Source organism: Diadema antillarum, unplaced genomic scaffold (genome assembly GCF_040938485.1).
Source record: "Diadema antillarum isolate AM-2024a unplaced genomic scaffold, OU_Dant_1.0 scf00000090, whole genome shotgun sequence".
NCBI classification, from domain to species: domain Eukaryota; kingdom Metazoa; phylum Echinodermata; class Echinoidea; order Diadematoida; family Diadematidae; genus Diadema; species Diadema antillarum.
This window is the reverse complement of record NW_027270979.1, coordinates 1,707,984-1,852,162: the sequence shown is the minus strand read 5'-3', so window position 1 is coordinate 1,852,162 and position 144,179 is coordinate 1,707,984. Positions and strand designations below refer to the sequence as shown.

General features: G+C 38.2%; 5 protein-coding genes across 5 annotated transcripts in view; 3 read left to right on the top strand and 2 right to left on the bottom strand.

Moving 5' to 3' along the window:
• Nucleotides 1-7,793, top strand: part of LOC139718151 (zeta-sarcoglycan-like) — a 15,573-nt gene extending 7,780 nt beyond the window's left edge. Inside the window, exons 2-7 of the mRNA XM_071629635.1 lie at nucleotides 710-811; nucleotides 2,741-2,828; nucleotides 5,054-5,173; nucleotides 6,156-6,228; nucleotides 6,909-7,032; nucleotides 7,588-7,793. Of these exons, the coding sequence (XP_071485736.1) occupies nucleotides 710-811; nucleotides 2,741-2,828; nucleotides 5,054-5,173; nucleotides 6,156-6,228; nucleotides 6,909-7,032; nucleotides 7,588-7,755 (675 nt within the window). The 3' untranslated portion in view covers nucleotides 7,756-7,793. The remainder of the gene's footprint in view (nucleotides 1-709; nucleotides 812-2,740; nucleotides 2,829-5,053; nucleotides 5,174-6,155; nucleotides 6,229-6,908; nucleotides 7,033-7,587) is intronic.
• A 24,337-nt stretch (nucleotides 7,794-32,130) lies between these two features.
• Nucleotides 32,131-44,041, bottom strand: LOC139718164 (major facilitator superfamily domain-containing protein 6-like). The gene is made up of 4 exons (XM_071629650.1): nucleotides 43,975-44,041; nucleotides 36,232-36,315; nucleotides 33,632-35,191; nucleotides 32,131-32,539 (listed from the first exon to the last, which is right to left on the bottom strand). The coding sequence occupies exons 1-4, from the start codon at nucleotides 44,039-44,041 to the stop codon at nucleotides 32,364-32,366; spliced, it is 1,887 nt and encodes a 628-aa protein (XP_071485751.1). The 3' UTR covers nucleotides 32,131-32,363.
• A 630-nt stretch (nucleotides 44,042-44,671) lies between these two features.
• Nucleotides 44,672-52,441, top strand: LOC139718150 (endoplasmic reticulum membrane protein complex subunit 7-like). Its single transcript, XM_071629634.1, has 4 exons — nucleotides 44,672-44,916; nucleotides 47,380-47,638; nucleotides 49,296-49,376; nucleotides 52,152-52,441. Exons 1-4 carry the CDS (start codon nucleotides 44,717-44,719, stop codon nucleotides 52,284-52,286), a joined length of 675 nt encoding a protein of 224 aa, XP_071485735.1. The 5' UTR covers nucleotides 44,672-44,716; the 3' UTR covers nucleotides 52,287-52,441.
• A 27,703-nt stretch (nucleotides 52,442-80,144) lies between these two features.
• LOC139718163 (minichromosome maintenance domain-containing protein 2-like) lies at nucleotides 80,145-114,429 on the bottom strand. Its single transcript, XM_071629649.1, has 22 exons — nucleotides 114,300-114,429; nucleotides 101,567-101,734; nucleotides 99,722-99,785; nucleotides 99,082-99,140; nucleotides 96,974-97,077; nucleotides 96,079-96,180; nucleotides 95,470-95,574; nucleotides 94,287-94,354; nucleotides 93,540-93,632; nucleotides 90,623-90,720; nucleotides 89,779-89,796; nucleotides 88,984-89,047; nucleotides 88,312-88,448; nucleotides 87,576-87,735; nucleotides 86,893-86,982; nucleotides 86,243-86,394; nucleotides 85,457-85,488; nucleotides 84,507-84,654; nucleotides 83,931-84,073; nucleotides 82,899-83,008; nucleotides 81,410-81,483; nucleotides 80,145-80,558 (listed from the first exon to the last, which is right to left on the bottom strand). Exons 2-22 carry the CDS (start codon nucleotides 101,693-101,695, stop codon nucleotides 80,466-80,468), a joined length of 2,043 nt encoding a protein of 680 aa, XP_071485750.1. The 5' UTR covers nucleotides 101,696-101,734; nucleotides 114,300-114,429; the 3' UTR covers nucleotides 80,145-80,465.
• Nucleotides 114,430-126,793: 12,364 nt separating this feature from the next.
• LOC139718162 (uncharacterized) lies at nucleotides 126,794-141,604 on the top strand. The gene is made up of 4 exons (XM_071629648.1): nucleotides 126,794-127,085; nucleotides 135,438-135,656; nucleotides 137,786-137,895; nucleotides 141,365-141,604. The coding sequence occupies exons 1-4, from the start codon at nucleotides 126,794-126,796 to the stop codon at nucleotides 141,602-141,604; spliced, it is 861 nt and encodes a 286-aa protein (XP_071485749.1).
• Nucleotides 141,605-144,179: the final 2,575 nt, after the last annotated feature.

Genomic DNA, 144,179 nt, shown 5'->3' with positions numbered 1-144,179 from the left:
GATTTTCTGAGTTGTTAGATTCATATACACTGTAGATGGCACACTTGTTTTGCAAATGTGGTTTACAGGACTGGCCGTGTAATTAAATGAATACCAGTCCCATTCAAAGTCTGATACATCTGTGATGTCTTGTGCTGGCTTTATGATGTCTCCTTTCTCACTGTGGTTGATTTCTAAAAGTAAATTGTTTGTACTTCCTAATGTCCTTTTGAAATAGTTGAATAACACAGTGAATAATGTTTGAATTTTGTAAGTCATGCTTATGTGCTTCAATTGTATTGTTTTCTGAAAGGATATTAGGTATAAAGAGATTGAAAGGTAGGATATTGGGATGTGAATGTTTATGGAGAAGTACGAAGGTAAGCTACTTTATGTGCTACTGTAAAAGTGGATATCTTTGTGGTGTTGAAATTTTTGTGTGTTTCGCGCAACCAGAAGCTAGAGTGAAAATAAAAGTACACAAGTATTTTTGCTTGCCATATGTTCTAGTAGTTGATATCTTGATTCCGCGGAATTAAAAACATGCGAAACTCTTCTTAACCACCCCAGTGCAATAAATTAGTTGCACAAAAATATCCACTTTTGCAGTAATTATGCCAAACGTTTGTTCTGAAGCAATCAGTGCAGCAGTTTAACATTTCTGTTTCATCTGAATTTCCAACATTAACAAAGTATATCCTTTCTCTTTTTCTTTCTTGTGCACACATAGAATGGCATGGGTAAACTCAAGATCGGTAGAGATGGTATTCGGCTGGAAGGCACAGTGGAATTCCTGAAGGCCTTTTATACTTCACAAATTACGTCTATAAAGGTTTGTATCACTTACAAGATGATTATATTAGGCAAAAAAAAAAAAGGTCGTATTGGCGTAACATGAGATTTTCAAATAGGGTCGGTCGGGCGGATTTCTTTTTTTGCTACCTGCATTTTACTTGTAAAACTCGTGCTCAGCTCAGTAAACAGTTACAACTGCTGCACCGAATGTGCTGTGTTCATCTATTCTACAAATCATTTATGAGGCCGATATTACTGGAATTATACCCCTTCACAGAATTTAAAGATGTTGAAATCCCTATCCTGAATGTTTTCACTTCATATTTTACTATTTTGACTTAGATAAGATAGATGCAAATTGACCCATATGTACGATCTTTTCATCGCACACGGCGATCTCTATTACAGTCCCACATATACAGATTCGTGTAAGTTCTCCACACAAGAAACCTATGGCAAAACTGTGCACAATACATCGCAGTCTGAATGCTAAGTATACACTGAATAAATCTTGTTAGAGTACGCGTCCGTGTTGGAAACAGATGACGTACTGATCAAGCGAGGCTTATGCGAGGCGCTAGATCTCTCCCTTGTACATCCGATATCCCCAGAGCCGTTTTGCACTTCCGGGTTTGTGCGATGGCGATCGCAATCAACAAGATATTTGATATCGATAGCAAAAAAAATAATAAAAAAACATGGGGTTGGCGGAATTTTTAGGGTCGGGCGGGTTACGCCAATACAACAAATTTTTTTTTGGCCTTACTGTTTGATATTTTGCGGGAAAAATTATGGACCATTTTATGAGTCTGTTTATTACAGTTGAACCTCTCGTATCCGGACAAGTCGGGACCGGGGCTCATCCGGATAAGGGATTTGGCCGGATACGGGAGACTCAATGCTTTATACATGTACATATACATACACATGTACTGATGTAGCCCATTGTAGTACCACATGTAGTAATGTGTATACTGCAACCTTTTCATTGTTACATTTGGGGATGTTTCGGGATGTTGAAATGTCTGAAGGTAAGCAATTTGGAAGGAAATTTGATGCAATGTATGTTAATCATATTGGAAGTAACATGTAATTCATGTGTGTTTGGTATGATAGGAGTTCTCAAGGAGTTGGGAAACCCCCTTTCTTCCCGTAATTATTTTTAAAAAATCACGGCGAAATTGCGTCCGGATAATAGAGAGATCCGGATAAAGGGAGGCCGGATAAAGGGAGGCCGGATAATAGAGGTTCAACTGTACTTGAAAAACAGCAGTTGACTGTGATTATACCTTCTTCAAATAAGTATCTTGTACTCTGGGTCATCTTTTCTTTTTCTCCCTCACAAAAGTGTATACATTTCCACTGACAATCCCTGACCAGTAAAAATCACTGTTGGACCAGTAACTTTTTCAGGAATGGACCAGCAAATCATGGAAAGACTGGGTACCTACTGGTCCGAACTGTCTGTCGGACCAGTAGAAAAAAAAAAGGGTTAGTGTGCAGCCCTTCATATATGTGAAAATCTGGTGAAGCACTTGTAATGGTAATCCATGATTCCTGCAAGAAAATCTGGCTTGATTCTGTTATGAAAGGTTCAGGGATGCAAGGTCTCACAGTGATTTTATTCTTTGGGAAGCTAAAATGATCTTTTGTTCTTTCTTAGCTCTAAAACTACTTGATAAACTTGATCTTCAATGTCAATTTTCATTGTTAGAGGAGATTTTAGTGTGTTTTGTTTTCCAAGTAGATTTAAATTTCATTCTTGTTTCATGGATTTTCCATAACTTTACTTTGTCTATGAAGTAATCCAAAGCCTCTTCTAGTTTCTCATGGACAAACACACGTTGTCAAATCTTTGGCAGTTAAAAAAACAAAAGTAGAATGTGTGTGACTTGTTTGTTTTTTGTTTTTATAACTATACTTTTCTTTAAAATCACTCACTCTCTTTCCTTTTTTTCTTTCACAGGATAAACCCTTGGTCTTCCAGTCGGCTCACAATGTCAGCATCAATGCTAGAAATGGTCTCACAAATGTCACAGGGAAATTTGTAGTAGGTAAGGCTGTTCATGTCAGATCACAGATGGTTATGGGATAATGAATGAGAACTTGACTCTCTCCTTTGTATTCCATGCCGTTTTGGTACAGTTAAAATCCTTTTCTGCCTTACGTGATGGGGGGGGGGGGGGGGGGAGGCAGGTCAGGATATTGTGGCTTTTAGTCAGAGCTGGTCATATTGGAAATTTATGTGGCAAATATATCAAAGCACCTCATGCATGATTATTGCTGAAACATTTGGCAGATCTATCAGCACTTTTACATGACACAAATGCAATGTGGCTGTAGCATTCAAATAGACTGAAAAGATAGGAAGGAACTTTAAGCATTTTCTTACTGCTAGATATGTGGACAGTTTGATTGGCAATGTGACATAGTATACAAATATAAATCAGACCCGAGAGGTTCTGGTAAAACTATGTGATGAGGTGACTTCAATAGCACTATTTTCTTTGGGGCATAGCCCCGAAAAATGTGAAATTATTCATGACGGGGTAAAATCCAAAACATTGATTAGCAATGTAGTTTTTGTGCCAGGAGCCGACTTGCACAAAATGTTATCTTATATCATGTCTTTTTTTGTTGTTGCTCTGAAAGTGTAGCAAAAAGCATTTACCTTTTTAGCTCACCTGAGCCAAAGGCTCAAGTGAGCTATTGCGATCGCCCTTCGTCCGGCGTCCGTCGTGCGTCGTGCGTCGTGCGTCGTGCGTCGTCCGTCGTCCGTCGTCCGTCGTGCGTCGTGCGTAAACTTTTTACATTTTCATCTTCTTCTTGAAAACCCCAAGACCGATTGTCATCAAACTTGGCAGGTAGCATCCCTAGGGGGTTAGGAACTCAATTTGTTAAAATGGGCACCATGCCCCACCCAGGGGGCCCCCAGGGGGGCCCAAACCCCCCAAAATTAAGGAATCTGTAAAAATCTTCTTCTCTAGAACCAGAAGTGATAGAGCTAAGTTAATACTATGAGTTAGTACATTGATGACTGTAGTTTCAAGTTTGTTCATGGCAGAATCAGGGGTGCCCCCCTTGGGACCCAGGGGAGGGGGGTGGGGAAGGGTTCTAATGGGGCCTAAATTGTACATTTTCATCTTCTTCTTGAGAACCCCATGACCCATTTTCACCAAACTTGGCAGGTAGCATCCCTAGGGGGTTAGGAACTCAATTTGTTAAAATGGGCACCATGCCCCACCCAGGGGGCCCTCAGGGGGCCCAAGCCCCCCAAAATTAAGGATTCTGCAAAAATCTTCTTCTCTAGAACCAGAAGTGATAGTGCTTAGTTAATACTATGAGTTAGTACATTGATGACTGTAGTTTCAAGTTTGTTCATGGCAGAATCAGGGGTGCCCCCCTTGGGACCCAGGGGAGGGGGTGAGGAGGGGTCCTAATGGGGCCTAAATTGTACATTTTTATCGTCTTCTTGAGAACCCCATGACCCATTTTCACCAAACTTGGCAGGTAGCATCCCTAGGGGGTTAGGATCTCAATTGTTAAAATGGGCACCATGCCCCACCCAGGGGGCCCCCAGGGGTCCCAAACCCCCCAAATGAAGGAATCTTTATAAATCTTCTCTAGAATCAGAAGTTATAGAGCTGAGATAATACTATGAGTGATTACATTAATGACTGTAGTTTCAAGTTTGTTCATAGGAGATCCAGGGGTGCCCCTCTTGGGTAGGGGGGGGGGGGGTGGTTGGAAGGGTCCAAATGGGGGCCTGAATTGTACATTTTCATCTTCTTCCTGAAAACCTCATGATGGATTTTTGTCAAACTTGGCAGGTAGCATCCCTAGGGGGTCAGGATCTCAATTTATCAAAATGGGCACCATGCCCCACCCAGAGGGCCCCAGGGGGCCCCAATCCCCCCAAATTAAGGAATCTTAAAAAAAATTGGGCCTTTATTGTACATTTTCATCTTCTACTTGAGAATGCCTGGTCAAATTTTGGTAGAGCTGTGAATAATTTAGGTTAGTGACTGCGTGAAAGGTGAACTTGCGATACTCAGGTGAGCGCTAGACCCGCGGGTCTCTTGTTTTTTGTTTGTTTCTGTGGTTTTATTCTAGGTAGGGTTTCAAAACTGATTGCAGCTTTAGTTTGCAATGTTATATTTGAATTTATAATTTTGATCGTTTTACTCTGTATTTTTACTTTTATATAGACAGCATTTAGCATAGGTCTTCATATTTCTCTTTTCTCTGTTCGTCTGTCTGTCTTTTCACACACACACAGGTGGGAAGTCCTTAACAGCGCACAGTGAGAGATTTGTTGTTTACGACACAGAAGACAATTTACTGTTTTACGCTGACGAGGAAGAAGTCAGAATCGGCACTGATAAATTAACATTTTCAGGTAAGATGTATGCTCCTGTCTTCACAACAGACATAAAGGCAGCAATGAAAGTGGAATCAAAGCCACACCGCTCCACCAGCCTTCTCCCCTGGGGGGGGGGGGGGGGGGAGCATTTTATCTGGACTGCTACTTTTATGGTTAGATGCATGCTGAACTCGGCCATATTCACACTCAGCTTTCTGCCAGGTAGCCATTATTGTACCCGGGCTTGTATGAGGAGCATTTTTGGATTAAATTACCCTGGCAGGGCTGGAACCATGGATGCTCTTAGGAAGTAAAGTGCTCATCACTAGACCATGAGAACTAAATCCCCCCCCCCCTCGTATTCTGTCATTTTGCTGCTTTCAGAAATAAGTTTTATTACCTCCTGCAACTGCCTACTAATAGTAAAGTCACAAGAGCTATGGGTAATTCTTGTCTTCAACAGGACTAGCTGTGGAATTTTTTTGCATGTAATGATGTAGTTACAGACTGGTGATTCCTTACGTAAAACTGCATCGTAGACATTCACTATGATGAGTGCGTTTCTCTTACCCTCATAATTTTGTTTGTATTTGCTGTTCATTTCAAGGTATTGATGGCTTTTATGAATTTTTTTTCTTCAAGAGTAATTGTTTTTCTCAGGAGCTGAACTATATAAAGGAATAAGGGAAATTAGTACTGTATAAAAAGCTATGAAATTTGGAGGTGTATGGATCTTTTGTTTGCCAAGTTTCTCCCTATTCTCATCAAGGCTTGTAAAGGAAGTTTGTACATGCTTGAATACCCAATGTTTTTGGAGTATGCTTGTTCTCAGGCATTTCAAAAGAGTTTTGTTATTCAAGTTGAAAGTTCAGAGTTTGATGAGGCAGATGGGTTCTGAAAATCATTCTTTTGTGGTTTAAAAATTTGATCGTAATTTCAGACAGGAAAGAAGGAAGGGGAAAATGTCACCTTTATAATGCAGACATAGAAGTTTTGTTGTTTTGCTTTCTATCTGCAGGAACTGAGGGTACTGTGTTTGAAGGTCCAGTAGAAACAGCAAGATTAAGAGCACCATCAGGAGAAAGCTTGCTGTAAGTCGGGTGAAATCATTTAATGTGCTAGTGTCACGAGGGAGTGACTACTTGACTGACTTTGCACACATATGAATGCTTGATGCTAGCGATATGAGGAATAGGAGTAGTATCAGATTTATTTCTTCACTAAAATGTCAATGGATGATTTGAGGTTTTGATAGAAAATGGACAATTGTACTTGAGTTTTGCATCTTGTGTGCGAGCTAGCATTTCTCTTTCAACCTTGTTTACTCCCTTTTTTTGTTGTAAGTTGCATAATATGTACATCATTATTGGAATATGGAAAATGTGAATGGAACCAAGACAACCAGTTTGATCACTGTCACTATTATGATGAGCTAGATGAAACTTGCCTGTATAGAAAAAGGGAATTGAAACTTGCTCCTGGACAATAAAGATCATTTCAAAGTTGTTTTGTTTGTCATGGGGGGGGGGGGGATAGCAAGTTAGTCTATTGATGAAGTGAATGGAAAGAGAGCATTTTATCTGTCAGTATCTGATAGACATGAATGAATTAGAAACGAACGTACGAATGAACAAACGAACGTACAAACAAACAAAGGAATGAATGAACTAATGTATCATCGAACTACCTAAATAAATAAATAAGGTTGAACAAATGGTAGTAAATAAATAAATAATATGTCTTCCATTTTTCCCTGTTTGATATTTTGCAGGGTAGAAGCCCTAACAAGTAGCATTGAGGTCCAGGCCAGGGACAATCTCAAGCTGAGGGGCTTGTCTGGTGACCTTTCAGCATCGTGTCTGGCTGACCTCAAACTCAGAGCCACCAATGGAAGGGTGAGAACTCTCTCTCTCTATCTCTCTTTCTTTCTGTCTTTCTGTCATTCTTTCTCTCATTCTTGGTATCTGTATCTCTCACTATCTCTGCCTCTATCTATCTTCTCCTTCATTATATGGCAAAATGTGCCCAGTTGATACCTTTTGCTGACTATCGCCAGTCACCTGGGCCGAATCATAAAAGGGTGGGTATCATTCACCCATTTTCTTGAATTGGTATGGGGCAGACTACCTCCACCATATGTGCAACCTGCTCTTCATGAGGAAGTGAAGTCAGATCTTTTTATGTGCGACGGCCACAGGGTTTGGTATTCCGTCCACTGGGTGGTGAGTGGGCGAGAGAAGAAGCCGAGTAATGTGCTTCAACTGTTTCATGCAGCACGAAAACCGATACATGTTCACCAAAGCTGTAGCAAGTTTTAAATTTTGACGTATTCAAAGCAGCAAAAGTTGCCTTAATGGTACTTTTTGTTTTGTGTCTGTTTTTGTTTTGCATTGACTTATTTTGTTGATTCTTGCTTCAATGTGTTTAATGCATCCATTTGTCCCCTGCAGATAAGACTGCAAGCAAGAACCATCAGGCTCGTCAACCTACCCCAGGTAGATGCCAGCGAGGGGTCCGCCTCACCCAGCAGCGTCTATGAGCTGTGTGTCTGCGAGAATGGAGATCTCTTCCTAGCACCGCCCTCTACTGGCTGCACCGAGACAGACGTCTGCTTATAACATTTGACCTTACTCTTCGGAGAGAGAGAGAGCGAACACAAGAAATCCTCTAAACAAAGAAATGATGCTATGTTTTGTTTTGTATTGTGTGTGTGTGTGCATGTGTGCTTGTGTGTCTGGGTATAGCAGATGTAAAGTATGTGAAAATGGAGAAGATTCCTTGTTTGTGTTGTTTTATCTAACTTATTTGTAAATATAGTCCAAAGATGGAGTGTTATTTGTATCACTTCATGTTTTGCTCTTTTTTTTTTAATGCTGAAATTCTGAACCAAATTGTCTTGTAACTCTATTCAGGGGAACAGGTATGGCTTTGAAATGAATCTATAATCTTGATCCATCTTTGTGTGTTTGATAATTGTACGCACCAAGGAAGTTGCATTTGTGCCCTTTGTGTTTGTATTCAGCGTACTTTGTTATTGGCACAGTAGGAAGCTACAGACTAAAAGCACAAGACTGTGAAACGTGTTTCTTTAGTGACTAGCTGAACACTTTGACTCATATGCAATGGGACGTTTGACAAATCCTTGATTTGAGCTCTTGTGTACTCACAGTGCCAACGTAAGGGAGCCTTGTAAAACTAGAAATGTTCATGTGCACGAAACTTTCGTGAATTCCACTGAAGTAAAATGTACGTGAAAGTTTTTGTGTACACAATGCTTTGAATACCAGTACAATGCTGTACGCTTCCGAAGTCATCTATTAGTATGCGTACTAGTAACTCACAATTGTTTTTTTTTTTTTTTTTTTGGGGGGGGGGGTTTACTGCACATGTTTAGTAGTTCACATTCAGTTTTATTGTGAGTTTTATAGCAACCAGCAGTGTGTGTTCAAAATGTTCTTGTATTACTGGTAAATGTAGTATTCTCATAAATCTTGTTTTTGTCATTTCACAAAAGTGTTCTGCCCCAAATTTGTCTGGTTTTACAGTAATTTTCCAGCTTTGTGGGGCTACTTTCATAACAGTCTTCTTTCTTGTTACACAACAGGAATGAATGGAGTAGAAATAATGTATTGGAAGAGAGCGAGATGCTACAGTTAAAATTGCAAAGTTTTTATCTCTCCTGTGAGTGTTCTGTTCTGACAATCCGATAAAGATTCACACACACTTGTTAGTGAGGAACAACAGGTGAAGGATAAGCCAGATGACGGCTCATGAATTCATGCTGGAATGGAATTGTTCTCACTGGAAGTCCACTGCACATGAAATGCTCTAGAAAATAGGGTGGACATGAAGGTATCATGTGGGAATGACAGTCTTTTTGACCAATAATACTCAAATTAGACTTGAAATGTGCTCAAAAGCAGGGTGAACGTTGACACTGGCACTTACTGGGCACCATTTCGTGAAATTTGTCAGCCCTGACAAGTTGTCAGTCTCTGACAATTTCAGTAAAATCCTTGGTTTTGATTGGCTGAGAAGCTGTGGTCACTAACTGTTACTATGGTGATTGTTAAGAGACTGACAGCTTGTCAGGGCTAACAACTGTGATGAAACTGTGCTCGGGTATTTTGTGTGTGTGTGTGTGTGTGTGTGGTTTTTTTTTTCAATGTGACTGGACATAGGAAAGTTTTGCGGGCTCACATGGCTGACCACACATCCATCACCCTGCAAACCCATAACAGGGTCTACAGTGTCTCTCCCCAGATCATACAGGGCTTCATGATTATGTGGGGCCATCAAACCACTCTGTGGAAAGTCAAATCCATCCATGTAAAAAAATAAAATATCAGACGCTTTATTTGGAGTGAAGACAAAGTTGGGAATTATCTAATCATATGAAATATGAAAGAGATAATTCATGAGTATTTGACAAATTTGCTGAAGCACCGAGTGACGTTTGTGCCGTGAATTCTGATTTATGTTGTACTCTGCTGTAAATGTGGGATTTCCAGTTTAACGCTAATCGTAAGTGGACAGTTTATTGTTGTGCCATGAGTGCGCAAACAGCTGCTTATGTTTTTATGGTGACTTTTGCTTGTTACATGTTTGCCAATATAGGATGTTTCTCTGAGGGGCGAGATTTAGAGTTTGTAGCATTCTTACCATTTTCTTATCCAGTAACTCTACTATACTACTAGCCAGTGATGTTGTGCTCTCTAAATCTGAACTATGGGTCTATCCAGCCCTGTAATCATTGAGGGAAATTCTATAAATGGCTATGACTGTAGAAATGCTCAATGACGAAACTTCTTTTTCGGATCTTTCACAGTACTTGTACCATCCAAGCTTGTCCATTCATTACCTCAGAGATTCTCTACAGGGTCTCAGGTCTACATGTTGAGCTGTGTGCATCACTGCCATTGCCTCGTAGTGGTTGCATGTATGGTGTCATATCTTTTATTTTATTTTCTTTCTTTCTTTCTTTCTTCAAGCACCTGGAAAGATTATTATGGCATAGAGTTACCAATTTGATCTTTAGTAAAGTGTGTCAAGATCATTCTACATTCTAAGTACAGATGCTGAGGTATATGAAAAGGGTAGTTTTCTTTTGAATGGGCTAAAACTACATGTAGAAAAAAGCTGGGAATAAAAATTGTTCTTGGTGAATAGTAAGCAGTTAAACCTTTTGTTGCCCACAATGTAATCTTGGTTGGAAGAAAATCTTTGCTTATTCCTCGGTATATCAGAGCTGCACAGTAGTAGCTATTCCTGTGCTCGGCTATAAGGAGTCAAGAGTAAAAAAAAACAAACCTTGTCTGATGGATGCAAGTCTTTCCACAGATCTCTCATACAAATCATGAAAGGTGTGGTAGCCAGGTACAATATACTTACATATGTATGCTACAGCATAGAAGTGTTGTGGTCTAGTGGTTTGGCCTGTGGGTAGAAAGGCCCCAGGTTCAATCCCTGGTCATGGCCCTGGTGTTCTTTGGCAAAGACATCGAAATCTCTGAAAACCGAATGTAGAATGATCTTGACCAATTCCAAGGGAATTCGCAAGGAATACACCATACCTCCAACTAGTTTTTATGACTATTTCTTCTTCTTTTATGGGACATTATGAGGTACAAATTGCTCTATACTTCCACACTAATGTCTCCATGGCACAACTTGCACCATTATTTAGAATCATTCTTTAATTACCAGGGTAGTGCATCTTTTGCCAAAAGTAAGTAGACTTTTTAAAGTCACTAGTGTTCACCTTTTCAGATTGTTTAGAAACATATTCTTTCAAATATCACCAGTTACTTTTGTCTCTTTTTTATTTGTGTGTATATTCTTTAGTATTATGTTTGAAATATTTACATAAAATTGTTGCTATTGTTCTAAATAGCATGAACTACTTTCTGAAGATGTCTTTGTCAAGGGGAAGCCATGTTGTCATGCATGACATAATTATTCTTTAGCCTTTAAAGTGAATGTATTATAGGCAAAGTTTTCAGGTTTTGAAGTGGTGTATATTTTTTCCATCAACAGATCTTTGAATTTTTTTTTAATTAACAAAGTTTTCCTTTATGGAATTGGCCACCATCACATAGCTTGCTCTCAATGTAGCATTTAAAGCTAATCTTACTTCTTGTGCAGGATATATTTATAGCAAGGCAGTGAAAGTTTAAACCAAATTTCAAAATCATGGAGATTTTGTGTTGGATGTATTGTGCAGTGCAAAAAATGAGTACTAGTATTGGGGTGATTACGTGCTTAAGCTTGTCGACTTCCAGATTTCTGTGACTGAATGATCCCAAACAAAATGTGTTGAAATGTTGCCAGTGATGTTGCTTAATGTAAGGTTTACCAAGTCAGAATGTTTCAGCCGGATGTTATTTCTTCAAAAGTCAAAATGGTGCCATCACTCACATTTTAAAGTTAAGGGGGATGGTTTTCAAATTTATGGAAATGATAGGAATTTGTGTTGTGATAAATGTTTTTTATGTGTAGGAACTGATACCCCTGTTTACATGGGAAAGATGTGCCATAAGGTAAAATTGAACCGTTTCTGTGTCTTGTCAGCGTCAACAGCATTACATATAAAAATGCCATTTTTCACTTATAAACTAAATGATCATGAACTGTACTGGTAAGTCAACAGTACATGGGTAGAATTTGGCCAGCTTTCTAGCCACAGGAGATTAAGTTATATGCCAAATTCTTGTTCAAGAATATTGAAAATGCACAGATAAAAAGCAGTGCATAAAAAAAAAAAATAGACATGGGTACATTGTATGTTCCCTTCTGTGGTTATTCTATGTCGTTTTTTTCTACCCAGTCCTCGTAACCACTGTCGTAGCAAAGATTAAAACAAAACAAACCCTGAACAGTTACAATGGTACCCGGTAATGTGATTTCCTATTGGCATGTGTATCAAAGACAGCATACTTCTGAGGCATGATCTTATTTTTCACCTGTAAGTCTCGTCCGAGGTTTGGGATAGAATTTTTAAAGATGCTCATCTTGAAACCAAGTGACTCCTTTATAGAGGAAGCTTTGATGGAGTACTTGCGACAATAGCTACTTATACTCTGCTCAGAAACTCAATTACTGTATCATTACAGACTGCAGAAAAGTGCACTTACGCCGTGAAATTCATGTGCACAACTATTGGACCTGTATGTACATTGGATCAACATCGTAGCATAGCTGTCACCCTCATAGTATCGAGTTCATTTATATGTAGACCTTGCCTGAACAGGAAGCAATTAGAGACCGACTCTTGTGCTACGGCCCTGCCATAGAGTAATTCTGTTGAGCTTAGGAATGAATCGGCAGTTTACACTTGTTGTATACTTCATATTTTGCTGAATAGAAAAAGCTTCATGTTGTGTATTGTCTGTTTTTTATGACATTAAAATCTGAAAAGCTAACTGTATCTGTGCACTGTTCTCTCCATGGTGTATCATTTGCATGCCAGTCATACACAAGTTCAGACGAGTTGAAATTTTATGTATGTGGCAACTAAGAAAGGAAAAGGATTTAAGTAAGCTCCCATCCAAACACCAGGCAGTAATGATAAAGTGCTCTGCTTATACAAGAGCAAGAGCACCATTGCCACTGCTGCCAAGATACTTGAACCAGGGACCTTCATTGCAAGAGTCTGCATTTTATTCACCAAACCACAATACTATTAGCTAACCCCCTCCATGTTCATTTACTGTAAAACATGAAATTTTAGCGGCATGAAATTTTGGCATATTGGAGCTGAAGGCCTTTTTCATGGCATGAAATTTTCACAAAGTGCCTTGTGGCATTCAATGTGTATAGTGTAGACAAAAGCAGTTTACACTTTTTAATTTTGCGAATCTTGGCTCTCATGAAATTTGTGGAAAAAAAAATGCATGCGAACATTCCTTGTTTTACAGTAATACAGGAAATATCTGCCTCTGGTGCCATATTCTACGAGACCTGATTTTGATAAAATCATCACCATTTTTATATCAAACTACCTTAACTTGTCAAGTGTACTGGGATCACAGTTCCACTCACCTGCTGCTGTCCTTTGCTATGATTCAACAAATTTGTTATGTAATTACCATTTAGGAGTAGGGGAATGTGATCAGTTACTAGAAGTTAATTGTATGTCATTGTGAGATGCGTGGAGTTTTTTTTGTTTGTTTAGAAATGTAAGTTTGTATGTGTGTAAAAATATATGTGGGTGTGTTTGATGGTGTGTGTATGGAATCATGATTAATGGGGGTGTATCAAAAAGACTTGGACATGCCACTTCAAACTTCAAAGTGAAATTTTACACAGAATTTTGATTAGAATCTGATAACATTTAGGAAAGTTATGAAATTGCAAAGTTTTGCAAATTTTCATGTGAACAGTTTTTGAACAGTCAATACGAGTAAGCAAATAGTGAGTCGTTGATATCTCATATCTTGTCTTACAGGATCTGTGAAGTTTGTTAAATTAAATTTCTTTTTTTTTTTCATTCAAACCTAGTCTCAAATCCTAATATTATCTGACTGATCATTATGTTCTAAAGGTATTCAGCCAGGCTTTCACTAGAATTGAATTTTTATTTTATTTTGTTGTTGTAGGCCATCAATGGAAAGTTAGTAGGTGCGGACATCAACCCACTCATTTGCATAGGTATTCATATAAACTGTTCAAGAACTGATTTGCAAAGATACACAAATCTTTAAAATTTCATACCTTCTTTAAAATTTTTATCGTTTTTCCCTGTTCTGCATGTAAAATTTTACCTGTTTTTGATACATTGACTTTCAACTGGACCAAAATTCCTCTCCAATAGTTCCTCAGAATGCTGACTCTTGCAAATACTGAGCTCTCACACACTTTCACATATACACAAGAAAGAAAATCCATTTGCTATTCTTTGTTTTCATCAGTTTATTTCATAGAAAAATATTTCTATATATCTTAAGAGATTATTCCATTTCACACTATCATAAACTCAATCACAAGCTGAGATTCCATTCACATAATCAGATGCACATCTCGGGACTCTAAACATTATACTTTGACAAACAAATACCTTGTACAAATGATGTATAAGACATGTTACTGACACTTTTTTGTGCAAAAATAACAATCTTATGTCACAAACTGCACACCACATTCAACAGATTGTATTTTTTTTTTTTGTATTTCACAACCTCGAGAATAAAATGGCAACTGAATATAGACTTCTCTATTCCTTACGGATGATAACAAACTTCATTTATTACAAATAGAATGAAGAATCATGTGACCTTCCCAGTCACAATCTTGAGAGAATTCTTTCATATTTCTCTCATCCTAAAAATCTGAGATCTAAGGAGAAATTGCAAGGAACCATTTTTTTTTTTTCTGGTTTGCTTGTTTTTTTAGTGTTAGTTTTAGTTTCTACAGCTGCCCATACATTGAGAGGAATATACTAGTAGATCACACTGAATACTTGTACTTAGCAATAATGCAGATAGGCAAGACTTTCACAGACTGGAATCTTTCGATACCCTGGCTTTTTGGCACATATGACACATCAAGAGCCTCTGCAACATCCAAAGATGCTGGATAGAATCTACCTCACACCTAAAAAAAGAAAGAAGAACAAATAAAAAATACATACATACTTTATGATAGGTTTAAAACAATGCTCTTTTGAAAATGATACCAACTCATTTTGCATCCCCCCCCCCAACAGTCAAGCAATAACTCTGCGGATGAGTTCAAATCAGATTTATCCTTCATGCAAGTTTTCGCGCATGTCCTGTTCAGTGACCAAGAATTTGTAAAAAGTGGGTGGATAAAAAGTTTTCATCAGTGCTTAACCCGTTAGGACGAGTCCCGAGTATACTCGGGCAGGTGTCTATGGGAAATGCGTGTTGTAGCAAAATCAGTCCGTTCCTCAACGGGTTAACTTTGTGAAGAAGAAATTCCACCTTCTGGAGGGACATTAAGACCAGCTGGAACTAGAGTTACTTGCTCGTTACCAGGTGAGCTATGGTAGATCAACTGGAAGGAGTTTTCACTCGACCAAAGAGCTGATGAGTTGCGGGATGGCTGTTTCACAAATAAAGGACACAAACTATCCACTAGAAGATGTATGTACACTTCCACAAGAGTCGTGTAATAATGCCTCTACTAGAGAAGGTCTTGTGGCCCCAACAGCATCGTCAAAACCAAATTCACTCACTTTTTGTCCGCCCAACAATTGGTCTGATGATGATGACTTTGTGAACCCTAATCCTCAGACAAACCAGCTCCAAGAAAGGGAAAGGTGATGCTTTGAAAAAGAACAAATCAAAATTGATTGCTGAAAGAAGAAAAACACAGAGAAAACAAAAAGTATCTCTGCTTCATTGAACGAAAGCAAAAAGCGATCAGAATACCTCTCTCCTCTCCAAGAACAACAAAGAGGAACAAAGCGTGGAAAGGTCAGCGGAAGCGGTCCCCAATCAAAAAGATCAAAATTGAGTCTCCGACAAAAATTGAGACTGAAAAAAAGGAGATGGAAACAAAACATTTCTGATATTCCAGGTTCATCACACTATCATGGCACTCCCGTAAATTATGTACCAAAACAGGACTCCAAAAATAAAAAAGAAGAACGAAGCGTGGAAAGGTCAGCGGAAGCGGTCCCAAATCAAAAAGATCCAAATTGAGTCTTTGACAAAAATTGAGACCGAAAAAAGGAAATGGAAACTAACATTTCTGATATTCCAGGTCCATCACACTATCGTGGTATCCTCAGAAATTGCATACCAAAACATGCTCTACCTCCCCTTATCGGAGATAATGATAATGTAACAGAATTGGGTTTGCCCCCTTGATGTACCGGTACCTTATTTACAAATTCACCTGCTCAAGTGCATGGATCCCCTGCCTTTGTTTGCATGCACTGGAGCATATCCAGTAGACAATGGTCTACTCGTTGAGACTAGCAATTGTATGGCGTTACCATCTTCCAGACAGCGCCACATCTATTACGTAACAGCTCTCTGGAATGGAGGAGATAAGTAATTTTGCAAGCGCGAAGTTTAAAAACAAAACGAATTGCCATGAGAAACCCCCTCGGGCTGTTGATTGATTGACGTGTAGGGGCTTTAGCAAAACCATAGTTAATGTGAGAACATCGGCATTCCATTGAATTGTGTGTAATGGTTTTGTCATGCGGTTGAATAGGATGTCCTAAAACTTGTCGTAGAAACATACTATTACAACACACCCCTGAGAGAGTGACCTGCGAATAGACACGAAGCTACTTATCTCTTGTCCAAAGCCTTGTCTGACTGGCCCATACTTTCTGAACGGTCAGAACCCTTAAAGGGATCGTATAGTTTTGGTTGAGCCTTAACTTCAGGTTTTTATCATTTTTTGGTGAGATAGTGAGAAACATCTTATGAAATATGAAAGAGCATGTAATTCCAAAAGGGATTCAATGTTGATTTGATGAAAATTGGTTTTGAAATGGCCGAGATATCCAAAACAGAGCGATCCTAATAAAGTGTGGGACCCACACTTTATTATGATCATTTTGTTTTACTTTGTTTTTGGATGTTTCAGCTATTCCAAACCCGATTTTTATCAATTAAAGTTTGAATTCCTCTTAAAATGGTATGCTCTGTACTATTTCAGAAATGTTTTCTTGGTATCTCGCAAAAAAGTTAAAGCCCAATTTTCAACTCCACCAATACTGTACTATCCCTTTAACATCCTATTGTAGTGGAGAGTAATCAATCAAATTCTTTGTAACGCCACATACACAATAAAAAAAAAAAATTCCATTTAGATGATGTGAACGTTCCATTGAGATGGCTAGAATCACTCTAGTCTGTTGAACCAATGGTAGGATTAGGAGAAGGTCAAACAGAACCAGCTCTGCAAGATGTGCTGGATGCGAGTGTATCAATGCCTGGGAGCACGTTGGCTGGATCCTTTGATGCAGACAGTGGTGATGACTTCGAAATGGAACCAAAGAAAGTCCAAGACCCACAGCTTGTGCGTATCCAGAGTTTGGAAGTTCAAAGAGACTTTCACAATGCTTTTGATAGACGTCTTCGTGGTGGCAGTAGTTCAGGAAATGGTGAGTTTCATTCATACTATTCATTGAAATTGACAAATACCAAAAAACACTTTTTATTCAATCTATAGATGACATGAGTGTCACTATGCTTTTAAAAATAAATTCAAAACAAAGTCATATCATGTGACAAAGTAATGCTACAAATCATTATTTATTATTACTATTCTGAGAAAATATTCTGAGAGTAGTGACATTATTATTACTGTTATTATTTTACTCTGCAATTTCAGAGTAATGAATTCAGAAAAAATAGGCAATCACAAGTTACATGCATGAAACAATTATAGTGTTGTATTCTCATTGATTTTGGGTAGACTTTCCTTTTTAAAAAATTGAGGAAGAAAAATTCGCTTTGATTCGGAAACTCCACTAAATAGAATGAATTAAGATTGCTTTGCTGACAGCATAGGTGCAACATTTAACGAAGTTTATACCAGGAACGAGTGAGTTTTAACTAGTAAAATCGACCATTGTTTCCTCGATATCATAGTAAACCATGTTATTGTTAGACACAGGATATCGTGTACTCAGCCAGTCCCATACATGCACTATTTTGTATTTTGGTATTTTCTTTTAGGCAAACTCAATTGAATTGAACAGACGACTCGTCCCACTTTTTCGCATTTTTAATTAGCCAAATTCAGTCAGAAAATTGATGTGAACAACGTTTGCACATGTATCCCTGCATCGATCTGTAAAGTTCACTAATCATAATTTACTGACAGTGACAGTGCAGTGACACTCATTGCGATTGGGGACATTGACCTGTAACTTAGAGAGCCGAATACGAATGTAAGTGAGATGGCAAGCATGGCAATCAAAGTAAATGATTGTAAATACGCCTCCCGTCCTAATCTATTCATAGCCTACGTAGTCTAGTCATAAACTAGGGGGTTCTAGGTCTCTACACAGTGGCGGATCCAGAGGGGGGCGCAACCGGCGCACGCCCCCCTTTAATTTTCGTCAAAAACAAAGAAAATAAAAAGACAAAAATGAAATGAAACCCGGAAGTGGCACCAGAAATATTAGTCACGCCCCCCCTTTACAGAATTCCTGGATCCGCCCCTGCTACAGACAACAATACATTTGTGTTTCTTTGGGTTTTTCAAAAGTCGGGTAGGCCTACGTGAGGTGCACTGCGTGAGTGGCTAGCCCAACCAGACGCCGTGCTAGTGCACGGCGTCTGACAGTGTGTGATACACATGCAGAGACTCCAACCCCAAGCATCTTTTGATCAGGAGGTTTTCCCGCCTCAAACCCCTAGCAAACGGGAGACTCCAACTTGATGTGCGAGCGCAAATCCCTTGTGGTCTATGGTTCTACTTAATTATTCATGAGTTGTTCTCTCGTGCTATCTAAGGCTTATTTTTCAACATACAATGAAATCAAGTTAGAAATCATTTCAAGCGGGAGAAATTAAAGGTAGGCCTACATGGTCCTGATGATTTAGTCAAATGCTTACGCGGGCGCACGGCGCATTATCCTATAGAGACCTACGCTATCAACTCCCCTTTAGCGCTTACGCTGTGGCCCACTTCCCCGAGTCCGAAGAAGTCCGATCCACTGCAGTCAGTGGTCCGATCACAGTTCGGCTCATGATTCGGCTGAGAGGGATGGTCAACAGCTTTTATAGCAAACTTCTTTTATAATTTGTGTCTATACACAGCTCAGCCCAGTCGCTGTATAAATGCTCTGCTTTGCACTAGGTCTGATCGGCCTATACTATTTGGAAAAAAAAAAAGGTCATTCAAGGCTGCTCACATTATGGTCCCACAAATCACAGGTTGTATGATTTGCAAAGTGGTCTCTGCACAATAACAGATGCATAAAAGGTAACAGATTTTATGCAATTAATATATTAGACAGATTTTGACATGATAAATAATGGGGGGGGGGAGGTTTGCCTGTTCTTTCTTTGTTTTTTGATCCAATATTTGTTTGCTCTTGCAGATGGAAGGAAACATCATCATACAAGGTATGATAGGTAAGTGTGATCAATAAGTATACATGCATTTTGTTGAGCATGTTGAGCTTGGCTGTTTATTAAGGTTTTCTTTACTTGGTTCTGCCATATATACTCCCAGAAAAGTTTTGATGCTCGTCAGTGTATACTGTATGTACCCCTAAATGAGCACTGAATTTTAAGTTCATTAACTTCTGTTATTAAAAAAAAAACAGTGTAAATTAAGGATTTAGATCATAGAACTATTATCAGGGCTTGACTAAACTTGGTAGTTCTAGTTAACAACTAAATTTCCAATGAAGAAAACCGCAAGTTATAATCACTATAGCCCCTTGAAATCTACAAATGAATCTGCAATTAATCAAGTAGGATGATGTTTTGTGTGTGACAAGGTCATATCTATTAATGCTGAAATGCACTGAGATGTGTTAAATATCTTGACTTCTATCATTTAATGTTTTTATTGTTTTTCTTTTTGTTATAATTTCTACAGAGCCACAAGACAAGGAGAATGGAGGAGGAGGAAATGGTAATGTCATTACAGTCAACTTCGGATACCTCGACGTCGGATAAGCCGAATATCACTTACCTCGGGGGCAAAATGAAAGTCCCAATTGTTCCTATGGAGTTTCCGTGTATTAAAATTCGCGTAGCTCGAAGAAAATAACTCGAAGTTCGGTTACCTCGAAGTGAAATCTACTGTCCCGATCTTAATTAACTTATTGTTTTTCCCAGCATACGGCTCGAATCGAAATTCCAAACATCACTCAGCATCTCCGATTAAGCGCGCGTGGACATGTCACAAATCTTTTCACGCCCGACTGTAAATATTCCCGACCAGAACAATCGCGCGCCCAAAGAAATCCCCGGTACATAGCTGACAAGAAAAATCCCCAACACCTACCTACATACGTACACGGTATGCACATAGCACCCTTGCCAATGCCAATGGAGTGCTTACGATAGCACTACGCTCTGCCCCATCATCTTCTTTTCTTTAACCACTGTGTTTTAATTCTTAATCGTGATAGTCATACCGTGCGAGTAGATTTCTTAACCGTCGTGGCGCACCTGCATAGGTGTTGACAGTTATATCTTTGACATTAATCACGGTCCACTGTCCAAACATCACTCTCCTGCGTAGTGCCTTTTTTAACTTTTTTTTCTTGCCTTTCAAGAAGTATGTTTCATTTATTCTTCCCCGAGAACGCAAGCACTGATTTTTTTTTTTCAGCAATGCGATTACGAAAATATTGTGGAATATGATGTGGAAGTATAAAGGCCGAGCATAATAAAGAATAGAATAGACGAGACAGGCTCCACACTAACTTTTATCGGGCCACCAGTATCACTGATTTTTATATTTTGGTGGTCGAATTTACTCGAAATTAGAATCTGGCGACTCCAAAAAAAAAAAAATGGAGAAAAGCATTAGAAAAACTAAATCGGTCCTACTAAACATAGAAAAATGAATATTAAGCATTATTAAAGTGATACAGATGACCATGTCTAAAACAAATGAATAGAAAATCCAATCATTTTATTCTGTGTTTTAAGATTTAGCAAATAGGCGTATAGATTATTATAAAAATTGATGCCTATATATTTAGGAGGTCAAAACTTACGTTTGAAATGAAAAATTGGGAGCATTTGCCGACATTTTGTTTTCGCATTGTAAAGAGCCGAAACTTACCGTTATTCACTTCTTATTGTGAAAGCAATCATGACATATATTAGTCTGTTAGCACCTTACGGAGCCGAATATTAACGTTAATCATTTTTAAATGTATAAGCAAACAACCGACATTCCTTTTAGCATCTTACGAAGCTGAATGTTATCCTTATCAATTTCCAAACGTGAACGCAAACATCTGCTATTTGTTTCAGCATCTAACTGAGCGGATTGATACCGTTACTCATTTCCAAATGTAAGAACAACAATCTGTCATTTATTTTTGCATCGTACGAAGCAGAATATTACCATTATTGATTTCAAACATACGACACTAATTTTTATTTTATCATTGTACGGAGCCGAATGTTACTGCTGTCCACTTCCGAAAGTGAAATGAATCATCTGGCAATTATTTTATCATAATGCCGAATGTTACTGTTTTTCATTTTTGAACGTCGAAGCTGACATCTGACGTTTATTTTACCATTAAACGTAGCTGAATGTTACTGTTATTCATTTCGAAATGTAATAGCAAATATCCAATATTTTTTAAGCATCATATGGGGCAGAATGTTACTGCTATTCACTTCCAAACGTGCCAAACGTAAAAGCAATCATTCGAGATGTATTTTAGCATCTTCCGGAGCTGAATGTTATTGCCATTTACTTTCGAACGTAAAAGCAAAAATCCAGCATTGATTTTTATCATCGTAAGGAGTTGAAAGTTATTGTTACTCATTTCCAAACGTCAAAGCAAACATTAAACATTAATTTTACCATTGAACGCAGCTGAATGTTACTGTTATTCATTTCGAAATTGAAAAGCATACATCAGACGGTTATTTTAGCATCGTATGGAGCAGAATATTACTCCAACTTCCGAACATAAAAGCGATCATCTAACATTTATTTTCGCATCTTCCGGAGCCGAATGTTATTGCTATTTCCTTTCGGAAGTATAAGGAAACATCCGACACTTATCTAACCATCGTACGGAGTTGAATATTGTTTTTCATTTCCGAACGTCAAAGCAAATATTCGACATTTATTTCAGCGTCTTCCAGAGCCGAATGTTCTCCTTATTCATTTCCGAACGCAAAATCAAATATGTGACATTAGTTTTAGTACCATACGGAGCTGAGTCTTATCGTTTTTCATTTCCAAAAGTATGAGCAAACATCCGACATTTATTTTAGTATCTTACGGAGCCGATTGTTACCGCTGTTCATTTCCAAAAGTAAAGGCAAACATCCGACTTTTTTGGTGGTGCGATAGGGCCACCAAAATCTTCATTTCTGAAATTTTGATTTCAATTCCGATTTTAATTCAATTTATTCATATAAAAGTCGATTCAATTCCAATTGACAAGCATGCAAACAATCGGTAGGCACTAGCAATACCATGTTGAACATCGATAAACGTCGGATAAGTCGAAGAAAATTCGACGTACGTACGCGTACCTCGAATTTCGCGTACCTCGAACCATTTTCTTCAGTCCCGACGAATTCGAGGTATCCGAAGTTGACTGTATTTACACAAGACATTTTGTCCACAATTTGTTTCTGTCCACCAGAGTGTAGTAAATGGGTATCCCTGTTAAGTGTATTTATTACTTGAAGTGCTTATATGCTGGGATGGCAGCTGGGTTGAAGCTGGTATTGGACTAGTTCCCAGGACATCACTAAATGATAGACAGGTGTGATGTATGAGGATTTCCCATCGCTATTATTTCTTTGTTTTACTGATAATGAATGATAATAATGATAATGATAGTAATAATGATAATGTTTATAATAATAACAATAGTAGTACCGGTAGTGATTATTATTATTACTGTTATAATCATTTTTTTTCATTACTATTACTTTTATCATCATTATTTGTGATACTGAGATGTGTTAAATATCTTGACTTCAATCATTGAGCACAATAAATGTTTTTATTGTTTTTCTTTTTGTTATAATTTCTACAGAGCCACAAGACAAGGAAAATGGAGGAGGAGGAAATGGTAATGTCATTATTTACACAAGATATCTTGTCCACAATTTGTTTCTGTCCACCAGAGTGTAGTAAATGGGTATCCCTGTTAAGTGTATTCATTACTTGAAGTGCTTGTATGCTGGGATGGCAGCTGGGCTGAAGCTGGTATTGGACTAGTCCCCAGGACATCACTCAATGATAGACAGGTGTGATGTATGAGGATTTCCCATTGCTATTATTTCTTTGTTTTACTGATAATGAATGATAATAATGATAATGATAGTAATAATGATAATGTTTATAATAATAACAATAGTAGTACCAGTAGTGATTATTATTATTACTGTTATAATCATTTTTTTTCATTACTATTACTTTTATCATCATCATTATTTGTGATACTGAATTTTAAGTTCATTAACTTCTGTTATAAAAAAAAACAGTGTAAATTAAGGATTTAGATCATAGAACTATTATCAGGGCTTGACTAAACTTGATAGTTCTAGTTAACAACTAAATTTCCAATGAAGAAAACCACAAGTCATAATCACTATAGCCCCTTGAAATCTACAAATGAATTTGCAATTAATCAAGTAAGATGTTTTGAGTGTGACAAGGGCATACAATTAATGCTGAAATGCACTGAGATGTGTTAAATATCTTGACTTCTATCATTGAGCACAATAAATGTTTTTATTGTTTTTCTTTTTGTTATTATTTCTACAGAGCCACAAGACAAGGAGAATGGAGGAGGAGGAGGAAATGGTAAAGTCATTATTTACACAAGATATTTTGTCCACAATTTGTTTCTGTCCACCAGAGTGTAGTAAATGGGTATCCCTGTTAAGTGTATTTATTACTTGAAGTGCTTGTATGCTGGGATGGCAGCTGGGCTGAAGCTGGTATTGGACTAGTCCCGAGGGCATCACTCAATGATAGACAGGTGTGATGTATGAGGATTTTCCATCGCTATTATTTCTTTGTTTTACTGATAATGAATGATAATAATGATAATGATAGCTATAATGGTAATGTTTATAATAATAACAATAGTAGTAGTGATTATTATTATTAATGTTATTATCATTATTTTTTTTCATTACTATTACTATTACTGTTATCATCATCATTATTTGTGATACTATCTATAAACCTTTGTTTCTGAAAAGTATTGGAGATATTGGTCCATATTTTGCACTATGATACCCCCACACCATCTTGGTGTGGTCTGTATGTGTGGTATGATTCCAAAATTCTGATGAGAAACAAGAACACACAGGTACGAAACTTGATAAACAGCGTCTCTGTCAGACCCGCTAGATCTCACAAAATCAAGTGCAACAAGAGAACCATAAGTGAATTGGACCTCGAATACCAGTATCTAATATGGCTACTCCAAGCAAAACTTTGCAATGCAGTGGAAACCAGCCCATCCACCATGGCATCCGAGGGATCTCCTATGCACTATCACCAACTGCTCTACAACAGGATGCTCACAGCAAAGTTTAAAAAAGCAATGAATCATCACCAAGATCACCAAGAAGGACTAACGTTGCCGCTCCCAGCCTGGGTTATTGAGATGGGGAAGACAATGAAGGAACTTGTCGAACAGATGAGGGCCAGATCTCACAAAATCATGTGCAGCAAGAGAATCATAAGTGAATTGGGCCTCGAATCATGTTTTTTTGTGGTGTGTCGGGGTGGATATGGGGTGCCAAGCTTCAATCTCTTAGTTACTTCTCCTATATTATGCCGTAGATAACACATACCAGTATCTAAGATGGCTACTCTGAAGGTAGTGGAAACCAGCCCGTCCACCATGGCCTCCATGGGATCTCCTATGTGTGAATATCACCAAATGCTCTACAACAGGACGCTCACACCAAAGCGAAAGCAAAGAATCATCACAACGAAAGACCAACGTTGCTGCTCCCGGCTAGGGCTATTGAGATGGGGAAGACAATGAAGGAACTTGTTGAACAGATGAGGGCTTTAATAGCGAAGGCAAGCATGACAGCAAAATCGCAAGGCATGTTTTCAACGTGGAAAGGAGGGACATTGGAAGAGGGAGTGCCCTGCTAGACTGAGAAACAAGAACACGCAGGTACGAAACTTAGACTTATTGACTGGTTGCTTTGTATAGCTAACAAACAGCACTGATGTAAGATAAAAATGTTTGATCATCCTTGTTCTTTATTTCAAATCTTTCGTTGTGCGCCTTTCACTTATGACGAAAGCACAAGGTCCAACTTCAAGTCACCCAAGTTGATGACTCTGAAAGAGGCAAAACGAAGTCCTATCAAAGCACGAGCATCTATGAAGGGCCACATAAGCGACGTAAGTGTATTTTTTGTTTTCTTGGTTATGATCTAAAGCAACTTGAGTTTATGTTTTGCATTTGTTGTAAAATTGTTTTCAATTGGCAATTGTTTTGTTAAAGCATTTCAACATGATGAATTATAAATGGTTTACATTTGATAATATAATGTGTTGAAGGGTAAGTCTGGATATATGGTGAATGGGGGTATCAAAAATGCATTCTATATCAAATTTAGTTAGATTTTAAAATGGTTATATGATTAAAACTCTTCTGGAATAGTTAATAAAAATATTATTAAAAAAAAAACAGTTCAGATATCCTATACCCAGAGTGGATTTTATTTTTATTTTTTTCCCGTGGGGGGGGGGGGAGGGGTTGCTATAATTTTGTTACAGCCCAGCCTCATTATATTAAGGTTTAGCTTACAATTTTAGAGATATTCTTTTTCTGCTTCAATAATCTTATGCATTCATAGCAACCTACATGTAATGAACATTACAGTCACTTATTCACATTATTTGACAGTATGGATTGCATCCAACATCCTAAACAGCAGCGGAGGAGGAGGAAATGCCCCCGCTGCAAGGAGTATGTACAACAACTGCCCCGGCATCTACGTGAGGTACATTTCATGAGGCAAGAAGATGCCACCTCTATGTCTAGATGCCTCAGTCGAGAAGACGGGCAAGGTAGGGGTGGTCACCCCAAACCCAATCTCCCAACATGCCCCTTTCCTTCTTGCCAGGCAGCAATGGTTGATTTGAATCGCCACCTGAAGAAAGTTCACAAAAGACACCCAATTGGTAAGTAATAACCAATGATTTGTGATTTGATTTACCAGTTCAAAAAGATTTTTTTTTTTTTTTTTTTTTGGGGGGGGGGAGGTGTTATCCTTGCAATATAAAGACGACCTTCTTGGCAGCAATACCTACATTAAAACTGGTAACATTTATATGTCTCCAAAGTGGCACAGAATAACACAGGTAACTATTACTGAGTTTTGTATAGGCAAGTTCAATGACTCATAACTGGACTCATAATGTATTTCAGATACAAGAATAAATGTTTAAGTTCCTTGTCTTGAGTTGTGGCAAGGTTGTACTACTCCATTACTGTATACAAAAATGTACATGAACAGACCTTTTACAATATTTTGGTTTCTTTTTACAGTGGCCAGGAAAATTGTGCACATGCGAAAGTATAAGGAAGAAATTCCAGAAGAACTTTTTGGTAAGGAACACACTTATTTCAGTTTGCATTGCAAAACTTCTAATAGCTATAAATTGAAGTCCCCAACATAATGCTCACACCAAAGTGAAAGCAATGAATCATCACCAAGATCACCAAGAAAGACCAACGTTGCCACTCCCAGCCTGGGTTATTGAGATGGGGAAGACAATGAAGGAACTTGTTGAACAGATGAGGGCCAGATCTCACAAAATCATGTGCAGCAAGAGAATCATAAGTGGTTGGGTCTCGAATTGTATGTTTTTGAGGTGTGTCTGGGTGGATATAGGGTGCCAAGCTTCAATCTCTTAGTTACTTCTCCTATATTACGCCGTTGATAACGCATACCAGTATCTAAGATGGCTACTCTGAACGCAGTGGAAACAAGCCCGTCCACCATGGCATCCATGGGATCTCCTATGCCTGAATATCACCAACTGCTCTACAACAGGATGCTCACACCACAGCAAAGGCAAACAATCATCACCAAGAAAGACCAATGTTGCCGCTGTGCAGGAAATTTTCAATTTGAGGAAAGAGCAGAAAGAGCTCAGAACACAGCTCAAAGAAAAAGAGAATGAACTGAAGGAGGTACAGGATGAACTGAATGCGTCCAAAAGGAGTCTTTTTGAATGGAGTGATACAGAAGAAGTTGAAAAAATGCCCCCAAGGACTGATTATATAAGCAGATTTATTTCTTCCAAGACCAGGGGTTCTTTTTTATTTTGCTTTACTTGTGCCTATCAAGATCTAAATAGCACTGAAAAAATAGTTAAAGGCCTTCTAAACTGTGGTGTAAATAAAAATGAGTACCGGTATTTATATGGATAAGTGTACACATTGAGATTATATGGAAAAGTCATCCATGTTTCTATTGAATAAAACAAGATTTTACTACACTTCTTTTCATGTTATCAATTTTGATAAAATTTTTGATAATTTACAACAGATTTTTAGAAGACTTGAAGTCTAATTTCCATATCCTTTAATCATGTTAATTTGATTCGCATGTTTTTCACAGCCATTTTGTTCTTCTATTAAATACTGTGGTATTTCAGGCCTTATTAGAGCAAAGGGAGGGGCCAGTATAATGGACCCCCCCCCCCTTTCAAGGTAAACCTTCTGTTTTATGACATGATATCCGACCATTGAACAATAAAAACTCAGAGAATGGTACAAAAGAGAAGACATTTTAACAAAGAGCAAAGTGACATATTGGAAAGTGACATATTTAACTGAAACAAAATTAGATAAAAGACATTTGCTAAATTTAATTTTGGATTTTTATATGACCCAATACCTAACAGATATTGATAGTATACAAATGGAAATTGTGTAATAATCCTCTGTGCTAATTTGAAAATGATTTACATGAAAGGATCAATATATTCCTCAATTGTGAACAGTCAGGTTTATTATGGAAGAGATTTTTATACCCTAGTTAAAATGCAACATCTATTTCTCATCATGCATCATAGATATTCTGATAAATGGTTATAGTCTATTAACACTTTTAGTAGTTTTTATGTGTTAATCATGTATGTATGTATGTATGTATGTCGCCCCCTTGAGACGATTTGGGGTTTGGGGGGTTAGACTGAACTCACCGACCTTCTTTCCCCGTTTATCAGCACGATGCTCTAGTATTTTTGTGTTAAGTGTATGTAAACTAATATATATCAGACAAGTGCACCTCTCAACTAATTTACACAGGTTAAGTTTTTGTGTCGCATTGTGGTTGTTGTTGTTTTTAGCCAGATATTTTAATTTAGTCATTATCTATTGTGGCAATGAGCAACATGGCAAACGAGAAGGGCGACTGTACCGTGTATGTGAAAAATCTCCCGGAGAAATGTACTGACAATGATTTAAATGGTTTATTTAATTTGGAAGTAGTAGAGATTTCCTTCGGGAAAGACTCTTTGACGGGCGAGATGACTGGGTCTGCAAACTGCAGCTTTAAAACTGCAGAGGATGCAACCCAGGTACTCGCCCAAAACGGCAAAGAATTTAAAGGCAGAAGAGTAGAAATATGCGAGGTACCCTGTTCCGCCTTATTTTTAAAGGCAGCAACATCCAAAACAATCCCCTAAAATGTCCTGTCCCCTAGTCCAAGCACTGCCCCTGCAGTGCATGACTACCAAATTTTTCGGGAGACACAAAAAGGGGAGGATCTGACGTCACGTTTGAGATGTGGAGGTACGAAGCCGAGTGCCTCAAGAAGGATCATGACAATATGTCCCTGGGGTTGATAGTGAGAAAATCATTGTGTGGGGAAGCAGGGCAGATTGTCCTCCACATGGGACCGGATGCCTCGGTAGATGAAATCATAACAAAACTAGAGGGGCTTTATGGGACCGTGGAATCAGGAGCTGTCCTCCTTCAGAAGCTGTATGACTCAAAACAGGGGGAAGATGAGAGCGTTGCAAGCTTTTGTGCCCGCTTGCAACTCTCGTTTGATAAGGCAGAAAAGAGAGGGGGAATTCCCGCGCAGGCAGGAGATCAGACCCTGAAAGTTGTATTTTGGAGGGGACTGTCGAACCAAAGGGTGAAGCAGGCCATCCAGCACAAGTTCAAGTAGTTAATGCATTCGATGAGTTGATCAGAGCGGCGCGTGCGGCTGAACAAGAGGCCATAGATTTCGCTAGCTTTCATGCCACAGCCCCGAGCCCTGTAACAAAATCCCGTCCCCCTCAGAACACCCGGGTAGCTAGCTCATTCTCTTCCACAAATACGCCCAACAAAGAGTGTGAACTGTTAACGAAAATTGAGGAGCTGACTCAAAAAGTAGCCAGTTTGGAAAAGGGAGGCCAGAAAACAACCCAATCACAGGCCCATCAGTTCAAGCCCCAAACTCCAACTAACACAGGCATCCCCCAAGGGTCCCCACAAAACCCATGGCACAATAGGTGCTATGCATGCGGCAAAGCGGGGCACTTGAAACGTAACTGCCCCACATATTATGTCCCCACAAGTCCCCCTCAGCTTTACTGGCAGAATAGGTGTTATAGCTGTGGTAAAGTAGGATATTTAAAGCGAAATTGCCCTACTCGTCCCCCTATAAATCCCATGCAATCACATGCCCATTCCTTCCCCGGGTACCCACATGGCCCAGTCAATGCCCCGGCCCCCTTCCCCTCATCCCAGTCCCAGTACATTCCCCATCTCATGTCCCAGCCAGTAGATCCATATTTAAATGGGATAGGAGGACGTCTGTCGCAGGGCGGACAGTAGGTCAAAGTCAAGGTTGCAATCCAAGAGTTCACAGAACGAATGCCCACAAAATCCCTAGTCTTGTCAGGAACCCAATGGAAACCAATGCAGGACTTAGAAAATGGTAAGCCATGTAGATGTTTGATCGATACTGGTTCCCAAGTGACTACCCTTCCCTTGTCGTACTACAACTCATATCTAAAACACATAGAATTATATGATTTGGAGGAGAATTTGAGAGTTGAGGCTGTGAATGGTCAGCCAGTCCCTTACGCAGGATACATTGAAGTACAAATTGAACTCCCCGGCTCTCTACACGGTGATGCTAGGATGACTGCCCCAATTTTAATTGTAAGAGATACGCCTTACAACAGACGTATACCCCTAACAGTTGGCACCCATGTAATCCTAGTTTGTATAGAAGAAAGTAGAACAATTCGAGGCAACAGCGTAGAGTGTGGCAGTGTGAACCCAACCTGGCAGGCTGCATGTCGTAGTCTATTACATAGCGTACATGCCACGCCCGACTGGAGTGGGAGAGTAGGCACATTCAGACTGTGTAGTAGCAAAGCTGTGTGTGTGCCTGCAAACGAGATGATTGTTGTAGAGTGTGAACTGGTTTCTGCCCCCATTCATTTTGAGTGCAATGTACTTGTAGAAACTACATCTAAGCGACAACTCGCTATATTAAAGGAGGTGCTAGTTGAGTCTGCCACGGTGACAGTAGGTAAGAGAGAGGGACGTAATGTAGCAATAGCACTAAAGAATCATGCCCCATACCCAGTTTGGATCCCTGGGAAGACAGCAGTGGGAAATGCATATTTGTGCTCCATTCAAGGTCCGCAATGTGCAACAGCCAGACCTCTAGTAGCAGTAGCCACGGAAACGGGAAATCCCCTCCCAGTGTGAGCGAAGTGCTGGACTCCCTAGATTTTTCCCAGTCCCTAGCCTTGAGTGAAAAAAATTAATGAGGTGAGGCATGTGTTGAGAGAATACCCCTCTGCATTCAGTGCGAATGAGTTTGACTTAGGACATAGTAACATAGTTGAACATAACACTGAATTGACTGACGACTGACCCTTCCGTGAACGATACCGCCCGATTCCACCCTCCCTTTATGACGAAGTTAGGGCTACATATTATTTAGGACCAATTACCTTTAAGCCAAACAAAATCCCACTCATTCCCAGGAATGGGTACACGAAAGGCAAGGAAAAGATCCTTTTGGTCAGTTAGTGACTCAATGGCATGGAAAGAAAGCAGCCGACTTTTTACTATGAATGAGCAATTCACAGCAACATAAATGATGTTGATGCAATGCACAGGGCCATACATTTATCCGCATTCTCCACGGCTTCAGGTCAACAGATGAGCAACCTCTGCATCATTTTTGCCAAGTAGATGCTGCTGATAGCTGCTGCTTTTACAACTGTACACTTTTCCAAGTAGATGAAGCTGATAGCTAGAGCTTTTTACAACCATACACTTGCAAACAACAGCACCCCTGGAAGTCAAAAGACTCAGACTGGATATCGGAGAACCGCTGAAGGACATCTGCAACCGCCTTAGTGAGAAGAGCTCACTGTCCACTGTTTAGAAAAGTTTCTTTATGACTATACAGACAGTGGATAGATCTAGATTTAGACTTCTTATTAATTTAGACCAGGCAGGTGTACCTGCCAACCTCGGGTCCCTGAAGCCTACAAACAGGTCACTTCAAGACAATTTTGATCAGGGAAATAGATCATCAACTGCACATCCCTTGCTATCTATCCTGTACACGTTTTGAGGCAAAACTCTATAGAAATGCCAAAGATCCAAAGATCCATACATTCACTGGAACCAATCATTCTTCATTTTCTACTCAAGCCACTGTGAACCAATGATCAAAGCATTTTCTACTCTCTCCATAAGCAATCTATATTTGCTTCTGTTCACACAATTAGTCTCTAGGACTGTGAACACTGTTATGACACAAAATAAAATAATACAAAACAAAAACAAAAACACCCTGAAATCTTTGTGCAAGATTAACATTCACATACCCATCCAGGAATTTGAGTACATGGTAAATCTTAGTAAAACCCTGTTATGCATTGTATATTCACCTACAAATTGGCCACTAGGTAGTACAAAATGCCTGGCAGGTATCCAGTGGTAAGTACATGTATGAGCTCCTCCCATTCATGGACAGTACTAATGGAAGGAATAGCATTTCCTTCACTACAGAAAAAAATATCTGTAAATTAGGATTATTGTGCGTATATCTATATACAGATACAAATATATACCACGGGTATATACACACAAAAAGTCGTGTGAGATTGTCTGTCAGTGTAAGTGACAAATCATTGTGCATTTTAGAAACACACACACACACACACACACATTCTTCTGATTGTTGAGATGGGTGAGGAACTTATAACTACCAGTATACTATTCCAAACTGGAGTGAAATCATTGTGCAGGATTAAAATCACATACCTATCCATGAATACAAGTACCCGGTAATCTTTGTAAAACCCTGTTATACATATTCACCTGCAAGGTGGCAGTTGGCAATAGGCAGTAAAAAATGTTTGGGAGGTATCTACACAGATACAAATATACATTGAGCAAACCAAAAGTTGTGTGTGATTGTCTATCAGTCCAACTGACAAATCGGCAAGTATTTTCAAATCAAGGCACATTCTACTGGTAGGTGAGATGGGTGATGAATTTATAACTACCATTATACCATTCCCAACTGGAGTGGGGAGTCCATTACATCACTGCATACTGGATGTTGCCCCTCCTGGAATCCCGCCAGTCCAGGTAGATGCTTGTCGGCCAGTAGAAGAGGGCTGTCGCAGCACACAGGACGGCACAGCCCCTGAAGAGGTTCCTGGCTCCAAACAGGTGGTAGACAACACCTCCCACTAGGGATCCTAGACCCTCTCCTGAAGACAGAGTTTGAGATTTAAGGAAGTAGAAAGGAAGAAAGGAAAGGAGGAATAATAGGAGAAAACAAAAAGAGCCCTTTAACACCTATGCAATTGTTCCCACATTACAAGTATGTTACATTACAAGTATGTTTGGGTCAAACTTATTAAAGCCAAAACCTATTCCTCAAGAGTTGCTCGACATACATCTTCCATCTCGTGGAATTTGCTCACAAGACTTCAAAAGGGTCTACCAAAACACTCACCCAGCCGATGTGATTTGCCAGGATGAGTTGTTTCAGTGGATTTTGAGGTTAAAAGTGTAGAATAATATCAATTGAAGTGCAGAACTTTTATTCCACAATAGCCCTCTTGGCTCAGCATTAGGGAGCTTTAGATTTTAGACGCGCGGACGTTCAAAGGAAAAAAACATGGTCTGAGCTTGCCCAGTAGCGCGCGTAAAGTCAATCTATTTTTAGCTTGCGTCGCCCGAGTTGTTTACTACGCGAACTGGGCTATTTTCACGTCCGCACAGTTTGCGACGTAGAGAGCTTCTTCATGTACTGATCATATGGGGGCGCGATTTTATTTTTTATACTTTGCATCCCAGCGTAATCTAAAGCTACTTTTCCACACGACGCAGGAAGAGGAGAATGCCAGCGCAAGCGTCGGCTCAAACGTCCGCGCGTCAAAATCTAAAGCTCCCTATTGTTAGTAGGTAGAACTCAAGGTGACAATCAAACGTTCCTTAGGATTTTTTTTTTTTCTAACAAGCTCCATGCAATTCACTCCAGTATGGAAGATTGGCGAGTACTGCTGTGGCCAGAGTTATGATCGATTATAGAAAATTACATCTGAGCAACCACAATTGTGTATGTTCTTTCAATAGACCGTCATACTTTTAGCAAACCCCTCTAAGTAATATTTTGCAGTTACCAAACTGCACCAAACTGCACATTTCTAATGTGTATGTGTACACTTCTAGAATACACTTTGAATTTGACTCCAGCATTAAAATTTCACACATGCACAAACCAATAAACGAAAATTGCGCAGTCATTTGATCAATGCTGAAAGTTACACGACAAAAGGAGACGAAAAAACACTTACCTAGTCCACACTTTATGCCATACGCCACAGACTGCATAGTTGTTCTTGTGTTGTGCGGAGTGATCAAGGCAATGTATGATGTACATGCTGGCCATAGGGCTCCATATGTAATGCCATGCAGCAGCTCTACTGGTAGGATTAGCCACGGGTTCTGGAGGAAAGAGTATGCCACAAATCGGATGACATAGCAGAACAACGTCAAGACGAACACCCCTCGATGGCTCAACTTCTCGATGATCTGGCGGGCAAAAAACATGAAGGGGACTTCCGACATGCAGGTGAAGGTCAGCGTTAGGCCCATGACAGTGTGCGTCCCCGACAACTCAGCCAGGAATAGGAACTGATAGGTGCTGATGACTCCAACACAAACCCCCGAAATGAACATGACATACAGGAACACCAGCACCTTTGCCTTTCTGAGCAAACTTCCAAGGTTTCTGGTGAGCGACTCCGGGGGACGATGGTCAGGAAACTTCATCCTCATGGCTGGTATGACCGTCAGAAGTACCACTACGACAAAAACGATAAATGCGGGAAGGTATCTGTTGAACGAATCTGGGTACGCCGATGCGTAGGCATCGATCATTACGCCAGAAAGTGGAGCGAACACACCCCATGCGACGCCTCCCCAGAGTCGCTGATGTCCGTATTCGACCTGCTCTCCTTTATCGTTTGCCTCCTTGATCATCGCCATGGTCGCCGCATCAAGGAGTGGAAAGGACGGGTTGGAGATGAATTGACCAATGACGATGATGGCAAGCATTATTGCAAACGTTTGCACGTTCTTGTCGCTGCTGACCCCTGATGGGGGCTGTGGAGTCGTCACTGGTGTCGGCGTTTTTTCTGAAGTTGTTTTCAAAGGCATTTGTTGTCTTGTAATTTGTAGTGTAAAAAATTTGTGAGCTAAAGAATGGTTATTGCACAAGGCTGGCAAAGAGGGTATAGTGTCTATATGCAGACAAAGTCCTTTGGAGGCCAATGTGGCCAAAAACTGCTGTTCATCTCTGGGACACAATGCAACCTCATCAACATAACAGCATGTGGTATTAGAGCTATTGCAAATGAGCCCTGCTTGTTGCTTTCTGGTAAGCGACTTGCACCCAGTGTAAGAGAGCAGAGATTGTGTTGCAAGGCTGGGACTATCATCACACGCCTTACAAGAGAGCAAACAAACCTGTTGATGCGAGTCATTGTTATTCAGAATTGCACACACAGCGTGAGTTGTAAGCGTGAATTCACCATGACTGTCACCGTTTTTGGTGGTATGAGGAGGGATCCACTCCATACCTACATTGTTTGTGATGTTGGACCACGGAACAGTGCTGTTTCCATGGTTTAGGAGCGGCACGAACACTCCACTCCCGTACACAAGGCCGGTCCCGATTATACTGCACAGCAAGATCAGCCTGTGCTTGCTGTACTTGTCTGCCAGGCTGCCACCGATGGGGGATGCGAACAAGCCCACAAAGGGTTCCAGGCCCTTGACGACCCCAACCTGGAGTGGATTCAACCCCACGTAGAAGAGGTAGACGGGCAAGAATGGCAGAAGGCTCACCATCCCTGCAAGACAAAACAAGACATCTAGTCAACACATTATATATAACATATATTTCACAATGCATTGGGATTTGGACAACAAATTTTATGAGTGGTAGTACTGGTACCGGGGTAGAGTAACCTGGAGGATTTTGTCAACCATTTCGTTAGTACCGGTATTTCTGACAAATTGTTTTAAGCTACTGAAATCCTTGCATCTGATTGGCCGAGAGAAAATTTGTCAAAAACAAACGAACAAATATGTTCCAAGATGCTTGATGAAATGCCCCCTGAAGGTGTTTAATTTGTGCAGATGAAGAACCAATACCTAGGCTTGAGCTCTGTTGGGTAGATTACTTCTTACCAATGGGATAATTTTGGTTGTTCCAACACTGGAAAAGACATCCTTATTTCCCTATTTTGTCATACTGTAAAAGTGGATATTTTTGCGCGACTAATTTTTCACCCTTGGCTGGGTGAGATGAGTTTCACATATTTTTAATTACGAAAAATCAAGACACCAAGTACAGGAACATACGGCAAGAAAAAATATTCGCATGCTTTTATTTTCGAGCTAGTTTCTGGTTGTGCGAAATGCGCAAAAATTTCAGCATTCCGTAAATTTCCTCTTTTACAGTATTCTCTACTCTACCCTATCCTTGTTAGCTAATAATGCAGAGATGCATGCTGTCCTCAACATTTGTCAAATGTGTGTACATGCATGCATCCAAGCATAAGGCAACATGAGTAGGATAGTGTTGAGTGGTACCCGTATCAATTATAGCAAAATCAGTGAGGGGACACACGGAAGTCTTTTCCAGTAACTGAATGACAGACTTGTATTATGACCGACAAGATAAGCAAGAAAAAGACAAACAAACAAACAAAAATAACCAAACAAAAACAATCAAAACAAAACAAATCAAACAAAGACAGTGCTCAGACATATACACAAATTAAAAAACATATACACAAATAAAAAACAAACAAACAAACAGAAACAAAGAAATGTTAACGCATATTGTGACTTATTGAGATATACTCTTATACTTTTATACTCTTACCTGACCAGAGTAGGAAGTACACCGCCTTCACAGGCACAAACGTTCGGTTCACTCTCAGTTTCTTGTGGCACCCACATTGTTTTACTGAAGGAAAATTTAGAAAAAAGATGCATATTTAGAAAAAGACATCACCAACAGCAGATCAACTCAACTGTACTGCAATGCAATCAAAACACCCCCCCCCCCCCCCCCCGCAATTTTTTTTTTTTTTTTTTATTCCCTATCATTTTCATGGATGGGTAAGCTTTTGTTTGATCGAGGAAAACCTGGTTCAGATTATCCAAACAATTTCCTGAATAATGCATGTTTTACTCTTTTTTTTTTAAGTTTAAACAATGTTTATCACCAGCATTGCCATAAATTCAAATTATAAATAGCTTGGTAACCCACTGTGTGACCAAGATTATCAATATCGAGCAATTCACAAACCATGCTTGGTCACACACGAATGTGTGGAATGAATGCACAAATCACAGCTTCAACTGAAGTAAAATCAGTTACAAATTTAGAGTTCGTAAACAACCCTATTTGCAGCAGACCTTGTACAGGGTGCCTATTTGCAGCAGGGCCCATCTCATTCACTGATGGGTACTCTATCATACAGGTGTCACTTCCCATAACACTTGCAAGTAACTGATCTTGCTTGTGTTCAAGTGGGACTAATAAGCACACATGATATTCATTCAGGGATGCCTAGTTCAAAAAAATTTTATGAGTGAGATTTTCATGACTCGGCATCTTGGCATGCGAATGAGCGCGCGAGCGAGGGTGTTGGGAGGGGTTTTTTCCCCCCTGTGGCCCCGAGTCCCACGGTAGGGAGCTTTTTCAATTTTTAGCTCTTAATGGTGTGATCAGGTGCATACTTAAGTGACTATAAGACAAAAGGGAAATATACCTTCATTTGCGACTATCACTTCAATCTTTTGAGCTATGCTCATTATCATAGGCCCCAAGTTGCAGACTTCGCCTGATGCGTGACAAAAATGGGTGTCATGCGTGAGATTGTGAGATGGCCCCTAAATGCTTGAGTCTCACGCAGAATGCGTGAGACTTGGTAGCTCTGTTCATTAATGCCCGTTTATAACTACCGGTGGGGTACGGTACATACATGTACACGTACAGCTCTGTCACTGCTGAATGTGCATTTCACACGGCATCTGGTTGGGCTAGCTGTTTTACTGATGAATGAAAGTGCCCCTGCCAGAAATAGACACCCTGCTGCAAACAGGGTGATTTACTGATCAATATGAAAAGGACTTTTTCAAATCTTACATTTTTAGACTGAAAAATCCATCTGTTCAAGAGGAGTGTAATAACATTCTAGTTTACTCTGACAATTCTCTAAATACATTTGTAGGACCAGCAATTTTCTTTCATTACATCAAAATTTTGTTATAACCAAAGAAATAAACAATACAAATACAAAGAGTGGATCATGTTCCAGTCTGAATTTTTCATTTGTTGTAACCAGAATTTTGTTACAACTGTGTTCATATCATCATGGGAGAGCACTATACTGGTATTAAAGATCTAAATTACATGTCTAGATAATGTGGATGCTGTGAAGCCAAGCGTAGTCTCTGCGGGACCAAGGAGGTTTAAGAGATGGAGTTCCAACTGGCTGTAATTATTCAAACAGCTGCCATTTTTCTATTGATGCACAAAAGAATTCCACAGGTGCACTTGTGCCTTGATGATTAGGGTTCCATGCCGCCGTCTTTTTGAGCAATCTGAAGATTCATTTTAAACTCTTAACATTATATGTGACCTTGCACCTCAAAACAAACAAAAAGTCGCCAGACATGAATTTTTAGTTAAGACCATATTCTGAAAGAGCAGACTTTAAGCTTTAAAATGATAATAACCCAAATCAAATGGACTCTCCTAACTTATCTAAATATTGGAAAGAAAGCACAAACTCAGGAAAAGTGTGAACTGAGAAAAGAGGCTCTGAAGTACAGTGTCTATTCAAGTGCTTAATCTTTACCAAACCGTGCTGGCTGTGCGATGAATGGGACAAAAAACAGGAAGTAAATCACCAGAGTAACAACAATGAAGGGATTATGAGATTATACTGAAATTAAGCATGCCTCATTAACACATTCTGCTTATAATTGATGCCAACTTTCAAAGCAGTAGCACTATCCTTTCAAAAGTTATTAGAGTTGAAAGTGAAGAGTGTGGACAAGGTTTTTCAGAAATGAACTAGATATATCGCTACGGCTACTGATATGCCTCCGCCATAATGCATGGTTCTGGTCTATAGTACAATGTCTTGACAATGTGTGATGACAGTTTCACACAATTGGCAAAATATTAAAATGACAGGTTTGACACAAATGTGCTGAATGTTCACTTTCCTAGAACTAGGTTCAATTGGATGAATGATTAAAATGTCAGAGTGCAGGTATTTGGGGAACTGATGATTTTTACTTGACTTTTGACCCTTTTATAAGTTTATGCATTGAGTAATTTTCAAGGTATTGAGAAAAAGTATAATTTCAGTATCAAATGGGAAAATAGCATTATCTAAACCTGGCCTTTCACCTTTGACCTCACAGTTCCAAAGAGAATCACTGTTAGGTTGAACATGCATGAATATGTAAGTTTCATGATGATACCTCGAGTTACTTTCGAGATATGGAGGAAAAAGTGCAATTTAGCACTTTCACTTGACCTTTGACCTTTGACCTTTTGGCAAGAAACTTCCCCAAAAATATACATTGGGTAATACATGCCATACATCAAGTTTTTTTGTAAAAAAAACCTTCAGGCATATTGCATTTTAAGGAAAGTAGTGATATTTTGAGGAGTTGACCTTGACCTTTGACCCCCCTGACCTTTGACCCATGACCCCCAACTTCCCTAGATAATCACTGCCCATCGGTACAAGCATATATACTAAGTTCCATGAAGATACCTTGAACCATTTGCGAGATATGGAGAAAAACATGAAATTTCAATTTTTTCTCACAAAATAACCTGTGACCTTTGACCTTTGACCCTGTGACCCTAAAATCCACACAAAGTATCATCCCCCAAGGATATACCCTCATACCAAGTTTGATGTAAAACCACCACACGGTTCTTGAGATATTGACAAAAACAAAACGGGACGGACGGACGTACGGACGTACGGACGTACGGACGGACGGACGGACGGACGGACGGACGACCCGAAAACATAATGCCTCCGGCCACTTCGTTGCGGAGGCATAAAAAGGGATTCTAAAGACACACGTAATCACACTATTCTACCAAAAATGTTCAAGATATACTGCTAAAAAACACACTTTCCTGCCCATTTTATGATGCAAAATGTTGGCATAATGTAAAAGAAGACCAGCTCTTTCAGAAAATATGAAAAAGTCAAGTTTGGCTAGGTTGACCCATTTCACTTATTTTCAGTCCTCACGCAAAATCAGTGTGTGCGACTTTATGTTCGTTTTGAGGTGCACGGTCACATATCGTCTTGTGTCCGCTCGTTTATTTGTCAAATAGAATGAATGTTCTCTTTATGCTATTTCTAAAAGCATATGAAACAAAAAGTAAAGCCCGTCCAAGATTATGTGCAAAAGTATAAACCTGAGCTGTATGTTGTGAAAATATTTGAAACTGTGCTCTCACTACAAAGCTGATTTTATCATCTTTCTGATCGCTTCCGACAAATGAAACTGATATGGTATAAGTTTCGAGTATAGTTCTTTATTCATTGATTTATATGTTAATAGATTAGTGTAAAGTCATGTAAAAACAATTAATTTTCATTTTCATTTCATCAATTTTTGTACAATTTTTATTCGCACATGCCCGTGCCTGTACTATCAATGTGCCGCTTGTTTTCTAAGAAGGGATGGCGAAAAGCAATTACCATCATCGAAAAGACATATGGGTAATTCCATGGGGTTGGGACTGAAATTGTGACATACAAGTTGAAAATTCAAGTTGGGTAAACTGAAATTTCCTTTTTCCCCCTGATTTGTTACTCCCATTCTTCAACTTATTCCACTAGAAATCTGTTTATTACTTCGCACACTTTCAGTCAGCATGGGTAAACAGGTATGGCAAAATACCTATGTTACACGGACTTCATTTGTTGACATCCTTCATAATTTTGTGTTCTGAAATGATAACAATGAACACATCCACGTTTTTTTCATCCATAGCACATCAACATGTTATTTAACAGGCGCATGAGATCATTATTAGTAAGATTGTATGTTCTGATGTCAACTGCAAGCCACTTTTATTAACATGTTTTTTTCTACAAACCATTAACAATTTCAATCAAAGGTTTAACTTTTTCTTCAAGAGTGACACAATGACAATATTCTTAAAAGCACCACAATTGAAGCAAGTGATTTGCATGGGTATTCAAGTGAAAACATGATTTTATTGTTATAATCAGGGGTTTTCAGACAACAACCTCGCCCACGGTGTACTACCTATGTTACACGGACAGTATGTCTTTGTAACATAGGTACACTACGACATATCAACTGATTTCCTTTATTGTGGTGTGAGATGTTAAAACCTACACATATAGACTTTATGTATGTTCCCACAAATAACACTATTGTAACAGTTCTTTGGAATTATATCTACTGCACACCTGTGGAACAATACCTATGTTACACAGACTTCAATTCTTTGTAACTCTGGTATGAAAGAAGGCAGACTTAATCAGAAGAAGAAGAAGAAAGTGAAGCTTTACACAATTTGACCTAATATACACTAACAACATCATCAACTAGTTGTCAACTAATTAAGAAAACTAATAAAGAGAAATCAGACAAGTCTTCTTGTCTTCTCCATGTTCTTTGTTTGAAATTAATTTCTGCTCTTTTGTCCAATGTCCATTTAGCCCTCGATTTTTATTTTTCTTCTGTCCATTTTCCCTCTGTGCAGTTTTCTTCTTGTCTAGTTTGTTACATTCGCTCTTCTTGCGTGTTGCTTTGTCGGCTTCCTCTCTGTTTGGGGAGTGCTGTGGATGTGTCCTTTTCACTCTTTCATGTAGTTTAACACGTAGCGGTGGCAGAGGAGGAGCCATGGCAGATTCATCAACAAACTGAACAAAAGGTGTAAAGAGAAATAGAATAAAAAAATTAAAAGAAAATTTTTGTCGGGGTTGACTATATATTCCTGTTGATGTATCTGTGTTTTTATGAATGGAATTAAATAATTTTAACAATTTTGCTTACATTTCTACCTTGCTTGGCATACCCATTAGCTAGAGTTCCATGTGTACCTCCCACCAAAATTGAAGAAAAAAAATGGGTTATGCTTAAAAAATGATGTAAATATTAATAATAATAATATAGCATGTAAAACATAGGAAAATATCATTTTCATACTCTAAAAACTTGTTTTCAGATGTAAGCTAGGAAGGGCAGGTCGCTGCCCCCAGTGTCCTAGCTAAGGTTAGGGCTAGGGTCAGGGTTACGGTTACGGTTATGGTCCTTAATGGGGAGACTCCCAAAATAATACTAGGCCCTATTTTGTATTCATCCCCCATCGAAATTGTCGCCCTCTTTTTGAATGATAGTGTAGAGCAATAATAGTCCAATTTTGATTGGGGTTCATAATTTTATTGAAGCCTTTCCTACCCACTACCCACCCAAACTGAAAAGGACACTGGCATTTTAGCTTTGAGACTTCACAGTGGGTGAACATGGAATGGAAATGGTGAATCCTTGTGAAATGTTAACAAGTTCATCAGAGCATCTAACAGGTCAGTGAAATCTTGGAAGGAAAACATTGACATTTTCGAAGTAAATCTGTTAAAGAGAAAGAATTTCACAGCTCCTAGTTCCCTCAATATCACCAGCAAAATAAGGCAAACTCTATTTCTCTAGTTCAGATGCAGTCTGGACATCTACGTTTTCCAACTAGTATATAGTGATTAATACTAACTCTAGCACGTCTACCTTGGTAGATACCTAATGACAAAAGGGTCCAAAAATTCACAATAATCGGGAGGTAAAACAATTTTATATTGCAGTGAAGATACACTGATATACTTTTGTATGGTTTTCTAAGAGAGGAATATATGCTCCTTTTGCAGAGACCGGCATGGACGGAAAATTTGCCAATCAAAATTATGAACATGAACCTGTAACAAATATCTCAGTATGTGGGACTACAGTATCATTGTCCACCGTATTTTTGGCCAGTTCAGAGGTTTAGATGTCGTTTTTTTCCTCTAATAGAGTTACAGAATATGACAAATGTTATTATTTTCATAAAATAGCGTAAAAGCTTACCAATTGACATCAGAAACATTAAAACTCCTGTACCTACGTTACATGGACAACGGCAGAAAAACAGATCTTGCGCTGTCCAGGTAGGTGTATATTGGCTGTGAGTAGTTTTTCTGCCATTGGGGGAGGACTGCCAGTGACATGAATACGATTGCTGAAGTTAGTAGCTCTTCTTTTTATCGCGAGACGCGTCTTTCCTTACCTACGTTACACGAAGAGGCCGGACATCGCACTGAAGTACAGTGATATGTTCCGTATTTTCTCGTTTATTTGGAGGATTTTGATGCTAATTTTTAGATAAGAATACTCCTGAAATATAAATCTCATTATAGAAATAAAGTTTCTAATCATATTATGATTGGAAGTGTATGTAAAACCATGCTATACCTATGTTACAACAAAAATTGCCATGGACATCGTTTGTAACATAGGTATGAGGTTGCTTGAAGATGCTCTGGTGTTCTTATTTTGTTACAAATGTTTATGTGCCTTATAGTCTTTGTAGAAGTCACCTTGCCTCTCTTAATTATGATAGGCATAATGCTGAAAGGTTGTATATTCCTGTTTTACATTGCCATGAAAATGGCATATATTTATGTCACAACATAAACCACAAAAAACCATGGGACATCATCAGTGAAACAGTCATAGACAAAATACATTTGTACACAGGCTTGTTTTTTTTTTCATCAAATAATTCTTCACACATTTCTCTCCAAGAAAAACTGCAAACCACAGACATTTATTTGATAAATTTTTCAGAATATGACTTTTATTCCCTACACAACATGAAAACCTAGAGAAGACCCAACCCCATGGAATGACCCATTTCCTTTGAGAGTGACGAGTCATGATGCAATGTCACGTGAATCAATTGTCTTCCCATCTGTGAAGCAGCGCCAGTTTAGCACATACTTCAAATATTTCCGAGTGGCGGCATGAAACATGGGATGAAAGGGAATGAGACTGTTGTTACTCCATCTCTCAAACCTCCTTGGCGGGACATATCCCCAGTGATAAATACAGACTCGGACTGATCATTCAGTCTATTCATTTGACTGAGTGAAAGTCAAGTCTGTAATCTCTGTATTTTTTTATCATCGGGGCTATGTTCCACAGAAAGTCGGAAACTACATCCAGCTTGAGAGAATTAATTGACTGAAACATCCTCCATTCATGAGAAACATGACGGTTAAAAAAGTCATAAAACCCCTCGCCCTCCAGACAGATGAACTTTTTCTATTTCAATCTGTCGGTCGATCAACACAGATCTTGTGCTTGCCTTTACAAATAGAAACTATCATTATGAATAGAAACTGCATTAGGTTCCTAGACTGAAACAAATTTCATCTTTCAATATACAAGCACAATTCACAATCAGACGAGTGTGTAAACTGGGTAATGTAGCCTCTTCTAATGCCTAAATAAGAAAATCATCACTTCACAACAGCCACCCTTTTGAAACGTGAGGAACATACGGTACCGAGAGATATGACGGCTGGAACTGCGGCTCTCGCTCCCGACTTGTAAATTAACGATGGTGCAGCCATTTGGGCATTAAATTTACGCTAGTGTCTATTATATTGATTCAAGGATATCAGCCATCAAGGGAGTCCAAGGAGCTCCGCCTCCCTGCAGCTGATCAAGCGGGACACTGCGGGGTTGGATCTGAGCATCCACGCGTTGAAGATGCATATGCACACAGACAGAGGCTTGCACAAGTGCTTCCCTATTCCACGGTCCAGTTCGAAAACATCTTATTTACTAACCCCGGGAGTAAAAATATGTCATGAACAGGTCGCTTGCTACTAGGTAGGACTAGAGGAGAGCAAGAGGGGCTCCCTGCCAGTTCGAGAATTTGAGCCAACTTAGAACTAGAAGCGAACATAGACAATAACGTCGTACGGCGCGGCCTACGAGTGAGCATCGTTCAGCGATAAGGGTCCGATCTATCTACGGTCAAATTATTCTAGGGTCGAATTGCCCAAGCCCTACACACAACGCAGCGCAGCTCAACTGAGGCACGCCAAAGTGAGCCGACAGCACACATGATGTATCCACATCGCATCGCGAGTGTTAACCAATGTACACGTACATACACGAAAAGGTTACGGGTCATTCATACGGTTGTATGGGGTATACCCGACCCCACACTCGACTTCTTACACAGAGCCCTCACAGAAGGACTTGTTTGACTACGAAAGATTCCAGAAAACTGGCGAGCAATGTCGAACTTGAAGTGGATTTTCTTTGTCATATTCAGTAGCTGTTTGTGTTATGTACAAGCTCAAGATGCCGAAGAGGAGAAACAAATGGAAACATTCAAGATTGAAGGGAAAGTGTCTGTTCCAGGCGTGAAACCGGCAGAGTGGCTCCCGTCAATTCAAGTGCTCGTTGACGGTGGCCAGTTCATTGGGTTTGTGAAGTGAGTGTCTAAATGATTTGGGTAAATAGACCTCTAACATTAATAGGCTCTATCCAAAATCCTAACGTTAGTCCTTTGACTTACAGAGTAGATTACAATGCTATATTATCGTAGAGAAGATGTACAAGAACTTGATATTAAGTGTAACATAAAATACAATTTAAAATTGTTTAACAGTCAACGTATGCTCTAGACTAACTCAGTCCGGGAAACCCGCTCATGAGGACCGCCCCCGCGTACGAGGATGGTCCCTCATGAGGACCTCCCCCCGCCTCGTCTCACATCTGACGTACAAATTGTCGCAACTTTGCATGGTGATTTTTTGTTACACACACATGTCCACTATCCATGATGAAAAGAAGAAAAAATCCTGTCTGTTTTTTTTTTTTCAAAAATCGAGTTTTAATCAACCGATGCAGAGCGCCCATCAAAACACGGACGCCAGCGCGTTCGCACAATGCAAGACTGCCGCACCTAGCGGCCTGATCCGACTAAATATTTTCGATGCTTTTTTCTGCGGCTCTCACCTCTCCGCGCACGAATCAGCCTCGTGAAGCTGAATGCTAGCTCTAGACAGTCTAGTCCTATGTCGAAACAGTTTCCACCAATTCGTTAAAGTGGCAAGAGTTCCAGGAAATACACATGTAAATTCAATTTACTGAATGGTATAACGTTATGTCTAACCAAGTTCAGTGGTGCATTTGTTAAAAAAAATAAAAATAAATAAAGAAAGAAAAGGGAGTTGTGGAGCTAGTATTACTTAGCCTGACCAGACGCTGTAAGTGGACTGGGCTGTGTGTCTGTCACAGTATTGAATGGACTAAAGAAAAACCCGCACCAAGGTTCGACCTGTGGCAAAATATGATTTTTGACCACACAGCTGGCTATCGAATTTTGGATGGCGCTGGCATCTGTACTGTCATGAACTTTGGTGGAATTAGGGTGGCTTGCTTATAATCATGAAAAGGAAAGTTTTCTTACCAGATGGTGCTGTTTGTTCTTCAGTCCACAGTAGAACTATTAAAAGATTGAAAGTAAAATATTTTGGAAGAGTCTGCTGCTGGTACTTACAAATTAGTGCAGGGCAGGGCTTGCTCTGTGGTTGAGAGATTCATCTTGTCAAATGGGGTGAATATGCCTGCTCTACTTTAGCTGGAGGCATCTCTACAAGGTCTTGGGGTTTTGCCTCTGGTCTGTCTGCCTGCTGAAGAGTGATGTATTTGTCTATCAAAACTAGTGAAGTGACTGCCTCAACTTTTCCCTCCAATTTGCATCACATGACCGAGCTTGCGCAAAGCAAATGCCCAATGGGGAGAGAGCAAGGCTCCATCATCCATGCTTTGATTCATTAGACTGAGGGGTAGTTTTACACAAAGCCAAAAGGCAGTTAAGGCACGGCCAAGTTCTGCTCACTAATCCCTGCATGGTAGAGAGGGCAGCTGCTCAACAAACTTCAAACAAAAGAGATCTTCTCTTTTCACAGGCCTGTAGTTTACAGAAGAGGCTAAAGCTTTGCTGACTTGGCATTGCTGATTTGGCCTGAAGATTAACTCCAACTATGTAAATGTGTGTGTGTGTGTGTTATGTATTTCTTTGTTCTCTATTTCAATGTACTCCCCTCCCTGGTGGTATTCAACCTGTAGGAATGATGAGGAGTTGATAAGTCCTTACCTGTAGGCCAAAGATTTCTTGTTAGGACATATTGTATCATGATGTCACAACTACATGTATGTATCATAGGGCAGCATTATTCAGTCTTGATATACTAAAATTGACATTGATCTTGAAGTGGATTCGCTGATAGATACATCTCTATGCAGCCAGTGGAGATGTGCAAACAAACAAGCTTCTCCTCTTGCTCACTTCATGACAGATATTATACCCCATGAAGTTAACTGTACAGAGATGGATGGGCAGATATATAAGTCTGTAAACTGTAATCCCATCTACAAGCTTCTGCTCTTCTATGCTGCTAGCTAGTCTGTACTCAAACTTCAAATATGGACCTTTCACTCTAATGTACATTTGTACATACCTACAATATTGTAGCTTCACTACAATAGAAGGGATCATGTCTCCATTGCAAACTCATGGAGATGATACCAGCACACAACCACTCATGATGACATCACAATAAATGCTAGAGCTCTGTCCAACTTGTGTTTGAACTTCAATGTCTCGGCTTACCCTGGCTTGATGCTTGAATACTCAATTTCAAATTATTCTGTTGAAGTTTTCACAAATCAAAAGTATAGACCAAAGTCCAATGGAATCCTTAACCAATGCAATACCTTGTGTTTAAATGGTGTACAAAATAAACATGGGGGATGTAAAAGCTCACTCTACGTGAAATTGATTAAATGCAGATTCATTGTTTTATTGTTGCAGAATGTTATTTCATTGAGAAAGACTCTTTTTGACCATTCAAAATTTTCTGTCCTATCTGTACTTTTGATGAACCAGATCTGATGGCACCTTTGAAGTCAACGACATCCCCACTGGATCCTACGTCCTGGAGATCACCCATCCGAAGTACATGTTTGAATCCACCAGAATCGACATTTCGGCAAGGGGGAAGATTCGGGCGAGGAAAGTGAACAACGTGGACAGCAAGTCGGTGATTCAAGTTGCCTACCCTCTTAGGGTCAGAACCAAAGGTCTTGCGGGATACTTTCAGAAGAGGGAGGAGTTCCGAGTGGTTGATGTCTTGAAAAATCCAATGGTGAGTTGGCAGTGATCTAGTCTACAGAAAGTCAAGGCTCTGCAAAATCATAACAATAAACAGCTGCCGGCTGTGTAGGACACCCTCTTTGATGATGTACTGAACATTCAGGTCGTCACATTGTTTTTTTCCTCTAAGTGATAGTACAGTACACTTGCACATGATTTTTTGATGTGGCTTCCACTCTTCCTGTATATCTCTGTTTTATAGCTTAGATTACTAGTGAAAGTCATCACCCTCTATCAAGTACAACATACATCAAGTACAGGAGTTCTTAAATAATATCAAATATCATTATGGTATGTATGAGAGAAAGGGTGTATTTTTTGTTTGTTTGTTTGTTTGTTTGTTTGCTAATATCTTGGAATCCCCTTGCTTCTTGTCTAGATACAGTACTGTAGCTTATGACCAGTAATTAGTATGCTAGTGTATAATTTGTGTCTTTTAACTTTTCTCATGTTAGGAGGGAAAAGGAATTCTACTCATAAAGTCATAAATTCTGCAGTGTGAGGCCATTGCCATGACAACTACAATATAATTTGAATAGAGGGTTGTTTGGTATACCATTTTTTGTTTTTTGTTTTGAGACAACATTAACACTTTGAAGGCCTGCTTTTTGGTGGGATTTTGGGAAAATGCACTGTAAAACCCAAAATTTTCGTGTGCATTTTGACTTGTGAATTTCACAAGAGAGCCAAGATTAGCGCAATTAAGATTCATGCTAAAGTTCTTGTCTACACTACAATGTTAGTGTATATGCACTGAATGCCATTGGCAATTTGTGAAAAACTTTCATGCTGCAAAAATTTCTTGCTTTATAGTAGTCCATTCTTTCTGCTTGGTTGTATTCATTTTATTAAAACTGACCCAAACATTGAATTTTTACATGTAACATGTTGGACATGGATTTTCTTTTTTTCCAGAAGACTTGGTTGTGGTGTTGTGATATCAGGGCTCCATTTCATACAAAAATGTTAGGATAGCAACTCTTGCTGGAATGGCAACTTCCAATAGTAACAGCCAATCAGGAAGCTAGATTCTTGTTGTTACCATGACAATTGACATTCCAGCAAGAGTTAATATCATATCAACTTTTTATGAAATGGGTCCCAGAACTCTTTAAAGGACTAGTACAGTATTGGTGGAGATGAGAATTGGACTTTTAAATTTTTGCGAGATACCAAGAAAACACTTATGATATAGCACAGAGCATACCATTTTAAGAGGAATTCAAAGTTTATTTGATGAAAATCGGGTTTGGAATAACTGAAACATCCAAAAACAAAGTAAAACAAAGCGATCGTTACAAAGTGTGGGTCCCACACTTTATTAGAATCGCTCTTTTTTTGGATATCTCAGCCATTTCAAAACCAATTTTTATCAAATAAATGTTGAATTCCTCATAGAATTACATGCTTTTTCATATTTCATAAGAGATTTCTCATTATCTCACCTAAAAATGTTAGAAACCTGAAATTGGGTCTCAACCAGAACTGTATGATCCCTTTATGGGTCCTTGGACTAAGTGTCCCATATTATCCTCATGCCTTCTCAAGTCTCACATGCATCATATTTACAGAGCTGATTCAAATGTCCATTGTTTGATGTCAGTAATATCAGAATGTTTCCTTCATACTTTCTTTTTCTTTATTGGCAGGTTATCATGATGGTGTTACCGGTGTTATTCATCGTTGTCTTGCCAAAATTAGTCAACACACAGGATCCTGAATTACAGAAGGTGAGTTTAAACCACTCTTCCCTTCCTCAGTATGGATTGATGTATTCATATAGATAAATTGATATAAGTTCATACCTTGTTTATGAAACTAAGCAGGAAAAACTTCCAGTGTATATAGTGCACTGAGAAGCAACTGTGATCAGCTTATGGTACAGTGTATGTCAAGGCTTCATTTGAGGAAACCACAGTACAGTGGTCCATTCCTGCAATAATGTATTTATGATTCTTAGTGGTGATAATGTTTAAATGAATTTAAGGGAGATGATTGAAGAACAGTCATGTTGAGTTGGGAACCTCCACGTACATGTACCGTAACAAACCTGATGAAAAAAAATTTCCCCCCTTTTTTTCCCCCCAAGGACTAATGAGGCACAAATATCTGAAATTGTTGCATCATATGACAGTGGTGTAAGCCAGTATTCTGGGAACAAAAGAAAAAAACTACAAACAGTGGTAAGCATTGATGAAGGCATGAAAGACAGAATGCTGTTTATGTACAAAAAAAGAAAGGAAAGAAAAAGCAGATTGGGAATTGTGCAGCTGCTGGTTTTATGAATTGGCTTGGATGTGTAGAGCCAGTGGTAATAAGAATGTGTAGAGATTGGTTATACTTAAAGGAAGTGGTACTGAGAATGGGTAAGAATGGATTTGAATAATACTGGTAGTATGAAAAAAACAAACAAACAGAAAGAAAGGAAGGAGGATATTAAATGGAACAGCTCAAAGGGATAGAATTTGCGGTAGGATAAGGGTTGATTACCCTTGTCAGCTGAGGTGGATATTATCTGGAAACAGAAATAACCAAAAGAGGGGAGATTTGGGTTCGTATTTAGTATAGTAAAGAAGGATTTGAAGAAGTTAAATGTGACAAGTTTCAGTTGCTTCCCACCAATACTGTAGTTTGGTAGCCAGCTGTTATGAAAATGGGAGATATCAAGTGTATGGGACAAAAACAGGGATGGACAGGATGGACAGAGGGAAATAAGTTTTGAAATTAGTACACAATTTAAGTGTGGGTGAGGTTGGTTTTTTTTAGTAGCATAGTTGATGTTTTAACCAATAGTTAGTGGATCTCCAAAATAAGTCGGTTCAGAGGTAGCTCATGTGCGCATTGGTATTTTTATAAATGACCTTTCTTTTTTCTCAGTTGCTTAGGCACTTAACTCGTTCTCAAAGCGACATAATGCATAAGTTCCCCCCCCCCCCAACAATATCACAATTTATGGAATTCTCATTCAAAAAAATAAAAAAAAAACTTCTGTAGACCAGATGATCAGCATGGCCTGCATTTAAAGAGGGTGACTAGTAACCGATCAGTGGGAATCAGTGGGAATGCTGAGGGATGATTGTTCCAATCCTTGTGGGATTTATTTAAGAGTACATTATATATCTACTGTTGTGTGAAAATTATTTGCTTCAGAACGGTCTCATATTCAAGTTAATGTGCAGATTAATGCCCCGTCACTGACCAGGGACGCTTACCTGGAAACATTAAACTGCACATTACTTGAATATGAGACCATTCTGAAGCAAATAATTTTCACACAAGAATAGATATATAGTGTACTCTTAAATGAATCCCACAAGGATTGGAACAATCATCCTCCAGCATTCTCACTGATTCCCACTGATCAGTTACTAGCCATCCCCTTTAAGACTCGGGATAGCATCCATTTCATTGCTGTGCATTGAATGTACACTGTTTGAACAGACTTTTTAAAATTAATATTACCAAATACCATGCTTTGCTGTTAGGTGTATGTGCTGGCAAGCACCATTTATATGGATTTCATGAATGATTATCACAAATTAGGCTTATCTCATTGAATTTAAAAACTAACATGCCAGTTGGTACAAATGACCTTTTTCTGCTCATGCTCAAAGAGGAACTCTGAACCAGCCTGTTGTCATCACTATGGTAGCTTTTGATCTACAATGTCAGTCTGTATGCATATAAACTTTCACCTTATCAAGCCATCTGATGACACACTGAACAGTTTAGCCAAGAACATAGTGTTCAAAATTACACATTGCTGTACATTGTAAATCTGTCTAATGAGAAGCATTGTGTGGTGTTTCTTCACTGAGTGGAATCCACAGAGCCCCTCTCTTCGGCCATAAAGATAGATGGTTGTGTTTGAAAACCTCAGAGAATCTTGACATTGTTGTAATAGTGCCTAGTCCTTTATCAGCCTCGTTTAGCCAGACTTTTTCATCAGCATTCATAGTCTTTCCAAACTTGACCTATACCTTGAACCAAGAGTTGTAAAGACAGCAAGACCACTCAGGTATAGCTGTGTGCCTTAACCCAACAGGAACACCATGGTGACGCAATAGGAATTTAATAGGGGGATTAGGCATCCTATTCACTGAGGATTCCTGTTGACCATATTGGCAAACAACATAGAGTGGGGTTACGGTAGTGGCCTTTTTGATTTCCCAAGCCCTTCTGGACATTCAATGAGCTTGCACAGTACAATGGTGGCAAGCCTCTCTAATGAAACGTTAACCCATCGAGGACGGGCTGATTTTGCTACAACACGCATTTCCCATAGACACATGAATTTCCCATTGACACTTGCCCGAGTATACTCGGGACTTGTCCACAACGTGTTAAAGTTCATCAACTTTCTACAGATATGCTGTTTGAGAGATTTCTTGCTAGTGTTGAGAATGTGCATGAGTTTGTGAATATATCACATACATTTCAAAATCTTTATTTGCTTGTTAAAGACTGTATTGATGTGTAAATTTTTTCTTTGTATATTTGTACAGGAAATGCAAAATATGAACCTGATGTCCCAGAAACAAGATCTGCCTGACCTTTCCGAGATGGCCACAAGTTTCTTTGGAGGAGGTTCAAGTGCAACGAAGAAAAAAGATAAAGCTATAAAAGCAAAAAGAAAATAGCATCGGTAGAACTGTTCAGTTGAATCACATTTCTTTAAAGGGTGTGTACAGTTCTGGTCGAGGTGAGGATTTAGCTTTTAACGTTTTGCGAGATATTCAGAAATCACTCTATGAGATGTCAAAGAGCATGCAGTCCTAAAGTTTATTCGATGAAAATCGGTTCTGAAATGGCTGAGATATCCAAAAACAAGATGAAACAAAAAGATCCTAATAAAGTTGTGGCATGTCGCCTTTTATTATTAGCACTTTTTGGGATATCTCGGCCATTTGAAAACCAATTTTCATCAAATAAATGTTGATTCCTTCTTAAAATTACATGATCTTTCATATTTCATAAGAGGCTTTTCATTATCTTACTTAGGAATATTCAAAACATGAATCCCCACCTCAGCCAGTACTGTACAGTCCCTTTATACTCTGAAGCAATTTTGTATGTTTTGGGGAATACACTCAAATATGATGTAGCGATTGATCAATTCTCGCTATCGCCAATGACGTAAAAAGTACCCGGATGTGGCTTTCTCGTCAAGATTTAGTTCACTTGGTAGCAAGGGCACTTCCGGCGCGGGGCATAATTTGCACAACGCTAGCGTGCGCGTACGTGTACCTTACCTATAGCGCAGCGCCGACCACGGATACTAGTACAGTAGGCCGCTGTACTGCCCGAGCCAGCGAGCGCGAGCGAGTGGCCAGGCCTGTCATGCATACTCGTACACTGTAGTCCCCGCCGCCGGCGGCCGGCCTTTCTTGCTAGCATGCACCATGTACCACAACACTCACTGCACGCAGCGCATAAGCTAACACATACCGGTACGGCGTACATCACAGATCAGTCATCTCTGCATACGCTGAAAATATGCTGGAAAATATTCATCCACCTGGATATACAGTATATCGTCATGGAATGCCCATCTTTTTTCTTTATTTGTTCTCTGTCGAAATGTCGCGAACACAATCGGGAACGAACAGTGATCTCGAACTTATCCTGTCTCCAAAGCAATTTCTTCCAAGTAAGTACACGTACGTACAATGTACGTAGGCACTGTACTAGGTCTACTACTAGTACCTAGTGCTACTACCACTACTAGTAAGTCGCGCGTGCACGTACTGCGCTGTGGAGTCACCCGCAAACTTCACCCACGCTGCCACGTCACGTCTCGCATGCCAGTAAGGGTCCTATTTCTGCAGATTTTTTTCATTTATTGTCGTGCGAACAACACATGGCAGCTTCGCAGCGACAACCAATAGTTGTAGTAACAGCAATTTCTTAAGAATGGAGAAATTTCAAATCATATTAAAGCTGTAATTCAAGTCGAGAAAACCGGAAGTACACGTAGAATACAGTCGGTTGTGTGTGTAAATCGCATTATTCACGTATCACGCGCGTACGAACGGAAGTGACTTTGCTACCGGACTATCCCATAATGCACCGTAAATGACGCTTAAATCAACATCCGGGTACTTTTTACGTCATTGGCGATAGCGAGAATTGTAATCACCTTTTGACGAAGATATGTGCACCTCATTGTTCTGTAGGGTTTTTGGTGCATGTATTAAGTACATAATGTAAGTTCAAGGAAAAAACTGGTCAATACAAGAATAGCACCACTCACATTCATTCTCTCTGCTCCTCCCCTGAAAAAAGGGCAAAATCCTTTGGAAAGAAGAATCTTGGAGTTACTGTATACGCCAAATATTTCACGAGGTTATTATTTTTGCGAAGTTTGCGAGACAGCTGGTATTAGCGAAATTTAAAACTTGTGAAAATATTGACTCTAATGCCGATATACGCGTACATTTCTCTGTTTAGTACAGGACTCCAGGATTGCGAATTTAACCACTCGCGAAATTGCCGCGAAGTCCCAATTCGCGAAAATTCAGACTTGCGAAATATATGCCGTATACAGTACTTTGGATGGACATTAGGAACTGGGGTCAGGATGTGCAAGATTCATTGAAGAGAGATCATCCATCAAAAATGGAACAATCACATATCTCATTTTCAGACCTGAATCAGAACAGTTGAGAATGAGTTTTCATTCTTCAGTTTTTACCTGAATGGACATTCTGATCTCAAGTGTGAAAAGTGGAGGAGTGAGAATTAGTGCATTGCTAGAAATTGGGCTGTATCCTGAGTGAAACCAGTGTTTGATTTATTCTGTTATTTTGATGTGAATTTTCATACAGAGGTTGATGTCAAACACTTTTTCCTTCATATCACAGATTCTTTCGATTTTCCTGTTTGAGAGGAAACAAATTATGAGTTTGATGTAGCACTGGTGTGTAAATGTGGCAATACTGTGACAGAAATGTGGCAGAATGCAAGAAAATATTTTGTCCTTTGCAAAATGAATAAAACTAGTGTCTTTGTAAAGTAAAGGGATGTAAAATATGAATGGGTTTGTTTCTATAAATGATGATTTAAGCAGATGGATGTTTACAGAAATACATTTATGGTTATAATTTTGAATATGAAATAATGAAATCGAGTTTGCGTCCATGCTGTTAAACTGTTACGAAGATGTATTGACTATCATAGGGAGGGGGGGCGCTTGTGCAGAGCGTATGGTATGTATGCATTATTTTGATTTCTCTACATTGTTTCAAAGTCGAAAGTGTTTATTATATTTTCCATGCTTAACAGATTCGTTGAGATGCGAGAAGCTGCTACAACTGTTAATTTGTGCCAACCAACCAGTTCTCAGATTCAAAATATATGCACATTATTTCAACAGTCTGGTACAGTGCTCTGTATACTTATTTGTAATATGTGGATGTCAGCTGACATATAATTGAGTATATAGACTGATTCGGGTTCGTTGAGGGCAGCAGACAATTTGTGGCACTGGGCGCAGCCATTAGCTCATTTTGCGGTGTTCCAGCCGACCTCCTCTCCCCCACCCCCCGGGCAACATGTTTATCGCGCACTTGTAACAAAGGTTCGCGCATTTAGCAAGCTTTCGCGCACTCAGTACGAGACGCCTATTGGATAAAACAATCATGTACACATGTATCAGTTTTTCATTCCATGCGTGTGCTAATGTAGGGAAGGGGTGGGGGAGTGGGGGGGGGGGGAGGGGTCGGCTGAGACACCGCAGTAATGGCGCTGCCCATGCCAAAAATACACATAGCGCGTCACAGAATCGGTCAGTAGTGTACATTGTAGGTAGAGCTTTCCCCTCTCTTCACAACTGCCTAAATGAAAACTAGTTCTGACTGTAATAGCACCTGTATTTTCTTTATTTGCTATCAGCCAGCATGCATGGAACTTCATGGCAATTTTTATTTTCCATTTTCTGGACTGCATCAATCATGCACATTATTATAGTACAGTGTACCACAGTGGACTTCTGTAAAATGATCTTCATTTCACCAGTTATTGATGTGTGGATGTAACACATTGATGCATTCTGAAATGATAACAGAAATGTGATATGGCCATTGCAAATTTCTGTGCGCACTAATGTGTATAGAGAAAAGCAATTTACACTACAGTCCATTAATGATACTGCTTGGATGCACTGGCTGGGGTTATACAGCGTACACGTATTTATGATTTGTTCACATAAATCTGTTGTGAGCGTGGATTCAGTTCTGTGGAATATGATAGCGGTAATGTTGTGGAAAATTTGTATGTGTACAAGTGTACTTCTATTGTCACATGTAATAAATTTATGTATATGGAACACATTGCTATGTCTAGTGCTGTAATATTTTGTTGCATCTTTGTTGCCTTACGTAGATATGCAAGATAATACATTGTACAGGTAACTGGATGGTGATATGGTGGACTCCCGTTATAACAAAGTCCTCAGGACCGGCAGTTTTCTTTCGTTATATCGAAATTTCGTCATAACGAAACAAAGAAACAACACAAATTATGGAATGGAAAATATTGTAGTGCAGCCTGAATTTTTACTTCATTGTAAATAGAATTTCGTTATAACTGTATTCATTATAACGGAGTGCACTGTAGTGAGTGGCGAGTTGGTGGCTAGTGTGCGACATTTGTTGAGGCCCTAATGACACACTCGGTGCATGCAACACGAGAGTGAAGATGTTGACATGATTTGTTTCCAGTGTGGGTGTAAACAACTTCTCTAGTGTGTGAATGGAGTAGGTTTTCTTTGCATTTATGAATCAAGATTCGAGTACAGGATCAAAGGTACTAGAATAAAATGGCTATGAATTGCCACATAGAACTTAGTATCCAATGAGAAGATTCCTAACAAATATTCTTGTTATGTATGGTAGCTGCATGCTCCTTGCGCTGGTCATAGTACATGTATATTGTGTCTATAGAAGAGAGACCCAGCCCCCACCACCACCCCCCCCCCCCCCCCAAAAAAAAAAAAAAACAAGAAAAAATACAATCTTAAACCTTTGATAACTATGAACTATTTTGGCTGTTTCATATTCTAATACATGTATGAAGAAGCTCCCATAGAGTTTACTTCTAGACACTTGAAATTGTTCCTCTCGACACCCTACTCCTGTTACACTAACCTATAAGTGTACTTTTAATTTTTAGTGTCCAGTATGCTTGCAACTGACTGACAAATTGCCCTTTATTGATGTAAATCTACGATGATTATTTAGTGTCCGAGTAAAAGCCATACTGAAATATCATGAGTATATACATTGTACATCCTATAGGGTGGGATTTGAACCCGCGACCTGAATATAAGACGGACATCACACTGGGCTACCGAGCTTCGGCCTGATAGTCTGTGATGGTGCTTACCCCTTGTGATTTCTATCATGGCTGTTTCTTAGACACTGAATAATTGGTGTTTATTAATGTTGACAACGGGCAATTTGTCAATCAGGTGGCAACAAGAATCATTAATTTACATACAGTGCAGTTTTAGCTAGTTGGTTACAATCGCAATTGGCCAATATGTGATACATGTACTACTTGTCACCGGCGTGGGGGGGGGGGGGGGGGGGGGGAGGCGATGGGGCGGTCGCTTTGAACATAACAGTTTTCAAAATACACGTGTATGCCACAAAATGTGTGCGCCACGAAATGTGTGCGCCGAACGTTTAAATTGTGTACAGACCAAAATGCGACAAGACGGTCTGTCCACGTTACGCGCGTTCACCACTAGGTCTAGAAATGGTATAAAACACAATTTTCAATAGAATTTTACAGCTGTTATTATCTTCTCTCATCAAAATTAAGCCGTTCAATTGAAAAACACCAGTTTCAATGAGCATTCATGATTTGACCTTCATTATGTTAGTAGGCCTACATAAATTTCTGTCCAGCATTACACGCGTTCACCCAAAATTTTTAATTTTGGCATGAATTTTTATAAATTGCTTGTTTGAAGCAATTTGGGGATAAAGTTATCTCTCACTGAAATGTTCTTTAAGATCAAATTGCATTCGGGGGCACTGCACTTTGGAAACAGAAAATAAAGAGGCATCCATGAAAAGTACCAATTTACTGTGGAAATGCCCATTATCACATAATATACATTGTACATAATGTCCATTTCCATCTCCGACAGAAAGCGTTACCTATGAATTTTTCACGGAAATGTATTTATATATACTGTCAAACCTGTCTTAGCGGTCACCTCTCTGTAGCGACCACCATGCTTATGTCGGCCACAGAAAAAAATCCCCCGGACGAAATTACTGTATATCATAGACAATTTATATAGCGGCCACCTGCCTAACGCGGCCAGCGGCCACTCATTTTGTATCCCGTGGTGAATATCTATATACCTGCGTATAGCGGCCACAAAAATTTTGATTATTAAAAAAAAAAAAATCACTGTTGATCGGGGATGAATTTATAATTTCACATGATATGCTGATTCTGAAAGATTATTCAATAACAATTAAAAAAATCTTTTATCATATAGCTCTTTCGTGTAAACTTTCATACATGGTATATAGAGTCATTCTTAGTTGCTAAGTCATAATCTTTCATTTTCCTGATTACTGACTTCACAATTAATTGTTACCTTACCAGTACAATTAGACAAAATAGTTTTTGGAGTGTTGCGCTCGCATATAGCATAGGCCTTAGGTTATGAAGTATAGCGATAAGAACTATATCGAAGATTGATTTTATATCACGCATTTCCTTCTAGCATAGAGTGAAGAAATTCACCCAAAAGTACAGCGTGCATCATAAACTTATATTCTCACTAATTTACATGGACAACACTATTATTATGCTCTACGTATGGAACTTTCAGCATGAATTTGATTCTCCTAACGAAACCCGAATGCATGTTTAAACACTTTTTGTGAGATGTTAACCTCTTGTATTCAGTTGTAGTAGATAAACAGTGTCAGTTAATGTGAAAACATAAATCAAACCCTCTTGACATTAATCTTTGAAGAAGAAAAAATAACAGCCTAAGAATTGCATTGCTTTATTCGTCATTTACAGACAGATTTTTGGTAGCCAATGAAAAATCAGCATCACAGTGACGTCACATGAGTTTGAAATTATTTTCAATCAATTCCAGCCCCCAATTATCCTATACTAGTACCAGATTTGGGGGAAAAAGAAACCACAGAATATTTGGGAGCACTTTGAGCTCATTCTGGCCCACTGTGGCAACGGTTTAAAGACGTGCAAGGTCAATATTTCATTTGGGTTTTCTCTAAACCCGGCCTTCTCATTCCTCAACCGAGGATAGAGTGAACACAGAAAAAAAAAAGTTGTCTTGGATACTTGTTTATCATACGACACACCTCTTAGCAACATATTAATTCAGAGATAGGCGAGTTACACACACCATCTCATTCATGCATTCATAAATGCTACTTCTCTGTCAGAACTATTGAAATAACGATAACAATAATAATATTGATAATAACAGCATCATGAATTCACGCCTAGAAACTAGAATCGAGAGTGCGAGATGTTTTAAAAAATTGTACAATTTTGTGTAGCTTCAGTGGCTTCATGCTATTAAGAGCTTACCACTTTTTTATCCATTTTTCTGATGTAACTAGTCAGTGTTCAGGAGAAGCGCACTTTCAGGACCCCCAGGTGGATCGAACAGAGGAGGCTGGCTGACCAACTGTCAAATCAGAATGTTTGCATGAACTAATAAGTGCCAGTTACCTTCGTCGGTAGCAAACTATTGAAACTGCCGGGAGTTTATTCTGCCATGTAAACTAGCTAACAAGATATAGAGAAAAATGTTGAACATTTCAACATTCTATGATGATGTGAAGACACTTGTTGGAGAGAGGGAAAAAGAAATAAGGTAAGTGTTGTTTTCTGACCTATGAGCAATAAAAATAGCATAGCAGCTCATTTGTTCTTCAATACAGCTCTGTGCGAACACATCAACCTACATTTTATTCAATTCAAATGTTTGCTTATTTCACGTGCGTATGAATGATGTTGTTTTTGCTATATTGTTTTCTCCGAAAGATTGCCTAAATACCCAGTCAAACTATAAAGCAATTAATCCTCATGAAATTATGATATCAGAAGAGGTCACGTTGTCTTGGAATTGTAGCGATTAACTGGGTGATGTCAATTTCACTGGACCTATTTTGAATTCAATATGGCATCTACAAAGTCTGAACTCTGTACTGTATCTTTCTTCCGAATAAAAGTATGAAAGTTTGACTTTCTTTCTAAGGACCTACTCTCAAAAGCATCTGCTTGTATGTAGGATCCCACCACACACAATTTATCCGTCATGAATGTAATGTACTTGAGAATGATTTCAATTGATTTTGTGTCATGTGAATGTTATTTGTATACTGAATTTAGAATCTATATGTTACTTTACATTGTCATGGATGGATGTTGTAAATACAACCTAATAGAAGAAATGAAATGAAAGTTGGATTCGCATATCTAATAACGGTAAAATTTTCGTCCATGAGCACGTCAGCTAATGTTTATGTTAATCCTTATGATTAGATGAGATCCTGAGCAAATTGTATCGAACTTAATAACGGATCCCGTAAAAACCGCAATGAGAGAAAGCCAAAAAAAAAAAAAAAAAACCACCCCCAAACTAGACAAATAAACAAACGAACAAACAAATAAACAAAAAAACAGGTACATGTTATATTCTTTGAAAATTCAAGGGAAGAATGTTGATCAAATTTTTGTAAACGTGGAAAGGGTGACGTGCAATACCAATGGTTGCAATGCAGGTATATTTGTATTGAAACAATGAAAATTATTACCAGCAATGTTACTGGCCAATAAAGTGTACGCTTTACGAGAGAGTCATTTCTGTGCATGGATAGATCATAATGTCGATGTCTTCAAGCTGTAAGGATCCAGTGTAAAGGCGAGTTAATGAAGATCTTCTCTCTAAACTATCAATAGTGTGAAAACAATAATCTCATAGATGTAGTTTAAGACAGATTTTGGCAATAAGCATTTGACTATTAGGGTCAACAGAACCCATCCTCTGTCTGAATCTATAAGAAGTAGTTTTTTTTTTTCTATATAAATCAGGGAAACCAGACTTATATCCATCATGATCACTGTTAGTTTTGCTCTGTGGAATCACACAATAATTATGTCGAGCAGTGCTCCTTAGAATCCGAATTGTTGCTTGGACAGGTTCTGCCATACTCCGCATGCAGGTGGTCACCCATCAGGATTGTTCTGGTCTTGCAGAGTCTTCCAGGCATTGAAATTCTCAGTGGATGGCTCAGCAGAATCTTGTCCGGTGGCCATTGAGTTAAGGTCACTCAGAGACAGCGAAGGATCGATACCTTTCGCTAAAACAAAGAATTGGAAAATACATACACAAAAGCACAAAAGTAGAAGATTTACAGGGTAATTGCCCTAATAACCAGTTTTTTTCTCAACTGTAGTATCAGCTTGTGAATACATAAATGAGATATTTTAAATCATGCCTTGACTTTAAAAAAAAAAGAATATTCGAAGGCCCAAGAAATTACATTTTACGGATATGTTTTTGTTCATACGATGACTTTAATACCTAATAGTCGGAGTAATGTACAGCAATAAAAAACGGGACAATATACATGTATATATATATATATATATATATATATATATATATGAATTTTCTCTACACGGGGCTGTAAAGGCAGTTGCATTTGATAAATTTAATGAGAAAGGATGGAAACAGTTCGTTTAGTAAAGTGCATTCTCAGGAGTGTCATGGTAATATCGAACAGTCAAATGGACGATGAAATTGTACCCAGTGATTGAGGTAATACTCTTAATACGCTTAAAAGCATCGGATTATGCGGTTGATTAGTAGAATCATATTTGCCTCCCGTACAGTTATAATTTATTGCTCCATTTCTCTTTTCAACCTTTGAATGACAGGTAGCATTGCCACATTTCATCAATTACGTCTAACAATTTAATGAAACATTTTAACCTCTTAACGTCTTAATCTGCTAGAAGGACGTGTCACGTCACCTTTCCAGGCAAGCTACTCGGACTTGTTGCGAGTAGGGATTTTCCAGCACGCAGGAGAATTTTTCTGCGGGGGGGGGGGGGGGGGGGGGGAGACGACAAGAATGTTTGCGAGTTTTGCACTTGTGTCTTAACCCGCAAGACGCGTGCTTCTTATAGACCTTCTACTTGCGTGTAATCCGTGTAACCTGCTTGAGAGCTTTGAAACCGATCCGTTGTCTGTTACGAGCGACTTACGGGTACTGTGAAGTACCTGCGTTGGAGTTGCCTGCGAGGTGCTATACCGGCAAGGGTTTCCTACTGGTGTTCTGCGCGTACCTCTGCGGGCAAACCTCCATGAGTCACTTGAAACAAATTTTGAGCATGCTCTAGGCCATGTCATACCGTATCTGGGGAAGTTTTGCGGGTTGACTTGCGGGGAAACAAATTTGCTACCCGGAGCTCTCCGCAGTTGGTCCGCATCTGACAGTACCTAACGCGTATCTCGCCCGTAGTTGCCCGGAGGTGTGTACACAAGTCCGATTTACCCGCAGCCAAGTTTTGAGCCTGACCAAAACTTTTTCCGGGTGAGTCGCAGGGATTGCCCGCAGAGGTCCACGCAAAGCGCCAGTAGGAGGCCCTTAGCAACAGCACCTCGCAGGCAACTCCCACGCAGTTACTCAGTACTTCGCAGCCCTCGAATGCGGCCAAGATACTCAGTAATGACATTCTGTGGGACTTCTGCTATTCCTTCAGAGGAATTCCTTAACTAAGTTGTCAGCCCTTACGCGCCTGGCACGCGGGTCACACAAAATACCCGCAAGTAAAACTTAAGTAGAACGTGTCCAGCAAATAAGACACACGGAAAACTCGAACAAATCCTTGTCCGCCCTCAGAAATTGTCCGGTATGCTGGAAAATCCTCACACGCAACAAGCCCGCGTAGCTTGCCCGGAAAGGTGTGACAGGGCCTAAACATGGTTGGGGTTAAAAAGGATTTGCGTGCGCACCTCCGGGTGACTACGGGTGAGATACGAGCTAGGTACTGTCATGTACAGGTCATCTGCGGGGACCTCCGGGTAGTAAAAATTGTTCTTCGCAAGTCGCACGTAAGGCTTCCCAGGAAAGGTGTGACACGGCCTTATAAGGAAATTGAGGCAAATCCCACTGGTGATTGTTTTGCATGAAATACTAGTAGGTTTGATGCTCTGCTGAAAGGAATAGGCGTTTGTTCTTAAATTTGATCTTATCAACTCTGTATAAATATAAATTTGAACCTGCACCTGGTCAAGAAGCTTCTTTTGGAACAAAACACGTATTCTGAAAAGAAGAGGATTATGTGTGTCACGTATTCACAGTTGTTCCCGAAAATGCAGCGAAGAATAGGGATAAATCTTTTTTTTATTATTATTATTATTAGGGATAAATCTACCAACGCATTGATAGCATGCTATGAAAGTGATTTTATATCAGATGCTGAAATTCATTTTACAAAATTGAATATTATCCCCTGTACCTTCTCTCAGTGGCATCTTTGAGAAAAACAATGTAGATAGGTGAACACAGGGAAGTCATGAATTCTTTACTTTTTGTGTCATTTCTTTTTGTTTGTTTTAAACATCAAAAGTCAGACTGAATAAAGGCTATATTGCGCAGTTCCATTAATCTGCAAATCAATCAAATTGTCACGGATCTTTCCCAATTACAAAAATCAATACATATTTGCTTTCAACAAGGTTACAATTCGTTATTTCATACGACTGTTCGTCATAAAACTAAAACAAAAGTTGCGACAACCCGTCTTTATGAAGGGAGAGAACGATAGCGTGTCGAAAATCTGCGCGCGTTTAGTGCACTGTGCAGTTTTTTAGGGTTTGATCAACGACTGAGATCACACCCCATTGTCACGTGTTATCCTCTGCACAAAAGTTCCCGAAAATATATTGCCGACGGAGATTTGTGTTTGCCTCAGAATAACTGAGCATAGCGGTTATAAGTCCTGAAATAAGTTTCAATAGTCATACCAAGTCAGCGGAGTGGGGAATGCTGGCAGTGCATCGATGAAATCGAGAGCGAGGTGGAGGCACATATTATTATGACACACGCTTGGCTTGTTCTTTCAATGTTCCGTGGTTAGCTGAAGACTGTGTCACCATAATCATACGTAACGACAACCGCTATGCCCGGAGAACTTCAGATTCACGTCATTCTGCTACTTTGCCTGATGAAGTTGACAGGTATTGTAAAGATTTTTTTTTTGTTCGATCTATGTGTTGCAATAAATCTCTCATGAAGAATGTACGTTTTTACTAGCCTTGGGTGTTCTTTGTCGAGTGACTCTCTCGAGCACCATCTCCCTAAATATCATACTGAAATGTTAAGCTTCCTTTTATGTAGACATAACAATAGAATTTGGAAAAAAAAAGAATTTATCAAGATGTCATGCATTAATAAGTTTTTCTTTATCTATGTTTTTGATGGACATCCTTTTTTCTTCTGAAAAATGCACACTTCTTCAACTTGTCGCCTTCGTAAACAGCTAAGTCAAGTGCATTTAATCATACTAGAAAAATAAAAATATTTTTTTATCTTGAATTCATTCCATTCTATTTGCGTTACGCTACCATGACTGTGGGCCCTTAATGTAATTATAGACCCCAATTGAAAATGGCTTTGCTGACACGGATGTTCTACCAAATGAAGAGGATATAAATTCAGTTCAATTCAATTCAATTCAATTCAATTCTATTTTGACATCATTGATATATAGTTGTGTTCTTCTCCAGTAATGACGCCTCACGGATTTGATTAAAACTAACAATTCAAACAAAATTAAAGCGGATCGCCCGAGTTTCCTCAAACTTTGCTAATGTTAATATTTTTTGCATTGACTGAATCCACGTAGTTTATCCCTTTAAGTCCCCTTCCAGGTGATTGCATTTGGAATCTCGTCAGGGGTGCTATAGCATAATATTTACAGAAATCGTGTGCTTTAGTTATTTTATCATATTCTTATGTTAGTTAAGATCAAGGTAGAAGATGATATTAGCAGGTTTCCTTTTTCACGTAAGGAAGACATTCTGCGTTTTTCCAAATGTCTAGTGCAAAGATGAGGAAGTACGCTTTAAATACACTTCTGTTTTTATTCCTTACAAAGTTTCGGTATTTTTGCAATTCTATTATGTGTTATCTGTAGTCATGCACTTTCGAAGTTTTGAACATATTAATACTTTTTTACAGCAGGGTTGCAGAATGAGAAATGTACATCTAAAACCTGAATACCTGAGTAGTTTTTATTCTGTGCGTGCAAACGCAAACGTGAGTACTGCGCTTTGGGAAATGATTTACTTGGTTTAAACAAAAAAAATCATAACCGTGTAAAACAGCTGATGTGGCCTAGATGATCTAGTATAATTATCAACTCGTTCCCAAAAGAGTTACCGACATGCTAAGAGATTATGTGCTGGACTTCCAGGTTCATGGAGAATGGTAATCTTTCCTGTTCTTTGAATCATTGCCACCAAAAACAGGCAACTGAATATACAAGTTATGATTATCAGTAATGAACTCATCATATTTATAGTACACTCAGCAAAAAAAGAAAGTAAACAATTTTTCAACTTCATATTTCTCATAGCATTTTTAGCTAAATATTTATGTTTTATATACCACGTTAAAGGAAATTTAATTGGCTATCAACCTGGTAGGTCAAAAAAGGGGAGACTTTAGTGTCTTTACGCATGAGTGAACGCATTTCTCTCCAAAGACACGAAAGTAAAAATTGCAAAAAGAAATGACAAGATCTCATTCATGCATACGTATTCTTCCATATGATAACAAGAACAAAATAAGAAACAAAAATTAATTTTCAAAAATCAACCTTTGATTTGTGTAATGTCTTTGTAGCCCCCACAAACAAAGAAAGGCAAAAAATGATGCAGGAAAATGAAGATATTCGGTCAAATCCAAAAATGATATTAGAGAAGAAACAATATAAACAAAAATGGTAGAAATTTTAAAGGTTATTTCTTATCAAAAAAATTCTAAATAACCTTTGGTTCTTGAACTTGTCTCATGAATTCATAAATTCCCAATCAAAAGAATGAAATAAAGAAATTCTGTCCATTTTGTCACCCGTGCGTCTTACTCCCTATGTCATTTCAAGTTATGAGTTGACAGAAAATCCTTATTTTCCCTTTTTATTTCTCACTTTGTTTTTGTTTGCGAATATAAAGAGATACAAAGGCACGAAAACTTATTTTTGCTTTTTCATTGATGGCTGTAATTGTGCAAAATTGATCTTTTGTTGTCATTGCCATCTTAACGGACATTTGTAAATGAATGACAAAATGTCAATTTCTATAATTTTTATTTCGTAAAAACGATTGTTTTTACTCAAATTTTCCTTTTGTATCAATCAAGCAGATTGATAGCCAATTGAATAAACTTGAATATGATAGCCCTATATGATGATTTTTATTCATTTCATCTTCTATGAAAAATATTTACTCGAAAAAATGTTTTTTTTTTTTCCTGCTGAGTGTATATACAGATCCTGGTATCGAATGTTTTAGAACTGCGACCTTGAATTCATCACAACAATACGATTCAGACACGAGTTTAAAGTTAATGTTTTTTCAATATTAATGTTTGAAGAAATTGATATTGAAATAGCTGAGATATCCAAAAAAAAAACCCTCACAATGTAAAACAAAGCAATCCTAATAGAAGGTAGGTCCCATCTTTTATAAGGTAGGTCCCATCTTCTATTAGCATGATTAGCAGATTAGGATCGCTTTATTTGGGATATCTCAGCCATTTCAAAATAAATTTTCACAAATAAACTTTGAATTCCTTTCAGAATAAAATGCTCCTTCACATTCCTTGAGAGGTTTTAATCGAATCTAAAAAACAATCATCGAAAAACGTTGGAAACCCGAAACCTCTATCTCAGCCGAAATTGTACCATCCCTATGACAAAAAAAAAAAAAAAATCACTCTTTTTGGCGTTAGCCATTGCAGGTGCTGAGTGTCCCGATGGGTGGGAAAGCATAGGTGACGGATGCTACAAGTATGCCTTTAGTTCCCACGTGAATTATGACGCAGCCGTGACAGGATGTAGTGCCATAGGGGGTTACCCGTGGGTGAACAATGACAACGCTGAGGGATCAGTAAAAATGTCAGATTACGTTACAGCCGGTAAGCAGCTCCATGAATCCATCTGGACGGGCTGTACGGACAGAGAGGTGGAAGGAACCTTCAAGTGTGAGGATGGATCGCAATATCAAGCAGCTGACGGTACGATGTACAAAACATGTAACATGTTTGAAGGATTTGGGTAGACCTTCATTGTATAAGCAACATTTAAGTGCTCAAAGAAAACATGTTAGAAATGGTTTTCTTGTAAATTATGTAAATTATACATAACCCTGTCGCTGTGTAGAAGACGCCGTGCGAACGTCTGGTCGGGCTAATTTCTGTACTGTGTATTTATCCTCACGCTGCACAGTGGGACAGAGAGATACCAAAGTGCACCAAAAGTAATTTTGGGCACTTTGGATTTTTTTTTTTGACATGCCCTGTTGAAAGACAATACTTTGAAGAATATTTCATTAAAATGTTAACTCAGGTATGTACATTAAGGGGGTATATGTCCCACCTGATGAGGCAAAAATAATATGAGGGGTGCGAGGGCCAAACACGTGATTGTCAATTTCCCATCATAAAGGCTAATTAATTTTGTAACGAAATGGAATATCATTATATAGACGTAGGCGGAGACAAATTATATGCGATAATTACACAAACTGATGAGGGACAATCAAAGTCATCAACAAAGCAGTTTTCCATGGATGTCTGCGAAACTGGTGAAGCACGACAAGATTTTCCTGGTCAATACAAGTATTTTACAGACAATATTTCTTGCACAAATAATTAGATTAAGATATGACCTTTCTCACACAAAGGAAGAATGTATGAATAAAACAATCATAAAACAAAATTACAAAGCAAGTCAAATGACTCACATAAAGTAAAATATAACAGGTATATGAGGAAGTGGTATGGTACAGCCTCTTTAAAAAAAAAAAAAAGTGAAAACGTTCATTCCTGAAGGAGTGAATAACAGAATAGACTGAGATAAGAGTGAAATTGGGGTGAATTTTGAGTGAAATTTTCATCTTCACTAATTTTGGAGTGACCTCAGGGATCACTCAAAGATTTTTGAGTGACCCTGAGGTCACTCCAATTATTGGTAAGTGAACAAACCTATTCGAACTCCAAACTTGATCACTACGATTTCAGTCTAAATTCATTCTTTTCTGAAATTCATACCTCTTTTTCACAAAGTTAATATAACGAAACGATTTTCCAAAAATAATCATAGGACAAAAAAAAAAAGAATTTCTGTATAAACACGAACATTATTTATACCAACGTTAAATACAGTATGCGTAGATTGTAGTAATGCATGAATAATTGGAAAATCCCTGATTTTTCAATCAAACCACTGCGAACAAAATGCAGGAGACGGCCATCTTAAGCGGAAGCTTGATTTTGATGACGTTATCTAGACATATAAAACAACAGATTTTGTCCGTGTGTGTGTGTGTGTGTGTGTGTGTGCATTTTGTATTGCAGATTTACATGCATGTTTCCTGTGTTCTCTGTAGCTGTGAATTCAGTCAGTCTGATATTCCATGTTTGACCATGATTCTCCTATTGACAGTTCCATGGGGTGGGCCAGGATGGAGCCCAGGCACAGATCGACACTGCGTTGCCGTGACTCCTGGAACACTAACAGCTCCTAACCACGTGAAATGTGACCCTGACTTTCCGGGCATATACGCTCTCTGCGAAAGTAAGTGCATCCAGATGTAGAAGACCTAGCCAATAAGATCACATCTTTCTGATACTGCGGCATATATACGTAATAATAGTTACAACTATCATAATCGAGGTAATAATGATGACAGTAGCATCAATGATCATAATAACATTGTCATAAGAAAATTATTCTTAATTCATTTTACTTTTGTCGTAATTCATATGCATTCTTTGTTTTACATTTCTTAGGTTGTGTGTATATATATATATATATATATATATATATATATATATATATTTTAACCCCAGTTAGAGCCTTAGAATTATTGTTATTGCTTTTATGAAAATGCAATATTGATAATACCATGATGACGAGACCAAAGTCACACATGAGCTAGCTGTATCAGATCCAAAAGCTGCCATCAGCGGATGTAGAGACGTAGTTCCTCTTAGTCGGTTATTAAAAGAATTCTGGATTTTTCTCTTGGCGCAGTTTTTGTCGAGCCCACCGGAGGTGAGGGGAGACTAAGGGATCGCCTGCGGAGTCTGTCCGTTCGTCGTCCGTCCGTCCGTCCGTCCGTCCGTCGGTCCGTAACGCTACAAAAACTTCGATTAATTTGTATTGAGTGCTTCAATGTCAATCTAACTTGGAGTTGAGAGTGTTTATGCAAAGTTACACATGTTACCAAAGAAGTAGGTCACCTTAAGGTCAAAGGTTATAGGCAGGGGTCAACGAACTTTAAGGGGCCAATGTTAAGTTTTTACGGCGCGTTTCGATTATGGCTCATAACTTTTGATTGGTATGTCCATCCGTGACCAAACTTGGATGGTAGGTATCCCTTGGTAAGTTGAAGATCATCACAAGGTCAAAGATCACAAACAGGGGTCAACAAACTTTTAGGGGCCAATAAATTATGTTAAGTTTTTAAGTTTGTTTGTTAAGTGTTTCGATTATGGCTTATAACTTTTGCTCAGTGGGACTGTTTGCGACCAAGCCTTAGTGGTAGATGTCTCTTGGGGAGTTGAAGATCCCAAGGTCAAAGGTCACAGACAGGGGTCAACAAACTTTCAGGGGCCAATGTTAAAAAATCAACGTTAGATTTTTACAAATGTGTTGTACATTTGTGGGCGAGACGCATTTCGGCACTTGGCTTGTTGATTTTTTTTCCCTGCTTATGAGGGGGGGGGGGGGGTGGAGGTAGTTGGAAGGGGGTGGAGGAGAAGTCCTCAGCAACTCTAATTCGGAATATGCCAGCGAAGAAAAAGCTCCGACATCCAGTGAAACTTCTTTAACAATCTTTCACTCAGCAGTGAAGAACAGTGCACATGTGCACTGGTTTATATAGTCAAGATCCATTCTCTCCGAGCCACTGAGCTACACACACACACACACACACACACTTTTTTATAATTTGATAGGAGAGCTTTTTCCTCTTCTTCATATTGTAAAATTGTCTGTTACAATTTTTCTCTGGTTGGTAACTTATTCTCAGACCAATATTTGAAAAAAAGGTATATTTTAACCAAATTATCAAACTATTTACACATGTCGATCTATCAGAATTGCCGAAATTACCAAAGATATTTCCCGCAGTTTTATGTATATTTCTTAAGATTTCATTTCAATTACAAAACTCAAGAACAAGTTTCAATATTTCGTCTGACCTTATCACCATGCAAAAATAAGAGTACATGCCTATCTGGTTCCAATTGAAAAAAAAGCAACTACAAACAAACAGCAAGTGAACAGAAAATATCTGTTACAAAATTAAAAGTCATAAACTGTTTTTTAGTATACACAAGCCCTATGCAATGACTTAAACTGGAATTCCTGGCATTTATTAATAAGCTTTGAACTTCTTGGCGTTATATTTCTCGGAATTCTTTATCACCGAACTAAAAGTTATTGTGATCATCTCTTATCTGCAGAATATATGACTTTTGTAATTCTGTGACGAAATATTAACAAATTTGTCTCGAGTTTGTACATTGAATATCTATTTACTGCCCAAAAATATGCAACACTAAATCAAATTTTGTCAATCTACCTGCCGAAGTTTATCATAAAGGGCACCTCCGGAAGATTTGACATGTTACTTTTACATTTGCACAACTATAGATTAGTTATACTGAGTAAGGGTTTCAGAATTTATAGAAATTCATAACAAATTGCAATGAACAAGGAAGATGATATGGCAGCCTCACCACAAGAATGCTTGAGTTGGGGCTCAAGAAAGCAGAACAAAAGAAGAAGTAATGCATAGATTCTACACAGGTGAACTTGTTAAGCACTGACAACAAACCTATTTCATTTAGCATATAGTTAATGATCCAATTTCTGAATTCTTTCTTTATTTCCTCATTCTCTTTCTCTTATGCTGCATGTGATATTTTTATGCCCTTTGAGAACTCAGACTGATTGGTAAAAGGCATTATAAATACCCCTATTATAATTATCACTATTATTCTCATTATCATTATTGTAATGGAATTACTCTACTACATTTCTGAAATGAGGCTCCTATGTCATCAACACCGTTCAGTGTCATTTGTTTAAGATTTTAAGATCATTGGTTTCTCTGCTCAAGGGCCACAATAACTTCCATAAGTCTACACAAGGAGCTGTTGATTTATGTACAATGTACTTAAACGTGATCTGAAATTATGAAAATCGTCTGGAATGTCCCTTTAAGTTACAGTGTCCTTTAAACTCACTGCTATAACACTGATAATAATCATCATTAATCTTAAACGAATATTCTCCTTTGATACCGCAGGCTTCACACTTCCATTATCAAAATAGATCTGATAACTGACATACCAAGCTCGTATAAATCTCAAAATATCCCTCTTGATTATGTAATCAGAAATAATAGGAATTATATTGAACATCTCTTTCAAATATCTACAACTTTCTATAACCTGTCAAGCCTTAACCATTTTAAAGTTAAATGGAGAAGTGCTCAATGTCAAAATAGACGACTCAAAATCACATTTAAAAAAAATCTTCGTCCGACCGATCTAACGCAATAATCAAAACACAATTTCCTTCCAGCATTCATTTTGTCCGTACAACAAAATGATAAAACCACATCATTGTGTTGCGCCCCTTAAAAAAACAAAAACAAAACTAAAAGTTCTCACTTTTAACCCCCTCCCCCATGTTTAATCCTGATACAATGTTTCTCTTTATTTGGTCTTTCCAATACCATTTAAATTCAATAATTATCTCTCTACTTCAGAAATTTCCCATTGTGGAACTTATATAAATGATGAGACGTAATCTAACTTTGACAATGCATATATATTAATCAGGTGTACTTCCCCCATAAACGTTACTGCACCCTTTCTTTCCATCACTCTATCAACTTGTTAATTTTGCTTAATATCTCTTTAAAATCATCTTTAACTTTCACACTATACAAATAAAAAACCAACTAGAATTTTAACCTCGTGAACAAAATTTCCAAAAACATACATAACTTGTGTATCACAATTTAAGCCTTACTTTCCACACAAAAAAACAAACAAATTACTTTATTCAATCTGAGACCACCGATTTTCACAAATCCTTTAAAAATAATCTGTCAGCGATCGTAGCGATCAATAGATCGTTTGGGTTTTTTTTTTTTTTTTTTTTACAAAAAGAGAAATATCGTCTGCTTATACGATATTTGCCTAATCTCATGTTCCCCAAACTTAACTCCTTTAATATCATAGTTTCTTATTACCAGAGCCAGTGTGTCAATCTCTGTTAAGAAAACAACAACAACAACAATAACAACAACAACACACACATACACACACACACACACACACAAGATAACAGTTTTGTCCACAAACTTTAAGACACTAAAACTACATAAACAAGAGTCAATTGATATCATTTATACTGCAAGGGCTTACGAATAAAGGTTGCCTTGCAACATCATCTGAGCTATCAGCCAATGAGACGCAAACTCTTGGATAAACTAAAAAAGAATGACGAAAAAGAACTACATCTGGGTGTTGATAGCCTGTGGTAATCTGAAAGAAAAAACAAAACAAAACAAAATGTGTCTGAAACCCTACTGGTTAGACAAAAATTTCCATTCTTTATATCATTTTTCCTCTTTTTTTTTTCATTGCGCTGAGAATGATAAGTGCTATCAGTCTCCATGTACCAGAAGTTTTCAGCTCACGCCAGGTCAGTGGGAAGCTTGCTAATGTAGGCCTACATTGCGCTACAGTAAAAGCCAATACGCAGTTCTTACACATTGTTTCATTTCCTGTGGCCAAAGTATCAAAGTTTGTTTGTTTGTTTCTTTGTTTGTTTGTTTCTTTGTTTGTATGTTTGATAGTAGCAAGTTACCAGCAATCGGTCCGATCACTTTAGATTCGCCGAATATCAATCCTGAAATATAGAAATAAAACGTTGGTTTAAATACTTAGCAAAACTGAAATGAATGAATATTCATAACTTTTAGTCAACTCTTACTGGTAGAGTTATTCTAACAATCGATTCCTCTTCATGTAGAAAAAAAACCACAATTGAAATACATTGGTTATTTGTGACATGCAAACAAGATTCCATCCTGAATCATAGATTGTACTCCTTGTTCTCAACGTTCTATAGTGGGAAAACATAAGATGCAGAAAGGCGAAAAGTATACTTGTATTCTAAGAGAATTACTTTACTTAATCTTGATTAAAAGTAAATACAAGCTGTAAATTTTCAATTTTATTATGACAGCCAAATTCACAAAACAAAATATTTATTTGCCCTACTTTGCATTGTTTCCACCATGTAGTTGCGCCACTGCCTCCAACCCGGATGAGATCCAGTCTTTATTCGTTGGTGAAGGACGAGTTCGGTGTACCAGTGAAGGATAAATGCTTACGAGGAAGCGTGGTGGCGACCATTACTGTGAAGAGCAGGATTCATTGCGCAGGAGAATGTTTGAAGAATTCCGACTGTTCATCTTTCAACTATAAAGCGAATGTATGCGAGCTGAACAGCGGTTCGAAAGACGAGGCGCCTGGAAATTTCGAGGTTGACCCGGGATGTAACTACTACGAGCCTGTGTCTAACCATGACGAATTGTAGCTGTGAGTAATTCGTTGCTGACATTGACGTCTGTCCGATAAGGTATGCTGTATTCCTTTTCAGAAGATTTAAATTTTTGAAACATGCCCTGACTTTGCTTTCTTTCTCTTTCTGGAGAGGAAACCTACAAATAATCTCAGACTGTAACCTGCGAGGGTGATGTGATTCTATCTCAACTTTATTTTAAGTTTTTCTTCCCCTGCTGTTTCTGTTTGGACAGATTGTTAAGTAAAATCAACCTATAAAATGTCCTACAAGTGGATCGGACAATTTGCCTGAATTCTGCGGCTGGCGACGTTCAGATAAAGCATCACGTTTGAGCAGGACGTCCATCTATAGATGATAGAAAGACGGCTTGTCAAGCGCCTGTTACTATGACCTGTATAACTTAACCAAGACTTACTTATCTTGATAAACCCTACATTTTTTCTCTGTTTATATTACAAGCTTAGAGAGAATCAAATACAATGTACGTTAGGTATATGTACTACGCACAGAAGAAGGAAGTGCCTCTTTCTAATCGGTGAAGACAGCGCTAAAATTCCATAAAATGAAAGTTAAAAATCCTGCAAAGGGTTGCTATTTTGACGGACTTAACAAACACTTTGCAGATGATTTCCAACACTTGGGTAGTTGTTTTCTAAAACTATGATTGTTGTTATTAGACGATCTAAGAATATTCAAATAAATCAGCTGAAGTTTAATTTCAATTGCTGCCAACAAAATAGACTAATTCCAGGGTAACGAGATCATAATTATGAGCCTCATTCATTGATAGAATTAGCCAACGTTGTCAATTTTAGTACACGTCAGTTGTAACCAAACTGTCTTCTTCTAGCTAGAATGTACTCGTATATAATACTTCTGACAATGTGGACTGTAAATTACAATGTGTAAAAATCGTACTCAGAAATCACTGTAGAATACCACAACGTCCGATCTTGCACTGCTGTCACATTACTAATGCTCTGTACTATTGTCAACAATATGAAAATGTTTACCTCTACATTAATTACTATAGTCTTATGTTATGTAGCATACAACACGAGGATATTAGATTGGCCACTATCGTTGTATACCGTCATTATAACCAATAATACGCGGGAATGTTCAGTCTGATGTGATTATATATATATATATGTATATATATATATATATATATATATATATTAATGAAATGTACCCAATAATATGAAATGATTTATTCACATAATTATTGTATCTTGTTATACAGCTACAAACCCATTGATGAAATGGTCATTTTAGGCTCATGTTAATAGTTAGACTTTAGTACTGCTAACGAGTGCAGCCATGTTAATACCAGTGAGACATTTTATGTATCACTTCACAGCCCTAAACTTGGGAGTAAAATACATATACGTTGAACTAGCTATGTCCATGAATGCCCTTATCTGAATAAATAATGAAGGAGCTACACTGGTTCTGTACACGGTCGGAACCCCTTCTCACACGATATATATATATATATATATATATATATATATATCTATATGTATATATATATATATATATATATATATATATATATATATATATATTTATATATTTATATATATATATATATCTATATATATCGATGTATAGCATATCATCATTATTATCTTTAAAGATATATCAATGCCATCACTTGCGTCTCCCTAGACAGTCGATATGTACACCTCTGGTTACATGAGATATTAAGCTTCATTATCAGGAATAGATTAAATGCATTTCCGTCGAAATGTTTCTTTGTGTGTTTGAATGACTTTGTGACGAGCAGTTTTTGCATGTAAATCAGTCTACACAAGCAGCTATGATTCACCTGGTGCATTGCGTTGAAAGTGAGAATCGAATTTTGGAGTCATCAAGTTAGTCATACTTTAAGGATTCCAACAATATAGAATTCGTCTGTCTTCCTTCTATATTTTTGAAAGCATATTTCGACCAAGAAACAAATTATATATATATCATAGGTTTCTTTCTCTTTATTTTTTTCTTTGTATAACTCATAGCCCCAAATTTTATGTGGATTCAGTGAATGCAGAATTATTAGTGCAAACGTAGTTTACGCATATATAAAATTTGTCGAAAAAAAAAGATCCGTTTAGAATTTCTTTTTGACGTCGATTCATGTTTCTACGGAAAACGATTCAAAGACTCTAAATTGAGCATCCTAATACAATTTTTGAGGGCATAATTATGTGTTTGAATGAGTATTATGGTGTGTATGTGTGTGTGTGTGTGTGTGTGTGCGCGAGGGTGTGTGTGTGTGTGTGTGTGTGTGTGTGTGTGTGTGTGTGTGTTGCATCTTCAGAAAGAGTCTCATACCAGTGTACGTGTAGTACATGTACATACAAAACACATAAATCCATCAAATAAAAGGTGTACTTCTATTATGTTAACTGGCAATGTTATCTTTTATTATGAAGGATGGTGAGGCCAGGGGTAGTGGCTATACATCACCACAACAATATGACCAGTTTGTCAAGGTTAGCTACCCTGTAGTCACAGACACACATCCATTGCACATCTTTGGGATATTCAATATAAATATCTTCCTCATTACAATTGTATGACGACATGACCAAAGCCACATAACCACTAGTCTTTGTAGGGTACACCCTCCCCTCACCATCAAATGCATCAAATCATACTGAAGCTCCTTTATTTCACTTCTTCCACATGCAATACTAGAATGCATTACACATGAATAAACAAAGAAACAAAAAGCATGAAATTCCACCAAGACTTCATAATACAGTCAACATTGCCTCAGTTAAATCTATTTTGACTGAAGAAATAGCTTTAACCGAGAGAAAATTTGACTTGTGAGGGATTAAAATCAATACAATATAAAGAGAAGGGTACTTGAAAAGACATTCAACTCAGGCAATTATTTAACTTACATGAGGTTGACTAAAGCACAGTTGACTGTTTACATTTCCCCTGTAACATATCACTTCATGCTCCATACTTACATTGTTGTCTGTTTAATACTGTTATCACACACCCAAAAGGAATACCTTTCAGTAGCCATTTTCAGCTCACTTGCTGCCTCTGCTCTTGATTATCTACCCGTTGGACAGGAAGAACATCAAAACATTGAACCTTTAGACAATTTAGCATGAGCCCCCACTAAGTGGCTATATTTTGACAGCAATATCAAATGTGATATGCTACCCTAATTTTACCACTCTGTTCTTTTCACATTCCTTTTTTTATAACATGTGAGACACAGCTCCGACAATAACTTAGATTCTTTCTTTTTTTTTAAAGATATTCACAGTGGTGCATACAGAAAAAAAAATAGCAGTAAGGCTGTATCTTTTTTTTGTTGTCTTGTTACAATATCTACTGCAAAAATCTGTGTGAATCAAATCTATACCTCATCTGCATGGCAACCTTACAAGGGAAAAAAAAGCAAGACAGTAAAAGTGCATTATTGTGTTAAACTCACATCATTGAAGCAAGGAGATGGTTATAGGAACTCCCTGATCAGAACTATTCGATTCTGTGAACATTACCCTGCATTGTGATAGCAGTGACCAAAATATATACCGGTAAGCCACTCCTGTTGTACAGTACATGTTCTACTTCAGTATGTAACACAACAGCCAATGTGTTATGATACTCCTTTGTATAATAACTGGATACCCGAGTACTCTCAACATGCATAGGGCAATAGAGTGTAGTAATCACATTAACCTGTTGAGGACGGCCTGATTTTGCTACAACAAGCATTTCCCATAGACACCTGCCCGAGTATACTCGGGACTCGTCCTCAATGGGTTAACTGCTTCCATGCTGGAGATGTAGAGTGATATTCAAGTACTTAGAGGAAATAGAGACACTACACTCAGAACCTTGTTTTCCCATGCGATATTTATCTCTGCTCCTTTTAAAGGCACCAATTCAGTGACTACAACTCACCACCATCAGTCGCTCTATGTAAAGTTCATAAATATACATATAATATATCGCATTCACATCTCATTGTCCATGTATACACTGATGACTTTTACATTCTTTCATTTTCCCTCTCTAATCATGGCATAAAGTATCTCGATATTGCTTTCTCAAAATTGCATTGTACCACCTTTCTAAGAAATAAAAAATAAACTGCATAAATAGACCTCTCATTTGCATATACAATGTATATCATCGCCTGTATAAATATATACCTTTCTAGTTTTTCCACAGCAACCCTTATAAGACGATATTGCCAAGCATTTTACAGTAAAAGGCTTTTCCAGAAAGCTGATGAGCAGATACAGAAACTTTGCAATTCTCGGCAATAAACGCAACAAGTGCTGACATAAATACACCAAGATGAATGTAACAGATAAAATGCACTTTATGTATGCCTTTCTAGGCACCTTCTTGACATGAAATATTTCTTTATATTAAATGGCCTTCAAGCAAAGTGAATAGTCCCAAAATATATACAGACAACAACAAATAAACATTTGAATGTTGACATTAAAATGATATTGCATATATATATAAGCATTCAAGATGGCAAAGCGACTTTTGCCACATAAAGCACTCTCTACTCTAGACCCCAGAAAACACACACTAACATCCTAAGCACCTTCATGAATCATAAACACACCTTGATGGATCATTGCACACATGAATGAATCATACATACTGTAAAAGTGGAAATTTTCGCAGTGTAGATATTTTCGCCATTTCGTGCAACCAGAAGCTAGCGCTAAAATAAAAGCACGCTAAATTTTTCGCATGCAATTTGTTCCCGTGGTTAATGTAATGGATTCCGTGGAATCAAAAGCATGCAAAATTCATCTTATCTGGTTGAGCGGGAAAAATTACTCGTGCAAAAATATCCACTTTTACAGTACCCTCTCAGGACGATCAACTTTTTACACTCTCAATGAATGCTGTTAAACTATACAGTCGCAAGAGCAGAGTTACACATGTTCTCATCAAATTGACAAATATAGGATACAATCATGAATTCTACCCTACAACTGGCAAGATTCGCATCTTTTTTTACTCAACAAAATATACAGGATGACATCAACATATCGTTGAATGAGAATGAGAAGGGCATTAAGTTGCCACTAAACCCATAGTGTATTAGACAACTTTAACGCCCTTCTCATTCTCAACCAACAATATATTGAAAAGCAACCAAAAATCACAAAAAATACACAATTCCAAAGCAATGGATATAAGTGAATACATAAATGTAGAATTCAACATGAAGACTATTTTGACAATGAGTACTACACATGCTGTACTGGAACAAAAAGGAAACTTGCTACTCAAAGGTTGAGTCATCTCAGATCACCCCCCCCCCCCCACCCCACCCCAATAGACATCTACAATTGACTGATTCTCTAATGTATTCAGATTTTATATATGCTTTGCTCACAAAAGTTGCACTTAACAACCACAAAGTTTACTGGAATCTTGCCCTACCAAGCAACAACTAAATGAATTCCTGCCAACAGAACTTAATGAGTGGGAGCAGGTGAATGAAATGTTTCGTTACTAGGCTATAGGGGGAAAAAATCCAAAAATTGTAATAAATTAACAGAAAAGGTCTTTTCTAATTCTAGAATATTAATGTATATGGGGAATTCAGTGATGAGCACTTGTCTAAATGCATGAAATAGCCTATATCTGTAATTCATACAATGTATGGACGTTTATTTCCTTCAACCTAGTATTTCAATCAACTGCTCCCTCCCATCAAGTTCCATAGGAAGAAATTCACTTAGTTGTTGCTAGGTAGGGCAAGCCTCCACAAGCTTAGTGGTTGAGAGCATTTTTTTTTTTTTTTTTTTTGTGAACAAAGAATGCATAAAGTCTGAATACATTACAGAACCAGTCTATGGGAAGGCTCTCAAGGATATTGGGATTTACATGTGTATCTGTACATTTGAGAGTGCCAAAACTGACAGATAAGATTTTGCACAATGTCTTCTCTATGCATAGCATCACTCCACATGTCTACATTTCTAAGCATGCCCAAAATTAAAGAAAGAAAGACATGAATCAAACACAACTCACCCTGTTAATGCTTGTCCAGCAAGCAATCGCAAAGAATACCTTCGAGTGAAAGACTTCAGAAACAAAATCTAACTATGCTGGCACGTACCAAAAGAACTTCACCAGTCTGGCAAAAGATACAAACTTTGTCAAACTCTCCCATGTAAGACACTTCAAGTTTGATGAGGCAACTATTGGGAACATTTTCATTCCCTGAATTCTTGGCACTTATGTGTATATTGGAAAGAGTATGGAAAGGGTGTACTGCCACAAATTTCCATGTATATGTATTAATGAATTGATACATTAATTCAGGACAAACAGTATGTGTTTGTGAATAATAACATTAAGCCACTAACAAGGTGCATTTGTCATGCAAAAAAAAAAAAAAAATCTTGCTATCAATGGATTTCTCCATACTAAGACCTTGAAAACAACCACAAAAATGAAAACTCTACAAAAAACAAGAGATTGCAAAGACAGATCTAAATGTGTAAAACAAACTAATGAGTTCATGAAAGTTTTCAACATTCTCATAAAATCTTGTAGCAAGTTAAATCTAATAAGCATACAAAAAACTATACTTCAGACGACTTTGTTACAATTGCAATCCTCACACTGAAACAGTGTTTTTTTACTTTAAAGTGACGATAATCCACTCTTATCATAACCATCTGAATGCTCTAAGCTCACCTGAATTCTGACCAAAGCAAATTTCTGAATCATTACAACTTTGCTGTATTTTCCTATGGTATCATATTCATGAATCTGTGGGTCAGAGCCTTCTTTGTTTCTTGTATGGTTTCCCTCATGGCTTTAAACATGTGCCTTCATATGGTGGTTTGAAGGCTGATTTGGAAACATCTAGGTCAATCCTCGGGTCGATGCAGAGTGAAGTCTGGATCATGGTTGCTGCAGAATCGGAGCAATTGTTGCTGAAACTGCTCCATGCGGAGATCATTCTACATGTGGGAACAAAAACACACACAAAAAAAAAGGGTTAAAACAAATGATGATTGCTCATCACTGATCAAAAAATGAAGTTTAGTTAGGTCATTTAATTTTAGAGCACGTGTACTAGCCAGGAGTAACAGAGGGATTTGGTAAAGTAGGCATATGCACAGAGTGCAGTAACAAACCACATAATTATGAGCATCATTTAAAAAAAGCAGATCCATTTAACATGAGAAAAAGAAACAGATGTAACCACTCAAATATTTAAAAAAAAAAAAATGACAGGAAAACTTGGAAAATTTCGGGCTTGACGGCCTCAGTCTCACCTTTGTTTTCTATGGCAAAATCAGTTTGGCAATGGACTAAGCCCTAGGCCTACGACCTAACGACCATGAGACCAGGTCATGTGACCTGGCAATGCAAACTATGCAACCTGACCTTGAATAGGACCTGCAACCTGCCTCCAACACGCTGTAGCACACAGCGCGCGTGCAGCTGGCTAGCTATAAACGTACTATCGACCACTTGAAAAAATTCAACATGCCAAAACCTTCCGATCAGGTTGAGCAAGCTAGTCCTACGACCTGACACTTGGGTGTTTGGTGACATCAAACCAACAGTTAGAAGGTCGTAAGACCTCAGATTGTGTAATGGAAAGCGGGCTTTAGTATCAGCAAATGATGCCACCAAATAATATCAGGTAAATAGTACCATGAAATAAAGTGACACAGAAACAGACAACAAGCACACACACACAAGTATGCTATTATTGAGAACAAAGGTTGATTCAGAAAAAAAGTCCTTAGGATGTCTGCAAACAGGAATCAGAGAAACAAGTACCGGTACACAAGATTCTTACCTCAGGGCCCAGGTGTCCACCAACATTACCGTCCCTGAAATGGGGGAGAGGGTGTACGTTCAGTGCAGAGTAACCTGGTATTGGAGAAAAAGACAGAAACAACTGTTGGTAAAGACTAACAAATGGTAATTCTCATTTGCTAATCATCATGGGAGATCAGGAGTCCCTTTTGTACCCACATGTCAGCAACAACTGCAGTGATTGTGGTTACCATAGTAACTGGCTTCAATGCTCAAAGCTGACTGGATGTTTCTGCTTATATCATTGTAGCTTGCGATCATTTAAAATACAAACATCTATGAGTAACAGGCCCCTTAAATGATTTCAGCAATTTGCTATATTATTTGGGATACTGTACTCATCAACTCCAGTATCTATTTTTACTACATATGTGACCCTGCACCTCAAAACAAACAAAAAGTCGTCAGACATGAATTTTTAGTTGAGTCCATATTCTGAAAGAGCAGACTTTAAGCTTTAAAATGATGTATAACTCAAATCAAATGGGCTCTCCTAACCTATCTAAATATTGGAAAGAAAGCACAAACTCACAAAAAGTGTGAACCGAGAAAAGAGACTCTGAAGTACAGTGTCTATTCAAGCGCTTAATCTTTACCAAACCGTGCTGGCTGTGCGATGAATGGGACAAAAACAGGAAGTAAACCACCAGAGTAACAACAATGAAGGGATTATCAGATTAAACTAAGATTAAGCATGCCTCATTAACACATTCTGTCCATAATTAATGCCAACTTTCAAAGCAGTAGCGCTATCCTTTAAAAAGTTATTAGAGTTGAAAATGAAGAGTGTGGACAAGGTTTTTTCAGAAATGAAAAAAGGGATTCTAAAGACACACCTAATCACACTATTTTACCAAAAATGTTCGAGATAAACTGCTGAAAAAACACACTTTCCTGCCCGTTTTATGATACCAAATGTTAGTATAATGTAAAAGAAGACCCGCTCTTTCAGAAAATATGAACAAGTCAAGTTCGGCTAGGTTGACCCATTTCACTTATTTTTCAGTCCTCACGCAAAATCAGTGTGTGCGACTTTATGTTCGTTTGAGGTGCACGGTCACATATACAAGACCTGTCAGCATTGAAAAAAAAAAAAAAGGCCTGAATTAATACTTTTCCCAACATTGCTATTCTTATTTTGCAACATATTCATTTGGATACCTCATGGTTCGTAAATTAAGTTGTCCACAAAATTGATTACATATAGACAGTCAAACGATAAACATAATGCGTCCAGTGACACTCTGCGGCACAGGCATGAAAATAGAACTGACGATCACATGAAATACAATTGATATCTTTGATGATACTAGGACAATTACTTGGTTACACAGTCTGACAGTCATACATACACTTTGCCTACGACTACGACTAATGTGCTTGATTCGGCTTACACACTCAGTATTATGTTGTCATTCCCACCGAGTCTCAAAGTTATTAAGATGGTCACTGACATGATTTACTCTCACCATATTGGGATGTGACAGTTTCTTCATACAGCCAGATGGCAAGACTTGCATCATTTTCAGTCACTTCTCTCCGCAGACTAAGTTTGGCATGTGCACTGGCCATGGAAGTCCTGAGAGTAAGTAATACCCAACATACATTTTGTAGTCATATCTTCATGCTCAAAGACATGAGGGCAGTGAGGTGGCTCAGTTGGTAGTGTGTTGGTCTTGCAATCAAATTTATTTGGGGTCAAGCCCCCCCCCCCCCAATATTTGAGGGCCCCCAAGTCTTGTTGGGTGTAAACATGCCGTCCCCTCTAAGCACTCCATCCCTCAGATAGGGCATGAAATGGAGGTGCTCCGTGTGAGACAGTCCAAACTCACATACATAAAAGGTCTCACTTCACTTCCTCACAAATAGGTTGCTAACCCAGTGAAGTGGTCTGCCCCACATACCCACAACAGATTGATGGTGCCTACCCCTTATAGTTCGCCCTCAGGTGACTAGCTATAGTCATCAAACATTACCAACAGGCACCACTGCCATATGACAAAAAGTTAATAAGAAATGGAGTATGCATATTGAGCATTGTAGATGACCCTCCCTTTTCAAAATATAAACAAGATACGAGAAAAGGTGAAAACCAAAACCCAACATTTGTCTGGAAGATCACTGTAAGAAAAAATAGTTCTCTATCTTCTAAAGACAGAGAACTAATGTGTTGGTCAATTTTGTGGCAGACTAAGGAGAGATTGCATCAACATTCTGAAGCCTTTAAGGCAAATTTTCTCTTGGTAAACATACTGTAAAAGCTGTTATTTTTGTGAGGGTTTAATTTTTATTAATTTTGTGAATCACTGTTGGATCGTAAATTTAACAGCATGTGATAAATGTCTCCATGTGCTAGGCTAATAGTACACTTCCGATAGCCTCAGTTTCAATTCACGAGAACATCTTGCAAAAATGTCCCAGACCTCTTCATTCGTGAAAATATCTATGTGCAAAAATAATAACTTATACAGTCATGTAAACAATTTACATAGTACACTTACAATGTCTTCAGAACTGAAGGGGGAAAAGGTGACCCCCTTACGGATGAAGTTCGAACCCTCCTACTACCAATGAAGTATCCCTTGATCAGCTGCTGGGCTGGCTTGGTCATATCTACGCTCTGCTGGCTGGCATAAAGGATGAACTAGGAGAAAAAAGGCAACATCATGGAAAACGATGACAATAATACTAATCATGCTGTTTATGTTGGTTATGTAATGGCGCCATGAGCATCATTTTTGACGGACTACAGCATTTTATAAGAGGCCACTATTTTTTATCATTACTATTATTTATTACCCCAAATGAAAACCACCACAAACCAAATGCACACACACACGAGTGCACGTGTAGACTGAAATCTATACACATGACAGTACATCATGACAAACTATTGAGCAGATACAGTTGACATTAACCCCCAAAAATCAGTTGGTGGAACTACTACTCACATGATACTGGGTGTAAATGGATGGAAAAAAAAAATTATTCACTAGTCTTTAAATATGATATCAACTGCTAATGTATTTTCATTCATGATTGATCTTTACATGGCCAATACCAGTACCAGGACTTACTTTTCTGAAATCTTCATGGCTGATGATATGCCGATCTTGAGTTGAGACACCACACGCACCCATCAGAGCTCTATGCACCAGACACGCCTCCTTGTAGTCATCCCAGCTTTGGTCATTGTTGTCACAGACTGATACCAGATTGAAGCCTCTGTACAAAATATCAGATACATCTCACTGTAAGCACATTTGCAATAAATGGCAATTCATTTTTTTTTTTTTTGGGGGGGGGGGGGGGAAGGGTGGGGGAGAGGGTCACAAAGTTTCTACTAAATCAGAGCCATTGCTGCGGGAAAGAAAACTATGAGCATGCTTGCATTTCCCAAACCCACAACAAACATACAATAAGCAACATTAAAACTGGAGTCCAGCTCTTTGCAATGAGGCAATTACAGTTTGGAGTGTCATATGCACTGCCAAGTGTAAATTTGTAATTTCTGCAAATTTGCAGTCTTTTTGCAATGAAATTACTCATGGAAAAACATACATTGACATTTTTTTTTTTTTTTTTTTGGGGGGGGGCTTTAATTTTTGAAACACATCAAAAAAAAAAAAAATCAAATGATATAGTTTCAAGATGGGAAAACTATAAACTATCCTACTTGAACTACTTTGTAGACTTTCTAAACAATGCAATATGAAAGGGCATTTTGCAAGTCAGACACCCTCTATACACAGGGAGAACCACCTGGTACACAAATCGCGGGTGCACTTCACACTACAACTTCTCTACAGCTGATGAAACCAAACAGTGGCTCTCTCTAGAACTACAGCTCAATTTATTGAATTTATATCATGGAATCAGAACAAATCTAGTCATTAAAAGAGATTTATTGACTAATTTCATTTTCAATCCATTAACCCAATCATTGTATATTCCAAAAGGAATAGAAGAAGTTTTATCATTAGAATTATCATCCTTTGTTTTATAAAAAATAAAGAGATACACTCACTCTGGTATGGTACTGCATCTCCCATCAAAGCCCTGCAGAGTGAAGCAATATTCATTGAAAAGAATGCATCGTGACAAAACTTTTAATCATTCATGTCATTCAGATGAACTGTCGTAACTACCTCTCAACTCCGTCAAATACTAGAAATTGCTATTTGTTTACTGTATATACAAAATGTGGTATTCCCCTGCAGATGATGATAATGAGCCTGAAAGAAATCCCAACAGGATTAATGTAATTTGCCTTATTAAAGATAAGAACACAACCACAGCATGGTTGGACAACTCTTGGTTGTAATGAAGGATCATGTTTCTTGACACAAGAAACAGAGCTGGGATGAACGACACATTTTGGGTTGATGCTGTAATCCACAATGGCAAAATTGCATGTGGGTGTCACACAAAGTGCCACACTTGCTGTGGCTTGCAACAACTAATCAAGCTTCAGCACTAATATCTAGTATCAATTGCAGACAAAATGCCATATCTGCATCGGGTGCTCCATCTTCCTCTAGGAGCAACTAGTGACAGAAAATCTTAGATTATATCAATCTAAAATAAGAGTACTGAATGATATAGTCATAATCTAAGATCTTCACATGACTAATGTCAGTACCAGTTATTACACAAGAATTTAATTCATCGATAGACTTTTGGGATTGTGCAGTAAATGACTAAAATGGTGTTAAGTGCCTTTATTTGATGAAGTCACTCTAATATAAGCACAACATCCAATACACAAATATGATCCCATCTGCTTAAAAATGAGACATGCTTGAATACTGACCTGATTAGAGTACAGATCCGCATGTGGCGTCGCTTTGCCGTCGGGGACGATGTAACCCCACAAGGTGGACTGAAGGGGGAGAGTGAGGGTGTGCAGAGGGCCGGCCTCCACACTGCGGGGAATTCCCAGGCTGATGAATCCACTCTCTGTGGCTGTATGTGGGAGGACAGTGGACAGATATAATACAGGGCATTTTCACTTCACACTCAACAATGAGCAAAGCTCTGTAAAAGCTGTGGTATTCGGTGCATGACTGCTGATGAAACTTGATGAAGTTATATATTTTGCAGCTCATAAACACATAATTGCAACAGATGAATTACACTGTGAACCTTTTAGTAATACCGAAATGACCATTTATCATATGGATGTTATAAGATAACAATATACGAGAGGGAAAAAACATGAGGTGACTATGCACTACTTTGCCATTATACTCTGTCATTAAGAAATAGACAGATTCTCATCCCTTCTAGATAAGGCAAATTCTTAGAAGAAGTGAAGCAAATCATAAAATGCCAAATTATAACAGGGTTCTTGTTCTTCATTATCAAACATCACCCATGCGCTTTTTATTCACTAATTCATTCAGAAAAGCATATCAAAGCCATCTGCTCTGAACTTCAATGATTCCTGTTTACAGTGCATACCAATTCTTAGTCTATCTCTGCAATCTTTCTTCCATACACCAAGGTCACCCACCAGGCAAACACCAAGATGTGCAAGATTCACAGAGCCAGCTACAGAAACAAGAAAACACAGAGACAATGGAATCCAACACATATTTCACAGAGTTCAGATTTTGACCAGACAGAACAAGAACATGAATTTAGGGATACAAATGAAAGCAAGCAAACATTTGTGATGAATCAGCCTCTTAAACACATGTTGTGTTGTATGTAAACAATAAATCATGTCATACATTATACCACTGCAAATATAGTAAAAGCATTTTAAAAAAACTCTCAAATGTGACGAAGGCAAGTGTTATGCCACGAGGCATGCTAAGATATGGAAACTGTGATTGATATTGTGTCATAAACAGCATGCTCAATGTACATACATGTCATACAGCAAATTTTGAGGTCTTGAACATTTATAAAATAAGAAGAGTTTTCTAACTAAAAAAGGTAAAAAAAAAAGAGAGAGGGATGAAAACAGCTGCCATATGCCATTCCCAATACAAAGGCATGTAATAGGACAAATATCTGACAGAATACTGGAATCCCACAAGGGCAATCAGTTTCCCTACTGACATCCTTACGACAGATACCACCATCTCTTGACTGAAGATGAAACAAGGTGGGAATAAATGAATGAATGGATGCCTTACCATCAATGCTACAAGCTTCTGTCTGCATGTCTTTCTGCACTGATCCAAACACTGGCGTGGATGAGCCATGCACTACATGCCTCTGGGCACACGATGCTGCATACCGCAGAAGCCTGCTCAAAATATGGGAGTCCCTGCCAACAGCTAACACGTGTAGTGCCTGCGGAAAGCAATAGAGGGGAGTTTGACCCCATGTTTGTGCTTAGCCCCATCTTAACAGTAAATCTTTACCAAGTACTGTCAATCTCTACTGAACACAAACATTTATTCCTACCAATGCACAGCAACAAACACGTTTTGAAGGCAAAATATGTATAGCTATTCAATGATTATTAAGAAATGGCACAATATAATAAATGTTAAATGAAATTTTAGAAAACAAACAGTTTATCATAAAACCTCATTTTCTTCTTCTGATTTTTGCAATAAGTGTTGTACATACCAACTGGAATCAGAAATATTAGCACCTATGCACTTGGTGAAAGCAACCGTGTAAAAGTGGAAATTTTCGGTATGAAGACATTTTCGCACATTTCGCACAACATGAAACTAGTGTGAAAACACAAACCCACATAAATTTCTTTGTTTGTTATGTGTAATACTACATCAGATTTTGATTTAGCAGAATAAAAAACAGGCAAAATGCAATCTTGAAAAATCACATGCACTGAAATTTCCATTTATGCAAATCAAGGGCAGACAATCTCATGTACCAGTGGAAGCTAGAAGGGCTTACATTCGAGGGATCAGTTGACTGCATTAGGCTGAGAAGGAGGTGGAGTTTCAGTTTGTGGAATGTTCCGGGCGGGGCAACATCTGAGCCGAAGAGGTAAGCCATGCTGGTGCTGAAGCTCCAGGGGGAAGATCTCCTATCTGAGCACCATAAACAAATAAAACCAAAAAAATAACACAAACAAACCCCCCAAACAAACAGATGAAATGATGATATAGAATTAGAAATAATGTAACAGTCTTGGTGGGAAAAATGATACTACTAATAAAGAGAAGGACAGGTATGGTTTGATGTCACATGGGAGCCAAGGGTGTGCAGAGTACAGAGAGATATGCTATGAGCTATCACAATTTGAGGATGAAAATTCTAGAAAGGAGATAGAGATGGGAACATATGCAAGGATATAGAAGTATATAGAAGAAGAGATCAATATGATCAAATCCACAGACCGATTCTAAAAGGGAATCATAAGTTTACTGACAGACGGTGGGCGAGTGGTACATATATCTATAACACTTACAAAATATCTCAGTAAATAACTTTTGGGGACTGTTTGGTATCACCATTTAGAATGAATGCGCAAATGATGCCAAGAATCTTCAAGTTGCTTGAAACAATGTCTACAGGTATCTGGAAATATTCCCAGGGGGAAGGACAAATGTGCGGGGGAAATACCTGCAAGTAGAGCCTGAACACAATCTGGAATGTTTCTTGAGAGGTGATTTGTGGGGTTAGCTTCCTGAAAAAGAAGAAGAAGAAACAAAACATTTCTAAGGCATGAATGATAATGACTACATGTATACATGCTCAAATGGTCAAGTCCAATGGAACATTTCAGCAATGCAGTTAAATTCCACACGTTTTGTTCACAAGAGTTGGCCTGAACGACCACAAAGCTTGCTGGAGGCTTGCCCAAACTAGCAACAACTAGAATTCTTGCCTAGGGAACTTTATTGAAGGCAATAGGTAAATGCAGTGCTTCATTACTAGACTGTAGGAAAGGAAATATCCATACATTGAATTTTAAAAAAAATGGTGTATTTCAACAAGTGTAACATTCTTATGACTGTATTGTTGGAGATATTTTGCTCCAATGATTGGAATGTGCACAATGTAGTCATTAACCCCTTGAGGACGGGCTGATTTTGCTTCAACACTCATTTCCCATAGACACCTGCCCGAGTATACTTGGGACTCGTCCTCAACAGCTTAACTGCCAAGCAATATGTGGCTCTAAACACACAAAGGAGATGTATGATATGTGTCATAGCTTACAAACTTAGGTAAAATTCAGGTAGATTTTTGTTTCTGTTTCTTTTCTGGTGACAAATGCTTCTGCAACATCAAACACTTGAAATTCTAATATTCATGAACAAAACATTATGGTCTGGAGGTATTCACATTACATTAAAAAAAAAAAGAAGGTAAAAACTTTTCTTACTTAAAAAAAAAAAAAAGTTGACAACTTACCACAATGATGTTGTTAGCCTGAAAGATATGGCAAAAATATCAAACATGCAATAAATTCATCAGTTCAAGTATACTACAGCACTTCATTCACAATTCACTAATCTGCACAAACGCTCACACATTACAGAAAGATCTTCAGTACTATTCCCTACATATGTGACAGAAAAGTGCCATCTACTCTAATAGTCAAACAATCTGGCAACTGAGTTATATTCTAATTCCTTTATTAATAAACACACAATAATGGTATATTTCATGAACCTTTCTATAGACAACTTTCCTAACATACAGTATTAAACTATTGCACATTAAAGGTCCTGTTTACCTATGGGAGCAGTGATTAAAAAATTTTCTAAATATTATCTTTAATACATATGTGTAGGTCAGTTGTATCACAAAACATCCTACCATATAATTTGTTTGCAATAAAGCCCAAAATATAAGGAGATATCACTACTTTTCTCATTAAACCATAACTGGAGACGGTTTAGTCTGGAAACATTTTTATTATAACTATTGTTCATATTTTGTTTATGTAACAATACTTAACATCAATTATACTGATTCAAATTTTTAAATTGGTTGTTTCAATCCCTTACATTTTAGAACTATTTTGAAGCACTAAATCTGGGATTTTGTTTCTTTTGCAAATGGTTAACAATGCCTTTAAGCATCCAAAGTAAATTCTGTAAGGACTGATTTAAAAGCATGCTGGAAATTGTGCTTGTTAGAAACTCTAGAAACAAATGTTTGGGCTCCATTTGGTTACCTCTTACACTACCTTTTATTTTTTATTTTTTGGCCTGAAACTGAATTTAAAGACAACAAGAAATTAGGTACACACCTCAAATGCAACAGATGTTCTAGTTCCCGAGTATTCCACAACGGGAATGCCAACCACATTCACATGGCTACCAAGAATCACTTTGGGAATGAGCTCATCTGTGAAAACAAAAGGTCATTTACAGTTTACTTGAGAAGTGTTTTTACATTAATATATGTCTACAATGTTCACTGAAATATTTGAGAAGAATTTCATTTCTATTGCTCCTTGTGAATGTACATGTACTCAACACACAATAGATGTTAACAATATTCATATTTTTTGAGACACTACAAGATTCATACGTCTGTTCTCTTCTCTGGAGATTTTGAAGAAACATCTCAAAACTCTACTTTTTTGTTCAGCAATTCAATCTGTAATCAATTTACGGTCAGATATCATTTCATTTTGTATATATGTGATATGCATGTAGTCTGTATCTCTCTGTGCAAAGCCTCTTTCTGCTATTCTATCTATTCTATCTTATCTCTATAGGTCCCCCTACCAGATAAGTGGTTATTTCCCTTTCTGGACTAGTGGAGGTAGGATTTGGTGGCGTCTGTTCCCAGAAAAGATCACTTCTTCACTGACGATGACATGGGGCACTATCCATACAGGCAGTTCGACATGTCAAGAGAATAGACATATATTCCCACACTGCGGTACGGGTGCTGGTAGGGGGTTCCTGTTTCCTTTGTCTCATTGGTACAGTCTATATGTTTTTATAATGGTGTACTTAACTAATTTTGATGATTTGTCTTTGGTTTTAGGTTTGAAATTGTTTTGGGTATATACAATTAACAAGGAATTAAATAGATATAGAGTGCATGTATATATAGCAATTGTGCTATAGACAATAATTATGATGTAAAGCACTGTGAAACAACTATTGCTATAGTTCGTCAGAGTGCTATACAAACTCAAACTTATTATCAGACAAGATAAATGTAGGGGGTGTTAATGAGACATTTCTTACTTCTGGTGCTAAAACTAACTACAGAAATGATTCGTAAATACACAGCTTTGTCATCATAACAAACTGATATCAAAAGGAAGCAATGGGCTCAATGAATAACTCTGAATTTATTTTGCTGAGAGAAGAATCAGTGACCTAGCCATGTCAGAAGATGTTATGTGACTGATTTTTCCTTCATGACAATGACTGTGATGATGATGATGATGATGGCGAAAGTACAGACGTCATCATCAAGGACATCTGCCGAAACGAGCTCGATGTCAAACTGGACGACGGAGACATCGATCGAAGTCATCGCCTGGGCCCTTCTCTGCCTGATGGGGGTCCAAACGACCTGCAGCCCAACATACCTTCTCAGCAAAAGAAAAGATAATGGAGCATCATCGTGAAATTCAAGAACTACAGGATCCTTGAAAAGGTCTACAGCGCTAGTCGGAAACTCTGCCATTCTTCGTCAGCCATTCCCATGTTCAGCAACGAAAACTTAACGAAAGCTCGATCAAATTTCTTTTGGAGGATAAAAAGGGCCATGATCAGGAACAGGAGCCACCAAATCTGGACACAAGACGTTGTGACCATTGTCAAAAACTCCAAAGGTGGATGCACCAAGGTAACTCGAGAGAGCGATCTTGCAAAACTATCCAACTTGAACTTCAGTTGAACTTTACCTGAACGACTCTACAAACTTTTTGTAGTTTATAACAATTTTTCGTTTAACTTTGTAATATCTTTAGTATTGTGTCGTCCTCATTTTGGTGTGTATGGTCATTTTATGCCTGTGCGTCCTCTGTAAACAATCAGTCAAAAGTAATCAAAAGGCTTTATTATGTGTACTGTGTACTGTAAAACGAGGAATGTTCGCTTGCATTTTAATTTCGCGAATTTCGCGAGCGCCAAGATTCGCGTAAATAAAACGCACGCAAAAGTTCTTGTCTACACTGTAAGCATTGAACGCCAGTGGCAATTCATGAAAATTTCATGTCATAAATAAGGTCGTCGGCTCCAAATCGCGAAAATTTCATGCCGTGAATATATCATGTTTTACAGTAATGAATGGGTACATGCAAAATGCGCAGGTATATCAAAACAAGTACTGTAAACGTGGAAATTTTCGCGGTACATTAATTTTCGCGGATTTCGCGCTACGTTCGGCTAGCGCGAATTTAAAAACGCGCGAATATATCTTCACAATTTTCTATGCACATTTTGAACGGGATGAATTGTGTACGCTTCATCGATGATACTGCTACGTAGTACAATGTACAGGCACATTAATTTTCGCGGATTTCGCGCTACGTTCGGCTAGCGCGAATAGTATATCTTCACAATTTTCTATGCACATTTTGAACGGGATGAATTGTGTGCGCTTCATCGATGATACTGCTACGTAGTACAATGTACAGGCATGTTTACGCTACTAGTACTGTGCGAAGAGACGATAGATTGCTGTGTACTGTAGCATGCATGTGTGCACCGCACGCACCGATGCTACATTCCCCCGTGACTACGGTACTACAGTCACAGCTGTACTACGTATTTGAGTGCTTGTACTCGCAGTCGAGCTGCTCGCTACGTCGCTTGTCGTACGCTGGCATAGCAAGCTATGTAGCAGAGGCTTTGGATGAAAGCAGTGAATGCGTACTACAGTAAAGTAACCTGCTGCGGAGCGCGAATTTAAGAACCCGCGAATACGTTTTCGAGCCGCTCAGCGCGAAAAATTAATCGCGCGAAAATATTGACGTTTACAGTATATGACGACCCCACAAAAAATTTTGTGAACTGGCAATGTTCTAAATGTTTATTTTCTCATTTACCGTTTTCTTATGATATTTTCCCAGAAAAACATGAGGGGCTGGTGATGATGATGATGATGATGATTATGATTATGATTATGATGATGATGATGATAATGGTAATGATGATGTTCTTATACAATCAAAATAATCAGACAGGAATTCATACCTCTGACATAGACAGTGACTGACTGGTGACAGACTGATGTATCATCCTCAGGATTGGTAGACTCCTTTGGGATCATCTTCAAAACAACTTTCTCTGACAGCAGAAGAGATTCAAGGAAAGGCAAAACATGGAAACCCATATCAAATGAGACCTGCTATTCAGCTTTATAGGAGACATCATTCAAACATTGACTACATGATTGGAAGCAAATACGTGTAAGCCTTACACATTGAGTACAAAAGTGATTCCAGCTGCCGTAAGACCAGGTATGATGAATACAGAGTAAAGGGTACGGGTGGATTAAATATGACACAGTTACATTGATACTAATGAAAAACTGATACAAATAGTCCTTATGTAAGTATTGACAATGATAAATACACCTAATACTCCCCTCTCTTTTTTTGGTGCATTTTTTAATAACATGCAACATCAATGATTTTTGGCACGAAATTTTTCCCTCACATATGGTAGAATATGGTACAAATAATGATAGGTTCATTAACATTTGGCACCAAATCAATTTGTGTGTAAATGCATGGCTGCCAACACTCACTGGTATCAAATACGGGAGGATCTGAAGAACAATCAAACAGCCAATATAGACAAAGTAGGTGAAATAAATAAGCTTTTTTATTCTCTTGCCAAAACATGAACATTTATGTATGTTTTCAGAAAAAATCTTTTGCAGAACATACAGGCAGATTTGGCAACTCTGTGAAATAAACATTTCGTTATCACACATACCTCCAAGGATTCGTCCATGTACATCTTCAACCAGCACAGAACCACAGTAAAAGCAATGGAAGTCTTTCCTGTATAAAGTCATCCATGAAAAAGAAAAAATATTCAGACTTGACGAGAGACAAAATGTTACAACCGCACTTCTAATAGAAACATGATTACATTAACAAAATTTGACTTTGATAAAAGAATATCAAACAGCACCACAAAAATCTATATTACATACAGAAAAAAAAAATCATTCATAGAATGTTTAATAACAAAGTCTATAAAGTGTTACTGTGATAGTGATTTTTATTCACAATCACATCTGTATATCAGGCAAAGTGATTATCTAGTTACTCATGACTCTCCCTTTCATGAGTACACAGAAACTACCACCAAATAGCTCTTTTTTGTTAATAATGCAGCAAGTAAAGCCTCTTCTCATTTGAAATGTCATCACTGTTAGATCAACACATCTCCAAAGAGTAATACATTGTACAGACAGAACTTTCTACTGAATCCATATCAAACAAGAAACTTAAGTAAACCCATTGAGGATTGGCTGATTTTGCTACAACATGAGTTTCCCATAGACCCCTGCCTGAAGATACTCGGGCCTCGTCCTCAACAGGTTAAAATTTGTATGAATGTGTACATGATACTTGTAAAATCATCATATCATCATCCCATCTAATTTGCATGCTGCGAAAAATTGTGACCGCTTATGTCTGCTCAATGAAAGTGTGTTCCCCACACATGAGCCCAGCTTAAGTCAAGGAGTGAGGTTAGATTACAAAATTGAACAGCAACCACATTTTTATGTCTAATCATACTGAAACCAGTATTTTGCTAAAGTTTACTCCCTTTTTTCTTCTCATCCCTTTGTGTGCTTCGAGTGACTATTAGCATAGAAAACTCCATAGCGTTGTACACACTGCCCAAAGTCCCTGACACAGAAAGGGTTAAAATACACTATAAACTTGGGCATGCAGGGGCGCCTCCCTTTAAAGCCTGACTCATGCTATTCCGATTTAATAAGCCATCATCAACCCACATTCAATGGAAACCAGAGTGGGCTTGCTTGTATGGCATAAAACTTGTACAATGTGTGTCACGATCGAATACAGGAATATGTTGTGATTTCTGAACTTTGGCTGGCTTGCCTACTGACATTTAATACATGCTTTGCACGTGGTCTCACCTTACAGTTTGGGCTTCCTTTGCTCCTGCTGTGTGAAATCTGATGTAGACATTGTCATCTGACCCCGAACATTTCAGAATGGGACATCGATATTTGGCACAGCGACTGAGGAAATTGAATATCACAAAAAAAAAGTATAAAACAGCTTTGCATTACCTACGAGAAGAGGCATACAAGCATTGCACCATAAGGCAAACACATAACTTATCACTAAATGGGTGTATAAGTATGGTTCACATCAAAGATTGCAACTTACCAACTATTTGGTCATAAATACCAAAGTCAACAGAGATACCATAAAGTTTGGTTGCTATGGAAATCTCCTCAACTGGCACAAAACAGCACAGCCTGTCAATTCAGTACGCAACGCCTATTATGCTTCAGAGCATGACCAGGCAAACTTGATTTGAGAAAGCTGATTGCAGACATTATGTAATTCAAGTATGCATTCACAATCACTCAATTGGAATGAAACATGATTAGAAATGCTTTAGGACCAATGAAATCTTTGGTCTTTGTTAGTGTGACATGGACAACTGTCTCCTCAAGGCCCTACATTCAGCACACAGCAAAAAGTATGAAGTTGCTCTAACAAGACTTTAAACTCACGTATACTTGGATGGTGCGGTCATGCCACACACGATGCCTACAAACTGGTAAACGCGGGGTGCAAGCTTGGATCCAAAGAAATCTCTTTTGTGCAGTAGGTAGCTGAAAGCAATGACAAAAGCATATTTAAAATTATTAGGAATAACATCCTGATAAACACTTACAGGCCTGCAATCTCATCATGCATATGCACACTCCTGAAAATACTTTTTTTTTTTTTAAATGCTGCTAAAGTTTAACTCAAAATAATCCTTGATTGTGTGCTCTTCACACCATTGACATCCAAAGGCAGCTTTGTCACAACCAATTAAATCAATTATCAGCAAATGTCCATTATGTATTTTTCTTGGCAATGTTATTAAGTAAAGAAAGTTTTGATCACTCAAGATTATTTTTAAATGCATAAAAACAAGTGAAACCACTACTGTAAAGATAAATTGTGCCTGGGAGTGATCTTGATAGAGACCACATACACATTGCTTTTATCATATAAAACATCAATGCATTTAACCCATTGAGGAGGGGCTGACATTACTCAGGTCTCGTCCTCAACACGCAAAGAGTCCTAAGGAACATGATTACACCAAAATATCATATACCACAGATGGTCATGATCAGTCATCTAATTGTTGAAACTCATCATCTTGTTGAATGGTCAATGAAAATTATTTGAGCATGTTTTCTTATTTTTGTCCACATGACTCCCTTCAATGGTTGGTAAAGTGTTCATTTCAATTCATCAAAGTAACTACTAATCACACTAAAAGAAATCAAGCCTCCTGAAAAGTATAGTCATAGCTACCACCATCACTGGATGACACGTACCGGCATTTGGATTTTGCAAAGTACTTTCACAGAAGTCATAGTGTTTATGGTAAAAGAGATTTCGTCTCACCCAGGCAGCTGAGGGAGGCCGCTGAGCCGGAGACAAACGTGGATTTGAGTTCGTTTGATGCCGTCCGGAAGAACTCCAAGTGCTTTTGCTGCTGTGTAACACACCTACTCATCGCAGGTATGAATTGAAGTTGAAACAAAAGCACTGTTCATCATCAACATGTTCATCTTCATACCTTTTGAACAACTCATTGTGCACTGTACTATGCCAACACAAATGACCAAACAGTTTGTTTCATTACATCTTTTCATGACTACAAACAAGATACACTTGTACTTCACAGAATACGTCACAGTAAAAAGAAAAATCTGCTTTCTACTTTGTATGTTCATAATAAGTTAGAATATTTCAGTGTGATTTCCATAGATTGAATCAGATTAGACATATTTCATACTTTCTGAGTGATCACAAAAGCTTAGAAATGATTATCACTTTGTACAATAAAGTTGTTCAATCAACATCTACATTTTTGTATATTGCAGAGAAATACATAAAAATTAAATGACCAGAGCTACAACAGTTAACATCATGGAAGTGCCTAGCTCAGGAAGAAACAGACCCAAGTGTGGCATCTAAAAACCACCTTGAACACAAAAACATAACTTCATTTTGTTCCCTTTCTCCATTGTATGAAAAATACAACTTTCATTCTATTACCAATCTAGTGTGATAAATCACTACAGAGTGTTAGCTAATATCATACTCTAGTAATTCATGCAAATGTCTGGAGGCCAACAATTTTTCCCTATGTCAGATTATCAATGAATATGAATTATAAACAAACAAGGCAATCGCCAAATTGTGTCTCGCCCATTCGCGTACAAGGAATTAATATTCTTTATAACTCCCAGAAGTTAATTGACCTGCTTATGACCTTTGACCTTGTGGTGACCTTCAACACCCTAAGTTTGGTCACAAACGGACAAAGGATCAAAAGTAATGAGCCATAATCGAAACGCGCCATAAAAACTTAACATTGGGCCCTAAAAATTTGTTGACCCCTTTCTGTGACCTTTGACCTTGTGATGACCTTTAACTCCCCAAGGGACATCTACCGTCCAAGTTTGGTCACAAACAGACATAGGGATCAAAAGTTATGAGCCACAATCAAAACGCGCCCTAAAAACATAACATTGGGCCCTAAAACTTTGCTGACCCCTGTCTGTGACCTTTGACCTTGTGACGACCTACACCTCCCCAAGGGACATCTTTCATCCAAGTTTGGTCACAAACGGACAAAGGGATCAAAAGTTATGAGCCATAAACGAAATGCGCCCTAAAAAGTTAACATTGGGCCTTAAAAGTTCGTTGACCCCTGTCTATAACCTTTGACCTTGTGGTTACCTTCAACTTCCCAAGAGACATCATCTCTCACCATCACCCAAGTTTGATTGCCATTGTAGCAACATGTGCTGAGTTACGTGTGATAAGAGTCTTGCAAGTAAACTTTAACGTATGACCTCAAATGACCTTTGACCTTATCATGTGACCTCTTACGGCACCATAACATGACGGTACCCCCAGTGCATCCATCACCCAAGTTTAATTGCCATTGTAGCAACATGTGTCGAGTTACATGTGATAAGAGAGTCTTGCAAGTAAACTTTAACGTATGACCTCAAATGACCTTTGACCTTATCCTGTGACCTCCAACGGCACCATAACATGAAGGTACCCCCAGTGCATCTATGACCCAAGTTAGGTTGTAATCCAAGCAACTTATGTGAAGTTACTTGTCAAAAGAGAGTCTTGCAGGTAAACTTTAACATAGAAAAGAGAGTCTTGCACATACTCTTTAATATATGACCTCAAAATGACCTTTGACAACATCACATGACCTCTGACAACACCATAACATGAAGATACCCCTAGAGCTTCTATCACCCAAGTGTGGCTGCCATTGCTGTAACAATTGCCAAGTTATGCATCATAAGAGAGTCTTGCAGGTAAACTTTAACATTTGTGACGGACGACGGACGGACGACGGACGGACGCCATTTGGATCCCTTAGTCTCGCCTTCACCTCCGGTGGGTGAGACAATAAAAAGCATGGAGAAAAAAAAATTATGCTCTGAAATTACTGTGAAGGTCAGTCGAAAAATGCATACCTCCTGAAATAGTACATGTGCATCCGATGGCTTGTTTGAAACCATATTTGCGAGGTCCGCTGTAATAAAATGACAACATGATGATGCAGGTTTAAGAACAGCTAAGCATTACTTTTTTGGTTTATTTGTTTGATTATTGAAAGGCAAATGAAAGCATATCATTGTCAAGGGTATCAAAAGATAAAGAGAGCTCTTTATCATCTCTTTATCATTTTTCAGGTTGGAAATAATCATGCAGGATCATTTCTATTTCAATCTTGTGTTTTGATTTCATTTTGAGCTGTAGGATTAACATTTACAGTAATTTTTTCCAATGTGGCATTTTTTTACTCACATTCTGAAACTTCTGGAATATTGCAACAGTTCAAATATTACACGACTATTAAATGAGAATTCAATATGAATTATGACATATTGTATATCAAATTACTGCCTTTAGTTTTTAGAAATGTATTCAATAATAGAGGTCTGACCTTGAAAATGAGTCTGTGCTATATCGATCATATATATCTGCTTGGCTATAATTCTGATAACTTGTTTTGGATACAAAAGTTTCATGCATGGACTGGCATTTTTTGAAACTATAAAAAATTGAACATGGCAAGAGCAACACAGATCATATTCATGACATATTTCTTACCATCAACTTGGCATAATTCTGACAGATTGACTTGGATACAGAAACTGTATGTCTGGACTTGTTTCTGTGGAAGTAAACAGACAGTTAAGAAGGTGGCACTTCAATGTATGGTAAAGTAATTTCAAACAGTTACAGACAAAGCTTACTCCTCTGCCATGGATAATCATGAAGTGATGAAACTTCATTAGAGTTTGTGTAACACACTTATTCTCCTGCATGTATCAATCCCCTCAAGAATTAAATAACACACAACTTTGTCTCAGACTTGGCTACTGTGATTTAGTGAAATCATGAACACTGTCACCGTTTGCTCTTTTATATTGTTATTGAATTGTTTGTTTGTCTGTCTGTTTGTATGTCCAAGTGTGTATTTCATGCACAGCTTCAACTGGATACACCCATTTCTGCATTGCAGCTCATATTTGGTCAGCACAGTTATGGATATTGTTCAGGGGAATGTACAGAACCTTGTGGGTATGTCTACACTAAGTACAGGTCTGCTTTTGAACCCATCTTGTGACCTGTATGATGTTGTTTAATAGGGAAAGGGAAGTAGGAGCAATGCTTCCACTCACTCCCGAGTCTCTGCTGTTTTGATATTCTCAAATTCTTGATAGTGTTCTCACGAATGTTCTGTCAACACCATATATTCAGCGAGTCTAAATTTTCGCGAATCAAGACTTCCCAACAATTTCGCGAGTGGTTTGATTCGCGATCATGGAGTCCTGTACTGAACGGACAAATGTGAATGCCGCACACCACATTCATATAATTTGGATCAGAGTCAATATTTTTGCGTGTCCTTCATCTCGCAAATTGCAGCTGACTCGAGACATTCGCGGAAATAAAAACCTCGTGAAATATTTGTATACAGTATCTTATTTGAGAGTAAAGCTGACTTATCAGCAGCACGATGATATCTGATATGGATGCATATTATATGATTATTACTAGAGATAGAACCGTCAAACTGAAAGCGCATCATACTATCATTTTTTGAAGGTAGACTTTCATGCTGGTTCCATGGTAAACTAGATATCATTAAAGTGGATAGGCTCTGAGGCACGGAAATTGAATTAGTAGCTATGCGTATGATGTGATAGACAAGTTGCACTAGATGCCTGCTATACACCTTGTAGCTCTTCCAATAAACATGCCAATCCTCTTCACACACTGCTTCACATTTCACCATGGCTAGTCAAATGTGAAACAGCGTACAAAGTATTGTGCAAGAAGAGCTATGAATGATCACCACACTTACAAAAATAAGCAATGGTCTTCAATCTTCACAACCTCTATGATTGTTTTGTTATATGTTCAGCATATACCGACAATGAAGAGGCATACAGTCTCTTTCTTTTGAATATGTAACTTAATTGTTAGATAAACTGGTCTACAATAGCTTGCCATTTGCACTGATTTGGCATGCGGAACAGAAATTCTGAGGGAATATCCCTATAAAATTACTGGTATTGTTTGTCAGATGTCACTGAAGACACCAATTCCGGTTCTCAGAAAACAATAGATCGACAAAGGTGGCAGTATATGCGATGCTTTGCTGGAAGATGCAAGGGTACACTAGAAATAGACAGTTCTTAATAGTATAATACAATTGACAATTAGAACCACAATGCACGGTAGATTATGATAATACTGAAGATAAAGCACAATGTCAGCACAATTGAGAAATAAGGCTCCAGTATATGTGAACTTACAATTATGACCAGATGGGAACTTGTCCTTGGGAATATAAACTCCTGGGCTTTGAGCTCCAAGTTAAGGTGCATACAGCACTTCACAAATTCAAATACTCATTATCATTATCATAACATACACAGTACTTACTTCATGGCTAATCTGAATGTCTGTGTACGTATCCTTGAGTGATTCTAGTTGTTGTGTTTGGTCCAGGTACCGAATCACACTCTCCTTCAGCGTCAGATCTCCTTGCTGTAGTTTTGCTGCAGCCAACATCAAGGCTGATCGCCTCTAAACCATGCACACTGGAACAACCTGCAGATGAATGAGAAACAAATATCCATGGCGAATGAAACATATATCTCTGCTACTTCAAATATCACACAAAAGATGTTGATCTACTAATCATTACACTTTGGTCAGATAGAAGCTACGGGAAACTCATACAACAGCGAGAACAGATTATATTACTGCAATAGGTTGGTTTTCATTCATTAGCCCACACAAATATATCTGGGGACACAAAGCAAAATGTTGTCAATAGATATGACCACATTTGAAGGCCCCAGGTTTGCATACTGTTTACTGTATAGCATTTTCATGCATTAGGTTTATCACACTATAAGCATATTAAGTGATACTTGTACTGGTTTCAGGGGAAAAACAATAGGGCACTGTAATGACAGTCTAAGTAGCTGATAAATATCATCAGATGTTCCATATCACACCACTGTATCCAGATGTCTGCTGACAATGCCAGATGCACACATTCCTTCTGTTTGATCCACTAACTCCTACTTGCTAAGAATATCAAAACAGTCTTTATCTTTTCTAATCCATGCTGGTCAGCAGAAAGATGCAACTTATCTAATTATCATATAATTCTGTCATATAATCACTTCCTTGATCTATTCATTCTGTCTGTACAGCACCTACATGTTAAATATCCCATGATTATGAAATGTGTTTTATAATAGAACATTCTTAACATAATGATCGTGCTGTCATCAGAGTATTATACGCTTTATCTTTAAGTTTACAGTCACACTTGCCTTAGCAGCCACCTGTCTATAGTGGCCACCTGCCCTATACAACCACTACGAACAATTCCCCCAAGCCCCCAAGAGGAAAGTCATGTAGGTCTTGTCACTAAGATGTCAGTAGCCGCCACCTTTCAATAACAGTCACTTTTTGATTCTTCCTTGGGTGGCTGCTAAAAACAGGTTTGACTGTATACTGTATATCAAAGATGTATTCAGCATCAATCTAATACAAATGAGGGATTTCTTCGGCACTGAAGCAATATTTGGAATTTGTCTCAAGAGACAAAACAGCAGCACAAAGACATGCATACAAACATGCATGCTAAATACATTCTAGATGTCAGTCATGCTATCCCTGACCAAAGAGCCGAATATGGTTTACAATGTAAATACTTTGCACTGTAGAACATTTTACCCATACAGTGTAGGTAGGTTTAAGACCCTAATCAAGCAAAACTGTGGCTACATTGCACAATACACCCTGTAGAATATGACACTGATCTCTCTCGCACACACATACTCCTGCCACTTTCACAGTTACCAAATAATCCATCTATAGCTTATTTCCGGCCAGACAGTAATTGCAAAAAGATAAAGGCATATTTCCAAAAACAAAAACAAAATCTTACCGACACTGGTCAGGGTGCCTCAACACTGCCCACAAAAAGCTATTTAAAACAAGAAAGCACTAGGCGGAGAAGTGATGTCGCCGGCTCTATTCATGAGCACACAATTCTCAAAGTGAATTTGTGTGCCGGGGGGACACTATAGAACGCTGGGTGACTCATACTGGCATGCAGGGGTGCATGTGCGGCTAAAAAGGATGCGATTACTCATCGACAGTTCTGCGCGTGTCAAACACGCCGAAATTGCCTTCCATTCATCTTTTTAAAAAACCAACAACTTTCGAGGGAAGTCACGCGCGGACTTTCGCAGTCAGCGTCTGGCATTAGAATGACTCAAATACATCTGTATGTCTAGGTCATGGCACCGGCTGAACGTGTCATATGTGTAATTTTGTTATACCTTTTTGGAAATTTTGTACACTACTCAATTTTCCCTACCTTGAGCAGCATTAATAACAGGAAGTAGTGCTAATTTACATCATACTGTGTCAGACAGTCTGGTGTTGCTAAATTTGGCATCGCAGTGACTAATTTTAGAAGAGGTCACTATAGCGTCTACATTAGTACTATTGTAGCTCTTGAGGCATGCATTCTGGAAGAAATAAAGGAGAGAAAATCTATACAACGTATAATGGTGCCAGACTTGTAAATGACCAGCAAACAACTGGCATCACAGAACTTCATGATCTTATGCCAAAGGTGATCACATACAAGCAAATGACGGTCTATTCCATTTTTTTTTTCTTCTGAAAGAGGCCATGATTTTTTTTATATTCTTTATTCTTTTTTCACAATTCACCATCCCACCCACTGCCTTCACATTTATGAAATGACTAAGATAAGGCTGAGTCATATAGACTTTTTGGTTTCCAAACTTATAACCATATATGCCATATATTTTACAGGGTTTTTATTTTCACAAATTTTGCAAGTCAAGTGCTATTTGCAAACTTAATAACAATGCAAAAATATTTGCTCTGATCCCAACATGAATTCAATTTGCATGCACACGTTTCTTCATTCATTACTGTATTCAACCATCGCAAATCTAACCACCAGCAAAATTGTTGGAAAGTCCTGATTTCCACAAAATTAGACTCACTAAAATTATATATGGTGTATACAATACATTGCATTAATCCACAGCTATTATTGATTAAACAAATCTGAATATATGTACTGTGTGTACACCACACTAGCCCAGCCATGAACAAACTACCCATTATATGTAATCATTTAGCACCCCTTTCAGTAACTCCTGCAAATTTGGCCAGCTCCTGGCCCATGCAGTAAAAAATGCATTCAGTAAAATAAGAGAGCCGCGCCACTTTTACAATGGCCCATTCACAAACTTGGCCACGTAAGGGATAACTACCATGGTAACAGAACGTACGCTCTGGCGGAGGGCACGGCCAGGTAATTGTGACCTTTGATTGTGCAAGGAATTTTGGTCTGAGCCTGCGCTACTATCATTCATAAACTCTTCGATCAGTGCCAGGCCCAAGCCTGGCCCACTCCTGGTGCTAGCTTATAGCAGGGCCAAAATAGCTCGAGTCTGGCGCAGGCCACTTTGGCCCGACCCATTCAGAATTTTATGACTTAGCTCGGGCCTGGCCTGAGCCAAGAGAGTTACTAAAAGGGGTATAAAGTCATACAGGTCACAAAGTGTAGGCCTACTGTCATGTGTCGCACATCATTCAAAGAATGTTGACTTATAATGGCATTTCATATTTCCCGTAACTCAGAAGCAATATGAAATTCAATGCAATTACCTTGTAATAACTATCAAATGAGGATCTAGCCCTTGTAGTACTCCACTCTCAAGTCTTATCAGGGAGGGATCCAGGAATTCAGTAAAGAAGGGGAGCATTTCCAGGATTAAAGGGGGCGCACCACCCCTCCATTTTTTCTTTGTATTTCTTGTTTCAACAAAAAATAAAGGGAGGGGGGGGGGGGGGATGTGCGCCTGGCGAGGTCCTACATGGATCCGCCACTGCTTATTGTGTCAAATCAGTGGTTCTAATTCATGAAATGTGACAACAATCCTGCTGCACACAAATACAATAAACAGTGATAATGGGTACGCAATAAGTTGATGAACACGTGCGACTCAAATGCCACTCAAATTGACCAATTTCTATGTCAATTCCTCGTTATACTCTTTGCCTGCTGGAGTACAGTATTTCAAGTCCGAGTCTCTTTGGTAAGAATGTTTTCTGTGTGTTGTTATTATCACTGAGATACCAGATGAAATTGACATATAACTACCTCATATACATATCTTTTTATTGGAACTGATTGACAAATTGCACTTTGGCATAAAGAAGCACATATTATTCAGTGTTTTGAGTAATCACTGTAAAACAAGACATTTTCATGGTGTTGAAATTTTGCACATTTCGCGCAGTCGGAACAAAATAAATGTACACAAATATTTTTGCTTGCAATATGTTAGTAGTTCATGTCTTGATTCTGCAGAATTAAACACAAGCAAAACTCATCTTCCCCAACCGTGCGCGAAAAAATTACTCACACAAAATATCCGCTTTTATAGCCATGATTTACTTTGCAATAAATATAGCTCAATGCAAGAATCATATTACTGAGCATACGTCTTTTATAGTCTAAAATTGTTTTAGAACACTACATTTGGCTTGATTTGAAAATCATCATCCTTTGTGTGTACACATCAGGAACAATGGAACTTTTTTTCTGAGGTGGGGGGTCAATGGCACCCCCCTGCTGCACCACCCCTACACATTCGGCATTGCTTACTATGCAAGAAAAGTGAAAATACATTGAATTTTCATTCATATTTTCTTCATCATTCTACATGTGGTATTACAAACTGTAGTAGTCCTCTCATCCAGCGATGGCGACACTGAAACTTCAAAAACTTTTGAACAGATTGTCTGATCTTCCTTAAACTTTTCCTGATGTGTTCTACCAATATTACTGCAGTCACTCAATCCAATCGTATATGATATGAAGGTGAACTTGTCCTTTAATCCCTACATAATCCCAGCATCCTTAACATGCTTTGGTGTGGCTATTCCAGGACTGATTTTGATCCTCTTGATGAAAAGTGAGCAGCAATAGGATCCCAACATAAGCCTCGCCTCAAATTCCATGGATATTCCTGAACATGTGTGAGGACTTAGACTGCATTAATTAACCTTTAAAAGATATACTTATGGCTAATAGATCAGGAATCCCAATTGCAACACAAAGGCAACTACCGGTATTGCTTGGGCACATTATTTATAAGGCTGCTGATTTTAAAGGAACACTAGCCATGTTTAGACGTATTTCTAGTCAGAGTAAAATTTTCTGGGACAGCAATTACTGTAGAATTCAAATTTATGCTTATCTTACTACAACCCTGTGTTCACACGATAGTCGTGGGAAGAAACTCTGACCGATTTACCACGGCCTTCGTGGGGATCACCGTGGAGGGTCGGTGTATCTTCCGGAAGTGGTAGCACCGCTCACGTCGATAATACCATTGTTTTTTACCAGCGGCATTTATCTTTTCCATTCTTGTTGATGAGAATTTCTGAGCGCTAGCTTCTCCGTCGCGATCAACTAGGTTAGAATTGGTCTGCACGCGCACGTGTACTCGCATTTGACTACGGAAATTCTACCTAGGTCGTGTAAGGTTTGTAAAGTCATAGATACCCTGAGGGCTTGTCCGCATGGGCAATTTGCTCCGACCGGCTAGTCGTGGTAGCGAGATACACGTGATCCTGAAGATACTCCTGAAAAAACTCAGGAGTATCTTGGTCGGAGGAAGAGGTCGTGGTAAGTTCCTCGACCGGAGGAAGTTACCACCACCTTGTTCAGACGGGCACTACTCTGACCTTTCCTCCAACCTTCCTCTAACCGAGCTTCCTCTGACCCTTCTACCGAAGTTACTGTGACCAAAACTGCCTCCGTCTGAACGGAGCTACTATGGAAGAAGTATCTGGGTCTCTAAAAGTGCATACTCACTGTGTTTTTAGTGAGAATGTCTTGGGTCTGATTTTGATTCATCTCCACAGCATTTACAACTCTATGTCCCTAATGCCCCCCTCCCTCCCCCCCCCCTCCCTTTCGTTGGCCATCTCTGTTTCTGTTTGTTGTTTTTTTTTTTTTTTGAGGTGTTCGTTTCATGCCTGTGTACACCTTTCTCATTGCCCTTCTGCAAAATTTCAAGGGTTCATTTGTGTGAGGTTTGTTTTGTTTTGTTTTGTTTTGTTTTGTTTTGTTTTGTTTCGTTTTGTTTTTCTGGCTGGAATAGAGTACATGTACTGAATTTATCTGATTACATTGTCTATTTGATGAAACACAAAGTAGGGTGCTTATTATGGTGTTACCATAGTTAACGTTCATGAATAGATTTTTATTTTTTTTTCACCTGGGATTGAAACATTTGCCAACATCATTCCAATGTGGGAGACAAACTAATTGACTGTTCTGCAATTTGTCACAATCTTCATAGAATTATAATGCTATTAACATTCAGGTACTGCACGATGATGAAATTGACATGAAACATTTTCTCTAGAAGACTATCAGTCACTTTTCATGCATTTCTGGATATCTCCAAAAATTGATTCAATCAATGCAGCTTTACCAGTTTTCTTCTAGGCCATCAAACTAGTAACAAAATCTGGATCTGGATGAATTATGTTGTTTGCCAGAATTTCACTCAGCAATCTAGGCATCTAGTCAATGGCATCACCAACTAGTCATGATGGAAAGTGTGCTGATGAGCATTTTGATCCAAGTTCATGCTCTTCATCCCTTTGCAATTATGGGAAAGCTGTTATTATTGCCACATAGTTTTATGAAAAGAATGAACTCCAGGGGAGTATGCAGAAGTACCAATGTGGTTTACAGCAATAGTAGAGTCTTTCATGCCTGCTCCTGTCAAGTATCATTATTGAATTATCATTATTATTATTTTTTTAAATCTAGCACAATTCTGTCAATCTTTCAAGCAGCCAATTACCAAGGGTTGTACAGTGAGATAAGTGACTGCATTCGAGACAGAACTTTGTCATTTGCAGAATATTGCATACTCGAGGTGACTCCCCATGTATAGAAGCTCTACTTATCCATGTTGCACAACCTGGAACTTGTAAAGTATGATGATGTATGGGGAAATGCCACGAAAATATAATTGCAAAACTCCACAAATCAATCAGATTAGACTTGGTTTTGATTGTCAAAAGCACTTGGCACACAGCATGAATATCAATGCATGAATATGTGACCTACAAACTCATGACACTGATAAAACAACAGGCTCTTGACAGAATGAGAAGGGTGCACTGTGGCGTTGCTTGCAGTATAGTAACTGAGCATTGTTTTGGGTTTTTTTTTTTAAGGGGAGGAATAAGATGCTCTCTCATTCTCTAAAGAAAGAGAGAGCAAAAATATGAAATAACAAAATCATCAGCCCAGAGTATGCAGTCATTCTAAGGATGAAATAAGCCAATTTATAATCAAGTAACAAAAGAGGTATGATAACAATAACAATATTTATTGAAAGTAATAATTACAATTTCATATGTAACTAGAGAGGGGCCGTCAAAGGCGGCAGACCCACGCCTAAGTACAAAGTCGGGGTAAACATAATGTGCATTCGGTCATCTACCAGAATTCGGCCACTTAATTGCCAGTGTGCTTTATCACCAGCCAGTGAGTTCTACCAAAGATCGTACACTGAAGTGTACGATCTTTGGTTCTACAGTCACATCACACGCAAATCACATCATTACACATACGGTATTAACACTCATTCACGTACAGGAAAGTCCTTAAGTCTCCTCCAAAAATCCATCGAAAATCCCAAATTCCACCGTCAAAAGTGCAGAATCGGAACTTTTCCAAGCGCGCGCGAATTAAGTCCAGTTTTAAGAGTATTGTCTACGCGACGGGTCGCGGAAAAAGCGCTAAAATTCGAGAAATACGCCGTTTTCTTGCGGGATATTTTGATTATAGCAAGCCGAGAGTGTGATGATATCAAAGGTCGTATGAGTGTACGATCTTTGATGGTATCCACAAAAGCAAAAAAGAAAAACAAAATTTACGTACCCCCTAGGCAATTACCCCTAGGTTGAATGCAAATGTCTACTGCACCAGTATTCGGCCACCAACGAGCGCCGCAACGTCCCCGGTGCAATTTTGCACCAACAGTGTAGAGCGCGATGCATTTTCAGCGGCCTTGCACACGCATTGACATTGAGCACGCATATCGTGCAGTGTGACTGCGACCGAGCAAAATGCTCCTCCAACGAAAAAAACAATCAATGTTAATTTGAAAAATCATCAATTTAATATCAAAGGTCGTATGAGTGTACGATCTTTGATGGTATCCACAAAAGCAAAAAAGAAAAACAAAATTTACGTACCCCCTAGGCAATTACCCCTATGATTAGTGTCTACGGGAATTATTCAATGCAAGGGTTGAATGCAAATGTCTACTGCACCAGTATTCGGCCACCAACGAGCGCCGCAACGTCCCCGGTGCAATTTTGCACCAACAGTGTAGAGCGCGATGCATTTTCAGCGGCCTTGCACACGCATTGACATTGAGCACGCATATCGTGCAGTGTGACTGCGACCGAGCAAAATGCTCCTCCAACGAAAAAAACAATCAATGTTAATTTGAAAAATCATCAAAATACGGGCCAGTTTGTGATGACGGAGAACGAACTTTCATAAATCTAGAAGGACATAGTCCCTCAAATAGGTCTAAACGTAAATTTCGGAATTCTTACGAACATTTGAGCAGCGAAGTCGGATCGTTGGGGAGTTTATGTTTTCGTATGGTAGCGGAAAATCGCAAAGTGAGAAACGGGAAATTTTCGGAATGGTCACTATACCATGGGGTCAAAACTTCAAGGTCACACAGAATTTGCAAGGGTCAACCGATTATCACCAAAATCTAATCGATTCTTTCCTGTCATTATCCAAACATTCCCTGAACATTTCGTGCAAATCCGTTTACCCGTTCTCTTGTTATCTTGTACACAAACAAACAAACAAACAAACAAACAAACAAACATACAAACAAACAAACAAACAAACAAACAAACAAACAAACAAACAAACATACGGAACCCTTTACATAACCCCCTGCCGATTTTCATCGGCGTGGGTAATAACAACAGTATTGATCAAAACAAGAGTTTTACAAAACCCTTCAACAGCTATTTCTGAGAAAATGAGCACTATAGGGCCTACTGATATGGGCAGTTTCAGTGTTTAGAGGGTATGCATACTTGCGGCTTAAAGAAAGGTAGCTGCACATATTTCAGCCTCTCCATGGTTTCATCATGATCCTACTTTGGCTCCACAAAGTTTTGTCATAAACATGGTAATGGTTATTTACGATACAATAGTGTGGTATAGTATTGCATACAATAGTAAAAACAAGACTGGCTCACTTCCTTTTCCATGTCAGTTTTCTGAGTACCTTATTTCCTGTTGATACACACGTATGTGTACAAGTTGTATGTATCATCCATCTATCTCTACCAGCAACAACATAGGTAAGGTTCCTGTTTTGTTTATTAACTGGACAGTCTCCATGCAGTATACAGTTTTCTTGGAATAATTTATCTATACTTCAATTAGTTTGTTTGTTTGTTTGTTTGTTTGATTGTTTTTTGCTTTAACATTTTAGTACAGTTTTGGTTTGGGTAGACCTATCTGTAATTAACTCCACCAAGGAAAATGGTTATGTTTTCATCAATATTTTTTGGCGTTCATCTGTCTGTTTGTGTATAAAATAACTCAACAAGTTGTGAACACATTGCAATGAAGCGTGAAGGAAAATTGATAGAATGACACAAGGAACAGATGATTAAAATTTGGTAATGATCCAGGAATTTCTAACGATTTTTGAAGGATTTTTATCAAATCTTTTGACATATAGGGTCAATGAACCAGACGTGTCACTTGAAAGTCAGAACTGTGAATTGCCTGTAACTCTTCAAAACAGTTATTGTTCATGCATTTGCATAATCTGCACAGTAGGCTACATGAGACGGGTGGCACATTAAACCCTATAGAGTGCTGTAACCAGTAATGCTTCGCATTTAAGCCAGTGCAGTCAGGTGGTACCTAGTAAATCTACAGAATGCTGTGCTGAGGATATTGGCAGATTGGGTCGATCATATGCATAAAACTTACCGTTGAATTTCAATGGTAACTACATGCTTGTACCGTCAAAATTAGGCGTCACAGCCAATCAGCATCAAGGATTATAACATTTACCGCTAATTTGAAGACTTACCGCTAGAAAGGAGCGGTAAGTCCAGCAGTAAGGGTTTTATGCAACAGGGCCCAGGTGTTAATGACACAAGTATGAGGTTTGAGTATGAAATTGAAGATTGGGAGTCAAAAGGGAGCCTGAGCATTCGATCCTAGCAGAATCTGTGTCGGAGGCAAAATGACAAACAGGAATGGAAAGCAATCACATATGAAGACTACACACAAGAAAAATCATAGGAAGGCTAGGGAAACAGACATAGAAAACAAAAGGGACGAGTTAGAAGTCAAGGGCAGGGAGTCCAACAAGTATGGTAGGTGTTCAACCCACCGACCGGGTCTATAACGACCGACCGCGCATTATAATGGCATTGCGCGTACAGAAAGAAAATGTACGCATGGCACTACGCGCAACGGTGTTCGATTCTTCACTGGGCTACGCTACCGAGTAAAATGTGGCGAAAACAACTAAGTATTCCCTCTAAATAACCGAAATTTAGCAAAATCGAATAAGGTTTATCGTGTAACTACATATAACTAGGCCTACCTTTGCTGACTCATTGTTAGATGTAGAGTATCCTTCCGTAATAAATTTGACGATTTTGACCGCAAAATTGTCACCTCCGCTTGTACGATCGTGCACACACGTTACACATACACATGACATAAACATTTTGTCGCCCGCTACGACCGTACGAGTTGATGCAGAAACGAGAAATGAATGTGAAAAAACAAACCGACTTATCTAATTTATTTCAATTACGATGAAAAGTTTCCTAACGAAAATCAAGTCAAATTCATCAAACAGTCCTTCAAAAGTAATATTGAAGGATTCAAAATATATTCAAATATTATTGGGGAAAAAATGACGGCTAGAAAAAAACAGCGGCCTGTCGAAAAAACGCATTTAAGTGCCCTTTATACGTATTGTCAGGGTGGTCGGTTGAAATGAGCAGGGCAACTGAGTGCGGAAAAAATGACACCCCACGCGTTCGAAGCCGCCATCTAAGAGCGCGTACCTCAGATCGCATTTTCAGTGCGCGCTTGTGAATCCGGAGTATTTTCTCCACACGTGAGTAAAATTTCAGGCAAATTGTGAGATTTTTCACGTTTCTATTGATAGAAAAATGTTAGGTGTCCGGTATTATGAACACCCAACCATACCGGTAAGGGAGGGGAATTAAAGCAAGAGGGTGGACAACCAGTAGGCAGAGATGCGTTGGTGATGATCCCAAGGATTATGGGGGCAACGTAGACGGTAGATCAATGGTATCTGTCTCTTCACGGTTGGCTTCTTATTTGGACATGTATGGTCAGCAAAAACTGACCCAGCCAATGTCATTATTATAAAATGAGAAGTTTTTCGCGGAACTAGACATACTTGTCGGTCAAGGGTCGCTGGTGTGGTGTGGTGTGGTTAGGTAAACATACTAATCCTACACAGTGTATGCAGAGACTCCAACTCTCCCGCTTTCGACAAGAGATCTCCCGCCGAAAGCTAATTTTTGTAAAATCTCCCGGTCTCCCGCTCAAGATTTAATTTCTCCCGCTCTGGCTCTGTGTCTCCCGTTGGAAAGGATTTCTTACTTATTGCCATCATTTCAGTTCGCGAAACCCACTCACAAGGGGGGCCCCTCCTTATAAGTAACCCGTCCCCCTTATAAGTAACCCCGTCCCCCTGTAACCCCCGGGGCACCCCTTATAAGGAGTCTCCACGCTTTTTTGCAATGCAACGCGAAAATGAAAGGACTGCGGCAATTCGCTTGATTATGTCCATAAAGCTTCACAAGTTTCCTAGTTACTCACGAAATTTGAGCAAAATCGGTTTGAGGCATCATATCTAAAATCATGGATTTAAATGCGATGTCAAACGACCCATGCGAATGCTGAAATGCGAGCGATTGCTGGCGTGAGTGTCGCCAGGCGCGGCGGCGCGGCAATGCTTGAGTGCAGACGTGGCGACTCAGTAGTGTCGCCAGGCGCGGCGGCGCGGCAATGCTTGAGTGCAGACGTGGCGACTGAGTACGTACTCAGTCGCCACGTCTGCACTCAAGCATTGCCGCGCCGCCGCGCCTGGCGACACTCACGCCAGTAATCGCTCGCATTTCAGCATTCGCATGGGTCGTTTGACATCGCATTTAAATCCATGATTTTAGATATGATGCCTCAAACCGATTTTGCTCAAATTTCGTGAGTAACTAGGAAACTTGTGAAGCTTTATGGACATAATCAAGCGAATTGCCGCAGTCCTTTCATTTTCGCGTTGCATTGCAAAAAAGCGTGGAGATTCCTTATAAGGGGTGCCCCGGGGGTTACTTATAAGGGGGACGGGGTTACTTATAAGGGGGACGGGTTACTTATAAGGAGGGGCCCCCCTTGTGAGTGGGTTTCCCGAACTGATTTATGTCGAAAAATAAGCCTTAACGTTAGATAGCACGAGAGAGCATCTAAAACCCTCTAGAGCTGGACCCCGGCCGCAAGGAACTTCGCGCTTCAGGCACATCAAGTTGGAGTCTCCCGTTTGGTAGGGGTTTCTGGCGGGAGAATCTCCAGATCAGGAGAAGGTTCTTGGGGTTGGAGTCTCTGTGTATCACTGTTGTAGTGTACGGTATGTGAATCAAAGTGCTAAGAAGTGGTTATATGGCATCATCAGCATGGCATGGCCCATGGGGTATGTATTATGTACATCACATCACATGTTGATGTCAGCTCACAGTAGTTTGTCTGACTAAAAGTTATATTGAAATGACAAGCACTCAAGCCATCATCAATCACCTAGGCCAGGATAAGCCATATCGACCGGGAGACCAGCGCTGAGCTGCACGAGAGTATCTGCTGAGTTCACCTGCCGCGCCCGCAGGCCGATGATAGTCTGCTCGCGGAAGTTACAGTGTATCTTGTTTTCAGGGACATGCGTATTAAAAGCATCAGTGCAGACTACATACTAACCTTTAGCAGATGGGATGTGCTTCCTCAGTAATTGTTCTTTCCATTGTACAATGTACCTTTCATAGAAGACGTTTCTTTGTCCCCAAATGTCCTTACGAATTCTGCTGTGCTTGTAAACACTCGGTTCATCACACCAGTCGCCGGTGTACATCAGAAAACACAGGTACAGTAAACGTACATAAATATACGTACAATTGTACGTCACGTACTAGCTCGGAGCTCGGAGCAGATTGGTAACAAACGTTGAGGGCAGCAAAGTAAACACAATCAAAAGCAATGAAAGTGACGAGTGTCTGTTACTAGTGCTGCCCTACTTTGGGAAAAGGAAGCAAGTGACATTTTCATGGATATTGACCTTTTTTTTTTTATTGATTTGGCATATTTGAGGCATGCTCTATTTAACTGAAAAATTCAAATGTTACAATTTTGGCCAATTTTTGAGATATTCGGGTGGCAAAAGGAAGCAAGTGCACAAAATTGCATGAAAAAAATTGGAAAAAGGAAGCAAGTTACACCTTCATGATTATGAATGTCACTTGCTTCCCTTTGCCAAATCATTTATATCTACACAAAATATAAAATACTTTTGCAAAAGGGAGCAAGTAACATCCTTGTGATATGATTGTCACTTGCTTCCTTTTGCCAATTTTTTATGTTTGCAACAAATCTATAATACTTTGGCAAAGGAAGCAAGTTACATAGAAATTACTCTCTTAAAAAATTGGAATGAATTTTGAGTGAACATTTTCATTTTCACTCGTTTCGGAGTGACCTCAGGGATCATTCGAAGATTTTGGAGTGATCCCTGAGGTCACTCTAAAGCGAGTAAAAATGAACAATTTTATTAAAAATTCACTCCAATTTCACTCTAAATTCACTCTTTTTTGTATTCACTCCTTCAAGAGTGAATATTTTCACTCGATTTTTTTTAGAGAGTAGTTTCTATGGGATTAGGCCTATCAAAATTCTTCGAATTGTCATAAATGCATCACCATATGACTTGCACGAATACCGACATTTTTTTCTCATCACTAATTTGCATGTTAAAGGGCCTACCAAAAATCTCATTTCTTCATTTGTAGCATTTGAAGAGTTTGTTCGCAAAAACCGATAAGTCCATTTTTGTCAAATGGAGATATTTGCGATTAAAGGTCAAGAAAAATAGAGAGAATAATAAGAAAATTTTTTGCTTCTTTTGACCATAACTTCAAATATGTACCTTTATATGTATTGACCAATAAATCATTTAAAAGGTATTATTTTCCACTTTATGACAGAAACCATACTTCAAAATCTGCAAAAATGGACTTATAAAATGGGTTCCTGACACGCCTTCTTCTTCTTCTTTGACAATAGGCCAAATGATGTTCCACAATGGAAAATATTATTCGAAATATAGGGCTCCTTTGTGTACTATTGCAACCTGTTAATGTGCCTATAGGTGCTAATGAATAAGATGACTTTTTTTTCGCAAGAATTAAACAGTGAAGAGGCTACCCTGGGTAAATTAGACATTATTTTTATTATTGTCATTATTTCAATTGTTATTATTATTTCAATTGTTATTATCATTATTATCATTATTATCGTTATTGTAATTGTTATTATTATGATTATTGTTGTTATCATTATTATCATTATTATCATTATCATCATTATAATCATTATAATAATAATAATAATAATCATAATAATAATAATAATTATTATTATTATTATTATTACTATTATCATCATAATAATAATCATTATAATATGTTATTGTGATTTATATAATTCTCTACTCAGTAACAAATAAGTAGGCAGAATAGTAGAATGCCACAACTCTCGTATATTTCATACTTGCATCTTCACTTTCCTTAAGTCTGATTCTTGATAGGGTTCTGTAGGGGAGAGCGGGGAGAAGTGGGACATTATTTCAAGTTCGCCGATTTTCTTCTTATATCTTTTTATAGAAGAGATTATTACATTTCCTGTTGGGCTTGCATGAAGGTTCATATGGTAGGTTACATAAAGAGCTATAAGCTGGGGGTAGCACTGTTCTCAATTTTCTGCAGTTAATGAAAAGAAAAAAACTTATTTTGGGGGAGAAGTTGACCCACCCGTGGGTGAAGTGGGACAACGGCAAGGGAGAAATGGGACTGTGGGGGTAAAGTGTGACATCCTAGATGGTCTATAGAAATGTCAAAGTTGGAAGGCATAATGAAACATTGGTAATGAAAACAGTCAAACATGCTTTAAAATGATCTTTACTTCAACAAAACAAGTTTGAACAACATGTTTGAAAATCTGAACTGCTTTACATGTAATGCTATTATGAGGGACAAATGGGACACGTTGTCCCAACTGTCCCTCACATGACATATACATAAATATGTACGACTGCTCAGTAACCATGCAGGCATTTGTCAAAAACAAGTTATATTAGTTGCATATTAATAAGGCTCACCACCAGCTTCAATTGTGCCCTTGAAATCATGAACACAAAGACAACAGGTTAATTAACTTGATTTTAAAAAAACATTATATTTTGGGGAAAATTTTCAATAGCAATTTATACATACTTAGAATTTGCCGAACTGCATGGCTTTCTTAGTGTGATGTATGGTTGCTAGGGGCTTATTGTAGATATAAGCCAATCGCTGATTTGTTGAACAGTTTTTGATTCAGAGAACGTGTCCCACTTGACCCGCGTCCCAACTCACCCCGCTCTCCCCTACCATTTAACTTTGATTATAAAGTCACTTTAATGAGTGCACGTCAAGAGCTAGACAACCAAGAGTGATATACAGTCGTACAGCCCACGAGTCATGCTGTCCACAAGTCGTATGACCCATGAGTTATCTACAGCTAACAAGCTTAACACTGAGTTAAAAGGCCCCACAAACTTGACCACATGAAGTAAAATAGGCCCACGAGCTATAGAAACGGTCCCGAGCTATAGTCTCTGATATGTGCCTTATTAATTTGCCTATAGTGTCTAGCTCTTGGGCTGTATGACTCGTGGGTTGTAGACACGAGGGTGTATGACTCATGGGTTACAGCTCGTTATTCCGAAGGTTCGTTGACGCGGAAAATTCCGAAGGTTCTTTGGTCCGAATGTTCGTTATTCCGAAGGTTCTTTATTCCGAAGATTCGTTATTCCGAAGGTTCGTTAATCCGAAAATGAAATAGGGTTTATTATTCCGAAGGTTCATTAATCCGAAAATGAAATAAGGTTCGTTGTTTCGAAGGTTCGTTAATCCGAAAATGAAACAAATCTCGTTGCTCCGAAGGTTCGTTACGGACCCTACATCACTTCGGATCAACGACCCTTCGGAATAATACACATACGTACTAATGATGCACAGGATAGAGTGTGTTAGTGAAGGTGCGGCGCGCTCGAGAGTATTGACAATGGTGCGACATGCACGAGGCGCAGCCGAGTGCATGTTTGCAACCGTTGTCAATACTCGAGACGCTAACGCCACGAAATAATCCTTTGCATCATTAGTTTTATAAAATGGGTCGAAAACTAACAGCATTATTCACGTACCTTTGTGGGTCAATACCAGTCAGCTACATGTAGCACTCGCTCAAAAGTCAAGATGTCCGAAGATGTTCGTCCCAAACATTTACGCACGTCGCACTCGGAAATCCCGCACACTACACGATAAGTACTGTACGTACGTATAAGAGTATACGTACGCCACGTACGTACTGTTATGCATAAGAAAGGCCGCCGGCTGTTGTGGCAGCCCGCGGCCCGGGGGGCATTTCATGAAGGAACTTGTCGGATGAAATATCTGACAAGTCACTTTTATCCGACAAGTTTTGAGAAATTCTTTAGTCTGATTGGCTGATTTCTCTGAACTTGTCGGATATAATTGACTTGTCGGACATTTTATCCGACAAGTTCCTTCATGAAATGCTCCCCCGAACTAGAAGTTGTTTACAGGATTGACAGCGCGTATAGTAGCGCGTGACGCACTTGTAACAACTGATTGAGTGCGCACTGCTAGTGTAAAACATTAGCCGGGTTCACACGTACACCAATTAGCGGGATACAAATCTCGAGATTTGCATCGCGATCGTCATCCCGAGTTTTTTGCACGTGTGGACAGAAAAAACCCGAAAATTAGCGGGATAAGCATCGCGATGCTAATCCCAAGAAATCTTGCGCTGGTTCGTTAATTAGCGGGATAATTGGCCGCGCGCTGGTACGTGTGAACGGTCGGGATTAGAATCTCGAGTTTTTACATCCCATCATGCAATGCGCACATCACAACAGCGAGGCCTCTGCGAAGAGGTCCTTCACCTCTTTGGAGCACAACAACAACAGCGCGCGAACCACACCACTGACGCGTAAAAGACAATGGACAAAGGTAAGTGCGCGCAGGCGGTGATAGAGAAGGGCGCTGTGTGACCCAGTTTGCAGGCTTTGCAGTTATCTCTATCGGCAATTAGCGGGATAATTTGGTACGTGTGGACGCTCGCCAAATTAGCGGGATACCGATCGCGATCGCTATCCCGCTAATTTGGTACGTGTGGACGCTCGCAAAAAAACTCGGGATGTGCATCGCGATCGTCATCCCGCTAATTTGTACGTGTGAACCCGGGGCCGTATTCTGAGAGCTAATTAAGTGTCTGATTAGCACTTAATTACCGAATTGGTATTCTGAGAGCATGATTAAGTAGGGGGTATATTAACTACCATAGCAACAAGCGTTTTGGCGGGAAGGACCTACGCGTTTGCGCGTATCAATGCGCGTGCACCTCTGACAGGACTTAATCACAGAGTTAATTACGAATCGGTATTCTGAGGGTGTAATTAAGTATGAAAGTTAATGGAAAACTTAATGATACCAAAGAGTGTCATTAACTACTCCGATATCACGCAATACATCGTGTTTTCTCTGCCACAACGATGCTTACCGTCTTCGGTAACCGAGGAGCGGTTGATTGTTGTTATCTTGGTATCCGTAGAATTCAGAGAAAAAAAGAAATATAGCCGATCTTCGAGGAATTTTGTCATTTTATGTGAGCAAAGAGGTTGAGATCTTCGCGTGCGTAGGTGAGGGGTTGTAATCAAATACCGGAGTGTGCGCATGGAGCTCTTGGGTTGTAGTTACAAAGGGCGTGGAGGAGCGCGCATGGAGGGCATATTTGCGCGTGTAATCATCATTTTGGCTTCTAACAACGCGTCTGATTGGATGGAATAACAATTAGATGGGAGGGACCTAAGATAATTACAGGGGACTTAATCATACCTTAATTACGTCCTCAGAATACCGATTTTGCCCTTGATTAAGGGCCTATTAACTTCACGACTTAATCACGAAGTTAATTACAGACTTAATTACGACCTCAGAATACCACCCCCGGCTATTAGCCGGGTTCACACGTACACCAATTAGCGGGATACAAATCTCGAGATTTGCATCGCGATCGTCATCCCGAGTTTTTTTGCACGTGTGGACAGAAAAAACCCGAAAATTCGCGGGATAAGCATCGCGATGCTAATCCCAAGAAATCTTGCGCTGGTTCGTCAATTAGCGGGATAATTGGCCGCGCGCTGGTACGTGTGAACGGTCGGGATTAGAATCTCGAGTTTTTACATCCCATCATGCAATGCGCACATCACAACAGCGAGGCCTCTGCGAAGAGGTCCTTCACCTCTTTGGAGCACTACAACAACAGCGCGCGAACCACACCACTGACGCGTAAAAGACAATGGGCAAAGGTAAGTGCGCGCAGGCAGTGATAGAGAAGGGCGCTGCGTGACCCAGTTTGCAGGCTTTGCTGTTATCTCTATCGGCAATTAGCGGGATAATTCGGTACGTGTGGACGCTCGCCAAATTAGCGGGATACCGATCGCGATCGCTATCCCGCTAATTTGGTACGTGTGGACGCTCGCAAAAAAACTCGGGATGAGCATCGCGATCGTCATCCCGCTAATTTGTACGTGTGAACCCGGCTATTAGCCGGGTTCACACGTACACCAATTAGCGGGATACAAATCTCGAGATTTGCATCGCGATCGTCATCCCGAGTTTTTTGCACGTGTGGACAGAAAAAACCCGAAAATTAGCGGGATAAGCATCGCGATGCTAATCCCAAGAAATCTTGCGCTGGTTCGTCAATTAGCGGGATAATTGGCCCCGCGCTGGTACGTGTGAACGGTCGGGATTAGAATCTCGAGTATTTACATCCCATCATGCAATACGCACATCACAACAGCGAGGCCTCTGCGAAGAGGTCCTTCACCTCTTTGGAGCACAACAACAACAGCGCGCGAACCACACCACTGACGCGTAAAAGACAATGGACAGAGGCAAGTGCGCGCAGGCAGTGATAGGGCGCTGTGTGACCCAGTTTGCAGGCTTTGCTGTTATCTCTATCGGCAATTAGCGGGATAATTCGGTACGTGTGGACGCTCGCCAAATTAGCGGGATACCGATCGCGATCGCTATCCCGCTAATTTGGTACGTGTGGACGCTCGCAAAAAAAACTCGGGATGAGCATCGCGATCGCTATCCCGCTAATTTGTACGTGTGAACCCGGCTATTGTGACGTACGTCAGGCCAGGGAGGTGGAAGAGAGACTCTTCTTAGTGCTTACCTGAAGAAAATAATGCACGCACACGTGACTCATTTCAGCGCTTCCAATTGGCTACATTCTTGAACCCATTTTATAACGAACCTTATTTCATTTTCGGATTAACGAACCTTTGGAGTAACAAACCCTATTTCATTTCGGATAAACGAGCCTTCGGAATAGCGAAACCTTTTTCATTTTCGGATTAACGAACCTTCGGAATAACGAACCTTCGGAATAACAAACAGCACCTGACTCATGGACCTTTATTTCCAATGTGTAGCTCGTGGGCCGTATGACTTGCAGGTGTCAATAGCTCGTGGAAGGACGACAATGAAAGTATAGTGTAGAATCGCACATTAAAGTCTGTGCTTTTACTTGCGTTGGAACACAATTATGAAATTTGCTTTTGATTACGTACTTGAGTTATCACATTATTCACGTCAGTATATTGCCGCCCAACTCTCAACATTCATATTTTGATATTATGAGTCCGCATTGAACTCCTGTAGATATCTTCTTGTATTTTGCCTCTTTACTTCTTGTTCAAAACGATTTCTTTATACACCAGTTTGTTGCGTTATGAACCTGCATGAGAATGACGAAATATACTGAAAGTTTATGCCAAGTTTCACAGCTTTGCTAAACAAGAGAACATTCTTTTTTTTTTTATTAATGACATTTCTGGATCTGATACCGATGAAGTTACATTGATGCTGCAAGATAATTTACATTCTATATATAGATGGTATAAGAAATAATGAATTATGTATTAATTTAGATAAGACAAAGGTAATGTTATTAAGTTCGCGATGCTCTGAAAGTTTGAAGATCTTCCTTGATGGGAAAATGATTGAGCAGGTTCGTACTATTTTTGTTAGGTATTTGCGTTTAATGATTGTTAACCATTTTCTGTGGGAAGAGCTCATACAAAATCTTGCCAAATCTATCTCTGAGAAATTATCTAAGTTACGTAAAATAAACCAATTATAGGATATAAATTCACAGAAATTTATGTATAATGCGGTTATTCAACCCTGTGTGATGATCATTCCTGTTCAGTCTGGGGAAGTTGTTCCGTTGAAAATCTAAATATTCTCTATCGTTTACAAAAGAGGACAGTACTTATGAGTCGTTACATAAAATTTTGATTACAAAACTGTTAATGGGAATAATAAATGAAGACTTTGAAATTACAAGCATTTGAATTTATACAGAAGGAATTATCTAATCATTATTATTAGTAGTAGTAGTAGCAGTAGTAGTAGTAGTAGTAGAATTAGTATTATCATTACTATTGTTATTATTATTATTATAATTATTGTTATCATTATTATTACTTTTGTTACTATTATTATTATTATTATTATTATTATTATTATTATTATCATTATTATCATTATTTGGTCGACGCTCATGTTAAAATTGCATCCATGGACCCCCCCCCCCCCCCCCATCGTGCAACAGTATTTAGATGACTTTTGACATACAGGCTTGTTTAACACAAAGCAGCTGATTTTCTTTGTATATTGGGTACAATGACATCATAGTGTTTGTTTTATTTATTTGTTGTTGTTGTTGTTTTTTATACAATGTGCCTTCCGGTAGCAACCTGAATTATGTGAAATTATATAAGTGATTACCTTAGCTTGTCGTATATGGTGTCTGCGTGCATCAGTGCTTGGGTATGACAAGCTTTTAATCGTTGAGTTTGATGGGCGTTACTGTCTGTCATACTGACCTCTGGAGTGAATATTTTGTCGACTCTAATATACTTCCGCTTTTCTTTTATTGAGGGCTTGTGAACGGAAGTTCTCGTCCGAAGAGTTTTTCAACTTATATTATAATTGTTTGATTATACAATCATGTGTCATGTTTTATTCATAACTGTTTAAATTGCAACTACTTTAAAATACATTGGGTGTTTTTTTTTTTCATTTTCAACACATGGTTAAAGGCAATACCGATTTCAACTGGGCGGCTTGATCCTTTAAACTTTGGGGTTTTTTTTGTGATATATATAATCTTTTTTTCAATTCATTAAAACTAATGGTACAGGACCTTGATACGAAACAGCATTCACTTGCTGATCTTTTATCTGTCAAAATATTATGTTGAAATAAATAAATAAACAATAGATAAATAAATAAATAAATGTAAGGAAAATAAACGTGTAAATGCAATTTGTACTGTGTTCTTAATATTCACGTTAGCTTTCATCATTATTGACAAAATGTTATTCAAAAACACCATTATAGGCAAAGAGAAAAAAAAATCACGTTTTCCAAAGCATTATTATACTGTTGGAGATGAAAAAAAAATGAATGAATGAATGAATGAATGAATGAATGAATGAATGAGTGAGTGAATGAACGAATACAATTTATTGATGAGATGGCAATAATATTGCATGGCCACCCAAGTCTCCTACTCAACTGCACGCGAATCTTATATCTCATTTTGTAACCCATTTCAGTTTGTTAGATTACTAGTAACTCAAATGCAGATAAACTTCTATTTTCATATCAAATTATTCTCCACTTTACGTAATAGAAATTATGTTCTCCGTAAAAGATGGAGTTAATAGTTGTTGAATTATAGACAAATACTTTCAAGCACAAACCAATAGCAAATAGTACTTGTGACGCTATAGCCTTGTGTAGTTTGCATTCTCATGCTGTAGTTATAGACATCAGTGTTTTGTGAACTGATTTTAGACTTAAAAATTCCGATTTTTATTTTTGCGTCGGAATTTGATGTATATCTTAATTTGGATTGCCTTCATTACTCTTGAGTCTTACAGCAGTCAACTTGAAAACAGATTTGGGTTTTTAGTTAAAAGGGATGTGAATATGTTTGTGTGCCAGCGACTACCGAAGTTATCTGTCCAGACAAGTATATTATTCATATCTACTAATAGATCATTTATACATTTAGATACTACGAACTGTAGGAAAACTAGGAGGGTTTAATTTAATCTCTGGGTATTAGACAGTGATATCGGCCCGTCATTCTAGGTACCTTTCTGGCATTCTATACATTTATAATTTGAGGGTTTCAAAGGGCGAAACATCGTCCCCTAGTTCTGCAATCCTGGGTGTTTTTTTTTTTTTTTATATATTTCGTATATGAAGTGTCTATAAAGAGTGATATAATGACTGAGCATGCAACAAAATATGTGTATCCCCTGACACTGCCGCGGAACGCCAAACACATACTCTGATATCGTTGTGTGGGACACACACACACACACACACACACACACACCTGAAACACCTTTTTATGATACTTTTTTATTCAATTTTCGTTCGATATCGCCATCGTCTTCACAGTGAAACGACAACAGTGATTTTCTATAGATTCATACAAACTTGAAAAAGACTATACTTATAGTCCACAAATTGCATTCAACATTGTTACAATACAAAACTAGACAGAAGACTTTCAATAAAGATTTTACCTTGATCAACTTGTTCAAACTAAAAAAATTTCTGCGTAATCGCATAAAAAGTCAAATAAAAGGACATCATGATACGAAATCCTGCAGTAAATTAATATCTCATAAAGCTTACTGCAATAAAATTGATCGAATACAATCCATGTTTTTCGCATTAAAATCATAACCCTTTGCCCCCTTATATCATATTCTATTTAAAAACAGGGCACAGTTTCATGAAAGGTGTCAGCCCTGTCGAATATGATTACTACATGTATATGTAAAACGTAGTTGCCTCTAAATAAATGAGTTTTAGTGATAAGGGTTATAGTTATCATATCATTAATGAAAGAGATATCATTAATGTTTGGCACTCAAAATCCAGTCATACAACCCTTGAGTCATACAGGTCACGAGCTATAGACACTAATCAAACAAAGCCCATGAGCTATACAGTCCACACTACATCACGAGGCTATACATTAATAACGTATACACAGTGTCGGTCTCGTGGGACCCTTTTGCCTAGTGTCTGACTCGTGAGCCACGTTTGCCTAGTGTCGACTTCATGGGCCTTATTTGCTTATAGTGTCGACTTAGATATTTGCCAAGAGTCGAGGTGGTGAGCCGTTTTTTGCCTAGTGTCGAGCTCGTGGGTTGTATGACTCGTGGGCTGTATATGAGTCATAAACTGTAGGAGTCATGGGCTGGCTCTGGGATGACTCTTGGGATGACTCTTGCTTGGGGCTCGGGGGGTTTAAGTCTGTCATGAAACACTATGGCGTCAAAGTCGTGCATGAACGTTACGTCACGAACTTGACTGCCGCGAGCCCTCACAGAATACTCCAAGCACCCCTACCCCACACCAGTGCCTCATATATTAAAGTGCATGGTGCTCATTATGATTGCATGCCAAATAGAATGAAACGATCAATGATGTCCCTAATCAACTAGGATATGTATTTCATACGTTTACAGAAACTCCTAGTTGCTATAACGATATAAAGTAAAAAATAATATAATCATCAATCATTTTTGAGAGTCACAATTCTGCATCAAAAAGGAAAACCTGTAATGTTTGTAGACACGTACTGCCATTGCTGAACCAAGATATATTGGCCGAGATATAATGCTGTGCTCTCGGTAAAGATTTTGCCAAGGAATTTAAGAACTAAATTAAAGCTTCTTGGAACAGCAAGTTTAACCTCGTACTCTGAATTATCAATGAATATATTATAATAGATGCATTCTCACTAGAAATGAGATATATTCAGACAAGAAGCGGAGTCAACCGCGTTAAATTTTGTACCGGCTGATGCATTAAGCCGGTAAAATTAGTTTGCGAAGAAATTCAAGATAAGGATTTATGTATTATAGCAATCGCCGATCCTTGTACTACTTGTACAAAGTACGACATTTATGGGTAAGGGCCTATACTGAGTCAAGACTGGGTCGTGCCTCACAGAAAAAAAAAAAAACTTTGTACATTCATTGGATGTCATAAGAAGTATGCTTATAAACTCTATGAAAACTTTAAATGAATTGTCATCTGCATTTATGTACATTTCTTGTTGTTGGATGGTTTGAATATTCAAGAATGACATAGAATCTTTATTGACTGAAATAATTAATGTTAAATTTGTATTGACAACCGGGTGTCTGATGAACATTTTATGAGAAGTAGTTTGAAAGTCATGTATATTTTTTGTCTCTTCTTTGTTTCGGAGTCTCCTTGTACCCCATGCCTTTCTTTAAATTCGGGATTTCCGCATGTCTATGTCGAAAGGTTTCACAAGAAATTATGTCATGAAAGTCACGGCCTACAATATTATTCATTGTATATCTATTCACAGTACTTTCCTGAATTGCAATATTGGATTGAATTACGTATACGAGTATCTAAATGTTTTGGTATGGTTCCATTTTAGTCGAAAAATAAAATTGATTGAAATGAAATGATTAAAAAAATGAAATGAAATGAAATGAAATGAAATAAACAACAGCTAAAATATTCACTCTAATCTATCCCCTGTGCACTGTTTAATATTTTTGGTAAGAGAAAAGCGCAGAGTTTGAAGCGAGTTTTTAAGCAAAAACAAAAAAACAAAACAAAACAAAAAGGAAACAAAAACGAAAAAGGAATGGATGGGAGACGGAACAACAATATGTGTCGATAGCTGTAATAAATGTGGTCGGGATTAAACATAAATTATTTCGTATTTAGCAAATTTTCTGGTAGGGAGAAAATTGGAACACAAGTGATAATATGCGATGTATAATTAGCATAACCTATGCCCCACAATCAACAATATCTACCCACTGGCTATAAAGACGCTCGCAGTTACAGTGTATAAAAGTGACGGGCGAGATTCTTCACAAACAAATCAAGGAGACTCCTCCACTGCATACTTCCGTCAAAGTTCCTCGTCAATAATTGTAGTATTGTAGATTGTTTTTCGTTTTCCTTTATGCTGAGATTGCGATGGCATTTGTGCGAAGAATCCTGTTCGCTGTATTTTGGCTTTGCTTGGTTTTCGTCAGTCATGTGGCGGCTCACAAGTTGACGGTGTACAACGCAGCATTTTGGAGGAACTTTGGTGAAACTTCTCCCACGTACGACGAGCAGATCGATGGGGAAGAGAGCGACAGCGAGTATTTCTTTGAAAACGATCATAGTGACTGGGAAAGACTCTATCGCCAATATGAATCTCCTCTGGAGGATGGTTTGGCTGATGTTAGCAGCGCAAAGCAATACCACATGACAGACGACCTAGGTAAGCATTAATATTGCGTCAAGTACAATTAATGTACTGCAAGCATCTATGTGTAATGTATAGAAGCTGAAAAGAGGCTATTGCAGTGCATCAAATAACCTTTTTAATGGTTGCTCCAAATTTCCAACCCATCATGAGTCTTTTTCCGGGTCTCGCACATTTGCGGAAGTTGCTGGACATTAATAATGCATGACAGTGTCCTTTTTTTTATAATCTTTTGTGTACTAGACTCAGCATGTGGGGAAGAAAAATCACATATTTCGGGCATGGTACCCGAAAACTTTTGTTTTGTAAATCAACTGTTGTTGTTGAAGTACAACATGATAAATATCTGGAGGATTAATTCCCTTTTTTTCTTCTTTTTCCCCCGTATTATTGATTTCATAATGTTGCCAGCCATTACCTTGTGTGTATGTCTGCTTCAGAAAAGGGATTTTAATCTAACAACACATCGCGTCCTGGTCGTTGATGGAGCATTCTATTACTTATCTGTTTGGTGCTTTGTTTTTAAAAAACTACATACGCTTCCCCGACAGCAGGATAAAGCGTTTTATGCTATTGAAGATTTTTGTCACACACACCAATTTATCGTTGTGCTTTATGACCCTCATCAACGCTCATAAAACAATAGTATTCTTTCAAACGTTTCAAAAGTATTACCAAGTGTTCGAAAACCAAGCATAAAATGCAAGACACATAAAATTGACGACTATGCCAGGTCTAAATGCTGAATAATCGCAAACATAACGCAGCAGTCTTTAAAAAAGAATATTAAAAGAATAAACAAACAAATATTTCAGAGCTGAATGTAATTGCATGATTCGTTAAAGAAGGTGCTAGCATAATTCAAGAAACCATGTTTCAACTTCAATCAGGTATGGATGATAAATAACCTACTGTTTGTTTGTTGTTGTTTTTTACGAATTTTCACTTTCTTTGAATAAAGGCAGAGCTGTTGATTCAACCCATTAAAAAAAAAAAGATGCAGACACTTCTTGAACAAGTACATGTACCGTAAAAGAAGTCTTGCATTTTCAGAGAAATACATTTTATTTTGCCGAAATCTCATTTTTAAATGGAGAAGAGGGCATTCATGACTTTGTACCATGGTTACATTAAGAGCAACGCAAGAATTTAATTGAGTTTAAAAAAGCATATATCTCATTCATATAAATTATGTAATTCTATATGAATTTTCATAATCATATGGGTCTCTTAAATATTTGACATTTAATGATTCCATTTAATCTTATTTCTGTGCTTCTTTCAGTTTTTTTAATGGATTTTGATATGAATTGGGACTTGTCTGCCCTTTCCAAATAGTCGAACACAATAAGGAATACTTGGTTTGACGCGCGCTTAATTGTGAGTCTGCATTGCTGGCTACATTGGAATCGGTTTCTTTGAGTTTGGCTCTTTATACGTCCTCCATTGACTTTATATACAATGAGCAACAGCCAGTAAATTGGCTACACTGACTTAGGAGCGTTGATAGAACAGTCATAAGAAGTGTATTCATATCATCTATATGAATAATTGATGGATAATGATTTGGTATAACATTATAACATACAGTCGCGGGCAATGAAGCTTTAGCGTACTCATTGCTCCCTGGATTTTTCATTATGGAATTATTGTATTTATGAATCAACATTTGAGTCGATTCCCTCAAACAACTTTATGCAAAGCCGTGACCTTTAGCAGTAGGATTGGTAGATAAGAGCATTTATTTAACCTCGTCCTTCTACAATGTTGTGGCAAATAAGTAAAATGTAATACGGTTATTCCTGGTGTTAGGTAAAACATTCGATACAACTGATAACATTACTTCGTAAACCTCATTCCCATACAGGTAATTGATATAGACAGCATGTATGGTACAAAGAATGGTACATCAGAATTATGCATATTATTGATCAACTGCGGAATCCCACAAGGCTCCATTTTTTGGGACCACTTTTTTTCTCCTATATTGCATATTTTGTACGTCTCACCTCATCTTGTGATTCGTCATCTTTGTTTTTTTTTTCTTCTTCTTCACTCAACAAAACCGAAATTTTGGTTATCGCCTTCAATTTGTAAGGACATGAAATTTAATTTTTGGTTTACGTGCAATAGGGGATCTCTAAAAACAGAAAATACGCTTTATGTACTTCAAGCACCCAAACGCGTATCTTAGACTACAGTTTTACTCAATATAAATTTTGATAACTTTATCGTAGAACAAAGGCACAACAGACGCTTTCTCGGATGTTGTAATTGATTGGTTAAAGAGATGGTATAGTCTTGGTCAAGGTTAGGATTCAACTTTAACTTTTTTTTTCGAGATACTTAAAAACCCCTCAATGAAATGTTCAATAGCATGCGATCCTAAGACGAATTCAACGTTTATTAATAATGAATTGCTTTTGAAATGACCGAGATATCCAAAAACAAAGTAAAACAAAGCAATGCTGAGAATAGGTGAGTTCCATCTTTGGATTGCTTTGTTTTGGGTATCTCAAAAACAATTTTCATCAAACAAACTTTGAAGAGCAACTGATCGACGGAACAATTTCATGAATTTGATTAAACTTTAAATACCTCTTACAAAATAGGTTTTCCAGGCCAATTTTTGTCAGTCCATTTGATAGAAGTTTAGCAAAAGCCCTCGTTATCGCATAATCTGTCTTTCAAAATTACAACTTGTGCATTCAAAATAATGAGCATTTCGACCAATGAAATTTGCACATGTGCCTTTCGAATTCGTAAAAAAGGGTATTCAAATTGGCTGGAACTCTACGTTAATTCAAATTCGCCATCATTCCCCGAAAAGGGTATACTTGAGTCATTCCATTTCGCGAATGGACAGTCAAATTCCAAACATTTTTTTTTAATTCACGTCATATTATTATTGTTTTTTAAGGTGAGAACATTTAAACGTGTATTCACATGTGACTTCTTTGTTTCATCTGTTCTATCATGCCATGTAATTTGTATTGATTTATCATATGCAGTCTGTATATATCTTAGTTCGTTCTATAAGTTATAACTTACAATGTTTATTTTATGTATTTTGTATCTTGTATTGCGTTTCATCGTATCTCAATTTGTATATACACGTATTCCATAATCGAATCTATCTTTCCAATTTCTTCTTCAGCGCTCAGAAACATTGTAATAAGCGCTTTATAAATGATATTTATTATTATTATTATTATCCACATTCTGTTAAGCAGTAAAAGCGTCATATTTTTGACCCTTTATACCTTGGGTTGGTTGTTCTGTAACGCCCCCTTTTTTCCAATACATCATGTCATTATATAGGCCTACATGTACCATCACCACAAATTAACTTCACCCTCTTACAGTCATGACAGCACAAGTTATATACAGACGTATATAGATCTCAAGAAGAGAAAGAATTATGAAGATCATAACCTTGACTTCTTAGAACTGGCCTACACACTTGGAATAAAGCGCTCAACGGCCAGGTAAGTTGTGGCCATATTATGCACTATTTCGGACTGGGAGACTCAATAGACACATTTAGAAGAAAAAAAAAACCGGTTGCCAAAATCTCTAAAATGAATCCGGAAATATAAACTGTTATACATCGTACAAAAAAATAACTATGATGAAAGAAAATAAAGAAAGAACCAAGGCACAGACATGTCTGCTAAATTGACTGCAGATATTGTTAAATTGGATGCCCAAAAATGAATTTGAATGAACGAGCGCAACATAATACCTAATGACGGGACTATATATAATTCTAAATTGAATTAATGAATAGTTAAATTGTGCTTGTCTTATGAATTTCCTTTGAAAAAGTGTTAATTAGAATGAGGTTGTAGGCAATTTGAAAGCTCCAAAATGAATTTAAAGGAAAAGATCATAAAATTGAAATACCGAACATGTCATCTAGGCTAAATTTTGCTAAATTGGATGCAGTAATAAGGAATGGGATTGAAAAAGGTGTGTATGGCAGTAGAGGAAAACCTATATGATTATGATAATATGCTCTTTCATATTTCATAGGATATTTCCCGTTATCTCGCAAAAAAAAATGGAAATCTTGAGCCCCATCTCACCCAAAATTATACCATCCCTTTAAACATGGTATGATTTTCTGGGCTACTTACAACATCAAGTTCTAAGGCTTACTGTACTATATGAAAGTTAAAATCATATCAGCCTCTAAAGACTTTGTTGCTATTAAGCTATACGAGACTGCCTTACATAACATACTGTAAAATGATTGTCTGTGAGAGTTGCAAAAAAAAAGTACATTGTCAGCCATTCTTTTATAACAAAAGAAAGAACTTGTTATATCATGCGCTGGCTCACATTGTTCCCTTCAGGGGACCTGTATTTCGTAAGCTAATGTCCCTGAAATTTTCTTATATGAATATTTTGTAGGTGACAATGTTTATATTTGTAATTCATATATATATATATATATATATATATATATATATATACTGCAACAATCAACTCGTGACCACTTGTTTCGATGACTGATTCGTTTTACTTTTAATATAACTATGCTCGATTCACTCCTATCCAATAAATTCTCAAAATGTTCACTTGATAAACTCAAAAGTGATCTTCATAGCACATAAATCAATAAGACACCTTAGCCTTGACCTATAGAATAATCTTGTCGCGATTTTCTAGCATATGCACTTGCAATGATATATTGCTCCCATGAAATATCTGCGAGCTAAGACAAATAATATAATTACCACCTAAAAATATAACTCGAACACTAACCCTAATCCTCACATCAAACTAAATCTAAACTCCAGTCACAACCCTAACCATAAGTCTTTGGAGAAATGAATAAGACCGCGGCAATTGTCCTAGGAGCTCATGTCGTGTCACCCGAATTCTCTTCAATGCTAGATCATGCACTACAATTTTCCCTTAAAGTCATAATGAAACGGAACTCTATATTATAAATCATAAAGTATTTGATAAGCATACCAACATTTGAACTGATTTGATAAGATTATGACACAAGGGCCCCGTTTTATCAAAAGACAAAATAGATTTTAAATTTCCTTACTACACAGACTGACATAGACTTACAGTTAAAATTAACTATACAATCAATTCTAACTCTTCATGAAACAGGTCCGATCTGCTTCTGTTCTTCACTAGTACTTGATTTCTAATTTGCAAATTCAAAATATCGTTTGGATGTACAGCTTATTGATTAATGCCAGCTGAAGATATGTCACAAGTAGGCCGATATGATGTTCTCTTTAAATTACATACAAAAAATATATATGTTTACTGGAACACACATTATTGAAACACACACACTACACTCAAACGTACACTTAAGGCCTACATGATCACATACTATATACACACAAACACACACACACACACACACACAATTAATACACACAATCATTATGCCTATTCAATTCAAGATTCAAGTCATTTATTATCATGCACTAAGGCATTAAAATCTTCTCAATAGTCTCCATTTCAAAATTCCACATGTAAAGGTAAATAAATCACAATCATAAACAACACACAGAAAAATCATTTACTTTGTAAATAAATTTTAAGGTAACTGAGAGTATCAAAATCCATTTTAAACATTACCTCTTGTACTCTACGTAATTCTCTGATATCTTTTTTCCTCTAAAATTTTTGTAGATTTCCCTTTTTTTGCACTCACATCTCATACATTTCGTTTTCCCGAGGGTGCCGATGAAATCAAGCATATCCTGTATTTGTCATTGCTATTACTTCTAAAAGATTTGTGAAATGAGTACGTGAACATCTTATGCTTATTTGTGAGACATAATTTTTGTGATTGCATTGGTTTTTGATTCACTCGAATCATTATGTAGTAATAATTGGACCTTGTTTTCGGCTATGTATTCAACGCATAATGTTATGTTGTTTAAAAAGCGTGTCATAGTTATGTCTAATTATGTTTCTGTTTCAAAATTGCAGAAAATGTAACAATAAGTCAAGCCAAACGCAACTTTTTCATTCTCTCTCACACACACACACAAACAAACACTAACACTAATACTAACACTAACACCAAATAAACACGGGATGATGTTGCCGAAGTCCCCCCCCCCCCAAAAAAAAAAAAAAAAAAAAATCGGCAGAAGTGGAAGATGTCGTAATTTCAAAGCTTTTATCTTTCCTATAATTTCAAACTCCGAAGAGTGCCACGATTAAGAATGATTTGAAGAATATTAATGGCAATCGTACGAATGATGATGATAATAGTTGTATGAATCAAATCCGCCTGTCTCAGTTGGATCGATATTCACAGCGATTATGCAGATCGTTCGTATGATGATAACGCAAATCGTTCGTATGACGATTATGCAAATCATTCGTCATTACCAATACTTATATCACTCTAATGTTTGTGATAAATGTGTTAGAATATGATCTTCGTGAATAATATTTATTTTGCGTAATGCCCAAAGTAAAACAAAAGTTACAAAAATGATACTTACCAATGGAAGTAAACGTCGGCATGATATTGCTGTCAGATATTGGGTAATAACCCAACTGCAAAGGAACAATCGTTATGTCATGATTTTCCTCTGCCACGGAGCGTTATGGTAAAACGACACTTGGCAAACGATGACAGTTGCTTCTCTTTTCTCCTCCTCACCCATCACGTTGTCCTCGGGTGAAATTAAATTGGTGGTGTTAGAACCAAATAATAACGCACAGACCTTACAATTCTTGGTCAAATCATTTCGTTTTTCTATTCGTAAACTCTTAATGCGAATTTCTTTGTGCAACTTCATCATCATATTCTTCTTAAAGAAATTGAATTCTATTTTTGTATCAATGATGTTTTCTCTGACTAAAAATATAGATTCATTAGTTTTCAAAACCTAAAAAAAAAAGGGGGGGGCAAATACAAAAAGAAAATGAATAACGATTCACGTCTGATCAAATCCGAAGACTGTAGCGTATAATCAAGCACATTAGTAATGACATGCCATGTTAAACAGTGTACACTGGAATAGAATTCAGCCTTTGGCAAATAAGTCGAAAGCTCCTAATTATCAGAGACAAGGTCTGAAAGCAAGTAATGGTGTGGTCCAATTGAAAGACAAAGATGTGAAGACACAGGTAAGGCAAGATATCACACAACTTCCCTATAATGGCTGCAATTGGCATAGTTCAATGTCGTCTCGTATATAAGAAGAATTGCTTCAGTTTTAGGGACAGAAGGTGCTAAATGAACTATAACAAAAAATCTCTAGTTCTAAATGTAAAGTTCTTTCTTATAGCGAAAGTCAGTACTTATAAGGTTGTCTATTTATAGAGAGATGATTGATTTTTCTCCTTTATATCCGGATTTTTCTATTTAAGGCGCACTTAATTTGCACCATTCGTCTCGAATATCAGAGGTATACAAGAAATTTGACAGGAATAGGACAGAATCTTCTGTCTGAGTTTGGATCATTGCGCAAGAAGTCACGCAAACTGTTGCACAAGTTAAGCCCCCTCTGAAAGCTACCCATAAGGGGAGCGTGACACAAGAGGCAGCGCCACCTCGTTTCCGATAATCCCCAATCACATTTAGTACCCTGCGTTGCCAATTTTTCCCACGTCCCAATATAAGCCTTGGATTAAGGAGCCTATAAATGCCACGAGTACTTGCCAATAAAATGTCTTTGACAGGGCATGTATAGGCATTTTTTTTTTCCATCGAGAGCATCAATGCAATTTTATGAACTGGATTTACAAAATACGACACTAAATAATTATATTATCATCAAAGATACTGCATCTAAATGCTATTTCACTCTGTCTGCCAGACAGTTTGCATAATAATCTCAGATATCTATGCCGTCTGTCTCCTACATCTTCTAGGGCACGCAATTAAATATGATATATAACATACATAATATATATGTATATATATATATATACTAGTATATATATATATATATATATATATATACATATAATGAAGAAAACCCACTTACTGTTCATAGAGGGATTAATCTATGTATGTTTACATTATAAAACATCCACTTTGATACCACTTTTAATAGGTGTAATCAAAATTGCTCTCGTTCGTATAAAGGATAATCCATCGGAATATAACTTAGGCCATCGGCTATGGCATTATCCATTGAATAATCCATCGGCAGAAAACATATATATCTTTTTCTCATGTTCTTTTCGGTTACAATTCGTTTGTAAATATATATCATGTTTTATATCTTTGATTGTTTTCCTTTGTTGTTTGATATATACTTCCGCAAAGTGATGATAGCATGGTTACAGTGCATGCATTAAAACAGAAACATTCTATATCGTTCTTTTAATACCGCTGTTTCGCTTTCTGTGTTCTTTCAGAAGCAACGTCAGTGGCTGGCAGCAACCGCCACCACTACCGGGGGAAGACGCCACTGCTGCCCATGTACGTACCTCTACCAATCAGGCCGAGTCGAGGTGGCGCCACGGATTCCACATCGAGGACCACAGTGTATCAATTGAAAACTCTGAGCAGCAGTTACTTGAGAATAGGAGCTGATGGAACCGTCACAAGTGTCGAGAGTCGCTTTGACCTATACAGTAAGACAACAAAGTTTTCAATAGTCAAACCGTCTTCATTGTATGTTTGATATGTTATGTTATGGTTACATTCCACCATCAGGTTCTTTTCACTTATCTTTGTCACTGATTTTATAGACAAGTGGGAAATTGTTCTGTGAGAGACTGAAGTGATATAATAAATAGTCAAACTGTAAAAAGAAAAAAAGAAAACAAAAGATGTGTGCTAATTGTGCACCGTATATATTGCACCCCACACATTCCAAACCTTACATGAAATATGCGTTTTCCTTTTTTTATGGGGGGAGGATTTTTGGTGGCGCTGCCAGCAGTGACGCTGATGATCAAGCGCGGATCAGAAACTAATAAGATGTCCATTTGAGAATAATATCAAAAAAAGGGTCTTTTTGACATGCTGTTCACAGAAGAGGCATCTGTTGAGATAAAGCAGCAGAGTGTAAATGGCGTAACACTGCCATGCGTTGTTCGTGTCCTCGATGATTTAATCGTGATTCGACGTGCATTCGTGATTTTGCCCAAAATTTCAGAAATATAGCTATGCACACAAAGATTACAGATTCTCGAGCTCTTGTAATTAGTCTTTCTGACATTCCTTATATATGTTATATGGAAATAAAGTATAATCGAATTGAATTGAATATCACATTTATTCATATACATATATATATATATATATATATATATATATATATATATATATATAAATGCATATACACTGAGCTAAAAAAAAAGAAAGTAAACACTTTTTCAAGGTAATATTTCTCATAGAATATTAGGCTAAATTTTCATGTTTTACATACCATGTTAAAGACAATTTAATTGGCTATCAACCTGATAGGTCAATAAAAATGGAAACTTGAAGCATATAGATGAACACATTCGTTTGTTTGTTTTTTCCAAAGCACAAAAGTAAAAATTGCAAAAATGGACAATTTCTCATTCATGCGTGTGTGCTCTTCCACATAACAACGAGAACAAAAGACAAATCCAACACAATAGGAAACACAAATTAATATCGAAAATTACCATCGATCTTTATAATGTCTTTCTAGCCCCAAAGTTAAAGAAAGGCAAAAATAATGGAGAAAATGTAGAATCTTCTGTCAAATCAAAATTCAAATGACATTTGAAAGGAGGCAATATTACTCAAAAAGTAGAAATTTAAAAAGATATTTCGAGTCAAGCACATGGAAAATGACACCTTGTTCTTGAATTTGTCTCATGAATTCTTAGATCCCTAAATTAAAAGAATGAAATAAAAAAAAAAATTGTCCATTTTACCACCTTTGCATCTTACTCCCTATGACATTTGAATTTTTAGTGACAGAAAAATCTTATTTTCCTTCTTTAGTTTCTCACTTTGTTCTTGTTTTAGGATATTAAAGAGATGCAAGGGAACGGATTTTTTTTCTGTTCATTAATATCTCTCACTATGTCAAATTTGTCTTTTGTTATCATTGCTATCTTGAATGGGATTAGCAAAATGAACCAGTACATGTTTCTGAATTTTTCACTTTTGTGCCTTGGAAGACAAAAACGAATGTGTTCACTTGTGCGTAAAATATCTCTTTGTATTAACCTGCCATAGGTTGACAGCCAATTAAATAACCTTTAATAATATGGTACATGACACATAGTTGTTAATTTTTTACCAATATCTTCTATGAAAAATATGCACTGGAAAAAGTGTTTACTTTCTTTTTTGCTTCCAGACGGGCCCACATTCTACAAGCTCTGCCATTTTAGTGGGTCTCTCCATTTTTTCGCACTTTAAGCAAAGTTATACATGTACTTTATTTCGATCACTTCTGTTTTTTTTAAACTACAATGTACAATTACTATAAGGTCCTCCTCAATTGTTTTACATTCTTTTCGATACATAAGGTTCTGTTTACCTTATTCTCTTTTGTCAAAAGAAGTGTAACTTATATGTTTTGTCGAAAAATGAAATAAACTTTTAGTTGAATTGCTGAGTGTGTATACATACAATACATATGTATATATATATATATATATATATATATATATATATATATAAATGTAAATATAATTTCATATAAACCAATGTGTGTGTCTATGTGTCTGTGTTTGTAATACTCCATGCACCTGAATTTCTTCCTTATCCACAGCATACTTACATTTCTACCCATGCCCTGGACCCGCGGCTTTTCGCATCAGAGGTGTTCGAAGTCAGCGATTCCTGGCTATGAATACAGCTGCCTTGCTAATCGGACGTGTGGTAAGTCATGATTAGTTCTCGCAGTGTTTCTATTATGAAACCCGGCAATCATTTTTGATTGATTTTATTTCATTTTATTTCAATTCTGAATTTCTGATTCATACATAAATGATATACAAGGTCAGATTGAACGAACTAATTGAGTACAGTATAATTTGAATCTGACAGTTAAAACAGATAAATGATTAATTCAAAAATATCCAACATTTTTTTTTCTAACACAATGCAAAATGGAAGCAAGCAGACATTATTTTATGCATATATTTATGCATATTATTAATGCATTAATGCATTATTTATGCATATTATTAATGGTATCTTTATTTCCTCCAATCATTCATCGCAGCCCGATGTCGAATTACAAATAATTTTACAAAATAATGTATACAGTATTATATAAATATAAAAAGGTAAAATAACATAATACAGATAACATACAAGCTTGTACAAAACAAGTACAATTCAATATTGCGTCAAAAAATATAAATGATTGTTACCAATTTAGTTTTTACAGAACAAACCATGGAAAAGGAAAGGAAATATGTCCAAAAGAATACAGAAAACTGATTTTGATAAATATGAATTGCGAAACTTGTTAACAATATAAACTATATAAAAAACGTATAAGCATAAATAAACAAAGGCATGATAATATTATGTTAAATTTCATTTAAATTAATGTTCTATGCCAAAAAATATAATAGCAGAGTGTCATTTAGATAACGTATTAGAGTCTATAGCATTATCAATGGGTGCACGTCACGAGACCGACACCCACGAGTCATACAGCCAACGAGTCATACAGCCCATAAGTCATACAGCCCACGAGTCATACAGCTCACAAGTCATACAGCCCACTAGTTATATAGCCCGCGAGTTCGACACTGAGTAAATAAAGCCCACGAGTTTCGACATCAAGTAAAATAAGCCCACGAGTTATATAGCCCATGAGTTCGACACTATGCACAAAAGCTCACGAGACCGACACTATGCAAATAAAGCCCACGAGACCGACACTACGCTTAAAAGGCTCACGAGACCGACACTACGCAAACAAAGCTCACGAGACCGACACTAGGCAAAATAGGCTCACGAGACCAACACTAGGCAAAGAAGGCCCACGAGACCGACAGGATGAGCAGCGCCACCTATAGACCAATTAATTGTATAGGGTGTCCAGATAATGGCATAAGGAAGATATGAAAGATGGAAAAGGAGAGTTGCTAGGGTATTACCTCATCAATTGTCCTCCCTCACCCCTGAACTGTTCAAGATCTTTGTGTTTGCGTGTGTGAGTGTTTGAGAAAAGATAAACAAAATTCCGTAACAGTGCATGAGATGTTTCAACATTAATTTCGAAAATGCCAAAACACTCTTATCTCCCTTTCCGCAAAACACATAACGGTATACACCTTCTTACAAAAAAAAAGTGATGTGGAAATTCAAATCAACCAACTAAAAAGATAGCCAGCTGTGAAATGAAGTTTGAAAAAAAAATGCATATATAACATATAAATATGTTTCAGTGCACACCTGCTTTACATGATATAGAGGGGGAGTAGTCATCTGCGAAGGTGTTGACTTAGTATAAATTCACAGAAATAATAATTAGTAATTGTCTATTAAGGTAGCGTTAAGGATTCGGGAAAAGAAGATGCATCCATGAAAATAGCCATTCTATTTCTTGAAAAATGTACCGTTTTGAGGAGAATAATTTTACAAACACAAGTCACAATTTTATTTACAAAAAAGAAAAAATTGGTAACAATGTCGCTCCCCGCAGCATGACAGATCTGCCCCCTAAAAGCCACAAGTGCTGTAGAAATACATACTTGATAGTTGATAATTATGTAGATTGTGCTGTTCAATTAGTTACAATCTCTCGCTCGATAGCGTGACGAAATTGCACCAGCCAGTATGTAATTTTCCCCTTCATGGAGCACCCTAAGGGACATTATTTGTAATTGACATGTACATGGCGCTGTTCATCTTGTCGGTCTTGAGAGCCTTCTTTGCCTAGTGTCGGTCTCGTGAGTCTTCTTTACCTAGTGTCGGTCTCGTGGGCCTTCTTTGCCTAGTGTCGGTCTCGTGAGCCTTCCTTACCTAATAGTGTCGGTCTCGTGGGCCTTCTTTGCGTAGTTGCCTAGTGTCGGTCTCGTGAGCCTTCTTTGCCTAGTGTCGGTCTCGTGGGCTTTCTTTGCCTAGTGTCGGTCTCGTGAGCCTTCTTTACCTAGTGTCGGTCTCGTGGGCCTTCTTTGCCTAGTGTCGGTCTCGTGAGCCTTCTTTACCTAGCGTCGGTCTCGTGGGCCTTCTTTTCCTAGTGTCGGTCTCGTGAGCCTCTTTTGCGTACTGTCGGTCTCGTGAGCTTTTATTGTGTAGTGTCGGTCTCGTGGGCTTTCTTTGCTTAGTGTTGGTCTCGTGAGCCTTTTGTGCGTAGTGTCGAACTCATGGGCTGTATGACTTGTGAGCCGTATAACTCATGGGCTGTATGACTCATGAACCTATTTTTGATGTCGGTCTCGTGGACCGTATGACTCGTGGGTGTCGGTCTCGTGGGATGACCCCTTATCAATTAGCAGCAATAAACTTCACTGTTTATCATGCTAACAGACCATTTGACTGCAAGCCAGTCGACAATGGAAGAATCATATTCACTGTAATACTTGGTTACAACGTTCAAATCCTTGCCACCAAGTTTCTTTTCCACTCCTCCTAAATTGCAAGGATTCCCCAATGAAAAAAACTATGAAGACTGATAACTTAAAAAGATGTGATAATGTATAGATTTTGATAGCTTTATCTTGTTTAAAATTTGTAATTATTTTGGGTATTTGAATTTTAATTGAGAAATGAAGTAAACAGGAGTTTCAACGCAGTACAGTTTTGGGCTGCTATGCAATTAGAATGCACGTTATTATTATCATGATTAATGTTACAAGATATAATCATCCCTTTGCATCTTTTTGAGGTATTTGAGATTAAAGCTGCTGAAAAATATTTTAATGATATCTTCAAAAACATCTTATTATGTAGCGAGTGCGGTATCATCGAAATGACATTATTTTTCTCAGTGTATTTGGTGATGACCTCACTTAAAAAAAGTGAATATAGAGTTTATCTATTTTTGCATTCAAACTAGTCGTAATTAATAATTCCTTTTCATTGAAAGAACAGAATACTTTAAAAGCGCTGAATGTAGGTATAAAGGAAATCAGTAAACAGTCCGATTCCTCCCTACTGTTATGAACACATTAGAGAAGCATATTTGTGTGTAAATATGGTGGAAGTATGTCATGTCCATAGAACTTTGGATTATGATTATGATATATAATCATACAGAGAGAGATAAAGATATGTGTGCACTTGTGGTTCCGCGCTTATGAATTTGTATGAAGCGTGAGGCGTGTTGATCATCTCTAGTGTTCACATATTCTATTTCTATTTGTTTACTTTGATGGTGGTACCACAGGAAACGGCAAACGACGCGGACTGCAGCGACTGGCGAAATGTATGGCACGAGCGATATGCGACGATATTAAATCCGCAGCTCAGCGAAGTCACCCTGCTCACGTACCACGTCGTCGCGGAGAACGGGCAGCGTTGGTATGCCGGGTTCAACAAAAGAGGGCGCCCTATCGCTTGGAATCGTCAGAGACAGTCACCGTCACGGCAGACTTGCTTTCAGAAAGAGACGAGGCTAGTCGGATGAATGAAACAGAAGTAACCCTATGTCTGCTTTGAGTGCAGATTAACGCAGAAGACCCCATAGCGTTGTACACACCGTCCAAAGTCCATGACACAGACAGGGTTAATACCAAAGGTCCTCTGACAGCCTTGCCAAGATTATAGATACCATATCTATCTTTATATTTTTGCTGATAAATGCGACATTTTCTATCATTAAAGACGCAAAAATACATTAGAAGGGGCAGGCATAGAAAGTCTGCTAGTCATTCTGTGGTGGTAGTTAGCAATGTACGCCTGTGTACCTTGGTAAAGTAAGAGGAATCGATAATGTGTTGAAGGTCATAATGCATATTTTAAAAAAAAGGAAAATGATGTTCGGAATCTGACATTTGAGTTCTTTATGAAGAAAGGGTTTAAACGTAAAATACATATCAGTGAACAATAATCTTTGATTGTAAGAACTAAAATAATTTATATTTTCACATTACGTTGCCCAATAAAATCATAGCCTTATGTGAAGCTCTCGGAGGAAAACACTTGAAAAGCTTTTTACAGTATGGCTGGTCCATCAATTATGTCATGTATATCATAGACATCTTATGCTTCATTACCATGTATACATTTAAGGTATATATTAGCCTCCATGTACAGAATAAGAGTTATCGTTACGAGATTTTAAGAGTAAAAATTGTTAGAGCTATATAAGCATGTGTCTTATCGTCATTAAAGGAGGACAGTGTATTTGGCAATGTTTAAAAGGCGATTATAGTTTGAGACTGTTAATACCGCAGTTTCTTTTGCTGTAGTGGTTTTGTTCCTGATTGCCTAGCTATCTTTTGCATCAGGTGAATGCCATATTTTTACCTCTCTTTTTTTTTTTTTGCATCTATTATTTTTTCTATTCATGTCCAGCAAGTGTTTGTGAATCTCTTTACTGACATTTTGCTATTACGTTCGTAACTATTTAATTTGTGTACGTCCGAGCTCCCAAGTCCATTTCAAAGTCGCATGTATGCCTCTTTATGGATATGTATCTATTTATGCTAGTCATATATCAAGAGCATGATAATGAGATTGAAGGCTGCTTGAATATTCTGGTAGACATTATGTTTTCCCCAGAAAATCACATTTAAACATTACTTGTCTATATTGTAACGTGCTCTATTGCCTCTTTCATCCGTATAACTCCCAAGACCTTCTTTTTTTATTGTTTGTTTGTTTATGTAACGCAGTTCCTCCCGAAAATTATATATTCAGTGTTGAAAGGAGTTTGAAAGCACTATATTTTAACCCTGGCAGTCGTCCTAGCCCTTTATGAAACGTAACAGGAGTTGTATGAAGACTCCGATGAGTGCAAAGAGATTATAATCTCTTTGGATGAGTGTCAGTGGCAATGTGTGCGCATGCGTAACTCTGATTTTGTATGCGTGCGCACGCGTAACTTTGATTTTGTATTGGTCGCATTGCTACCAAAGTCAGAGCACGGAAGAAGAGACCAGCATAAGATTAAGAATAAATATGAACCAAAGGCGTTTGAACGCTGCCTAGACTGTCTCGTTTGTGTAGCTTATTTGTGTTAAATTTCTTGAGATATTGTTAATAGATGTATATTGATTGAAAGTATATCATTCGGCAGGGCTGCATGCTAACCCAATTTTACAACTGGTCCAACTTGTCTGTCGGACCAGGAGGTACCCAGTTTTTCCATTTTCCACTGGTCAATTCCTGAAAAAAAAAAAGCCACTGGTCTCACATTGATTTTACTGGTCCCAGACCGTCGGACCAGTGCCAGTGTGCAGCATGATTGTACGGATAGGACTGCGTGCGTGTGTAGTATTTAAAAAGCGACGATTCCGGCTGACATCACACCTATATAATAGCATGCATTTATGCTATAGTATTTATGATAAAAATTATGACTTGTCGCGAAAAGGAAGAAGGGTTTGCCACATGGGGTTGATCTGATGGTACAACTTTATGTTTTTCGGCGATAGTGATTAAAGACATAATGAATATACGAATCGATGATTACGCTGTATTGATCCAAGCGTACGTTTTTAATGAGGCAACGAACAACGTTACAGCTGGGCTGGTAGTACTAGTAATCCACAAGTGGACCCAGTTCGCGGCTTACGAGGGAATACTTCTGAAAAGGCACCAGGGAAAACAACCACTTGCACGGAAGTTGTCTGTTTGTTTGTTTGTATGTTTGTTTGTTTGTTTTTATTTGTTCTAAACAGCGAGTTTGAGATGATGATATCATATGTTTCCCACATAACGTGAACAGTTTACATAGTATAGTGTAGGAAACTAATTACGCTAACTTTTACAGATCAGCATCATCAGAGCACAACGCACCCCTCACAGCACTGTACACCTTACATCAATGGCGACACATTTATATGTCGTAAGTTTATCTAGGGCCATCTTCCTAGTCAGACTCTGCTATGAAGTTGGTACCTTGCATTTCCAATTTCATATATATATATATATATATATATATATATATATATATATACATACGTACATACATACATATAATAAAAGATGACAAAGTAGGGTAGTAATGCATTTCAGTCCAACAGTGCTATTTATTC

What these genes read in the sequence shown, in the direction of transcription:
- LOC139718164 (XM_071629650.1), bottom strand. Translation starts at nt 44,041, where the DNA reads ATGGCTGCACCATCGTTAATTTACAAGTCGGGAGCGAGAGCCGCAGTT. An exon ending in TCCAGCCGTCATATCTCTCG is followed by an intron (nt 36,316 to 43,974) that starts GTACCGTATGTT and finishes ATTTTCCTTCAG; the next exon opens with TAAAACAATGTGGGTGCCAC. An exon ending in TGGCATAAAGTGTGGACTAG is followed by an intron (nt 32,540 to 33,631) that starts GTAAGTGTTTTT and finishes CTCTGTCTTCAG; the next exon opens with GAGAGGGTCTAGGATCCCTA.
- LOC139718150 (XM_071629634.1), top strand. Translation starts at nt 44,717, where the DNA reads ATGTCGAACTTGAAGTGGATTTTCTTTGTCATATTCAGTAGCTGTTTG. An exon ending in ATGTCTTGAAAAATCCAATG is followed by an intron (nt 47,639 to 49,295) that starts GTGAGTTGGCAG and finishes CTTTATTGGCAG; the next exon opens with GTTATCATGATGGTGTTACC. An exon ending in AGGATCCTGAATTACAGAAG is followed by an intron (nt 49,377 to 52,151) that starts GTGAGTTTAAAC and finishes ATATTTGTACAG; the next exon opens with GAAATGCAAAATATGAACCT.
- LOC139718163 (XM_071629649.1), bottom strand. Translation starts at nt 101,695, where the DNA reads ATGTTGGCTGCAGCAAAACTACAGCAAGGAGATCTGACGCTGAAGGAG. An exon ending in AGTCACTGTCTATGTCAGAG is followed by an intron (nt 90,721 to 93,539) that starts GTATGAATTCCT and finishes TTGTTTTCACAG; the next exon opens with ATGAGCTCATTCCCAAAGTG. An exon ending in AGAAGCTTGTAGCATTGATG is followed by an intron (nt 86,983 to 87,575) that starts GTAAGGCATCCA and finishes TTGTTTCTGTAG; the next exon opens with CTGGCTCTGTGAATCTTGCA.
- LOC139718162 (XM_071629648.1), top strand. Translation starts at nt 126,794, where the DNA reads ATGGCATTTGTGCGAAGAATCCTGTTCGCTGTATTTTGGCTTTGCTTG. An exon ending in GAGTCGCTTTGACCTATACA is followed by an intron (nt 135,657 to 137,785) that starts GTAAGACAACAA and finishes CCTTATCCACAG; the next exon opens with CATACTTACATTTCTACCCA. An exon ending in CCTTGCTAATCGGACGTGTG is followed by an intron (nt 137,896 to 141,364) that starts GTAAGTCATGAT and finishes GTGGTACCACAG; the next exon opens with GAAACGGCAAACGACGCGGA.